General features: G+C 33.9%; 9 protein-coding genes and 1 long non-coding RNA gene across 36 annotated transcripts in view; 3 read left to right on the top strand and 7 right to left on the bottom strand.

Moving 5' to 3' along the window:
- LOC112280199 (putative trehalose-phosphate phosphatase C) overlaps window positions 1-1,406 on the bottom strand; it is a 6,135-nt gene extending 4,729 nt beyond the window's left edge. The window contains exon 1 of the mRNA XM_024515402.3: window positions 1,190-1,406. The gene's annotated coding sequence lies outside the window, so the exon portion shown is untranslated. The remainder of the gene's footprint in view (window positions 1-1,189) is intronic.
- A 36,658-nt stretch (window positions 1,407-38,064) lies between these two features.
- On the bottom strand, window positions 38,065-42,972 carry LOC112280128 (uncharacterized). 11 transcript variants are annotated; one of them, XR_016502175.1, is made up of 11 exons: window positions 42,825-42,964; window positions 42,529-42,590; window positions 42,087-42,159; window positions 41,465-41,931; window positions 41,219-41,314; window positions 40,829-40,895; window positions 40,355-40,506; window positions 39,851-39,971; window positions 39,082-39,208; window positions 38,424-38,670; window positions 38,065-38,272 (listed from the first exon to the last, which is right to left on the bottom strand). XR_016502175.1 is itself a non-coding variant. In XM_090248962.1 (10 exons), the coding sequence occupies exons 7-10, from the start codon at window positions 40,281-40,283 to the stop codon at window positions 38,583-38,585; spliced, it is 384 nt and encodes a 127-aa protein (XP_090105088.1). In that variant the 5' UTR covers window positions 40,284-40,506; window positions 40,829-40,895; window positions 41,219-41,314; window positions 41,465-41,931; window positions 42,087-42,159; window positions 42,529-42,590; window positions 42,825-42,964; the 3' UTR covers window positions 38,065-38,582. The 11 variants fall into 11 exon arrangements, 8 of the variants coding, with proteins under 8 accessions (XP_090105088.1, XP_090105092.1, XP_090105087.1 ...); XM_090248962.1 differs by having other exon boundaries at window positions 38,065-38,670; window positions 40,236-40,506; XM_090248966.1 differs by having other exon boundaries at window positions 38,065-38,670.
- A 2,717-nt stretch (window positions 42,973-45,689) lies between these two features.
- On the bottom strand, window positions 45,690-47,720 carry LOC112280263 (uncharacterized). 2 transcript variants are annotated; one of them, XM_024515562.3, is made up of 4 exons: window positions 47,602-47,720; window positions 47,212-47,435; window positions 45,987-47,078; window positions 45,690-45,843 (listed from the first exon to the last, which is right to left on the bottom strand). In XM_024515562.3, coding segments are annotated over exons 1-3 (450 nt in total). In that variant the 5' UTR covers window positions 47,603-47,720; the 3' UTR covers window positions 45,690-45,843; window positions 45,987-46,853. The 2 variants fall into 2 exon arrangements, with proteins under 2 accessions (XP_024371330.1, XP_024371329.1); XM_024515561.3 differs by lacking the exon at window positions 47,602-47,720 and having other exon boundaries at window positions 47,212-47,595.
- Window positions 47,721-48,259: 539 nt separating this feature from the next.
- LOC112280261 (voltage-dependent chloride channel 1, chloroplastic) lies at window positions 48,260-51,019 on the top strand. The gene is made up of 4 exons (XM_024515560.3): window positions 48,260-49,263; window positions 49,562-49,729; window positions 49,865-50,071; window positions 50,296-51,019. The coding sequence occupies exons 1-4, from the start codon at window positions 48,343-48,345 to the stop codon at window positions 50,470-50,472; spliced, it is 1,473 nt and encodes a 490-aa protein (XP_024371328.1). The 5' UTR covers window positions 48,260-48,342; the 3' UTR covers window positions 50,473-51,019.
- A 297-nt stretch (window positions 51,020-51,316) lies between these two features.
- Window positions 51,317-56,280, bottom strand: LOC112280260 (serine decarboxylase). The gene is made up of 7 exons (XM_024515559.3): window positions 55,577-56,280; window positions 54,434-54,665; window positions 54,026-54,219; window positions 53,688-53,824; window positions 53,061-53,117; window positions 52,442-52,834; window positions 51,317-52,248 (listed from the first exon to the last, which is right to left on the bottom strand). The coding sequence occupies exons 1-7, from the start codon at window positions 55,974-55,976 to the stop codon at window positions 51,988-51,990; spliced, it is 1,674 nt and encodes a 557-aa protein (XP_024371327.1). The 5' UTR covers window positions 55,977-56,280; the 3' UTR covers window positions 51,317-51,987.
- A 6,833-nt stretch (window positions 56,281-63,113) lies between these two features.
- On the bottom strand, window positions 63,114-66,087 carry LOC141045254 (uncharacterized). The gene is made up of 3 exons (XR_012217252.2): window positions 65,848-66,087; window positions 64,682-65,405; window positions 63,114-64,360 (listed from the first exon to the last, which is right to left on the bottom strand). It is a non-coding gene; the product is annotated as an uncharacterized LOC141045254 (long non-coding RNA).
- Window positions 66,088-72,667: 6,580 nt separating this feature from the next.
- On the top strand, window positions 72,668-81,320 carry LOC112280027 (uncharacterized). 9 transcript variants are annotated; one of them, XR_016502172.1, is made up of 15 exons: window positions 72,676-72,834; window positions 74,108-74,345; window positions 74,492-74,620; window positions 74,925-74,959; window positions 75,104-75,179; window positions 75,360-75,467; window positions 76,168-76,254; window positions 77,125-77,215; window positions 77,367-77,484; window positions 77,826-78,083; window positions 78,402-78,634; window positions 78,870-79,267; window positions 79,684-79,802; window positions 80,172-80,349; window positions 80,709-81,320. XR_016502172.1 is itself a non-coding variant. In XM_024514934.3 (14 exons), exons 1-14 carry the CDS (start codon window positions 72,800-72,802, stop codon window positions 80,828-80,830), a joined length of 2,112 nt encoding a protein of 703 aa, XP_024370702.1. In that variant the 5' UTR covers window positions 72,668-72,799; the 3' UTR covers window positions 80,831-81,320. The 9 variants fall into 9 exon arrangements, 5 of the variants coding, with proteins under 5 accessions (XP_024370702.1, XP_024370703.1, XP_073388883.1 ...); XR_016502171.1 differs by having other exon boundaries at window positions 80,166-80,349; XM_024514934.3 differs by lacking the exon at window positions 79,684-79,802 and having other exon boundaries at window positions 72,668-72,834; window positions 80,166-80,349.
- A 1,082-nt stretch (window positions 81,321-82,402) lies between these two features.
- Window positions 82,403-84,231, top strand: LOC112280556 (uncharacterized). Of its 3 annotated transcripts, XM_024516161.3 has the most exons (5): window positions 82,407-82,656; window positions 82,863-82,992; window positions 83,197-83,295; window positions 83,413-83,526; window positions 83,787-84,231. In XM_024516161.3, the coding sequence occupies exons 2-5, from the start codon at window positions 82,897-82,899 to the stop codon at window positions 83,946-83,948; spliced, it is 471 nt and encodes a 156-aa protein (XP_024371929.1). In that variant the 5' UTR covers window positions 82,407-82,656; window positions 82,863-82,896; the 3' UTR covers window positions 83,949-84,231. The 3 variants fall into 3 exon arrangements, with proteins under 3 accessions (XP_090105094.1, XP_024371929.1, XP_024371931.1); XM_090248968.1 differs by having other exon boundaries at window positions 82,403-82,992; XM_024516163.3 differs by lacking the exon at window positions 82,863-82,992 and having other exon boundaries at window positions 82,408-82,656.
- A 917-nt stretch (window positions 84,232-85,148) lies between these two features.
- LOC112280555 (uncharacterized) lies at window positions 85,149-86,485 on the bottom strand. Its single transcript, XM_024516160.3, has one exon. The coding sequence runs from the start codon at window positions 86,437-86,439 to the stop codon at window positions 85,810-85,812; it is 630 nt and encodes a 209-aa protein (XP_024371928.1). The 5' UTR covers window positions 86,440-86,485; the 3' UTR covers window positions 85,149-85,809.
- A 28,756-nt stretch (window positions 86,486-115,241) lies between these two features.
- On the bottom strand, window positions 115,242-121,698 carry LOC112280007 (methylcrotonoyl-CoA carboxylase beta chain, mitochondrial). 6 transcript variants are annotated; one of them, XM_024514894.3, is made up of 13 exons: window positions 121,442-121,678; window positions 120,835-120,895; window positions 119,806-120,554; window positions 119,422-119,541; window positions 118,695-119,129; window positions 118,332-118,422; window positions 117,941-118,182; window positions 117,579-117,743; window positions 117,105-117,179; window positions 116,742-116,873; window positions 116,443-116,499; window positions 116,033-116,245; window positions 115,242-115,830 (listed from the first exon to the last, which is right to left on the bottom strand). In XM_024514894.3, the coding sequence occupies exons 3-12, from the start codon at window positions 120,364-120,366 to the stop codon at window positions 116,042-116,044; spliced, it is 2,082 nt and encodes a 693-aa protein (XP_024370662.1). In that variant the 5' UTR covers window positions 120,367-120,554; window positions 120,835-120,895; window positions 121,442-121,678; the 3' UTR covers window positions 115,242-115,830; window positions 116,033-116,041. The 6 variants fall into 6 exon arrangements, with proteins under 6 accessions (XP_024370662.1, XP_024370665.1, XP_090105082.1 ...); XM_024514897.3 differs by lacking the exon at window positions 115,242-115,830 and having other exon boundaries at window positions 115,937-116,245; window positions 119,806-120,275; window positions 121,442-121,698; XM_090248956.1 differs by lacking the exon at window positions 115,242-115,830 and having other exon boundaries at window positions 115,937-116,245; window positions 121,513-121,676.
- Window positions 121,699-144,179: the final 22,481 nt, after the last annotated feature.

Raw genomic sequence — 144,179 nt, 5'->3', positions numbered from 1 at the left:
GAGCATCGAAAAATTAAAGTCTGTAGAAAGCTGCTGGACGATTGCCACTGCAGGAGTCGTTGGTCGCTCTCCAACGCTCTCTAAGGATGGCAAATGATCACGGAAAGGTTGGTCCACGCATCATGGAGTAGACTCACAAGTGTGCACCTTGTGCTAAACTAGCTATCTATCTATCTATCAATATCTAAATCTGTCTGTATATATATATATATATATATATATATAAGTAATGAGAGGAAGAATACAGAACCACTCACTAATATTATCCAAGTTCGACTACGACCTCAATGTCTAGTGACTAATGAGTCCAAACAAGAACCGTGTTAAATTTTGAGGCTCATGAAGGTTGATGATATCTGATCGTTTCTTTCATGAATCAAGCACTCCATGACTGTTGTGGCTACCGCTAATAGATCAACTGTGCTATTGCACGAAAAGTGCGTCTGCAAAGGTATTCTCAGATTGTTGTTTGCTGACATGCTTAAGTGTCATAGACCTAAAACTCTCAAGCTCTGTGGCTCAACAAAACTACCTAGAGTAGTAACTTGACACTATAATTCGAGACAGCCACTATCCCTTGGACAAACAATTTGACAATGTATTAAAAATTACATTATCTGGTAACTACATAAAAAAGGATGCCTCGCGTGTGCAACAATTTTCAAGTAACACGAAGCAGTCTATTTGGACGCCAAAGGTATGAGCAAACCGCAGTCAAAAATAAATAAAAAAGTAAAAAAATAAAAGGCCCATGCACGTATCACCCCACGTCCGCTGTGACTTCGGACAATGCCAGTTCAAGGAAATGATAGAGACCTGGATTGCAGAAATATGAGAAATGATCTTTGACAAATAGCATCTTCAAAATTATCAGCCAAAGTTAAACCACGACAGCGCAAACCTCGCATGCTCAAGAACCTGGACTTAATACTACCAAACGAGGAACCACAAAGAAAGCAGGAGCTAACTATGGCCACGGGTCCGTAACCCCGAGGTCGGACATTCCCATGTCCCCAACTGCTCGTTGCTTTCAGAGCAGACAGCAACGCACACAATCTCCTCTTCCTCTAATGACCGGTGAGATGTGCACGCCAAATCTGAACACGGTCACACTACCAATATGCCCTACAAACCAAGAAAATCAATGACATGGAAAAATTTAAATTCGCACAGAGAGGCAGGTCTGAACCTTGGGGAATATCTCAATTTCTGTCTGCACGAAAACCTCAACAACATCCGTCCTCTCTCCTCTTCGCCCAGGCATCCACGCAAACACAGGACCTCACTCACAACTGGCCAAGTTGTTCGTTCAGCACTCACTAATTGGTAAACACACGGCAGCAACCTCTCTCTCTCACTCTCTCTCTCTCTCTCTCTCTCGAATGGTTCACAAGAAACAATTCAGGGAGCAGACTTATGAAACCGCCACTAGCAACCAGCCCTTATAATCACCCTCAATCTCAGCCGAAAGGGACCTCCACCCCTGACATGGCAGCAGTCCCCCTCTCCCCTCGACGACGAGCACGCGCGGTTATCAGTCCCACGGCACACACCCCTCCCCCCCCCCCCCTCTCCCTCCTTGCTCCTCCGCGGACTCTCCAGCGACTCGTCTCGAATACAAACAAGACTTCCTTCCTTCCGACAAACGGACAGACAGACAGTCCCCGGAAGCAGAGCAGCAGGCAGCCTGACGCCCTTTCTTCCTCTTACCTGCCCCCCATCCCCCCTCTTCCCTCCCTCTCTGGCTCGCTCTCAGTTTCACCTGGTTCCGTTTTCGCGCAAAACCCTGGCTCCCGATTTACCCGATGTGACGATGTAAAAAGACGATCGCAATTCTCGATGTGCACCACACGCCACCTGCCTTCCCCGTCTCCCTTCCTCCTTCCTCCTCCTCCAGACTGGGGCGTTTAAGAGCTTTGCATGGCTAGAAGGCTCTAGACCAGCCCCGTGCCAAGACCTCCACCTGTCATTCCAGTAAGTATGTAAGCAAGTGACTACTGCATCACGGATTCACACTGCGCCACCAAAGTTCACCGTAAGCGGCGCCGTAGATTGAGATTTATTTCGTCCACCTAGACCCCCCCCCCCCCTCGCCAGTCATAGACGTCCCGGTGAGTGTCGTCGCTCGCTCGCCCTCCCGCTGAATTCGACGCTGAATTCTAATCTTGGACTAAAAGCCAACACCACAAACTAACTTGACTCAGGTTGAACAACTAATATTAGATCGACCATTGAACAATTGTGCGCTCTTTCTCTGTCAGGTTCTCTGTCTTCCGTAGAAGAATCAAGTAAACTCTATCATGGTCAAGGGAGCAACACCACCACAGGACAGAGTGAGTGTGAATCAATCGGAGGAGGAGGAGGAATCAACAACGCTCCGGCGAATCTTGTCTTTCTCGTTGTTGTTGTTGTTGTTGTTATTACAGCTTAGCGACGCCCTTCCCCTTCGTGACCTTGATCAAGTCCTTCTCCTCCTTGTCCACGCCCCCCTTTGGATCCATCCTCCCATGCAATGCAATTTTGTTGTGCTTAAGTGTATGTACCACTCAAGTTCGCAAATTTAGTATATTTCTCCAATGTGAGTGGTTCTTTTTTTTTTTCTTTTCGTTTTTTCCAATGGAGTGAGTATAGGATGACTTGTGTCAATAGCCACCACCAACTGATCAATTCCAGAAACTTGAGATAAAACGACATGATGATAAACGATAGCTGAATCATGGGTTATTATACTTTTATTTTTATTGTTCTGATTTAGGTATTTTAAAATAAAGTGTGTGTGTGTGTGTGTGTGTGTTTTTTTTCTTTTTTCTTTTTTTTTCTTTTTTTACTTCCTCTACTTTGAGTCATCTTAGGCGAACTCATCTTGAAGGATGCTCTACAAAGTTGATGTGTTTTTCTTAGTAAATTCTCGTGTACATATATAGAACGTGTGATTTGGGAATCACTTTGACTATTTAATAATAGGTAAGATCAACGTTGAAAATATTATTTATACATTGGAAACTAGATTCAAATTTTGATATTGTTGATCATCTTCATCCAAACTTGAAAAGAATGTCGTAGGATCATTCAGCCATATCATAGACATAGTAAGGGACATAATGATGTGAAAGCTAAAAGTGGAAATCAAAAAACCAAATCCAATGACAACAATAACAACAAATATTTGATACATAGATAGATTAAATTTAATTTAAACAAAATTTAATTAAATTTAAACAATTAAATTTTGGTGGAATGAATGAATGAATGTATGGGCCTTCTTGAAAAATGTCTATTGGGTGGGTCTTTGCTCAATCATGTCCATGAAATGTTTAGAAGACAAGGATGTCCAGCCATCCACACATGAAATCCCTGCAGAACATGGGGCAACATTTATCATGTCCCCATCCGTAAATGATACACTTCAATTTTGAAGACTCTCTGAAATAAAAATAAATAAATAAATAATGATAAATATAAACATAAAGATTTATTTCTTGAAAAATAATTTTTTCTATTATTTTTTGAAAAATTAACCTTTGCATAAAACCTTGCACGTTAGCCCAAGCAAATTAAACTATTTTAAACAAAGATTGTTAAATAGATTAAATTATTTTGTTGAGAGCATCTCTGCATCCAATAAATTTGTAAGTTCATTGCAGTCCTTTTTATTCTTCAAAGTGAACTTTATAAACAAAATAATAAAAAATAAAAAATAAAATTAAAACTTACTTAATTTTTTGGTAAGAGCAAGAAAGATCTATAAAATTATCAAAATATGGAAAGTAATGCCAAAACAAATTGCAAGTAGCATCAATGAAGCTCAACTTTTAACTATGATGTTTCTACATGATCTTGTAGATACTAATATATAAATATTTATATAATTTTAATGGTATTAAAAACAACATATTTAAACTAAATATATATATATATATATATATATGCATGTATGTATGTATGTATATGTATGTATGTATGTATGTATGTATATGTATGTATGTATGTATGTATGTATATAAATGATTAGTGATTCAGCATGCAAGTCAAATATATGTGCTTGGGTCATTACTAAGATATCACACAAAAATTAATTTTGCATGAAAATTTAAAATTCCAATAGATATTTATACCACCTTAAATAAATTTAACTTGAATCTATTGAAGAACAAGCACTTTGAAGATACAATACTTAGCATCAGCAAGGTTGCACACAAAGAGAGAATGAAATAAGATGTCTCTCACTTCCAATACCTATTACTTATAGATAGTAGTTGCTGCCCTAAAAGACAACTTCCACTCTTTGACTTTTACACATGTGGCCCTAAGATCCTTTTGGCATCTCACGAGCCTCGAGGATATCTTATGACACATACTAATGACTCATACTTAATCTTTGGATATTCCCTTATTAATACTTTATGCATTTAACTTTGACTCTTGCTCTATGACTTCGTCCTATATCCATTGGATGTCCTTACTATATACCAAAAGTCAAACCTTTGACCACTAGTAACTTACTTAAGTTAATATCTTTTATAAGGTAACTTATTCTACTTTTACTTTAACACTCTCACTTTGTTATTGATCAAATGGCTTTTAATCCTAATGTCTTTGTCAACATGTAGTGTCTATCTTTTACTAATGCCTTTGTCAATAAATCAGCAAGCATTTCCTCTATTGCACAATACTTTATATCAATTACTCTCATTTTAATCTTCTCTCTTATTAAGTGATGTTGAATGTCAATGTATTTGGTCTTGGAATGATACTTTGGATTCTTTGCAAATCCAAGACATCTTTGATTGTCACACTCCATTGGAGTTGCTTCCATTTGCACATCTCCAATGTCCTCCAAAAGTTGTCTCAACCATATTGCCTCTATTGCACCATGGCTTGCTGCCATGTACTCCGCTTCCATTGTTGACCTTGCAATTGTTGGTTGTCTCTTGTAATTCCATGAAATTTCTCCTACTCCAACAAAGAATACGTAGCCCATTGTTGACTTTCTATCATTTCCATCTCTAGCCCAATCTACATCACAATAACCATGCAAACTAATGTTATCACCTCCAAAGCATAATTTGAAGTTCAAAATGCCTTTTAAGTACCTCATGATCCTTTTGATGGTTGCCCAATGGATTGATCCAGCCTTTGACATGTGTTGGCTCACAACACTCACCGCATATACAAGATCTACCCTTGTGCCAACCATTACATACATAAGTGAGTCCATTGCTGCCTTGTATGGAACACCTTGCATTTAACCTTCAACTTCAGTAAACTCTTCATCCGTGAGCTTCATCAACTTCAAGTTTACCTCCAATGGTGTTCCAATAGGCTTACATTCTTCTATGTTGAATCGTTTCAACACTTCTTCAATGTACTTGCTTTGGCTCATTGTAATGGTCTTCTTAGTACGATCTCTTACAAACTCCACTCCTAAACAATAGTGAAGCTCTCCCAAATCACTCATTTCATACTCCTTTTCTAACTTTACCTTCAATCAATCCATCATCTTCAATGTATTGATTAAGATGATCAAATCATCAACATAAAGGATGACAATCAATATGAACCTATTTCATTGTATCACATGTAAGAAATGATCAGCCTCACTCCTTACAAATCCTTCACTCATAAAGAATGTATCAATGCGTTGGTACCATGTCCTTGGTGATTGCTTTAGCCCATACAAGGATTTCTTCAACTCACAAACAAGGTGTTGTTTGCCTTCTTCAACAAATCCTTGAGGTTGCTCTATATAGATGTCTTCTTCCAAACTTCCATTCAAGAAAGCCGTCTTTACATCCATTTGATGCATCTCCAAGTCCAATGTTGCACCAATTGCCACAATGGTTCTAATGGTGGTGAATTTAGCCACGGGAGCAAATATCTCATTGAAATCCACACCAGCAACTTGTGAGTGCCTTTAGCAACTAATCTAGACTTATATCTCACAATATTGCCCATTACATCCCTTTTGGTTCTAAACACCCACTTACAACCAATTGAAGATCGATTTGGTAGAAGTTGAATCAATTCCCATGTTCCATTGTTCATGAGTGATTTATATTCTTCTTGCATAGCATTCTTTCATTTCAATGCATCCGTGGACTTCATTGCATCACATAAACTCAATGGATCAATAAAAAGTACAACATTGGAATGTTCTTTACTTACTTGAGGAAAGATGTGGTCCTTCCACCATTCACCACGAGGTTTTCTTTCTCTCAAAGGATATCTCCTTTCATTTGAAGAAGACCCTTCTTCTTGCATTCCATCCTTTTTCTTCTTCAATACTTGTCTTTTGTCACTCAAAGGTTGATATTCTTCATCATCATCATCACCTTCAATATCTTCATTGTCTTCATTATTCGTTCTAGCAATTGAAGGCACACTATGATTTACCTTCTTTGGCATTTGATCTTGACTTTTATTTCTTCCATCTTCATCATCTTCTTCTTTCTTTTCTTTCTTTGAAATTGAAGATGTGTCTACAAACACATCTTCACTCCCACTTAGATACTCTTCCAAGTACTCAAAAGCACTCTTACACTCCAAAAACTCTACATCACGACTTTTAATGATCTTCTTGGTTTCTAAACATATTAACCTATATACTTTGATACCTTCACAATATCCAACAAATACACATTTTTTACCTTTTGCATCAAGTTTGGACCTCATACAATTTGATACCTTTACATAAGCAATACATCCAAAAATCCTCATGTATGAAAGATAAGATTTCTTCCCACTCTAAGCTTCTTGTGGAGTCATTGATGTAAGTGCACTTGTAAGGCACTTATTCCTTGTGTACACCGCATTTACTACAACTTCTGCCCAATACTCATGCCCAAGATTTTGTGTATGAAGCATACTCCTTGTCATCTCCACAATGGTTTGATTTGGTCTTTCAGCAATCCATTTTGTTGTGAAGTGTAAGGAGTAGAGGTTTGTCTTACAATACCTTGAATCTTTATGAATTCATCAAAATGCTTTGACATGTATTCACTTCCATTGTCCGTTCTCAACGCTTTGATCTTGCTTTCACATTGTTTCTCTACAAGAGCCTTAAACTCCTTAAACCTTGAAAAACATTCACTTTTAGCTTTAATGATGTAAATCCACACCTTTCTTGAAAAGTCATCTATGAATGTGACAAAGTATCTTGCTCCTCCAATTGATGGTGTCTTCATTGGTCCACAAACATCAGAGTGCACAATCTCCAAAAATTTGCTTGCATGTGTTGCAACTCCACTTGGAAATGAAGTCTTTTGTTGTTTGTCTTGTATACATCCTTTACAAGCAAGTATCATGGCATTGTGGCTGAATTGACCAAGATCCAAGCTACTTACCATGGATTGGAGCTCCTTCATGCATTTGGCATTCAAATGACCAAGTCGTTGATGCCAAATTCCAAACTTACTTTGATCTTGTGGAAAATCAGCAAATGTCGCCACTTCAACTCCATTCACCTTCTTGCAATTGATGAAGTAGAGATTTCCATCTCTAAGGCCTTTGGCAACATATTGGCCATCCAATGTCTTGACAAAACATCCATTCATATCAAATTAAACCTTATAACTATGTGATACAAGTTTACTCACCAAAAAGAGGTTCTTCTTCATTTTTGGAACATGTAAAACTTCCTTCAATGTGATCCTCTTGATTTGATCTTTCACAACAATCTCCACCACAATAGAGCCAATTCCAATGGCTTGCACCATGCCATTTTCTCCCAACTACACTTTTGTTGCTGGAATTTCTTCATAAGTATTAAATGAACACTTGTATGGTGTCATGTGCTTAGTAGCACCTGAATCTATAATCCACTTCTAAATAACAGCCATGGAGGCTCCTTTCCTTGCTATGAAAGCATACTCATCTCCACCAAAACTATCACTAGCAGTGTTTGTATTCTCTCTATCTCCTTTCTTGGCCTTGTAGTAATTTCTAACAAAATGACTTAGTTTTCCACAAATATAGCAATTCTTCATATTTCTTTTTGAATTATCATGTTGGTGAGAATAGCTACCTTTGCCTTGTCTTGAAAATAGAGCCAAATCATCACTTGCAAGCTTCTCTTTACTCTTGGTCACTTCATAAGCAAGTCTTGAAGTGACATAGTTCATGGTAAGCTCTTTCATGTTGATCGACTCCAATGCCACAATGAAGTAGTTGTAGGATTCGGGAAGGCTCATGAACAATGTCAACACAATGTCCTTATCATCAACTAGTTTGTCAACAACTGTTAGTTGGTTAGCAAGTACTTTTATCTTGTTAACATGAGCCATGAGGTCATCTCCTTCTTCATTCTTTATTGTCAAGAACTTCTTCCTTGTCCAAAGGATGTTGGCAAGGTTTCTACTCTCATAGATGTTGCAAAGAGTCTTACATGCTTTTGCTGGTCGATTGCAAGCTATAACATGTGAAAAGTTGGCATCATCAAGGTTTGTTGCAATCATCCCTAAAGCCTTTCTTTCATGACGTTTGTACTCCTTCTTCACCTTGATATCACTTTGGGACATTGTTGATGATATGTCACTTGGAGGGTCTTCACTTTCATCAACAATGTTCCAAAGGTCCAATGAAGCCAACAAAAGCTCCATTTTTTTCTTCCAATGGTAAAAGTTGTCACCTCTAAACTTTTCAATCACTCTCAAGCTCTCACTTTCACTTGAAGCCATGTTTAGGGAAGGAATGTGTGAAAGAAAATCAAAAAAAGAGAAGATAGAACTCTCAAAATTAACAAGAATGTGTTGTTGCCTTAGAAACCCAGAATGCCCTCTTTGTAATTATACAAGTGATTTCACTCTTGTATCACTCTCAACTTCACATATAAGACTTTTCACAAGTCTTATACTCTATCTAAACCTCTTGCATAAGTTTTGTCACTCTTCAATCATCCCTCCAACCACACAAAACACTTCTTATAATAATAGGAAAAACTTTTATGAAGTTAAGTATATGAAAGCACAAAGTTAGAGCACCAATGATAAAACTTAGCAAAGAAATATAATACTCAAGTTCTAAAACATCATTAAATGGAGTCTAACAACAACCAAGACTATCAATGTACTTAACAACAAGTAAGAGTAAAAACTACATCAACAACTAGATTCATAAGAAGGATTAGAAGAGAGCAAACTCAAACTTCAACAACAATCATAAGATCTATTCCTCACAACAAGAAAGACTTCAAAGTACTTAAAAACTCACAAGTAAAGGTGAGTAGGCCCATAACCTATTGAAGAACAAGCACTTTGAAGATACAACACTTAGCATCAACAAGGTTGCATACAAAGAGAGTATGGAATAAGATGTCTCTCACTTCCAATACTCATTACTTATAGATAGTAGTTGATGTCCTAAAAGATAACTTCCACTCTTTGACTTTTATACACGTGGCCCTAGGATCCTTTTGGCATCTCACGAGCCTCAAGGATATCTTATGACACATACTAATGACTCATACATAGTCTTTGGATATTCCCTTGTTAATACTTTATCCTTTTGACTTTGACTCTTGGTCCATGACTTCATCCTATATCCATTGGATGCCCTTACTATATACCAAGAGTCAAACCTTTGACCACTATCAACTAACCTAAGTTAATATCCTTTATAAGGTAACTTATTCTACTTTTATTTTAATAGAATCAAATAACTATAAAGAAGGTAATTATCACATGCACTTGTTAAAAAAACATATATAATTGATGAAAAAATATTTAAATTATAAATATATAAGTATATTTATTTATTAAATTAGTGAATTATTTTTCAAATGGCTTTAAATATTAATAAATAAGTAAATACAATAGAAATCAATCATGTCATTATTCAATCATTAAAAATAGCAACAATCCAAAAAATACTTACAATCATTAGAAGCAGTACTTGAGATGCTTTCTTGAAACATATAAGTTATACTACTTTTCTCAGCAATAGTCATGTATAGTAATTAACTTTATTTTTTTATCACTATTTTAGGAAAAAAAAAAAAAAAAAAAAAAAAAAAAAAACTTATTTCCTATAAAAAATTATAATTTTTTAATTCATCAAGTTTCTTTTAACAATAGCATTTATACCAGTTAGATTTGTTAGGTTAAAGTTATTAATTATTGATTAGCATTATAATAATATACAACTGAAACAATTACACTTTTATGGAGCTATTGAAAATTTATTTGGAAATCAGGACATAAAAAATAGGACATGATATAACAAGAAAAACTTTGACTTCATATTAGCATTTTTCTTAATTTTCTATACTTGCATAAATTTTCTAAAAGTTGGCTATATATACATATATAATTTTGAATGTTATATTTCCAATTATATGAAACATTATTCACATGAAAGTCAAAATATATTTAATTGCAATCAAAATTTTTAGATCAAAATCAAAAAAAGAACCAAATCATCAAAATTATTCACCAATGCTAAATTGAAAAAAATATAAATCTATGTATATTATCATTAACATACACACACACACACACACACACACATATATATATATATATATATATATATAATACTGAAATTGAAAGAAAATAATATTTTATGGATAATATTTAGGTGTTCAATCTGAAATTTCACATAGAGGGACTTAGACAAATAAAAACAAGAAATTGTTGTAAAATTATTGCAAGAAATATAGAAATTTTTAATTTAAAAATTACAGCATTTTTTTTAGTGATACTGTTATTTTATAAATTCAAACTCAATATACCTAATACTAAACTAACTTATTTTTCTTACCTGTAATACACATAAATATACACAACAGATGTTCAAGTGTGCAAAGGTGCATGTATTTGTGTGTGTGCTTGTGTGTTGAGAGAGACAAATCAACTCTGAGATAGATTTGATAGACTGTGTGCAGTCAAATAGAACATGCTTTAGATGTCGAATTTGTCTGTTGGTAAGCCTGTTCTATTTAAGCCACCTGATTGCTTTCTTATGGAAATATGAATACAAAAATAAATTCAGCTGAAATGACTGAAATTCAAATTTTTGATATATATATATATATTTATTTATTTATTTATTTATTTATATTTTGAGACTTCAGAAATTTGATGGAAGTTTTAGAATTGTAGCTGTCAAATAGTATCAAAGTGTAAAATACATAAAACTATATATTTGGTTTAAAAATTGACTAAATCATAGTCAACACTCACAAATTTAATGAAAATATAAATTCTTCAATTGCATGCTGAACTACTGAACTATAACTTGTTGAGAAATACAGTTGGATTGGAGATGCGTTGTATATATATATATATATATATTCAGAAATTCCGAAATACTCTCACTCACTTGGAATTATACAAAATAAAATTATTTTTTATTAATAAATTACAAGATAATCTGAAGTTTTAGACTGTATAAAAATAATGACATGGTAATTGAAATTGATTTTAAGCACGGGATATCCATGAAATAAAAACTATGATAATAAACAGTAATATGTAAAATAATAGTAACATATGCAAAACAACCTATCTAACTAAAACTAAAAACCTTTCCAGATTTATTCTATATGTCCAGAATCTATAATGTTCATTTTGTATAAATAATAGATTATTGTCAATATCACAATTTTTAAAATCGTTAAAAAATCCCTCACCAATTATTTTTCTGGAAATATTTTTTAAACTTTTATATTATATTCAGGTAAATAATTGCTTCAATTTTACACATAACAAACAGAAACAGACCAAGATTTCATGAATTCAGGCTTTTAATTTTCTTTTCCTTAAATTATTTTTTGTTGACTTGCAATTCGTATTTTCAGATGAGATTCTAGTCAAGTTAATTTTTATATGTTTTTCTTCATTTTCACCTTTCCTTTTTCCAATTTTTCAGAATATACATATATACAAACACTTTGACTTAAACCACAATATTATTTCTGGTTATAACTTTGTTATTTTTTCAAATAAATCTAATGATCACAAGCATACACTTGAAAGAAGAATAATGATAATCCACATCAAATTGTTTCATTTATTTTAATAATGTTGATTATTAACTCATTCAACTACAGTTTGAATACTTTTGCAACATGTTGTATTAGTGTCCTTTGATTATTTCGAAATTGAATTGATAAAACATGTTTTCTTAATTTTTTAATTAATTATACAAGAGATTTTTATCTCATGTAATCTAGGTTTGTTGAATTCTTATTTATTTTTCAAAAGTACTTCAATCAAATGTTAGCTTGATTTTATTTATTTTAAACATTTTTATGAGGATAGGTTTCTTAATTTTTAGATGTAGCAAATGACAAGCTTTGTAAAAGAAAACAACAATAATCCATGGCACATCCTTCCAAGTATGATATTTGATTACAGTGATTGATTTTAAATAGGTTATTGTTATTTGTGTATAATATCATTTTTTTTGAAGCTAAATCCATTAAAGTCCATTTAGATGACAACAACCATTCATGGATCAATGGATGAAATTAGGATGAAAAGTTCACACATGCCACAAAGTAGGCATTGGGTTTCATGCCAAGTTGGTCCTTGGCAAGGCAGAGTGTGATAGGACCATGCAAAATCTTAATGCCCACATGACAGTGTATAGACATGGAGGACAATTCTATGAATTCTCCACAACTTTACTAGATTCAGATCTATGTGTTACACCAAGGTGTCTGGATAGAGTTAAATAATAAGTAATTAATATTACCCTAATTTTCTTTTCTTTTCTTTTCCAGCGGTACTTTTGATCAAATTGATACAGGTATTATTTTTTTGTCATGGATCTGTGTTGAAATCTTTTGGAAAAAGAACCAAAATACTTACATAAAATGTAAATCACTAACATCTGTACAAAATTATGATCCTTGAAAATGATATGGAAAAAATGGTGGGCCAAAGATGAACCATGAATGTCAGGTTATCATACAATTTATTAAACGGCTTTCAACATAAAATCCTCTATTTACAACTGGGAAAATTCTTCATAAATATGCCATCTGTTTGTTTGTTTGTATGTTTTTGTTTTGTTTTTTTGTTTTTTTTTGTTTTTTTTTGTTTTTTGATATATGGGTGACTTCATTTTTACTTTTTTTGAATAGCTTCTCAAAGTTTTGCAGTTTAACCTTCACCCCCACACACTTCAGGATTTAACTTTAATAAGATAGAAAGGAAATTACTTGGGTTAGTATAAAATGAAACCTTTGTTGTTGTTGTTTTTTCTTTTTGTTTTTATAAAATCTGGATCCAAGACTTTCCTGGATGTACATAACTTTTTCCAAAGAACTGACTGGAGGCATTTTCAAAACCCCAAACATTTGGGCTGCATTTAGAGAGAATGTGGGTGATCATGTGAAGGATGGAAGGAAGCAAGTAAGGTCAAGGGAGGAAGGAAGGTAATAACAAAGGGGGAGAGGGGTAGTGGAGTGGATTGAGTGAGTGAGTGAGTGAATACCCACATGAATGAATTGGGAAAGAAGCACATGAAACACATGAATAAATGTGATGGTACCCAATTAGAATAATAACTCATAAATAAATAACTCCCCTTTGCTTGCCCAGAGCCAGCTAATGTTTTAGTCATGCCCTGCCCATCCCTCCCTCCCTCCCTCCCTCCCTCCCTAGGCAGAGGAGTTCCCCTTGTTCCCATAAGAAAGGGGAACAAGTCATCTGTTGTTGTAGTAACAATGCTATTAAATTCTTATTAACTCTGCTTGCTGATGGAGATCATTCCACATTCATACATACATACATACATACTCACTCACTCACTCACACATCTACTGACCTACTCACTCACTCACCTACCTGCCCATCCATGTACCCATCAGTCACCCACAGGGGTGGGGGGGACTGGTGATTGAGGGACAGGGAATGGGGGTAAAACATGAAGAAGAGGGAGGAGGAGCCACAGGGTATGTCTTTCTTTCTCGTGTGCAGTGCAGGAGAGAGAGGGAGATAGGCAGGTAGGTACATGGGGAGGGAGGGTGGTAAGCACCTACGTACCTGTGTACATAATACTACTACTAGTTCCCTACCTCCCTGGTACCTCCCCCCCCCTCTGGTACCAGAATTGGTAGTACTAGACTATTGCAAATATTGCTGCTGCTGCTGCTTCTACAACAACTGCCTTGTGCTAGTGCATGATAAATCCAGTCATGATCTTTAGATTTCAGCATCCCATTAAGATTTGGCTGTTGATACCACCACCACCAGGTGTAATGTGCATGGGGGGGGGTACTACCAGTACTACTATTCCTGCAGATGCTGCTGCTCCTCTGATTGCTACCTTTAATTATCACGCACTCACTCACTCACTCATTCCCCCTCCCTCCCTCACTCCCTCCCTGTTGCTGCCTTTTCTTTTATTGCCTACTGTTTACATGGGTTTATATACTTCTATAGCATGATCATGAGCAATGACAATGATGATGAGGATCAAGTTTGATGTTGTTTTTGTTTTTTGGGGATTTCTGAAAAATCTAGGAAGTAAATTGTGTTAGTTTGTGGCAATGTGATCTAGACACAATCCATGCATGGTCCTTGCACAGAGTGGTGGTATCCTCTCCCCCCCTTCCCCCTTCCCCCTTCCTGGACTCCTTCCTTCACACAATGCCCATGCCTGATGTGTGAAGTAAATGGGGGGTAAGAGAAAGAAGGATAAAAGATGAAAAAGATGAAAGCAAGGGAAGGGAAGTGATGGAAAATGATGGGGATGTAGGGAATATAATCAAATTGTAAACTAAAAAAATCTTCACTAAAAGAAAGGAAAGAAAATAAGACATTATAAGGGCACCAAAGAAGTTGAAGATTTTTTTTAAAAAAAAGAAAAAGAGAGAAATACAGAAAATCCAAGATATATGAATTACAAATGAGGAACAAAATGTGGGAAAAATTTACTTTTATTTCAACAAATACCAAAGAAGATTTGTCCTTCTGTACATTCAAAACATTTAACTGAAATTTGACTCTTCTTCTTTTTTCTTATTTCTCTCAACTTCTTGAACGAAAATAAATAAATTTAGATTTTTTTTAAAAATGATTTCTATTGTTTAGTGCAATGAAAACTCCACAAATCCAAATCTGATTCTTTGAACGTAATAAAGCTTTACTTAATTGCAGAAATAAGACGATCAATTTTCATAAAGTTAATAATGTAAAAAGGTAATTTATTTTATAAATTTTGCACAGACTTCACTATATATATATACCGATTTTTTTATAAAAAAGGCTGATTATTAAGTTAACTAGGATGGTTAAACACAGAACCTGCACACCATTCTATCTGCAAATACATTATCTTATCAAAAGTGCTAAATAATGTGATGTTACCACTGAGTTTTTTTTAATAGGTGTTGAATTTGAAATATGTGTTCTTTTCCAGAGGACAATAATATTAAGTTGGTTTTCATTGCTTTCAAATCCAGTAGTGTAGGCATGAATGTATATGTCAATTTTTATTTATTTTTCATGATGGTTATGATGGGTGGGTCAATTCAACATTCTCATAAAAATAACATCCAAAGGTTTTGTGTCGACCTTGTTCTAGCTAAAAGATTAGTTAAATTCAACTTGAGTTACTCATTTTGAATCTTTAATAAAATAAGATAATTGAAACCTTTACTTCAGTTAATAGTTTTTGGCTTTGGGACACTCTAAGATTCTCAATCTGCTGGACTTTCATTCTATCATTCTCTCTCTCACACACACACACTCTGTCTTGTCATTTCATTGCAAAACTGTGTCTGTAAGAGCTCCTCCTTAAGTGCTTCACAAAATGATGCAGAGTGATGGGCAGACAAGTGGAGAACACCAGGGTCTCATGCATCAAGCCAGTTGGATGCAGGAAGGAAGAGGAAGACCCACCTTCCTGCACCCAACCTATCATTACCATCACAGTTAGTATCCTGCACTGTAGGAGAAGAAGAATATATACTATTATATAAACCAAAAATAAAAAACTGACTCAATTAACACAAAGAAAGGGATAGGGAAGGAGCATGCACTCACTTGTTCCCTCAAGGAAAGATCTGTGGAATCTGGCTCAGCCTATTGTATTGGACTCTAAAGCCACCTCATCCAGAACCTGAATCCTTCCACCAATAGGTCCTGATTCATCATGATGGATCCCTTTATGACTTGGAAAATAAAACAACATTTATACCTATATATATATATATATATTTATAGGTATAGAGGGAATTGTTAGATTGACCCACTAATCATCATTGGTTGATGATTCAGCTATTTTTTTTTATTAGTTTTCAACCACTGCAAAGCCAGGAGTAGAGGTTATTTTGATGATGGTTAAGATGGGTGGGTTGATTTAATAAATACTTTAGTCAATTTATATATAAATATAAATATATAATTTCACCCAATCCCTCCCCCCTTGGTACCATGAAGCCTCATGGTCCATGTGCACATGATAAACTTCATTTCTTGCTAATGATTATTTGACTACTGCATGTTATGCTTATAAAAGCCATGAACACCATCAAGAGAGAGTCACCATAATTTGCCAAGTGTGTGTTTGTGTTTTAAAAGTATCCCAGATGATGATTTATTCCTTCCCTCTTTCCATTCTTTGGATCATATGTAAATTTAAAACCTCATCAAAAAGGTTCCCCTTCATGACCCAAATTCCTGTGTCAATCAATCATTTTTGTGATGTGCTGCTCAGATTGTCTGCATCACTGATCTTTCTTTATGCCTTTCATCCTTTAGGCTCTCAAACAAATGACTGTGTATGTGTGGATAAATATCAATATACTACTTATTAACCTGAATTGTAGTTAAGTGATACCTTTTCTTTACTTTCAATTTTTTTAAAAATTTGACTCTATGTTTTGACCTAACACATCTTATTTAAATAGAGAGATGATGAGAAAGTACACAAGTCTTGTGGAATCAACAGAGAAATAAGAAAAACAAAGTAAACTTTCTAATACAAAGAAAATCATCTCCTGCATTGCAGGACAACACTGTATGTTGTTCTCAGTACCAACAATGCTCCCATTCTCATTGTACATTTCTGTATGGTTAGACTTTTGGTAAGAGTCAAACACATTTGTGGAGTGTTAAGAACAATGGACATGAATTGATTCACAAAAAATAAAACTTGGGTATGGTCTCATGATAGCTAATTATGCTTCACAACAAATTTCATCTGTTCATTCTCTAGGGTGTGAGACTTTTCCAAGAGATCCACATGACCAGGAGTCTACACCCTCAACCAACCAGTCTTTTCAATAATCACCACCAAAACCAAGGATTGTGGTATACTTCCCCCCCTCCACACAACTTGACGAAACTTCCTTTCACTTACAGCTCAAACCCTAATTTCCACGCCTGTCACTACAAGATTGAAACTTGATCCCTATTTTCCCAGATTATGATGATGAAGAAGAAAGAAGCAATTTCTTCTCATTTTCAAGAGGGGGGGGTCATGAACAGACCTAGAAGAGCTACATCAGCTCCTTTCAGATTCAACCCCATTGGGCACATTCTGAACTTCTTTCCTTTTAATTTTCTTTTTCTTTTTTTGGGGGAATGGGTAAGTGTACAAAATGGACATGTGTGAGATCTAGTTGCTTGTAGTGCACTCTGTCTGACTCTCTCTAGTTGGACTTTGGCTTTCCCACAATGAGTGACTGTGTACCCCCATCAAGAGGAGAGGAGAGGAACCTAACACCCTTGCTACACAAGGCACCTCCTCCACTTCCTCCTCCTCCACTTCTCCTCCACTTCCTTAGCCCATCAGCCGCTCCCCGCGCTCAGAAATCCTGTCAGAGTGGGGGCTGCATGTACCACCCTCCCTGCTGATATTGTCAAGTGGCAGCCCACACTGTATGATCCCCACTGTGGTGTATGGAGACATGGAACTAATAAATAAATTATACACTCACAACAGGAGACACACTGCAGTGAGTTTTCTACTCATTGTATCTCACTCCCCCCACTGTGTATATAACCATTTGTGTTTTCTGTTTTTTGCTCTGAGATCATGAGATGATCATACATTGAACTGGAATGAAGTACAGAAGGCTTTACTTGATAGTGGTCACAGTGGTAGATCCTTGTAGGTGTAAAATTTGCTCTTTTTGTGGGTGCATTGTCTAACTTGCTATTGTTTGAGTGAGTGTCCTTCATGTGTATTGGTCAATGACATTATTTTAACATGCTTCACGTTAGTCAGTTGATTGTTATGCAGCCAAATACATGTAGCATGTTGTTTTATTTCTATGGAGGTTGTTAGAAATAAGTAAATAAAATAAAGATGCAAATGATGCATTGGGTTACCCATTAATTTTGACAAGTGTTGAAGCTTCTCTCTTGATTACAGTGTAAATATTATTTCTGTAGCTTACAGGTCTTAATAATTGAGGTTTGCATTGGTCTATCAATAACTTCCTATGGTACAAGGCTGAGAACCTCTATTAGGTACAAATATAACATCAATAATAAGTAGAATGTTGAAATTCAAGTCAACAAAGAGAGGTACATTATTTCAGATAGCTTTCATTGAATAGGGGAATTGGCTGAGTCACCCTGCCAGGGCACAGACTTCCAGAAGCACCCTACATGGGGAGCATGGCCAAACACATATTATGTGAGAAACCCAACCTAGAAAATAGTCTGAAACAGAAGAGGAATAACACACACACACTCACACTCAGGGCAGCAGCACAAAAAGAAACAGAGGCAGGAGGGGTCATGACAAGTGGGCACTGCTGAAACAAATGAAAATATCCTGTCAGACACATCCACACACACACACACACACACTTCATACCCCACTCACTGACTGGTATCATGAAAGGAAATGGGGCCACTTTGGACTCTCCAACACACTACCACACAGAACAGAAGGGGAAAAAAAATTTAAAAACAACAACACACACACACACACACACACAAACAAACAAGAACATGGATCCCTGGCACACATGACAATTGAAGTCCACACAGAAAGCAAGATAAAAACAAAATGTGTTACAATTCAGGTAAAATGCTTAATTTTAAGTGGCTTAGTTTGCATCTCCAGATTAGAAGGTGGTGGCATTAGCACCCTTGCAAATGAAACTCATAAACTTTCATTTGCCATTGAGAAACTCTTCCCAGATTTAGAGAGAGGAGGATAAATATTCATTGGAAATATCCATCCAATCATATTATTTAAGCAGGTCCTTTTTTATTATTATTTTATTATTGTTGTTGTTTTGTTTATTTTTGGTATGTCTGTTTGTTTTGGTTGCTGATGGGTGACCCAAGTGAAGATATTCTTCCTGAAGACAATGTAGCATTTATGAAATAAATTAGTATAGGAAGTTAAATCAGTCAAGCATGTTGTTGTTTGGATTTGATCTGTGACATTTCACAGTTTGACTGGAAAAGGTATCTCAGAAATTTTGTTTCATCCTTGTACATGGGTTTTTTCAATCTGCAGTATCAATCTAAGTTCTGGTCTGCCCATGGGTAGTTGCCAAGGCAAAACAAAGAATACTATAACTAATATGAAGGTTAAATGATGAAGCCAATAGTTTAAGAAGGCTTTTGTCAATGGTAGTAGATTATTGTGACATTGAGCTGGTATTAGGTTTGATTCTAGTCACTTGCATAAGAGACTATTTATGCTAATATATGTTTTGGCCCTTCTACATTTCGCCTAATTACTTCTCTCTAATCCTTTGTCTGAGCCCTCCTGTGGATTTGACCAAGGCTTCCTTGGCCTCTGTTCTCAATGGATATATATATATATATATATATATGTTAAGCCTTTGATATCTGATAAGAGATATTCAAGGAAGGATTATGTCCCTTGTTTGGCGCTCAATGAGTTAGATATGCATTAGGCACAAGAAAAATCTTTTGTCCAAATTTGACATTGTAGATGAAAATCTTTAGGAGATTATTCCTCCATAGAGTTAGGTCTAGAAGTAGTTTTTATAAAAGCAGCCTTTAATGGTAGGCAACAAGAAAAAAATGAAAAATCTCTTGTACTTCTCTTACAAAGAATACCACTTACAAAGAGACTTTGATAAATATTAAGCAAGAACTAAAAACATCTAACAGTTTTGTCTATTGCCTAACTAATTGTTTGCCTTCTAAACTCAAATCAAAAATTTTAATTCCTAATTTGTAATCCCAAATTCCAACTTCTTAAAACATAACTACAAAGCATGTAATTAGTTTAATAAAATGATTAAATAAAAAAAACACAATTATTTCTTCTTAAACTTTGGAAAACAAAAGAGTGATCAAGATCTAAATATATGGATGTCTTGAATGACATTCATCTTGTGGAACATCTTAGACAAGATGATTGCAGAAGAAGTTTTGTTAAAATAAAAAGCCAGGAGATTTGGGATAAAGTTTTAATATATAAATGTGTATGACATAATATAATCATGTTTTATTTTATAGCAATTAGTATTAAAATTGTGCAAGAATATGCATTAGTTTATTTTAATAAATAGAAGTAGCTTATATTTGCCACATTGGAAACTTATTGGAAATAATAATGATATAGAATAATAATTTTAGTTGGCAACATTGCCACAACCTTTATTTAGTTTAAAATTTACACATATTGAACCATTATTCTCATCTTTGCATATAAAATTGCAAATTATAGTAAGACTTTACTTGGTATTTTTTTTCTCATAATTTGATTTGATTTTTTTTTTTGTAGTTTTTTTATTACTCCCTCTAGTCTTTTGTTTTTTTTTTACATTGAATTTGATTTTTTTTTTAATTTGTGATAAAATTTGGTGAAATTTTAATCTACAATTATTTCAGTTTGTCTATATAAATAAATAAATGTAATATATAAAAAATAAAAATGTAGTAATATTTTTTGTATTATCTTGGTAAAATAAAATTTAATTGTGAAATCATGCTAATGATTGGATTTATTTATGAATAAAAACATTGAATATCATGGTGAATTTTTGAACATTTTTTGTTGTATGTTTGTTGATCTTTGTTCAACTGCAAGGATGAGGAATTGAATATGTCTACATATACATACATACATATATATACTATCACATGGTGAATCACAAAGGTGAAGGTGGGGGAAAGGAGTGTAATGGTCAATGACTTCAGCTGATGGCTTGCCAGAATTGGACTCCAGGATGTGGCCTCATAGACTTTACTGCTGCCTTTTGCAGTACTGAGAAGCAAAGCAATAAACTTAAATGTACACCACTATACTACACTACAAAAAAAAGAAAAAAGAAAAAAGAAAAGAAAAAGTGTTGAAACACACCAATTGATTTCATTTTAAAGGTGTGTTTTGTCAAGGGTGTCAAGAGCATGGTTCCTTAGTAGAAAACAAAGGTGTGGCACTGAGGGGAGCATGTTTACACATCTGGAGTAATGAAACAATGAGTTACACTTGTAAAAATAATAATAATAATAATAAATCTTATTCAATGTTTTTTCACATGAGGAAGAACCTGGCCATTTGTCACATGTAACAAACACATGCTCCTTTGAGAGGAAAAAGCCAGATTCTTGCACATCTATCTATCTATCTATCTATCTATCTATCTGTGGGTGTCCTGTTTAAAATCTGGATGTGAGATTATGTTCAGGTTTCAATTCATCTAGAGATGATTGGAATGCCTACAAGAAGGAAAGTAAATATTTTCATGACAGACTTATTAAAAATGGAGTAATAATAATAACAACAAGTAAACAACTTTTTAAAGAAAGAAAATACACATGCACACTGGGTGCTATCACTGTACAAAATCACAGGACGAATTATCCTTGATGACAGAAAAAGGCTGATGAATTGATTCCACAATGTCATGCAAATCACTGCTTTGGAAAACATTCTTTTGTTATGATCACCACACTATGACAGAATTTATTTATTTAAATTCAGATTTGAATGATTTTCATATTATATGTGCATATTATAAAAGCCACTCAAGCATGCATTTTACAAACATGCACTCCAAAAGGTAATTTGCATGGTATGGAATACCTCATGTGCACATTTACACTTTTTAACGGCTATGTAGAACAAAAAGATATATACATATATATATATATATATATATATTTAAATAACAACCCTAAAGCATGGGAGATGCTGCCACTTGAGAGCACAAGAATTGACTGGCTGCCTTGACTCAGTCTCTATGCAAAAGTAAGATTCTCCCTCCAACTGCGGCTGCTGCCTCTGGGTTGAGTGTTGTTGTTGTTGTTGAGTATGGAGTAGTTATGTGCACACACACACAGTTCAGTTCTCTCAGTAGCCTTTGGAAGCTTTTCAGTTTGTTGCGCCTCCATTGACAAGGCTTGGCTTCAACACTGTTGCTGTGCTTTGTGCTTGAACACTTTTGTATACTCACCCTATACAACATCAATGCTTCTCTATTGCTTTTCTTGCTCTCTTCTCCCATATTGTTTCTTTTTCTTCTGTTTCTTTTTTTTTCTTCTTCATCTTTCCTAGATAGACATATGCATGGAAGTCTATGTGTACAGCAAACGTTTTCTCATATTCCATCGTTCACGTGGCACATATTCATGTTTGTTTGTTGAGAAATCTGTTGCTTGTAAGGACCACCGAGGAAGAAAGAGGGAGAAAGAGGAATGTTGTCCTCTGTGTGAATCCTTATCACTTACCCTCCTTCATCGTGCTTGTGGGGTTTTGGCCATTCTGTTTGTCAAAGGCATGAGAAAAATGATGATTCTTCTGTGTAGCTACACACTGAGCAGGGTTTGGCAGGCTGGATGGATCTGACTCTGTACACTGTTAACTTGTTCCAGCTTCCAAACTTGGGGCTGGAGAAAAAAGACTAAGAAAGTATGACCCAGCTTTCCCAAGCTAAACCTGTGTCTGAGATGAAGAAAGAGAAGAGGAAACAAAGAATAAAAATAAAAATAAAAATTACACGAACCGTGGGGTGAATGACAAAAAGCACTGGGGAATAATGCACTCTGATCTCAGTCTTGTTGGGCCAATGAAGGCTCAGACGGCTCCATTATCTCCACCACTTCTATCAATTAGCTCTAGAACCCGCTTTGATTGTGAGAGTTAATCTGGAGGAGGTGAATGATAACAACTCTGGGAGGCAATTACTTAAACATAGAAAGAAGAGAATGAAGAGGGAAAAAGTTTATATAAAGGGTAAATAAGACATTGGGAAACCCTACCATTTTGGTGTACTAAGAGAGTTTTCAGATGTTCCTGCAGTGGAATGATGGACAAATTCAAGTAATTGGGTTCATGCTCAAGCTGGTATTAGTCCAACACTGAAATAGAGTGTGAACTTCAATTCTCTTCAGAATTCATTAGATTCATGAATAAATACTTTAGATAAAAAATAAAGCTGACAGTGCAATCCTTTTTATAGGAATGCAGTGTTGCAAAGATTAAATGGCAATTAACAAATTAGTTATACTTTTTAAAAACAAAATAATACCACAATGATAAACATTGTCTCGTTTTGAAAATATTGAGCAAAAAGAATAAAAATATAAGATTTGATGTTCTTAAGATATGAAAAAGCTCCAAGAAATCAGCAAAAGGGCTTTCTAAAGAAAAAAAAGGTTCTTTCAAAAATTTATAACATCCTAAAAGGAATGTTTTGCACAAAAAAGGCTCCGAAAGTTATTCAAAATTCTATTAGTTAATTTTTTTTGTAGAATAATACATATACATTAACATACATGTAAAAAATAAAATTTTAAGTAGTATTGTGATTTACCACTAACTGTCAAAATTATTTATACTACTTGCTGGCTTGTTCAAACACAGACAGTTAGTTCTAGTCTTATTCAAACTTTTAAGATGAAATTAACTTTTACAAATGAGATAATCCCATTTGATGGTTTTCTTACTTACTATTCATGATAATCACATGCCTTTTTTTTACTTATTTAATGACTAAATTCAGAGTTTTGATAATGAGCTTGAAACATTCTTGTACCTTTACTGTAATTAAAAATTGAAACTCAAGAAAATTCTATGTGAATTGGCCACTATATTGGTTAATGAATAGAAAAATTATTCACTGATGTTAAGGTTCCGATATTCACTATATTACTCCATAGCTTTTTGGATATTCCATGATAAAAATAAACAATATTTTATTTTCTTCTTTTATTGTATAAAATTAGGAAAAAAAAATTAATAACTTATATTGTTATATAGTATTATTTTCTTGTGGTAAAAAAAAGTTTTTAGTCTTTATATTTTTAACTTCTTTTAATATAATATTTATTAATAAATATTTTAAATATGATTAAATATAAATATATTTTAAATATTAATTAAAATTATTATAAGATACATAATTAATTTCTTTTAATATATATATATATATAATATTTTAACTTTAATTATTATCTATTGTTATATTTAATATAGTCTTAAAACTAATAATATAAAAAAATAATTTATAAGTTGGTTATTAAAACCACAATAATTTATACAATGTTGATTAAAAAAAATAATAAATATATAGTAATCCAAAAGAGTCTCTTAATTTTTTTAAATTTGACTTTATTTATATATTTTTTGAAATAGAAAAACAAGTAGATTTAATTTAATAAATAAAAAATTAGTATATAATTTATGTATCTTTGTTATAGAGGGTTTTTATAAAATAATTTTGTAGGTGAAGAATTCTTTATATATGCATGTATTACTTATTGAGAAAATTTTGGATTCTTTGCTTGCTACTCATTGCAAACACCATTTCACCTCCATTGTCACTCATGGTTATATCACTTTATTAATTGTTGCACTTCTTTCCTTTCTTTAATTTTATATGATATTGTTGCATTCTTTTCTCCATTCACATATGCATTTTTATTGATATAATAGTTATACTACACTCTCTTAATGTCACTAATATACATATTTTCCTAAATTAATAGAGTTAGATAGAAGAAAATAGAAATAAGTAAATTTCATAATATCTTGTGGATTCACTTTTTAGAAGCTTTATTGAAACAAATTTGATTAAATTATTTGTAGGTGATAGATAAGCTAAAAATGTATCAAAAAAATTGGCCATGTATTGTACATATTGATGACTTGTAGTATAAGTTGGCCATGTGGTGTACATGTAAGAAACTTGTCTTGCAAGTTAGATATATATTGGAGGTCTTATAGAACATTGCTACGTAACTCTTAATTAGATAGTGTATATAGAAACAAGAGTAATGCCTTCTTCACTCTTATCAATACCTTTCTTGTTCTTAATCTTGTTTCAAGAGTCTTTAGTCTTCTTATCTTTAGGAATAGGCATTTCAGTTCTAATATTATATTAACATTGAATAAATATCTACTCTTTTTTAGTGATATAAGATTGTATTAAGGTTTTTATTATTTGTGATCCATTTTCTTGATAATTTGACAAGATTGCTAATTCACTATTCTTATTTTATTTCAAAAGTGAGTGGATTACTCCACGTCTTTTATTCTGCTTCAAAGATTATAGACTATTCACTTATAAGTTAATATTCTTTGTTTTTAAATATTATATTTTTTTCTTAAAGAGAGTGAAATATCTTTTTTTTATAGAAATTTTGATTTCATATCAAAATTTGTAAATTATCTTTGTCTTATAGAACAATAAGTTAAGTTCTATCTAATATTTTCTAATATTTTGATAGATTTATTCAAGTTGGATTTATATGCATATTCTCATTTTATTTTTTTTTATTTTTTTTATTTGCATCTTTGATGGAAAAGAAATCTTTGACTCTTATATGATTTAAATTCATTTTTAAAAGTGTTTAAAATCTTATTTAGAAAAAATAATTAAGAAATAATAACATCAAAAAAATTCATATTTTTACAACAATAATCACAATCAATTATCTATCATGGATATATATATATATATATATATATTTACTCTAATAATTACCTAGATATTATGAATAGATAAAAGTAAGTTAATTTAATAATATCTTATTGAAAAGCTTCTTAGAAGCTTCATAGATGTGGTTCTATCTTTATACATATCTAAAAGTGATTGGTAGGTTAAAAACTTGGCCAACATATTAGCCATGTATTACATGTATTGATAGCTTGAGGTATAAGATAACGATGTGGTGCACATATAAGAAACTTGCGTTGTAAGTTAAGACATGTAACTTGGAAATTTAACATGTATCAAAGGTCATGTAGAATGTTGCCATGTAGCTTCTAATTAGATAGTATATATAGAGGCAAGAGTGAAGCCTCTTCACACTTCTCAATGCCTTTCTGGTCTTTAGTCTTGTTTCAAGTCTTTCTAATCTTTTTATTTTTGGCAATAGTTATTTCAATTTTAATATTATATTAATTTTGAGTGAATCTCTATTATTTTTGAATTATATAAGAGTGTATTAAATTATTGGTTTTTCAAGATTCATGCCTTTGATAATTTGACAAGAAATTAATTTCTAAAACTTTACTTGTAATTTAGATTAGAATAATAAAGCCCTTACTAATCAATTTTGATATATATTAAAATATAAAGTTAAATATTTATTAATAAAAATAATATATAATATAATATCAAAAATAAATTCATTGAAATAATATATTATTCAAGCCATTTTATGTAATAATCAATTTTTAAAGATTCCAAAAACAAAGATTTGGTTGGAGAAAAAAAAATTAAATTATAACAATAATTTCTAAGTTTTCAAAAACTTATTCATTTAGATTGGAATCTATGAAAATCAATATGATATATTTTAAATATAATACTAAATGAAAAAAGTTTAGATATTATTAAGATAGATTACACTTATATTCTATAAAACTTAAGGACATATTTTAATATTTTCCAAAGAAGCAATTCAATTATGAAATAAGAAGCATGATTTCCAAAGAAGAAAATATGTCAAAAAATAAACATGTCTAAGTACAATAAAAACAATGTACTTAAAATCTTGTGCAACACCTAATAAAAGTCATATTTTTTGTCTCATCTTTTATTTTTTTAGCACCAAAAAGATACAAAGCTTTTGTCTTATTAGATTAAAAAGCTTTATATTTTTTTTATAAATAAGGACTTTTTTAAAAATTAGAAAACATGTTTTATTAAAAAAATTAAGCATATCTATACAAAAGTCATAGATGGTCATTTGATATCTTATGAAGATGTTACCTATGAAATTATTTTTTATAAATGTAGCAACTAATAGTCATAATAGCTTAGTAATATTTAATATTATTAGATCTTTTTCTAATCTAATTTATTAGATTTATTATTGCTAGAGAAGTATAATCTTTAAATATATTAGAATTTATAAAGATTATTATTTTTATAACATAATCCAAACTTCTATTATAAAAAAAATAAATTATAAGTCTAGTACAACTAACTTTTTATTGATAAATGCAAGAAATTTCATGCAAAAAATAGTCATATTTAGTAATTTATGCCACATCTATTTTTTATGGTAGAAATATTTCAATTGGTATTCTAAGTTAATATCAAAATTATTAAGATATTTTTTAAAAAAAAATGTAGATATTCTTCTAGAGTGTTGTTTTTATGATTGCTCAATTGATCTTTAAGAAGGAACTTAGCTATTATTTGGACCAATCTATAGCTTATTATAAAAAAAAATTAGCTACAATAAAAGAACATATTGATAAAAACTTGTTTAAGAATTTTATACATCATTTGAAATTCCTTGCAAGAGTTTTTATCTTATTTTTGAAGAAAAAAAATTGGATTACTGTGGATGTGTAGATTATTGATGCATTACCAAGATCACCATTAAGAATATGTATTCTCTATCTTTGATATTAAGACTTTTAAATCAATTAAATTAAGTAAAAATCTATATAAAAATAGATCAATAATAAGCATACAACAAGTAAACTTTATATTTATTGTGTGTTGGAAATACTTAGAAATATATGACTATATACTAAGATAAAGAAGTGTATTTCACACAACTCAAGTTGATTTTTTAGGATATATTATTTTTTAAAATAGCCTTATAATAGATCTTAAAAATGATTAAATTATCATGGATTAAAAGATTACAAGAATAATAAGAGATTTTGATTTTTTTTGGAATTTTAAATTTATCATTAGATCTTTATTACAAATATTTCTCAAATTTTTGTTCCATTTACATATTTGACTTCTAAAGGCAAATTAGAATAGAACAAAGAAGCTAAAAAAAAATTAAAACTTTAAAATCATCTTTTATTTTTGTACCAAATTTATATTATATTATTTTTTTTCAAGCATTTTTTATGAAAAAAAATGCATCAAAATTTGTTTTAAATGTAATATTGTCATAAGTAGGAACAAATGACAATATTTACTTAGGAGCTTTTGTTTCAAGATTTTTTTTTAATAATAGAGAACGATTACGAGATCTACAACAAAGAACTTCTTATAGTTGTAGATTTATTTCAAAAAGTCTATTATCTAAAAGGCACTTTAAGTCTAATAACTATTTATATAGATCACAAGAATGTCAAGTATTTTATATCAATACATGCTTTAAATCATTGTTAAGCTTGTTGGAGCATATCTTTTTTTAAAATAGAATTTAACATCACATATTGACAAAAAAAAATAATAGGATTTATTAGACATCTTTCCTAGATTCTTTTATCTTAGATCAAAAGACTAAAACTTAAATTTTAATCAATAACAAAGTATTTTTTTGAAGCCAAAGTAATTTCATCTTTGAGCTATGAAATCAACATTATTAATTCAATTTGTTTTAAGCAAGTTCAATTAAATATGTCTTGAGATCTTCTTATTCATAATATTAAAAACAATCCTTCTAAATATTATCATATTTCAAAATTTGAATTCAAGAATAATATTTTCTATTTTGAAGAATACTTATATATTCTATAAGATGAAGCACAATTACATGTTATTTAAGCTCATTACAATTTTTCAATTATATAAAATTTTGGATACAATAAGATCTTAGAATTAATATTAAAAGAGTTTTGGTAGCCTCAAATGTAAAAGACAATTAAAGACTTTATACAAAAATGTAATGTTTATTCAATATCAAAAATTCTTTGTTATTAGCTATATAGACTTTTTAACCACTTTCTATATTAAAACTAATATGATTTATTTTTTTGGATTTTTTTATGAATCTTCTAATTTTAAGTTTTTATGATTCTATCTTGTGATAATAGTTTTTTTTTACCAAGATATGACATTTTATACCATATACAAAATCTATTATACTTGAACAAACAACTCAACTTTCATAGATTGATAGGAGATATTATATTGGATAGAAGAACTTAATTTGTATCAAGATTTTGAAGAATCATTTTTAAGATATTAAAGGTGGATATAAAATTATCTTTGGCTACTCATCCTCAAAATGATAGACAAATAAACAAGTAAATAAAATTTTAGAGTAGTATTTGAAATATACCATTAATTACCAATAAAATTATTAATCAATTTTTTTGCCATTAGTAAAATTTTCTTATAATAAAATAGTATATTTTTCTACTTAAAAAATACCTTTCCATTCTAATTATGGTTATCATCTACAATTTGATGCTTTTGACTTATGAAGAATTATTAATCCTATAATTGAAGATTTGGAAAATTATTTATTAGAGCTACATGCAACAATGAAGACACAATTAAAAGAATATCAAGAAAAAAAAATCAATATAAATACTTATTGTAAGGAACAATCTCAATTCTATATTGGTAACATGGTATGATTATTTTGTCATAATATTAAAACTATTCATTTTTATGATATGTTAAATTATCATAGACTTAAACAAATCAATCATGTTGTATATTAATTATATCCATCAAAGTCTATAAAAATCCATCATATATTCCATATATTTCTTTTTGAACCATATAATATGATAAATATATTAAAAAAAGATAAATACCACTTTATTTTTTAAAATTAGATTATAATTAAGATTTTGAAGTCAAAGACGTTTTAGATTCAAGGCAATGGAAAGATAGATTAAAATATCTTGAACATTAGCACAAATATGATATTAGCAAATGGATATAGAAGCCAACCAAATATTTTTAAAATGTAGCAAAGAAGGTTGATGTTTTTGATCAATGATGTCTATCAAGACCAAGATAAAGAGTCAAGCAATTTCTTACTAGAAAAGAAATAAGTTTTAGTATAGAATATATTTTATCTTCTATTCTTACTTATAGTATTAAAAAAATGAAAAATCAACAACTGAAAGATTCAATATATGACCTATCATTTGTTGAGTTATTGAACAAGGCTTAAAGACAATATAATAGAAATGAAGATCCTCAAGAATAATATGTTCTTCTTAGAATAGTATAAAATATATTCTATACTGAACCTTATTTCTAAGGTTTAGTATAGAATATGAGATACTATCAATAGATGGTGAAATATAATATATTTGGTATTACAACCTTAGAAGAGATTTTTGATGTTTATTGATAGTACGTAAAGTAAAAACCACTATTGATGGTATTTCAAATATTTATTTGAAACAAGTTATAAGAAATTAAAAAATAAATAAATAAGAAAGTAATCATTTTGTCCTAATATGAAATACTATCAATGATTAAGAAGACCCATTCATTAGCTTTAAAAGAAACAAAGATTAGAGTATGTGGCAAATACAATTTGTTGCATCTTTGACTTTTTCAATAAGTTATTACTATTCCTTGTTAAATTTGTCTTAGAAGAATGTAGATAAGAGAAAGGAGAGAGAAGCAGATAATAATATATATATATATATATTAAAATTAATAGATTTAGATAGAAATAAGTAGAAGTAAATAAATTTTATAATATCTTGTGGAGTTATTTTTTAGAATCTTTATTAAGGCAAATTTGATTTAATATGTATTTGTAGGTAATAAATAGGTTGAAAACTTGTCCAATAAATTAGCCATGTATTGCACATATTGGTGACTTTTGATATAAGTTGGTCATATGGTATACATGTAGAAAACTTATTTTATAAGTTAGACACATATTAGAGATCTTATAGAATGTTGTCACATAGTTTTTAGTTAGATAGTATATATATAGAAGCAAGAATGATGCCTTCTTCAATCTTATCAATACCTTTCTTGTTTTAAGTCTAGTTTCAAGAATTTCTAGTCTTCTTACTTTTAATAATAGCCATTTTTGTTCTAATTTTTATACTAATTTAAAGTAAATATCTATATTTTTTTAATGATACAAGAATGTGATGAGGTTTTTATTATTTTTAATTTATGTCCTTAATAGTTTGAAATTTTCATTATCACGATGCTAGCTATTGCACAAGACAAAGAAAATATAAATGTATAACTTTTGGAAGAAGAGCTTTTAGTGCATAAGGTGTCAGTTCAAGTCAACATTAATTTTAAAATGATTGGTCACATTTATAAAAGTTGTATTGTAAGGTGTTTTGTTGTTAGGACAGGTTGATAGTCAGTTTTATCTATTGCTAATAAGTAAAAAATCTTATACAATATTACAACAAAAAAGATATATATTAAAATTGATGCTTTATAAGTCTTACATGTAATACCAACATGATCATGTATATTATAAGGATAGCCTAAAACTATTGAAGTTGCTACTATTATATTAATATTGTCAAGTGTATAAGGACTTTATAAACTGACACAAGCAATAGACTATTGAAGACTAGAAAAAACTTGTGTTTTCTAATTAGACCACAATAAAATAATTGCAATCAAATAAGTGAGTTTGATTTTGGAAGAAAAATATATATATATATATATATATATATATATATAGATATATTATTCAATCATACTTTTTAGACAACTATCTAGCAAAGTAGTAGTTTTCTTATGATTTGATCTTACATGATTGCCAAAGTCATTAGTTATCTCACTAGGATTAATAAAATCATAGATATAGACTTATGGAATAAGATTTTGTATAAAGAATTTATGGAGATCTTTAATTATTACAATATGAATATTCATGATGTAATTTTTTAGCAAGACAATGATCTAAAGCATACTTTTAAAAAGAAAGAGTGCTTTGAGAAATTTGGCTTATAAGTATTGCCATCACTAAGAGAGTCTTTAGACCTCAACTTGACAAATCAATTATAGAAGCATCTCAAACAATGTTTAAATAATTGACCAATTGAACGACTAAGATGTTAAAATTATAGAAGAAGGTAGAACAAGAATAGAATGAATCAATTAAGAAGTCATTTTCAACCTTGTAGATAAGTATGTCATATTATATAGAAGCAATTTTTAAGGCAAAAAAAGAATTAACTTATTAGGCAAAAAATTGTCTCAACATCTTCTATGTGCATATTATCTTATTGTTCTTTAGTGACGCAAACAAATTATTGTGATTCTTGCAATACATAGAAAAATAATAATAATAAATTTATTATTTGAATATTAGACTATTTTAAATTATGAAATAAATACAAACATTGAAATAACTTTTTAAGTCATTGTATATATATATATATATATATCATAGATGTTATACATTAATCATAAATATTTTTTAAAATTATAATATTATTTTAGGTTTATAAAGACATAAAAATATTAAGTAATAGAAATATTTAGTTTTTATAATATAATTTAATTGTAAGGCTTAATATTTAATTTTTTTAATGATTAAAACTATTATAAAATATCTTTAAAATCTATTTTTAAGAAGTTTAAAATAAATTTTTATTGAAAATATTCTTTTTAATAGTTTCACAAATAAGTATTATTAGAAGTTACTTTGAACATATTTTGGTAACATAATTAGCATGTTGAATTAATATTCTTCTTTTAAGAGCCCTCTTGTGGCTTGGGAGTTGTTTTTATGGGAGTAATATTTATTTGGTTATATATTGTATTCTAAAATCATTTTTACCATTTTATTTTTTTAGAAAATTAAATATATTATATATTTATAGAAAAATATAAAATTTTATTTTTAAAGTATGGGATTTAGAAATAAATCAAGAAGTATTAAAATAAATCTTAAAAAAGATACAAAATTTTACAAAAATCATATGAGATTTCAAATTATATACATACATACATACATACATACATACATACATACATACATACAGAAAAAAGCATAAAAGAATTAGTTAGTAGTATGATTTTAATTTAAATTATATTTTTGATTATTTCTTATATTTTTCTTAAATATTTTAAATAATGATTTAATTTATTATATTCTAATTTAAATATATATATATATATATATATATATATTAAATTAAAATCATACTACTAATTTCTTATATATTATTTAAATTATCTCTTGACATAATTCTTATATATTTTAAAATAATTATATGTATATGAGAATGTTTAAGAAACTAATTAGTATTGAAAGAATTAGTTATAATAGAATTTTACTTTCTTACTTTCAATTTATGAATAATTTTTAAATCATCATATGCTTTTAATGAATTCAAGGTTAATAAATAATAGAGCTGCAATGTCATGAAAAAAAAAATGAGTATACATTTAATTATAAACGTTTTAAATTTTTTAAAATTAGCTAAATCTAACAACAATTTTTTTAACTAGTATACGGTTTTTAAAATAATTAAATAAATAAGTTTACAATTAGATTTTATAGTTTTTTTATTGTAGCCAATATCTTTATATATATATACATATATTATAAAAATATTTTTTAAAATTATATTTAAATCTACATATGTTTTAAAAATTTGTTAGAAAGAATTTATAAACTTGAATTTTTTTTAATAAATGTTTTTTTATTTTTTTAAATGAATAGTAGGAACCATGTTACTATTCTTTGATGAACTTAGTTGCCATAAGCTGGTGGTACTAACACATTTTCATCCATCATATCATAATCATCACATGATGTATGTATAAACATGCCTCAAAGTTAATTTGATTCATGGATATGAGCTAGTTGTTAGTATATTTGCACTAAAATTTTACTTTATGAAACTATAAACTTAAATTACAAGAGTCAAAATCCAAATCAAGGTTAAACTTGGTTACTTTATTTCAATCTTATTTAATTAGATGGCAGATTGATTTTCAAAATGGTTTCTAACCTCAGAAATAAACTCAATTATAAATTTGTAATACTATAATAAGTTATGGGTTTTAAAGTTTTTTTGCATAAATTAAAAAAATATGTACATTTTTTACTTATAACTTGTTAAATTTTTAATAATTAACTTTTTATACAACTTTTCATTCATTATTATATATTTTTTAGATTTTTAGATTTTTTTAGATAAACAAATTTATTGAAAGGTCTCAATTGAAAGATTTATTTGATTTGAATTTTATTTAGCTAGTTAAGCTTTTTAGAAGAATCTCATCAAAAATTATAATTTGGATCTAATATATTATTTATAAAATTGGTAGAAATTTATAGAATGTAATGTATATATATATATATATATATGAGAATGTAATGTATATATATATATAGGAGAATGTTAAGTAGACCTAGGTTTTACTATCAATAAAGACTAACCACATTCATCATGATTACCATATTCTTCATCAAGTGTGGATCTATTTAGTAAAAACATGAATCCATGTAACATTCTCCTATATATATATATATATAGATATATTATTTTGATTGATAAATATTTATATAAGGTAATTTGGAGAGGATAAAAAATTAATCTAACCATAGAATACACATCTCAAAAAGTTGAAATATAGAAGACTTAAAGTTCTAAATAGTTTTTTGAATTTTTTTTCCAAGATCAACTTCCTATTAATTTTTATTCTAAAATTTAATAAAATAATTCTAATGAAAATTAAGTTTAAGATAGGAGATATTATAAGTCACATGAGAGAGTTTTTATAAATTTTTTTTGTATTTTTATTTTTAATTTAAAATAAAATATTCATAATTCAATGTAAGAAAATCAGTAATTCTACCAAAACCTTAAATCATAAAGTTTGATGAAAAAAATACGTGCATTTTAAATAAGATCTCTTATATTTTTATGATAGAATACATAATTAATAAATTATTTATCTTAAAATAAAATTTAATAGAATCTCTTTTCATAAAAATTGTAAAGATTCTTTTTTCTTTGAATTATCCTTTGCAAATAGATCTTTTTGTAATTTGTTTTTTAGAGAATTAAAAATAATGTTTAAATTCTTCTCTAAAATACTTGTAAAGCCTTTATTTATAAATTTTTATTAAGATTTTTTGAGGAAATTTTCAATTAAAATAATCATGAAAAAAAAAAACAAACAAAACGAAATAAAAAAATGTGTATGCCTCATTAAAGCATGCAGAAGCATTATGAAAGGTGAAAAAAACTTTCAACCTATTATATTTGATTTGTAAATTTTGGATTGTGCAAATAAGTGAAGTTCACAATACTATTGCATACATAGGTAAGCTACAATTTTTAGTTGATAAAAAATTGTAAGAAATTACTTTGTCATAACATTATTAAAAGCCTTGTAAAATCATAAGATGAATTTGTAGTATCATTAAGAACTTTTATTTTAATCCAATTGACATAAATAATTAATGATTTTACTGAATACTAATAACCCTGTATCAATAATGCAAGATCAATTTCAAAGTTAATATTGGTTACAAAGAATAAACATAAGATACATCATATATACATAATTGTACATGATATTTTTATAATTACCAAAATTGTGTTGAATAAAAATATTGTGCCATTAAATATCACTATCATACAATATCAGAAAAATATAAAATAGAAGAAAAAAAAAGAGAATAAAATAACAGAAATTGAAGGATAATTTTTATTAGAAATGAAAAATTCCAAAAGAACAAAAATAATTAAGAAATTAAAGTTTTTTTTTTGAAGCAATGGTTTCTATAAAAATAAATAAATAAATAAATAAGTGATAAAGAGTGACATATGAATTCAACTGGTATTGATTATTAAGTTATAATAATCTACTATTTAATTCTAAGATTTATAGAAGAAATGATGTAAAATTTGGCATTAAAACAATCCATATTTTTTTTCTAATTATTAAATATTGTGTACGAAAATATGTTTAGAGCTTCTATGTTAGAGGATTATTTAATAAATTTTATTTTGGTTATTAAAATGATAGCTTAAGGTTGTAAAGCTAATTTTAAAATGTATAAGTGCCTTACAAAACGTTACAATGTTAACATTAAAAAAATTTAAAAATTACAATTTCAGAAAACTATTAGAATCTTCTAAGAAATGAAAAGAGACTTTCTTCTTGTTCTTTCTTGAAGTACAAACATCACAAATAAAACAACTTTACAACTCAATAATTTGGCTATATCAATCTTATAGAATTTAAGAAAATGCAAGCAAATGATATGGTAATTTTAGTCAGGTACACAAAATAACATTTTCTTATAGCATCTGGATTGTTGAATTTTTTTTTTCCATTGATCAACATCACACTTGAGACTTCAAAGGCCAGATTGTATGTTTCTACCATCAGAATATCTTAAACCGTCAACTTAAGGTTTTTCAGCTATCAAGAGTTGTTTATTTGGAAAAAAATTGTCTTGGGCGGAAAAATAAGGTTCTGATGTGCTCCAAACAAAAAAAAAAAAAAAAAAAAAAAAATTGAATTGCTGCAATGGTTAAATTGATAAAAATGATCAAAAGAATTTTTGCATTTTACCCCTAAATTGAGTCATGGACTTGAGCAAAATCATCCATTAAAACAAATCAAACCACCACCTTCATCACACAAAACCACCTCATTTACTGTTTTAAAGTTTCCCAATCATTGGTGGACTTGGAATCCACTTGGAATCTTTCTACATTCTTCAAAACGGTTTTGGGTTTACACAAGCATAGTTTTTAACAAAGTCTACAAGTTGGTTCAAGAACCTAACATGGTTTAAGGTATTCCAACATTAATTATATGTTGTCTTGCAATGAAAAGGAAAAAGTGCACAATAGATTTTCTATGATTTTTTTCTGATATTTTGGGAGTCCCCCACAAACAAACTTGTGCCAGGACAAAAATTGCAATTTAACTTAAGACACAATATGACAACGGTATGTGGCCGATGGAGAACCTTTGATGAGCCCAGTTGTGAAGGTTTAGTGGATATAGACGAGTCACAACTGCCAATTCCAATTCGAACATGATGCACAAGGTATCCAATGTACCAAAAGCTAGACTAGTATGCTGGACCCACAAAAAAATGAATATTACTAGGCTTCGTTTCCAATAGGAAAACATACAAGAGTGCACCGATGAGCAAATGAACACCCAGGGTCCAGTTGTTCTTATCTACAATCCGCCGTTAAAAACAAACAGAGCCTTCCCTGTAGCTGACTAAGGGCGCAGATGGATAATGTTAGCTGGGCAGTGCCCTTTTAGAATAGTAAAGATACTCCTAGTGTATAGTCAACAGAACACAACTCCCTTCTATTTGGAACCTAGGAGAGCGTGATACGATGACTGGTCGAACACATGCACCATTATGTACTTCCAGTAATGTTTTTCTTATTTGTGTTAGATAAAGCAAACTTGATCAGGATACACTGCACAGGGCAAACACAACCGTCTTGCAATACATTGCTACAGAGAGAAAATTTGATTGCACGAGTATCAAAGAAAGCAGGCTTACTAGAGTCGAGCAAGTGGGTACATGCCCAGATACGAATTAATATAATTGATCCACGCTAGAGCAACTCTTTTAGAGGAGCGACCAAGGGCATAGAGACAAGGAAGAACAGAGCATCTGGTCTAGAAGTAATAACATTGTTTTGGCATCAGATAAACAGGAAAGGCATTAACAAAACATCTAACAGCAAGTGTTGCACAGCAACGCACATGCATGTTAGTTTTTTCTTTTCAGTCATCATCTACATGATTCGAATATCGAGGATAAAAGGCATTGAAGGAGTAAAGTCGTGTGACGCATAACTATACCATGTGATGTAACTATACGAATCATCGCAAGTAACCAAGTACAACACAGAGGAATCTGTAAAGGACAAACTCAATCCAGCGCCACTTGCACCCTATGAGGACAAAATTCAAAGGATCAAAACACACGCGTGACTATGTCAGTCATCCGGAAACAATGGCAAGACCTACAGCAGACAAGGTGCCGGACGGCATAGGTATGAGTGGGTCTAGAAAGATAATGGCAGTGACAGGTGTAGACAAAGCCAAGCTTTACACACTTGTAGCCAGCTTTAGATTAAGTGTCCCTTAGAGGAAATAAAGACCTGCCTCACAAAACCCCATGTATGCTTATGTGACACATCCAGGGCTGAAGAGACAACTTCCAGAACCACAGTGCTGCTCGAGTTCCACTCCTATTAATAAGCCCTGCCTTTCCACCAGTACATGCACACAGTAAGTCTGCGTATGCGGTATGATTGTAACTGGAAGCAGTCAATCCTGAAACAAGGAATTCTGACTTCTTTCGGCGAAGGAGCACTACACCAAAATGGTTGACTCTAGAAATGGGATTGCTCACCCTGATGAAAGCACAATTAAAAATCCTGCAAAATAGATTTTATCAACAACGTAGACAAGATCCATGCACATTCTGATCGGAGCAGACCACATGCAGGCCTCCAAGAACTGAAATTGACACATTAAAGATAAGTGCCAGCAAAGACAATATCTATGCCACTCAAGAGCATAGGTCTTCGAATACTGTTCGTCTCATCCTCATCCAAAAACCCATCCGAAAGGTCAATCGCCAAATCACGTGCAACTGCCTATGAACACAAAGCCCACTTGTGCTTAGTAACTATCGGGACATACTCTATGATTTGATCCCGAGACAACCGCCAAAAAATTCTTACGTCCCATTGAATTTGATTGAAAAACCTTGGATTTCGAACTCCCAAAACTTGAGCTAAAACCATCTATGGCAAAGAACACAAGTCAACTCTCAGGCTGTCGACGGCAGAATCCGAATTCATTACTGTCAACATTCTCAGCCACCTTTCTTCTAGCTCCACCTTTTAGACCACCCTAGGCAAAGAGAAGGATGCGGAGGCAGCACACTCAAGTCACCCATATTCCTCGTGCAAGGTAGCTATCCCTTACAAGACAAGCTGGGTAGGGCTTAGTAACAAACATCTTGGTCTTCATGATCCACAAGAATTATGTAGCATTTAATCTACCTTACGTGAAAAACTTTCGGATTCAATTTCTCAATATTACAACCTTCCCCAGAGGATGTTACGGACTTCTTGGAAGAAGCTCCGGAGTCTGTCTTCTTCTTAATACCATTTACGATGTCATCAATTCCTAAAAGAATGCAAGCAGCTTTGTTAGAGCTTTTACAGTCTGTAACTAAAGTCTAAAATGTAACTAAATGACTCCCACACCTGCTTGATCATGACAAGCAAAATGATTTAGGAACTTAGAGCATTCAAGTGAAGGTGAATATAATAGGACATATACCAAGTCGTTCATCAAGTAACTGCAGACTGAAGTACTAACCTAGGTATCTGCTTTTTTTTAATAATAGCTAGGTCAAAAACACGCCAAAGATATTTTCACTATCCCAAGGTCTATTGAGTCCCACATACAGTTATCTCAACATTACAAAAACTTGATGGCCTTGATCTCAATTCTCTGTTTGCAAACCACGAACCAAAAAACATGAAAAAAAAAAAAAAACAAAACAAAACAAAGAAAAACAAAATGTAAACAAATAAGTAAATAAGCAAACATTCACATACTACACGCACACACACACCCACCGAAAAGCAAAAATAGGTCTTTAAATTTTTAGGCAGCCCCGTAAATGGTCGATTGGTCCTTCAAGAGTAAATAACTAGGATTGGCAAGATTATTTAACTCAGGAAAACATCCATTGATTGTAATCTCTTTCGCCAATTTTAAAACAAGGTCTCCGTTACACATGCTCTGTATACAGTGACCAACCTGTTCGCAGCTTTAATCGACATGCTCTTTTTCTCCAATGTAGCTGCGACAGCCATTTCTGAGGCTCCTCTACCTGGAACCAATTATTCATCTTTGATAATATTGCGACCTCCATGGAATCCTGTCATAATAATCCATGACCAGATCAGCATAGTACATCCTCGCAAACACGGTAGTAGACTTTCAAACTAACTTTAACGACAAACCATCTATATATACTGTTTACCAGGAACATCAGCAGCAACCAATGACAGCCGTAGCACTGAACCGTCATTTCACCGCGAAGTTGTGCTTCACTTCAATTCGAAGATCCTTACTAAGACCTCTTAACAATACCGTGCAATCCTTAGGTTCTTACACGCGCCAATGAATTGGAGGTGCTCACCCCCAATATTTTTGACTTCAAACAAGTCACAACGAGTACCGACATCATTCTCCTGGAGTTCTTGTGACCGATTTACAACAGTAGCCCAACCAGCATGAGCAATAAGGTTGTTATCTGACCATCTTAGCTTGCGAATTGCTCTAATATCCGCCTTGGTAGGAAATTTGGGGCCAGGTATCCGTCCCTAGTAATCACCAAATAAGGCTTGAACTTTATTGTTTGAACAATTATGTACTCAAAATACTCTTCCTCCATTGGCAGTACAGGAGCTCTATGAATCACAATACGCACAAATAAGACATTTATTACACGGTAATGATTTTAAAGCAGACAAGTTCCTAATAATCTGCAGAAGCCTAAATATTTCATAGCACAGATCGTCATCCACCGTATATATTTGGAGCTCAAGTTACTAGCTAACAAGCACTAATCAAAGGAGCATACATAAAATCCTGAATAAAGGTGGCTTAAATTTCCCAAAACGTAAGATAGAAAAGACATCAACATATACACCACTGAGGCCTGACAACCATTAAGTTGTCTCGTCCGTCCAATCACACTGATAGAAGGATATAAATCGAGAAAGTACTCACAATCTATGACATCAATGTCAAAGCAATCTCCTTCAGAACAACGCATTCTTCAAAGTCTTTAAATATGCTGCACTCAGGTACAGAACATATTCAAATGCAGAATGATAAGGCATGGCAAATTTGTAAGCATAAGAGTAATCCAATGTAAACCATAAACCTCTTCTAGCAGGAGTGCTTCTTGTGATTTGCACGTGTACAAAAGTGTTGGACATCCATTCTCGAACATGTACGTCAGCATAATACAGAATAGTATAAATGAAGCCAATGCATATACACACCCCCCAAATAATATCCAGTATAAAAGTTTTGAAAACCCGATATTTTCGATTGTTGATTGTCCAGTATAAATAGTAGTAGCAGTAACAGTAGTAGCGAAGGAGAGTAAGAGACCTGAACGAGGAGTTTGAGTGTGTCAACCTCGGCATATGACAATGAGGTGTAACTGCAAACCAAGAACTTGCTTGGCAACACAGAACATCTCGCCAGCTGCAACAACCAAGTTTCATTCAGAGGTCAAGATCTAGAAGAAAATGATAGCAAATGCAAGGTATTTGCCTCAATTTAAATCAAACCCTGAACTAGAATTAAGCATGCATCTATTTAACACGAACTTAGAAACAAATTCTTGATACGCACCTCATCGATACGATTCTTCTGAAAGTGATGTGCCAAAGAAAGTGAGTAACTGCTGCGAGGCAGTAAAATAATCTGGCGTGTTTCTCATAAGACAGTAGAAGTGGTCGCAAGTGCATCTCCGTTCTATAAAGGCAGGACGTCTGCCAGTCAAGTTGTGCACTGTTCAAATTAAGATGAAATCTTCCAGAACGATCACCGACGCAGTTCCATCATCAACCTCTTCATCTTACGTACGACTGAGCTCCATCATAGATTCCCGGTATCAAGCAAAAGTCGATGTTGCACATCCAACATTGCACGACCACACTCATTGCATAATGAATTCAAAGTCAACGCGCAACATGACTCGTCACGATTCTGATGCAGTCATTACTCGCCGAGCACCACAATAGCTAGCCTTGCAGCAGCAACATGGAAAATACCAACCTCTCTTAAGATTGCAATTCCATAGTTTAAGAATTTAATATCTGCCAAAAGAACAAAGATCCTCAGCATAAACCTCGTTACGCGCAACAACACCGTCATAGAGTTGTTAGAAACGGTGTCACAAATTTCAACACTAAGAGAATGTTGACATGAAAATGACGATGGTGGAAAAGACTTTGCCACTCAAGTGCAATACCCTCACTAGCATCGAGTAACGTCTTAAGCATAGACATCAGCCCCAGTGTTGCTCAAATAACATCTGCCACGGCCTGAAGAATAGACAGGGGAAGTAGAAAACAAAGCTTCAGCACGGAAACTTCCAAATGGCAACGAAATATGATACAGCACAACATTCACATGTCCTACGTACTTGACATCAAATATCTAAACCACTTCAGATAGCATCAAAGTTCATGCGTCCACAGGCATTTCAACAAAGAGAAACCTTTTGAATGTCTTATCAGAGGTGCAGTGAGCGCATCTTATAGTATCCACCTGGCTATTCACTAGAACTAATCTACTGTAAAGATTTAATGCAATGTAGCATCTCCACGATGGAACAACAACATTCAGCGTCCTATAACAGCAGAACCACGGCTGGATTACAGAAGAATACGTGGAACACTAAAGAGGCAAACCTTCGAGGCCTGGATACTCGCGAGATATTCCCGATAACCTGTTTCTTTCCTCGTGGACTCATCTGAGAACACGTCATCGTGAACAAATTCAGACAACAAATTCGCAAGCACACCAGACGCCACGCAGCTACTGATCACCTGATTCATTTTTTGAAAAAAACAGTCGCAGATACCCGATTCTACTAGTATGAACTCCTCTTCACGCCCGGGTACCACACATCATGTGATCCAAAACCCGAAACCTCCAATAGGACTACCACATGAAACCTGCAAAAATGCAGTGAATAGCTACGTACTGAAACGCGGCAAGGAAAGCCTGCATGGCAACGTTGCGGGAGCGTAGGTTGCTGCTAGACTGGTTGGCGATGAAAGGCGTGATGGATCGAAACAAGCAATTACTACAGCAAAGGTTGAAGCACAACAACAGAGCTCCGAGATAGGGTTGCAATCCCCTCCAAATTGTCTGTACCCTGGGACTCTTCATTTTCAGCTCCGTTTTACTCTTGGTTTCCATCTCAGTTCCTTCACAATCGCGTCCTGCCGTTCCTACATTAGTGGTCTAGGAACGAAGAAATCCCAACGCACTATTTTAGGGTTCGGCACTTGGCCTCAGCGAAAGTTGCTCCCGACACTCGAGAAACAACATTCCAGATTGAATTTTTGAAATGCATTTTAGCGTTGCTTCTTAAAAGACCATCAAACTGATTGTGCCAAGATCTGGGATGAAGGGAACCATATTTATTGGGGAATAAGGGCGGACATGAAAATTAGGGCTGAACTCGGTTGTGGCTACGGCCACGATCGCCAATTTTTGTAGCTCATTCGCATTGATACATTTTCATTATGTCTCAGGTTTAAGTAATTGTAGTGGCTGTTGTTGTTAGATATGGGGAGTACACTTAGTGAAAATTGTGTTTTTATTAATTTTATTGAATTTTTTATTTTTATAATGAAAATGGCATCTTATGGCAATATAATATGTGGAAATACTCCTTTACAAGAAGGCCCCGTGCACTCTTAGGAGCAACCATAGGGTTTAGAGTTTAGAAAGATTTTGCCAAATGGTTATAATTGTAGTAACTCTAGTTTCCTAGTAGGTACAAATTCTTGTGAGATAATTTTATTGCAAAAATCTTATTGCAAAAATAGATAATTATATTGTATATTTTTAGACGATTACCAACTTTTAAGGCTCTTGAGTTAGAGTAAAAATTAGTTGAAGATACATTGAACAAATTACTTGAAATAATCCAAATTGTTAACAATTGATTCTTTTATTTAAGAACAACTCCAAAAGGAATATTCTGCAATACTCTAATCCTCTCACCTTATTGGATTAAACATGTCATTTATACTTTTTAATATTAAGTCCCTCTATTCAACTGGATAAATTCAAGTCTATTGATTTTCAAGTTGCAACCTTAATAGACAATGTTCTTGAAAAGGATTCAGATAATGAGAATTTGTTAGAGTTGAAGTATTGTAGAATGATTCAATCATGAACAAGATAGGAACTAGACATTTGTGTGACCAATCTAGTAGCTTAAAAAAGAAAATTAATACAAATTAACTACAATCATATGCCAATCCAATGTTATTTTTTCTTTATTGTAGAATATAGGATTAAATAATGCCCATATTTATCTAATGCTAAAGAACATAGAGGAAATAACTACACAATACATATAGCAAAACAAAGGGGCTTAATTTGAAACTTTGACAACAATATTGATGAGTAAAAGTAGGAGAAAATAGTGATGTTACTAAAGATTGCACACAAGGCGATTTTACCTTGGTTGTGAGTTGTAAAGGAAGAAAATATCAAAAACAACAAGCCACAAAGTGGAAAGAGAAATAAGGACCACAAATCATGTCTCCTTTAGCACTATTAGTAGTATGTGGATCTGTAATAGAAAATCAACTCTATGTCTCTCAACATCATTATTAATTGTAAACAATATGACATAAAAATAATGGGAGGTAATATGTGCAATCATATCTTAGAAGAAGGGCATGTGTACAATAACAAAGCAACTAAAATATTTAAGAGACTTACACATAATTTGACTAAAAACACAATAAACAACACTGTTATTTTAATAGGATAAATATTTAAAAAAAAAAAAAAATGAATGCATATGAGTTTATAACTATAAACAAAAATTATTTAAAAGTATTAATAAAAATTCATAGATTACCATAATTAAAAAAAAAACATTAACAAGCAAAAATGATTTTTTAGAATATATTGTACTTTTATAAATTCTAAAAAACTTTGATTCAATAAATCACCCAAAAAATTTTAGTTTTATATTAGATTATTAGTTATTATTATTTATTTAGATTAATTTTTTAGTTTTATAACTTGGAAAGTCATATAAGTTACTCTAAAATTTATAAAAAACCATAATGTGTAGTTACAACAATAACTTTTCAAATAATAACTATTAAAAAAACTTTTATTTAAATATTTTTAAAATATTTTTTAATGGTTTTTTAAAAATCTTTTTAAGAATTAAAAAATACATGATTAATGTTTGAATTATAATGAAGTATTTATTGTATAGTTTAAATGATAAAAAATAATTTTAAAATTTAATAAAAATTTAATGTAATTAATATACATATGCATGTATATAAACTCAAATTTCATAAAAGATAGTTTTTCTATTGATTCAAAATATTTATATTTAAAAATCTAGTAAATTATTTATTTAAACTGATAAATTATGTGACACAATCATGTTGGTCTTATAAAATAATTCTCTTCAAATTCTCTTTAAAGCATTTTTCACAGATGTATCTTTTCAAATGCCAAATCTGCTTAAATGCTCTAACTAAAAATAATGCAAGTTTTCATTTTTAAATTGAGATTTTTTAACAAATTATTGTATTAGATATACTTTGAATAAAGGTTCTTGGCAGAAAAGTTTTTTTTCAAAATAAATTATATTAAAACAACTAGCATATTCTAAGAGCTATAAATAAATACACACACACACACACATATATATATATATATATATATATATATAAATGTATCATATTTTAATCTTCTAATAATAAAAAGAAACTCTAAGATTGACGTGGCTAAATTGAAACAATGATATTAAAATTGTTATATGCATGCAAGTTCTTAAAATACTATTACTAACAATATTAAAAAAATTGGTCAAATACAAGATACAATTTATTAATTGATTAAATTATTACATAAAATTGAAGGAAGCAGCTGGAACAAAGGTTGGCTGGAGAGGACAAAATGACAAAATCTATGTTAACTACGATGAAGTGGGAAGCTCTGGCTGTTATTATCTGTAGAACTCACACCCGATCAAATTGCATCAGTATCTCATAATGTTTAAACACAGACAACAATTCCTTTTTACTACTGTCATTAATTCACTACATGTCATCAACTGGAAGGAGTTGCTGGGTGAACATTAAGATTCACTTACATGAGAGCTGGTTCTCTGGAGTTTCAGTTCATAATTCTTTCTTCATTAAGTCTTCGCCTCACAGGTATACTGCCTCATGGGTACCCACTAAAAACCCTGAATTGGACCTTAGGTCAAAGATCCTCACTTGTGTTGGACCTTGTAATATTTACATGACTGTAACAACCACAGAGTAGCTCAAGTGCAAGCTGCTACTCGTCATAATTGTAGACTAGCTATGCACATGGGAAGCTGTTGTCCAGAAAGCCTATATAGATCACGAGGTCTGCATGAAATCAATAAAGCCTAAAAGTTCCAATGAAATATACAACAGCTGTTGAAGTTCTGAGGGGGAAGGGAACTATCAAGGTTGACAGACAGTCACGACGTACCTCGCAATGCAAGCTAAATAGCGAAAGTTTCATGTGATCTGATACAGAAGAAAACCTGTCGGTTGAAGTCGAGCTGAGTGATATTGCTCCTGACGTTTCTCTGATGACACAAATCACTCGGCTAATTCTAAATTTGATGAGAAGGTGGTTCTTCACCTACGAAAGTAATGGTTCAGTGGGTGATGCAATTCTCTACATGACATAATGCTACATTGACAGCAGTAGGGAATGGTCAATACTCCCCGTGGAGGAGGTTAGTTTTCTTCTGGGGACACGAACGGAGCTCATCTGCCGAAGAACAATTTTGTCATCTCGATAACAAAATTTGCTCATCTGTGCGAATCGAAGAGGAGTAAGTTTCAAACCTGAAGCTAATGCTAAACTATGCCTATGAATCTGTCATCAAGTTGTAAAGAATTGCAACACATCTCGTGATGTCTAAAAGGTATTACTCAATCTGTCCACGTATTTTCCTTGATTATCATCTAATGCTCAGTTAAGTAATTAGCAAGACCAAATATAGGTGCCTCAGCAGGAAGAAAAGCAAGGATTGCCGGTACGGTTGGATGAGAGTAGCAGGGGCATCATCGGGCTGTTTGTAATCAATCCCATTGTAATGCACGAAGCACACGACCTTTTCATCTATAACAAAATTCAGCTCGCCCCAGCTGCTTTTGCCGCAGAGATCAAACAGATTCTCGCACTGAGAGTCGATGCAATCCTGCACTTGAATCGATCAATCACGACATACAAACAACCTGTACATGGTCAGTCATAATTTTTTCCAACGAAAAGCAAATTGCTCAAAGAGGCTTCCAAATTTCACAATCTGACTTAATCGGGTTGATTCTTACCCTGCACATGTAAAAGTCCCCATCCGGATCACATCCCCCCCACACGTAAACATTCAGTTCCGTTTCGTCGCTTGTGGCGGTGACGTTCATTTTCCGATCTGTCTGCTTGTACAGATATACCCTCAAATTGTTACATCCTTCCTTCAAATTCTTGTAAAAATCATCGGCAGTTGTATCTAGAATGTGCGATCTGCTGCAGTTGTATGCGCCTCTCACACCCTCCACTTCCAGCAGGCAAAGCAAAGCCACGATCCACATTAGCTTAGCCATTCACACACAAATCACGAACCAAAACCTTCACTTGCATCCACTAAGAAATTCATATTAAAAAAAAAGAAAAAAAAAAACAGGGATCGGGATAATGCAACTATGGGTTAGGTTGTAACAAACTGGGCAGTTGAGCTTTCCCCACACCGTTCTTCTCGCAGCATGCAATGCTGGTAAACCTAATTCCCCTGTTCTCCGTTGTTCATCATCCCCAACGACAGAGGGTGTCGTGAACCGGAATGAGAAGAATCGTTGACGACGCCTCTAAAAAGCTTCGTCCATCTGACGAAGCTATTAATGACCACCCATCGGGAACGAGACAGAAAGCGAAAGTGTCTGACGATGGGAGTTTTGTCCAAGGCCATCGTTCATGCTTCTGGAGCTTGGATTCATGCACGCGGCCGACCTTCCGCTTTGCCTCGGGCCTGCATCGATTTGATCGATTCTATTGCTGCAGAAAGGCATTTGATCGATAGCGCTCAGGGACGGCCGGATTTTGTAGTCAGCGGGAGTGCGGCCAATTGTGTGGGAGAGTCACTGCTGGCGATCGGGGAAGGACATGCAATTTGCTCTGGGAAGTGGCGGACATGGAGGGATGCTGACGAGGAGAGGTTGCCAGGGTTTTTAGAGTTTTGAGGTTTTGGTCCGGGGAGGTGAGGCTTAAGTGTGTAATGCGGAGATGAGATTGACATGGTTGAGAATAGTTTTCGTTTTCTTCTGTCTCGTGGTGAGTGAGGAAGCGTTTGTGGAGTGGGCAGTGGTGTGTGGACTTTGGTTTTGATAAAGAGCGAGAGAGCGAGAGAGAAATTAGAGTGGATGGTGGTGAGGAGGTGGCTGTTGTGAAGAGGTAGATTTGCAGGAGTGATGCAGAGCCTGGCGCAGCTCGAGAGTGCGGCTGTGGGAAGCACTCCGCTGCGATGGAGTGGAAGGTTGGAAACGGATTTGAGGCGCGTGGGATGCCTGTCTCGCGTATCTTTCGTGTGGCAGCGTTCGACTGATTCCACCCGTTCATTATCTCCTTCTTCATTGTCTTCTCGTTATGGCCCTCCATTGCTGCCTGGTTTTGTGTATCCAAGGTATAGGAGTGGCAGGTCGAGAATACTCTGTGTGCAAGATGAAATTTCAAAACCCGAGTCGAACGACCTCGCAGAGATAATGTCAAATGAGTCCGGAGAGGTTGACCCTATGTACGAGAAGGGTGGATCAAATTATTTTTCAGCGCTAGAGAAGAATAAGAATGTGAACGGGAAGTTATCAGCGGTGACCAATTTTGACCCTCGTCGCCCCTTTGACTTAACGTGGATTGGGGCGTGGGCGGATGAAGTGAGTGAGAGAGGCATGCACAAGCGGAGAACCTTTTACAGTCATGACGATTGGTTGCAACATCGAAGCTCAACAAGGCATTACCGACATTTTACGTCAACCTTGTCGTCTCGAGTGATCGTGTCTTTGATACCTCCTGTCGGCACCATGACAGCCATCTCAGTGGCAATCTCAATATACAATAGTATCGTTTTATCAGGGTGTTTGCCATCATTCATTCCACTACTTCATGCTTCACCTCTTTCTTACCAGCTGACTGCTCCAGCCTTGGCGTTGCTTCTCGTGTTTCGAACTGAAGCATCCTATTCCCGCTATGATGAGGCTCGTAAGACCTGGACAAAAGTTATTAGCAGTTCAAAAGACATGGTCCGCCAATCGATGACATGGGCTCAACGTCCTGATGATAACCGACGTAAGAAGCTGTTACTGGACTACATTCTGGCTTTTTCCGTGGCTCTCAAGGTATTATCTCAATTTACGAAGAACATCCCTGCCATTTCATTGAGTAGAATTCTCAAAGCTTACTGTGTTCTGGAGCAACCATTAGCCTGGTTTTCGTTTCTAAATCGTCTACTTTCATACATGATACTTCAAAAGCTCTGATTGCGCAATAAATCATCTGCCGTTGTAAATCTCCTTCACTGGAATCATTCAATTTAAGTTTGTCCAACCTGGTTTGCATACTGGTGGTTTTCTTAAAACTAATTTATATGCAGCGAATTTGGTTCATTAATTGACTCAGTTCCCTACGTCCATGCAGTGTCACCTACTGTACAATTCAGATATTGAAGAAGAGCTGAGTGAGATTTTGGAAAAGGATGACCTAGCGCTGGTTCTTAGTGCAGAGCATCGGCCAAATTGTCTCATTCAGCTCATAACTCATTCTTTGAAATGTATCCAGCTCGAAGATGGAGAGAGAAGCCTTCTGGTGAGCTTGAGAACTGATATTTCTCTAATCCTTCTTGGTTTTCGTATTGTTTTCGATCCAATGCATTCTCTAGTGGATGTGGTTTTATGCTCAAAATAGCTTCAGCTTGACACACAATATTTTTTTCTGTCGCAGGATGCAAATATTTCACAATTTAATGAGAGCATAAGTATATGCGAGCGCATAATTCGCACGCCCATCCCACTTGCCTATACGCGATTGACATCACGAATTTTGGTGCTGTGGCACCTTGCTTTGCCTATTGTGCTTTGGGATGATTGTCAATGGGTGGTTGTTCCCGCCACTTTCATTAGTGCAGCCTCTCTGTTCTGCATCGAGGAGGTGAGACACATCTTGCGGCTAAGGAATGCTAGAAAGTTTATCGTAAATTTGGTGTAGTGTAGAGTTTGTGTTAATTACTCACCTATCAATAACCTTCAAACACCTTACATGGTTCTGAAAGTATTCTGCCCGTGCAGAGAAGGGGAAGGGGGGTTGTGTGTGGGAAATAGAGGATAGTTTCTGGATCTAAGTTAAAATGTTACTTTGGTGTGTTTTCACTACAGGTTGGGGTCCTCATTGAGGAGCCATTTCCAATCCTTGCATTGGACCGAATGTGTTCAAAAGCACGTGAAAATATACAGGAGATAGCACATTTGCAACAACAAACTCAAGAGCATTTGAGAAAAAAGACCACCAAGGTGCCACGAAATGGTGTTGCAAATGGAGTGATCAGATCGTGATCCGCTGGGAGAGTTACATCTGAGACGTATGCTGATAATAGCATGTATCATTTACCATCAGCAGGATGAAGTGATGAAGGACAAAGATGAGAGATTTTAATGAGGATGGGGAAGCTGCGTCATTCCTTGGAACAGGTTCTGAGGCGCGCAGTTACTCACAGAACGGATCACTAATCGAGGTTGTAGATAGGGTCTTGCTATCCCAGAGGATTCATTTTTTGTTGATAACCAAGTTCACTGATTACAACCAGCATATAGGCTGTATTCCTTATTGTTACAAGACCCTCGATTACGGCAGTTATTTCTGCATCATACACTGTAATACACTGTGCCACTTAAAAGTCAGGAACCATGAGACTGACCTTTAACGACATGGACTTAGCAAGCCAAAGTTGAAATCAGATAGCACACGACATCAGTGTGAAGTCCTGTAGACTCAGAGCTTCTGCAGCTCATGATAAACTTATTTGAGTACTACATGATAAACTTATTACGGCAGTTATTTCTGCATCATGCACTGTAATACACTGGATCTGCTTCATGTGAAGATTCTTCTGGCTTCAGAGGCACTCGATCCTTTTCACACTTTCCTATTGGATGTGCTAGTCATACTCAAGCCTTCCTGTCAAAGAAAGGTCTGCTGCGGGCGCTATGTAAAAAGTGTTTTGCTTAGTCAAGTTGATATCAGGTATCTCATACATTACACGCTTTGAACGATTATCGCGTTAAAGAAGCCCTCAAGAAGCAAATGGATGTCGACGCATAATTCAGTTAGCAGATGAACCATGCTCCAAATTAAAGAACGATTTACACGAAAAAGGGCACAAACAAGAATCTCAGAATCAATGATGAAAGTGCCACAGTTTATTTATCTGTATTTGTCTCGGAAGAGACCGCTCTACAATCATATTAGTGTAGAATATAATAAAGAAGGCAGAAACCACTCTGAAACCCTGTGAGTACTAGGTATGCTAGGTACTTTGCCTGTACACAAACAAATTGCAGTTCAGTTATGCGAGATACCGTTTGAAAAGTCATTCGCACAATCCCGTTAGAGGAAATGATCTGTAGCAATGCCGTGTGAACATCAGTGGGAGCATCCTGGAAACAAGTGGCGTTCAATATAAACAGTTGATTGCCAGTAAGTGAATTAGTTTGATCTTCACATGCGTCCACGCATGTTTCAACATGCGCGTGAAGATTAAACCCTTGCAGTCGTCATGCAGGAGTTTCACCTGGACGGCTTCGATAAGATCGATGTCACTTACTAATTTTTCTGTTATAAGTAGGGCAGACGTACAATCGCTTGCACTATTCCAATGATTTCCTATGTCTGCCTTCATCGTCTTCTTATCCTCGGCTCGTGTGGGGCTTGACGTAGGTTAGAAAAAGAATAACCGTGACCTCAAAGTAGGTCAAGTAGCTGCGCTGCTTTGGCAATCGTACTGCGGTGGTACCAGTTTTTACACTGATTTGGTCTTTTAATTGTCAAGCGCAAGCATGTGAATAGAAGCTTCAATGAGAAGCTCTATTTATACTGTTTCCATTCTGAACACAGGCAGAAACCCTCTTCTCCCCTTTAGGTAGAGGAATAGTACCTGCACCACGATGAAGAGAGCAAGCACAGTTCTGGACACCAACTTCCTCCACAATACAAGGGATTTTCACATTCCCCTCTGGAAAAGAACGCTTACGAACTTCAATCAGCTCCTCCACAAAGTTGTCAAGTTTCTCCACTGTCACACTCGGCATAACAACTGCATGTGCAATCTTGCCCTGTGATCATATTTAATGACATTAGATCCTCTTCTAGTGTTAGGTCAACATTCCTTGAATGAGATAGCTTTTTCATGGCTTGCAAAAACCAGAATCATTTTGCCAATTTCATATTCTTCGATGATATACTTCGGAGAACTACTGAACTTCAAATCAATGCACAAATTAATATAAGGAATTTAGAGACACTTACCTGACACGCAAGTTGCCATTTAAGGATAAAAGCCTCATCGAGAGGCCTCTCGAAAACGACTGTGCTGCTGAGTTCATTGAGCATAACTCCTATTTTTGCTTCCCGCAAGCGTTCTTTTAAGTAATGTGCATTACGGAGGCATCGCTGAACATCTTTCTGAAAACCACGGTAACCCTTGCGATTGAGAGTGTACCACAGGAAAATTGGAGCATGGCCGTTTCGACTTCCCATAATAGTTGCATCACGAGAAGCTAAGTACTCCACGTTACGGGACAAGGAATTAATATGCTTCATTCTAGTGAATTGGACACCACAAGGCATTGGGCAACCGATAAATTTATGACCAGACACACTGACACTACCAATTGGTTTCTTAAAGGTCACTTTAGGAGCCTGCAATACAACAGTTGAAATACGTCAAGAAGTGACCGTTTATAATCCAACCAAATTGTACGATATTTTAATTACGTTGGTGAAAGAGGCACTGAAATTCCAGTGCATGGAGTCACTTACAGTGTGTATCTGCGTGTTAGACATCAAAGGATTAGTTCTAGATCAAAATGATGTCCCATAGCGGCTTGCGAATGGGCATTCTCCTCAACTGTGTGAAAGCACTCACCTCATGCACTTCTCCAGATAAGGACTTCTTTCGAATGTATCGCAAATCCCAAGTGCCCTTTAATAAGATAGAATGAATATAATGATAGGTCAGAATTTGTACAATTGAACCTAGACCAAGTATTCTATGCTAGTCATTTATTGTGACAAGGGTTGGCTAGTGATCTGCACCAGGCTCATTTAGCTGTGCCTGGCTCCTGTCACTTTGGCGACTGGTAGTCAAATGCCTCAGACACCCGCACCGCGGATTCTCATCCACTCAGTCTCAGCCTAGCGAAAATCGATACTTTCATAGTGTCCATAATAAATTGTTCAACACCACGTGCCAGTGACTCAGCAATGCTTAGCCGGATGACACTCCTTCGCAAAGGGTCCATGGTTCACTTGACATTGAGCGTGCTCTGCAAAACTCTCCTTAAAAATCTCGTGTCTCACTCTAAATGGTCTCAGTGAACGACAAAAAGTAAGACTTTTGCTGTAAAGATGTTGCCATGTGTGATGGTCAGCACACTGATAGACTTCACCATAGATAACCAGGACAGGTCAAAGTGGTAAGTTCGTAACGATATACTGTTTTCTAATTCACTCATGCTAATAGCACATCTTCAGAAATATTAAGAGTACTTACCTTCTTCACAAATGGCATCATGAGCCCAAAAAGTGCGCCGTCAACATGGATGTAGAAGCGATCCTCCGTGTAGCCCACCCGTTCCAGAACCTTTAGTATAAGATCTAGATCGTCCACAGCTCCTTTGACCGTTGTTCCTGAGGGACACGAAGTCGGGTGAATGGCTGATTTATACGTTCACATAATTTGACTATCAGATCTGAAGCCATTCCCAAGTATAATTCTTTCTGGAACCTTTGTATCTTCACCTCCACGATGGTCAAAGTTGTGTGCACATTATTGGAGCAACATACTTCACATCGTTTAATACAGCAAAATTGGTGATGAACTCAACTTACCAATATTGACATTCAAAATTGCAGGTTTGTCTTTTCCCTCGGTCAACTTCCGCTCCAGGTCAACACAATCAATCTCACCCGATAATAGTGTATCCACTTTCACTGCCTCCATGCGATACATTCGAGCAGCCTTAAAGACGGAGTAATGTGAATCTCTGGAAGCATATAAGATGCCATCGGGAAGTACTTCTCTCCTGTGATTTTGCAATCATGCCAGATTTAGTGCTTAAACAATAAACTTGCTTCGTAAAGATATTTTGACTCTGCACATCGGTCAAAGGGAAGGCCAGCAGCAAGGTCGAGTGTTTGGGAAGAAAGATCTCAGGTGCATACAGGATCCAAATATAAAAGTATACACGTTAGCGCCGAATTTGTAATGGATTTTGTGTTGTGGTAAAAGACGCTAACCCGACGAGAATGCCGTGGAGATTTCCTTCAGTACCACAGTTGGTGATATAGCCCCAGTACTCGTCCTTCTCCAGCTCCCACAACCTGGCAAACCAGTCCAGCACACCTACCTCAAATTGTCTCGAGTGTACGCCGTAATTGCTTTCGATGAAAGGATCACCCAAATTGTTGATGGAGAAATGCTGCAGCTGTGACAAAGCACCATAATCGAAGTCCAGATTGTAGGGGTAACCTGCAGCAATCGGAAATTTCGGTCAGGTGGTGAAGACCAGTATTAACTTGGTAATCAGGTTGGGGTCGCTAGTCCAAGCTTCTTGCTCCAACTTCCATGATACGGTGAACAGCGTACGGTCGAAGGAGCTGCAACGGAGCTAAATGTACGAAACGAACGATACCTAACCATATGAGCAAGAAGAGTGCCGTGCATCTGGACTGCACAAGACTAACAGACAAATTCAAGATGAAACCTTGAACACCGTCTACAGTACTGTTAAAAGACACTAAGCTCAAATAGCTCTGGAGTACTCGCACGACAAATCTTCATTGTTTTCTAATGACAAACAAATTATCGTCAGCAGAGAAGTAATTGTAGTTATATTCGATGTTTGCATTAAACAAACATCTCCATCATTAAATTTCATTAACCACTTCCCAGATAACACCAACAAGTTAGCACTTGCTGCAGGCAATTGAAAATAGCATGATATCAACGTCACATTGATCCGGCCATGGAATTAGAAATACGTCCTCGATCAGATTGGACTCGATGACTGCAGGACAGAGATTGAAAAATGGGTGATGAAGTCGCGGGTGCAAGGAAAGGCTGAACACTAAGAATATCCTGCTGGAGGAGAATTCAGCAGTGCTACAAGAATTGCGTTATAAAGGTTCATAGGGCTTCGCAAGCTTGTAAAAGATTGAGCATGCGAGCTGAGCTGCACCTAAAATGAGTTCAATGACAACTGTACACAGTGGTTAGATCAGTTTAGTGCTCTATGACGTTCTGAAACGGCAGAGGTTGGCTGGGAAGATCATCAGGATCATATCACTAGGTAATCACCGAAGAGCATCTTCATAGGTACGGTTATGAAACGGCGGAAATATCTGTAAGAGGAAGAGCAAAGTCAGTGCAAGTTTGCCCACCCAAGTGATACTTCGACTTCTCCGTCAAAGACTTTCGGTAACGAGCAAGAACGCTAGCCATGTACGCATCTTTCTCGCCAGTCACTTCGTCGTCATGGTCTGGCTCGGTAATTTTAAAAGAACTACCGTGCATGTCCCTTCCCAGCACGAAATTCTTGTTGGACTTGACAGCGCCATGCGAATCACCATACTTGACATTGCCATTCGTGGCGCCGCTTTCTCCATTTTTACTGGTGGGAAGAACGGCCTTCAAGTTGTCCAGTGAAATCTCGTCTGGTAGCCCATCAGTCATCACAAGAGACATGGGAGGGGGCAGAGATCTCTTCAACGACGCTTTCAGAACTGGCGATGGCGGCAATGTCACGCAGCGAGTTGCTGCTTCTTCGACGGCGCTCACCATTTTCAGATAGCTACTGTCTTGGTAATCTCCTCTCGTTCAACTACACCGTGGACACCTGAAGTTGCAGCCAAACGCAGATTCAGGTACAGGTCGAGGACTTTCGCAGCTTGCTTCTCTTCTGATTGCAGGTTCGCCTCAGGAAACTGGTCGCAACGCAAGAATTGAAAACTGGAAGCTGTAGGTCCAGAGCAAGAGAAGAGCAAAGGACTCCGAAATCAGTGATCTCAGATAAGAGCAGCAGAGCATAGGAGAGGAGGAGGAGAGGGAGAGAGAGAGAGACGAGAGACGAGAAAGAGAGATTGTGGTTTGAAGTTCTGAATTGCGGGCAAGCGCCTCTCTTTTATAAAGAGATATGTGCACTAACAGCTGGCCCTTAGGAATGGCAGAAATTGGGGAGCCACTTTCCTTTGCATCAAGGAATCATCACTCTTGACCCTGATAAATCAATTGAAGTCGCAAATGCGTCTTGAGTTCAGCCTAATGGTTGGGCTGCTGCACTCCAGAATGGGCGGAGAGCGACAACAGTCCATCCGAGGGACGACCCGTCTTTCAAGTCACCACGTATATTTTTAGAATCCTACATATATTTAGAATTGAGCTACCACCAAGGTTTTCATCTCAATAATATTCACCGCCACCAATTCTAAAGCACTCTTACCAGCGGCTGTTTTCGCCTCCGCGCCCCACTTACTGCTCTTGCTCTCTGCTCTGCTCTGTGGAGCACCTTACATGTTTCCCGACGACCAATGCTTTTGGAAGTGCCACCCCATTGTGGAATCAAACTTCACCGTATCTGCTTCAAATATAGTTCGTCATTCAAGTTTTATCGTCAGCTGGTGCTTCTGTTTCATGGCTTTGGTCTCATGAGCTTCTGTGCTCTGTTTTGTGTTTCCATTCAGCTTTCTGACCTCCGAAATCACAACGTCTTACAAACAGCTAATCAAATACACAACTCCACAGCCGTTTAAGCTGTGAGACCACGTTTCTATACATAGTAAATGTAAGAAATCAAAACTGAAAAAAGCTATGGATATACATTCACATGTGACCAGTATTTCTGCAGTGATATTGATGCTTTTGGAATATATTGCAGGAGAATCTCTATTGAAGATTCAATAGATTCTACATAGATTCATATGCCTACATACTGGCTCCATGGGCCAGCATAGATGTCTACTGTGACGCATCCACACTTTGAATCTTGGCTCGTGTTTGATAAAAGCATTTAGTTGATTGCATCTCATGCCATTCATGCTCTCTCTCTCTCTCTCTCTCTCGCTAGCTCTGTCTGTCTGTCTGCCTGCCTGCCTGTCTAACAATGTTCTGATTCTTGAATTGTAATGCTTGAATATCTTCTACCTTTAGAACATTATAAAGTATTTTTCAGTTATGGGTTTTTTGATGATTCTCACTCAATGCACATATGTGTGAAAATCCATTGTTGTACATGAGGAGAATCTTCATATTCTTTAGTTGCACAATAGGCAACCATGTACACATGTATCCTCATATTTGTTGTTCAATATTTTGTGCAAAATTGATGTTACATCACATTTGTAGAATCATGTAGAGAATTTGCATTTTGCTACTAAACAAGTGCATTTAAGGCATGATTTACAACACTACACAAAGTTACACTTCTTGGAACCAAGTAATTAAGAATAGAATGTTTGATTTGTTATTAGAAATATATGTGCTTCTTTAAGCAACAAGATTTGATTCTGCACAAGGTTTTGGTTATCCAAAACATTGAATAAATGTTATAATCATAAAATAAATAATAATCATAATAATAATAATAATAATATAACAGTATTGGAGAAAAGATATTTGGTTCATTGTTTTTGTTGAATGCTCCTTCATATTCCATGCTAAAGGACTAGTAGAGCATTTTTTTTGTTTTTCAAGGAAAGGAAAAACTGTTGCTTGCAAATGCATCTGATTTGCTGCAATACTTATCACATTGTAGTGTGTAACATTCAAAGCAATTCCTTTAGCATCAGTACCTGTGGATTCTTTTATTATTCTTAAGCAGAAAACACATGTTGGGTAAACACTTTGTGGAATCCCAACATTTCTGCTTCAATTAAATCTCCCAAAATTCATTCGTGATGCTATTTTGTTCCTTAGAAACAATATGTTTTTCAATGTTATGTGAACTACTGTTTTGAGGATATTCAATCGACAACAAAATCGTCCAAATTCAATAGCAATGGAATGACATTTAGAAGGAAGAGAGAACTTGAAGTTGGACACATATTAAAGCAACATTTGTGGAGTATTTGAATCCCAATTGTGGCAAGGATCGTTAACTTTGATTAAATTTTATGAAGAGAGAAGTCTATTACTAACAGATGAGTGGAGTCCCAATCCTGTAAGGAATCTATACAAACGGAGAAATAAATAAACAACATCACAGACCCAGAAGTTTTTGTCACAAGGAAGCCCACAAAATGATTCATTCTGTCGATGTAGGAGCACATACCCTCAATTATTGGTATCAATCCTAATAATTTACAGCGGGAATAATACATTTCTGCTCCGACTCTCAATTGACTCTAAAGAAAAAATCTCAAAGATATAAAAATAAAAATAAAAGTGATGGAAATAAATAAATAAATAAATAAGGCGGGTCACAGTGAAAAAATTCACACAGAGACTTTGCAGATGTTCAGTTTCCACCATGGAGCCCACAAAAAGCAAAAGTGAGAAAGACCAACATTTACTCTACTTTACCCCTAGGAAGCGAAATGGCAAGAGGGGCCAAAGTAGCCCCAAAGGTAAAAAGCACCCTTTGCCTTTTCGACCAAGGGAAAAGCCAGAGAGCCTGTGCTGATTGAAGACGTCGGCAGAAACTATCTCTACCAGTCCACCCAATAGAGGAGAGGTAAAAACAAAATACCCAAAAAACAAAAAAGTAAAAAGTCCCCATGTGACGGCGCCGACGGTTTGAAACGGACAGCATCGAGCGACCCCCGCTTCCATCCAACGGTGCTGGTGAGATCCCCTGCCCATGGAAAGCTTTTAGAAAGTGACGTGCCCTGACTCGGACAGGAGTTAAATGATTCTGGGATCTGGTTTTATCCAAATTAGTTACTTCCCCGCCTTGTCTTCGAATGTGATGAAAAAAAGGGCGGGAGCAGTGTCGTGTGGGATCGGACCACTTGAGAGGCGCGAAGTTTCCAAAAACCGTCGGTCGTTTTAAGGGCCTTAAAAAAAGGAGGGAGCTACCGGAAGCTTCTTCTCCGTTGCACCCCCCCAAGTGAATCAATGCCCCTCAAATATAGCATTCTGGATATGATCGATTGGCTAATTCAGGGCTAAGTTTTATTAGCTGGGCTCATTCGTTCGCCCTTCTTGTAATAATATACGCTCCTGTGGGGTGGAATGTATGTCAAGTGTTGCATATTTAGCCATCGGTGTGTGTGTGTTGTTTATGTATATTTTAGGGTTGTGTGAATTTTAAAAAAGGTTCACAAGTTGGGCTTTGAAATTGGGTTGTATTGCTTCACTTGCGGGGAGATTGATTGATCATTCAGGGACATGACCAATTGCTAATTTTAAAATCATGGGTCGGGGCTGTTGTGGATGGGGTGCAGAATTTATGCCCTCCCCAGATTCTCATCCCACTGTCCTTGGGGACATTTTGAAGCTAGAGATTTTTTTTTTTCCCCCTTTTTTGTTTGTTTGCTGTGTGTCCCCAGTGTTGAGGGACTCAAAAACAGCATATCCATGGGATATACTGCACAATTGTGAAGGAAACTTCATCTTCACGATTATTTTGTGTTCCAAAACTTGCAAGCATTTCCTTTAAAATATGACTGGATTCTTATGGAAAGGAACTTTAATACATCAGCACCAGATGCCCTAGTTGATTGTTATTACTGCCATGAGTTTGGAAGGCAGGAAACTTTTTTGCAACACATAGCTCAATGCATTTGTTCATGTACAAGTGAAAATTATATATATATTATGTGTGTGTGTGTGTGGGTATATGTATATATGTATATATATATATATATATATATATATACATTCATACATGCACATGTTTCACAATGCAAGTCTTGTTCATTTTACTAACTTTGAGTCAATCAATGCAAGAGAATGCAAACCCTTGAAACCTTCCAATATGGAGAGAGAGGAAGGACTTGTTCTCCCCACAAACTGGTGGAGTTCATCACACACATTCTGTCCTATTTTTTAAAAAAAAATTGTGTTATTTCCTGGTATTTTAAAAGGGAAATATTTGTTTCATATTTCAAGTGGCGAAGAAAGTGCACAGAAATTGTAGCTTGTCCTCTTGTTGTCTCTCAATCAATCTCGAGGTCCAATCATGCAGGGATTGATCTTCTAAAAACATGGACAAATTTATTTTGCAAAGCAAAAATCTTCCATCATTGCCCTAAAACCTTCACCCTCTACCCTAGGTGAAATAATACAAGTTGGTTAAACTGGGTGAGCTAGAAGAGTGATAACCCAACAACTTACTGAGCACAAGGGTCAAACTGTTATATGCACAATATTCTATGAATATCCACCACCTCCCCTTTTGAATATCCATGCCCCCATTGAATATCCCTGCACCGAATCCTCCACATTTCACCATTGCTTGTGTGAACACCACACAACTTAGAAAAGGAAAGTGATATTTAAGGGTCTAGAATACATGGGGTTTATTTTTATTTGATTAGTTTTTTAATGGCTGGTGGTTACTTGCAAGAGCCAAATCCATGATGCGAGAATCCCCAATACATGCAACAAGAAGAATTCCCAATTGTCATGGCTCAGGCACTGACTGTCCCCATTCAATTCCCAAATTTATCTCAACATGATTGATACATTTTTATTTTGAAATTCCAAAAAAAAACCTTGGGTACCTTGCATGAGTGCCTAGTTTGCATGAGGGGGAGAGCAGAATATCTACACCCTCCTCAAACTTGCCTAGGATGGATGGAGAGATGTTCAGCGTGGATGTACGTTCATCCATCCATCCAGGGGCATTCACGGGCAGCAGACCCAGTCACAAACTCCCTGCCTACAAATTGTTCCATTCACTGCCCAATTCATCCATGTCTGGTTGCATCATATCCTGCATCAGCGCCACTGTTGCTCTGACATCAACCAAATTTCAAACACCACATTACATATATATATATATATATATATATTTTTTATATTAGATTTATGTGGATAGGATGTGTTGTTTTGACAAGTTGAAGTTGTTGGTTTTTGAAGTTTTTAGATGTGATTTTTTGGGGAATGTTAAATAAACCCAAGTTTTTATTACATCAACCCACCCATCCTAACCATCATGAACAAAAAAAATGACCTCTATGCATTCAGTTCTCCACAACCAATAAAAACCAATCACATTCATCATGATTACTATATTTTTCATTAAGAATGTGTGTATTTATTAAAAATATGGGTCTATTTAACATTCCTATTCTCTTTGGTTTATTAAATATTTAGAGTGTTTAAAATTAAATATTAAATCCATAAATCTCAAAAGCATAAAAAATTATAAAATTTTGGATTTTGATCTGAATAAATTATGATGTACATAATAAAGTTAGTTCAGGCAATGAGTATAAACAGTAGAAAATGTTAATTAATTAATGACTTAAAAAATGCAAGAATATATTTTTAAATTTATATATAAATGAATATGTACTTATTTTAAATACTGAGACTATATGGGTACATATATCTATATATAAGCATAAAGTTGTATTTGAAGATAATAATAATAAAATATCCATTAATATTAGAACATAATTAATGTGAAAATATATCAAAATAATTCCACAACATGAAATATTACATATTGATAAAAAGAAAAAATAAAGATTAAAACATATAATTTAATAGGATGTGAATGATAGTCAAATTATACTATTTAACACTAGTAAAGTTATTCAATTAGATTTATTATCTAATAATTTTATTTTTTCAAATATTATATAAAATAAATAAATTTTAACTGTCATAGATGTGTAAAAAATTACAATTGAAAACAAACTTTAGAATATTTTAATATGATATAGAATCTTATAATTAATTAAAATATTTTTTTATAAATTTTCTATAGTTTCCTATTAATTTCAAAGAAACTTAAAATATTTTATTAAAAACCTTTATTAGTCATTGATAAGATTTTATTGAATTACCCTTAGCTTTTAATGATATTTCATAGTCTTTAGAACCTCTCTTAAAGAACTTTTATAAGCCTTAGTATGAATAAGGGGGTAAAACTACGAGGCTACTTACTATAATAAACACAAAGATAATGATTATAAAGCAATTTAAGTGTTGTATAATTTTTACTTTTTATATCTATTTTTTTTCATACCTTTCAGTTTTTTAGTCTCTTATTTTTTCATTCTTAAAAATTACACTTATATTAACTACAAATGCATTTTTTACTTATATTAATGATTTATTAATAATAAATATAGGAAGTTGATAAAGCCACACCCCTCCTTGCCATTTCATGACTGATTCCTTCCATCCCTTGTCTTCATTTCCATCCTTCATTCTTTGCCCCCCTCTCCCCAACTTTGTTTCCCTTCCTCGTTTCTTGTCCTTCTCTCACACCATGTTTCTATTTCTAGCCTATAATGGGCCTTGCTTCATATTACTTTTTCTATTAGTGCCCCAAAATTGTAAACATTGTTATTATACTTTTGCTCATGCTTTTGGATTTTGGATCATAACCTTACAAAAAATATACACAAATTCAAGTAAGACTCTTGTTTGATAGAGTCTAGGTCCAATTTGTCATTTTCAAGCATTTCTCCTAGGACATCAAACTAAAATAATAAACAAGCTCTTGAGTCCAAGTAATACAAGCAAAGGCCATATTGTGCCAAGAATATTTATGAAATATTGCATTGGTCTTCTTCCATTGTTGTTCAAGCATGAAGTTAGAAGCACTTAAAGGCCCATTTACAAACAAGGAAAAAAATCTTTAAATTAGTGAATGCAACATCTATTGATATGTTCAACTGTTTCAAACTTGCAGAGAAGAGAATATTTATGCAAAATTGATTGGGTCCACTTACTACAGTGGAGAGTAGAATTTGTCCTAGGTCAGGAATGTGAGTAGGAGAGGGAGGGAGAGGGAGATAGTGTACAGTGGGGTACAGAAATAATTCGAATTTTTTTCCAAAGTGAATCAGTGTTAGAAATCACTGAACTTCAAAAAGCTCCAGCAGTTTCAAAAATGAACGTATTTTTGAGTCGTAAAGTGCATTGCGAAGATAGTAGAATCTAGTTTCATGGTGTAACAATTTTTCATTATAAAATTGTAAAAATATACATCAAGAGAGCTTTTTGTTACATACTATCTACCATCTCGTACTACCACCCCCAGCTGCAATCACCGCTTGCATCCTATAAGGCATAGTGGAAATCAATGTACGAAGCCACTCTATAGATATGGTATCCCATACGGATTGAATTTTTTCTATCATTTCTAGCTTACTATTAGGTCTACTATGATGTTTGAGCAAAACTTTTACAACCATCCAAACGTTCTCTATTGGATTCAAGTCCGGTGAATTGGCAGGCCAAAACAACTTTTCTATACCATGAGCACGTCTCCATTGCACTAGCAATGAGTTACGGTGGACTGGAGCACCATCCTCCATCAATATCAATTGCTCAGGATCATCATGTAAGAAATAAAAGCCAATTAATACTCCTTCATAAACAATAGTGACAAAATCACTTGATGATCTCTTATTTGAAGGAATGGTGACCAATGGAGACCTATCAAAGCCAGTAAAGGCACCCCAAACCATCACTGAACTACGACCAGACTTAAAACTTAGTGCTATACAATCCCAATTATATTTTTCGTACGCCTTTCGCCACACTCTAATTTGCCGTGGATTTTTGCCAGTTTCGAATGACGACTCATCCGTCCAAATAATATTACACCAATCTTCAAACGTCCAACTCTCATAAGCACGTGCAAATGCAAGCCTATTTGCTTTATGTTTGACATTCAAATAGGGCTTTTTAGTGCTATACAATTTCTAAAACCAAGCTCACGAAGGTAGAGTCGAACAGTAGTTCGGGAAACACTCACGAAGTTTGCAAGTTCTACCAGAGTATGCCTTCTATTTGAACTGACAGCACAACATAACACTTGAAAATCCCGCTCAAACAACTTCCTGGGTCTACCACATTGTGATTTCAACGACTCCACACTTCCATGGACCTTCCAATGACTCAAGATAGTTGAAATGGTGGAATAGGGAACACTGAAGACTTCTGCAATGTCCTTACACTTCATCCCAGGCTTCGTCATCCCCACAATCTGATTCTTCTGCATAGGGGACAATGTTCTGTACTTCATGGTGCTCGCTATAAGCCTTCAAACAACACAAACCAACTTCTAGTTTAACAGAGAGGAGTCACTGAAGCTAACGATGTCCAAAACCAAAAAAGAACACTTCTAAAATCTGTATGTGCTTCACAATCTCAATTTGTGGCAGTGCAATGTGCTTTACATCTTCAGATGGATTATATAAGTCACCCCATCCAAGCATTCTATGCTATCACTCCATTTTGCTGGTTGCATGCATGCCTAATTGTAACTGTGATTTTTTAGCTCACCTAACCACTTCCACATTAATCATCACATTTGCAATCTAATTTTGAAGACACATGGCTAATTACATGTAATTAGATACCTCTTGCACTCCAAAAATAGATGGCTAAGTATCGGGGAAAGATTCCTTCCAACATGATCATAGCATTCAATTGAACAACAAGATTTTTTCAACAAAAGTGGTGCTCTAGAAAAAAATTCGAATTATTTCTGTACCCCACTGTATATGGACGTGAAACAAGGTAGAAGAACATTGACAAGGAATAAGAGATGATAATAGATGATAGACAGAATTAATCATGAGGTGGCAAGATGGAGGGAGGTGGCTTTATCAACTTCTTAAATATATTGTAATAAATAAGACCAAGATAATAGTTATAAGCTAAAAGAATGATTTGAATTTTATTAGAAACTATAAAAAAATTGTAAAATTTAATATATATAATTAAAATAATCAAGTAATATTCTTAATTCAAATTTATAATTAAAAATTAAAAATTGACAAAATATGGTGCATATTATATAGATTTGAGTTTAATGAGAATAATAATTATTTAGAAGTTATTTTTGAAACCTATAATTGATAATTTAATTTCAAACTCATAAGTTTAAATTAATTAAAAATATTTCTATAAACATCACAGTTTAAAGTTTGAGTCAAAGAATAAAAAATCAAAATTTTTACTCTTTTTTAATAAATTCAGTAATAAATTTAATATCAAATACCTCTAAAATGATAATCATACAGACTTAAACTATGTCTTGAAGAATAGACAATTAACGCAAAGTTTGTCAAATGTACAAATCTGATAAATTAAAACACAATACAAACGTGCAAAGATATTAATACATGAAATTCCAGTTAGCACAAGTATGTCAATTTACACATTTGCATATAAAATCACACTAAGCCACATTGAACTACACCATGGTTCAAATTAAATTCTAACTTATGCTTTTTTATACATTATTACTGACATCCAAGATGCAAGCTTTATACAAATATTCATTGCTCCAATTACACTAAAAATAATAACGTTTAAAAAAATCATTGTCTCACTTAAGGAATTAAAAATCTGAATTAGAAACTATTTTAATTAAAATAAAATATACTAAACAATCCAATGTTGGAACAATACAAAAAATCATTAAATAAATAATAAAATTTAAATATGTAATTTATTTTGGACTTAAAGTATATGTTAATCAATTATTATTTGATGAACATTGGAATGGTATTTTTTTCACCTTCTTGATATGAGTTGAAAAAATTCTGAGCACATCAAACAATGAGGTTATCTGGAAGCAAAAACCTAAAACCAAAATTATTTAAACATGTACACCAAAGCCAACAAACCTTTGGGCCACAATAGAAACAGCAACAAAAACTTCTGAAAAAAGCAGCTAAATAAAATAAAATACAACAAAAAAACCAAACCCAACCAATAACAACAACTAAAAGCAAGCTCCTCAACACACAACAAATCCATGCTTAGGGCAGGCAGCAGTGGGTGGAAATTTATGATACTGCACTCTTTGATGATGGAAGTGTGATTCACATCCATGCATCCATCCATCCATCCTGCCTCCCCCCACCCCCATTTGGTGTAATATATTATATTATACAATTGTGGAGTTCAAGCTTGTATATATCATATATATATATATATATGTATATATATGGCGTTTCATGTCAATCTGATGGAATCCATATCCAGTTGGGGTTTTTCCTTTACTGGATGAGTGTTATACCCATAACTGCACTTGACAAGTATCCTTCAAAACTATACATGCTTTTGTTTGTGTGTGTGTATATACATTTATAAATGTGGATATTTATTTATTTAGTTTCTTTTTGGAATATAAGGTTGGAAGAAGAAGAAGAGAGGCATGAATACCACGTGTTCATGACAAAATAAGCCCACATGCACAACAAGGCCTTTTCATGAATGATGGCAATGACAATCAAAAAATGAATAACAATTTGTTTATGTTGTTTTTTATTCATGCAAATTTATTCCTCTATCTAAGATATGATGCTATTAGCTGCATGCAATGTGTGTGTGTGTGTGTGTTCTCCCTAAAACTTTTTGTGTCTAGTTCAATATATTCTTTCACCTTTACAATGAGTACAATGCTTTCTTCCTTTTTAACTTGTTATTTTGTTTGCTTTTGACTTTGTTGTGACTTTCACATTTACAACTTGTGCTTTTGTCGTTGGTCATGGGCTTGGTTTGTTATCACATGGAAATTGTGTGCATTAGTCTATCTATTTCCTAAAAGAATTTCAATATGAATATTGTATAATGAGTAGATGATCAAAAGAAACTGTAAAGACATAGCTTGAGAAAACTAGTGTTGGAATATTTTCAAAGTGTTAAAATTCATGCTTGTGGAATATTTTTGAAAAGAGGAAACAATTGTACAAAGGATCCTACACTAGAATTTGGAGCTATTAATTTAAGATAAAGCATTAGTATGATGCAATTAAATTGAACTTCCTGTGCATACATCAAAATGACTTTGTTTTCTGTGCCATTTTATTGTCTGTTTTTGCAAGTGTAAAGAAACAAAAATCCATTTAAATAAATGCAACTTACATGCTAACAGTTTTATTTGAAAATTATTGTGAGTTTTCAAGGAAGTATTTGGGTCAAAAAATTATCTATTTCTTTATTTATAGTAGTTTTACCTGTAATACAGGTTGATGCACATATTATAGATGATGTGGGTCTTTTTGTTCTTCTTAAAATTTTTGAAAAACCATTAACTGCTGAAAATTGATTAATATTTAGCTGCTAGTATCTTTACTGTTGATGCCAGATATTTCGTTCTAACTTATTACGTCATTAAAAAGCAAATTAAAGAAACTGAATTTTATTTCTCAAATTTATGCATGTGTGATGTATAAATATTTTAACCAAAAAAACAAAAAACGAACGAACAAAAAACAAAACTTGATTTCTTATGCTACAAAACAGTTCACATCAAGTCTACAACTTCTTGGGTTTGAACTGTAGAACACACATGTTTTTAAAGGAAAATAATTAAACATAAAGAATAATTTAGATGAAAAAGTAATAATTCTTAAAGTAGCTATAGAGTTAATATACTAGTAAAAACACTGTACAGTGTATATTTTCATTTAATATTTTATTAAAGACAAACGTGTGTATCAAATTAAAAACACACGTGGGGGTGGATTGTATAATAATATTATATTGAACACATACAACAAAATATTTTAAACATCAAGTAATGACAAATTTATCCTAAAATAAATATAATTGTAAACATATAATATTAAAAAATATACATTTTTACAGAATCCAGAGCTGAATAGTAAACACATGATGCTTTTATAAATTCTTAAAATTTTATTTGTTATTATTAGCCCTAAACGTGTGTGTAATCCAAGTTCGTCAATAATTGCTTTTTAAGTTTCAACTTGTGGTAGGATTTTCCCTCTTTCTATATATATATATATATATATATATATGTATATATATATTTTTTAAGCTAGAGGGGTTCATGATCTCGTGTAATATTTAAAAAATACCTACATTGGTTCTACTTATTTTAAGAAATTCAAATATCTATCCTTCATCAGTTCTGATGCATTGCTCCAAATAATCATTTAAACATTTATGATACAACTCTGTTAGTATAATTTAGATAAATATATTCATGCACCATGCCAAAAACAATTTTCATTAACAAAACTTCAAATTTCTTATCTGCAAGCTTCCAAATTTGTACATGTAATCTCAAGCAAAGAATTTTTCTATATTATGCTACAAAATATTTAATTATGCAAAAAAAAAAAAAAAAAAAAAAAACAACAAAACAAAACAAAACAAAAACAAAACAAAAACAAAACAAATATTTACATACATGGACATCAAGAAGGTTGTGGGGGGTTGCGAAAGGCCACCAAGAATGAACTTGTAGACTGGACAACTAATAAAAAGATGAATTTCTGAAATGGTTATCCGATCAACTTAAAAATATGAACAAATTCAAAAATTTCTAACATGTTTTCAATAACAACAAAAGAGTGACAGGTGCAATCTACAGGAGGGTGGAAGAGCGAAACGTAAGTTATCAAAAAGTTATTAAAGGAAGAGTTGCAAAATCAATGCACATGCAGTAAATGGTTGCCATAGCGATTAGAACTTATGACCCTAAAAGTCTAAAGAATATATTTAACTAGTAGAGTAAGTTAGCATTGCATATAACATTGTAGAGACAACAAAAAGATGTTTAATTAGACAATTTGCTTTGCATTTTGCCCACTATCTGCTATTGTCCCTGGATAGTGTGTAGGCAACATGAAGAGGATTGCATAGATTGTAACCCACTAATGATAATAATATATAGGGCTTAGTTTGAAAATAGTTTTTGTAGAATCTGTTACAAAGACCAAAATATCAACTAATAGGATTGCAAAGAAGAATCTTGTAAATGACATGTAGTAAAAGAATGATATTTGTTTGATTTTAACTCAATTTTCTTTTAACACTTTGCATATATATTTCAAACAATAACTTAAATAGATAATAATAATAAAAAAAACTATGTAGCTTATTTGAGATATATATATATATATATATATATATATATACATATACACACACATATACTCTAATTAATGTAATATTATTTTAAAATTAATATTGAAATTTAACACATTGAATATTAATCAATGTTTTTAGATCCATTATTTTAAAGCACCTAAATTTTTTTTAAAAGTACAAAGACCCTAAAATGTAAAAATATATTATAATTATCCTTATAAATTAATTTAAGATTAAATTCTTTATTACTTTTGTATCATATTCTGGAATGTGGTGTTCAATAGTATTGACAAAAACGTTTTTATGTAATATATATATATATATATATATATATATAACTTTTTTGTAAGACATTGTATAATAATGGTGACTGAAAATTTTACTTTTTAAAAAAATGGTTCCTTCTAATAAAATTGTGATGAACTAAGAAATTAACAAATCTTTTGAAAGAAAGTAAGATATATGTAGTTATATTTTATAGTCACATATATATATATATATATATATATATAGAGAGAGAGAGAGAGAGAGAGAGAGAGAGATAGAGAGAAATGTTAATGTGTGATATTTTTGAAAATGAGATTTATATATATATATATATAGAGTGACAAAGTGAAAGGTTGTAAGAAGATAAAACTGTGTCTGTAGCAGAAAAACTTGAAGAAGTGACATTTTAAAAAGTCCAATTAACATCTTTAAAATTTATTAACTGTTTTATTGTGAAAGATAAAATTATTTATTCTATTAATAGAATAATATCCCTTAATAAAAATAGGAATATGAAAAACAGAAACAACGAAATTTACACTTGTATCATAAAATAAAGATTAAAAAAAAAATCTTCGTAATTGTTTTTGAGTGAAATTCACATACTAGTTTTTGAATATACAATATATGAATTCTATGATTTTTGACCAGTAAAAAAATATTTTTACCATGAATTAATAAACTGGTCAGTTAAAATGGAAATAGAAAAAAGAAGAAGTAGAAGAAGTGATTCTTTGGATTAAGTTGTGACTTTTGTTGGATAAATGATTTTGTGGTTATTTTTCAATCGACTGAGAAGTCAACATTTAGCAATGATTTGAATATTACTCCATGCTGATATTTTAACAAATAAAAAACTAAAGTAAAGATGTACTCTGTACCAAATGTATGTATGTATATATATATATTGATGAATATAATTCTTTGAGTGGCATGCTAGAATGTTTTTGGTGTTAAACATCAATGTTGGGTAGAAACATATCTCTATGTAAATTTACACATTTTCTTGTGTTTCTCTAGTTTCAATATTTAAATTTTATAGATTAGAGTAATTACCTACAAAAAGTTTCTACAGAGTTAATAAAGATGTGTATCTTTAAATAATCATATATAAAATGAAGTGATCCAAATGGCCTTTATATTTTTGTTTCTAATATTGTAAATAACTAACCATCTTGAATACTTATATTGAAACTCTATTGTCATCAATGTTTCATTTTGCAATCACAGATTGTGTTTAAAAAGTTGACTTATTAGATATCCTTTGGGCAATTCAAACTCTTTTATAAAACAATGCAATTTTATTCAATAAACGTAAAATTTTGATGTTATTACCAAATATGTTTATGACATAAGTTTTGATGTGGCATAATGCATGTCTACATATACCTCACAACTTGCAATGCTAGACATAAGGTTGTTGCAATGCTGTCAATTCTTATTTTTATTGGAACATATTGAAAAAAGATTCAGCAAAAGAAATATTGTTATTCCAATTCTAATTATTGTTTTAAGTTGGAAATAAAAATTAATTTGGTATATGATAATTAGTTTTAGTTTATAAATGAATGTTGAGTGGATGCATTTGTTGCCAAATTCTAAGGACCATGATATATCAAGATTATAATATTCAACACGAGCATTTTTGAATCATAAGTCTGCTAGAAAGTTCTGGTAATATCAGAAGAGATTTAGTTAATTGGTGTGCATGGTGCCTATGCAGAGTGGCTATGGTGTCTGTAAGTACAAATTTTTATGCTGTTTCATTATATAGTTTGGTAAATGTGTTTTTATTGATAACCACTGATTTCCACAGGAAAAAAAAACTTTGTCCCTTTGGATGTGATGAATTAGCAGTGAAAGTTGAGATAGTTGTACAAAAATGGTTGAAATCAAAGCATCACATTGCCCAACTATTTGCTTGACAGCTTTGAGTGTAAGAGCATTCATGGTTACTTCTTTGCTTGTATGACATTGAAATCTACATTACATTGATCAAATAATGCTTGTTCATAATATATGGAAACTTGCACAAGATAATTTTAAAATCATGTACGACTATTTTTACAATCTTTTTCTTCAATTAAGTAAAACAACAATGTACTGTTTTTATTGCATTGATGATCTCAAGAGAAATACAAAGTAATAACTAAAACATTAAAATCTTTCCTTTTAGTGTGTGTGTCTGTATATATATATATATATATATATATGTGTGTGTTTATATATATATATATATATGTATGTATGTTTCTACCAAATCATAGAAACTCTTCTTATATTATTAAAATTGTAAAAGTATTTTTTTCTGTTAACATCTTGTATGTGTGTTGCTGTAAGTTCAAGCTTTGATAGTAATTACAATTATTAACTAAGATAATATTATGCATTCTTACACAATGTAATATCAAACAGAATCCTTACAATCATTTTTATGATTTACAATTATGTTGCTTCAAACTGAATTTGTTCTTTTGTATTTGTATCATGAAAAATTACCCAATTGATATATAACCAGTTATAAGACAGAAATTGACAGGATTGAAGTCTCATTGTTATCTATTCATATATGTACTTTTACAATGAATATACATAAAAAAGAAGTTTTGTTAACTTTTTATTATTGTACGTAACACCATGCAAACTACAAGAGAAAACCATGAGCAAGATTTTGTGCTTAATATTTTTGATTCTTTGTACTATAATTTTAAATATATCCACCATGACATGCTTTTTATTTATTTTCAAGAACTTGTCAACAATACCAAACACACGACCAAGTTCTTTTATGGCATGAGAACTAAAATCACCAAAAGTAACAGAATGAAGTGCATATATATATATATATATATATATATATCACCCATATGTTCCATATATTCCATAGTTTCCATAGAAATGTAGCATTCAGAATATTTGCACAAACAAACACACAAATGGACATTATGAGACATCAGTAATCTATTGATAACAGAAGGAAGTATTGTTCACCCATACTATATTCTTTCCACGGACTATATATTTACCAATTAGATTCAACGAAGACCACGGGCTTTGAGGATGAATGTGGAGCTTGAAGAATTCGATGAACGTGGCAGAAAACCTTCCAGAAAGAACAGGGGCAGACGTGGCACTCCAGCTAGACAGAAGCAGTTGCTGAGGTGGAATTGAGCTGGCAAGGAGTGGGTGACTGGATAGCAACCCCTTCTGAACCAGGGAAGTTGGCCAACCGATGCTCCTATACTCGCTCGCCGCTCGCGTTGTGTGGAGGGAGGCTCAATTTTTGTTTTGCGGCAGCGGAGAGTGTAATTCGACGCATCGTAGTCAGATCAGAGAGAAAGAAGTTAGGGGGAGCAATGGCGGATGAGCAAGGCGTTGCTGGGCGGCAGAGGCAAGTTCAATCGGAGATTTGTACCGTTTGAATGGGATCTAGTCTGTGCCTGCGGTTTGGCGTATATACACGTGCATATATATATATATATTTTTTTCTTTCTGAGCAGTCGATTGTGGTTGAGCTATAGTTTTCGTCTACAGGCGTGGATTTGGAGCACTCTTTCGGAGAATCTGATACAAGCGCTGGTTTAGGAAGATTTGCAATAACTTTTTGGGAAAGTTGCGTCGGCTTATGCTGGAATTATAATTTTAGGGTTTTAAAAGTGTTGATGACGGCTTTCCCGATGCCGAAATGGCAGCCTCTTTTTTAGATGATCATTAACGTGCTCTATTAGTTTCTTCGATGGTCTCCTTTCAAGGCCTTGTTGGATTACTGGTGCTAAATATTGGAATTAGGGTTTTTGGATTGGAACACTGATTGATTCCAATAGGTTTTCAGTAGCCTCTGAGAAGTTGTGAAATTGAGGTATTCATTACGACAGACTCTTGCAAGCCAAACCATGCTTCCGATGACGATTTCCCTTTCCAAGTCTAGGTGTTCGCAGTGATTGATGCATGGGAATGGATATCATAGTATCCCTAACGAGAGGTGATATTTCGGAGAATGCTGGTCCTTTGCTTCTGCAGCTTGCGAAGAATTAGGGTTTTGACAGCAATTTATGGAAAGGTCAATGTTGTGACTAATCGATGCAGTTGATCTCTCTTTTGTTTGATGAACGGGGATCTTCAGCTGTAGATGCAATTTTCGTACAATCTGTAGTCTTTTGATTCTTCTGGTTCTTTCTGGTCTTCATTTTTTTTTCTTTTTTTTCTTTTTTTTCTTCCTAACTTGGGTCGTAGAAGCTTGGAAAGTTGTCAGGCCATCGATGTTCTTTAGCCCCCTGTATCAAATGATTGAATGTTGGGATCGACTTAAACTTTAGAATCGACTAGTGCTGTAACGAGAACCATATTTGTTACTCATGTCCATACTGGCGTGAAAAACAAACTTCCTCCACAGTTTTTCTTTCAGAGACCTCAGATAGGTCAAATTCTGGGCTGCGTATAATTTGTAGTTGTGTTCAAGTCATGAAAAGCGTGATTGCGTCTTCTAGGATTAAGTGGTGTTTATCTCGGTTCTCTGTTGGATTTATAGCACTGAATCATACCATATTGATTACGGTGAAGTGACAGTACGCAATTGAGTATGTTTTTGAACGGAGGCATATTTATGCCGGAACATCGTTGGTGGTTTTTCAATAACACTTGAGTTGCCTGCTGTACAACTGCAGGAAGAAACGAAAGTGGGATCAACCTGCAGAGGATGTTGTTTCTGCAGCTGTGTCCTTGCCAATTCCTGGCATGATGCAGTTCGGAGGAGCCAACCCTTTGGCTGCTTTTGGGATGCCTAGCATGATGTCCATGATGGGTGGTTATATGGGAATGTCCATGGCACCTATGAATTTGTCTGCTGCTTCTAATCTGACGCCTAGCAGTACAGCAGCGGCTGTCGTACAGAAGATCAATCAGGTTCGATCTGTATGCCGTTTTTATTTAAGTGTAGTTATACATGTTCCTGTGCGCATAGCATTTAACTACATGATCTTGATGTAGACTGTTATATATGTTCTCTTTGAGATTGCTTGTTACTTTTCTAACAACGAATGAATTTGCAGGAATTAGTTGCGAAGGGGCTCATGTTGCCAAGTAAAGTGCATGACGAAGTGATATCACGAGAAATTGTCATTAATTATGCAGATCCTAGCGTGAGGTACAAGCTTACTAAACGACAAACACAGGAGGAAGTATGACTCTGCCCTTAATCCTTTTACTAACAGTATTTTCAAAGTGAACACATAAAAATCATATCGCGGAGGTTTAGATGCTTTCTCAGGTTTGATGTGACTGTTTCAGAACGAACTATGGTGGTAATATTTAAAAGTTGCGTTAATTTTTTGTTATTTGAGCGCTTTTGTTGTGTATGGAGGTGAGGAACAGTTTTACATATTATTATTATTATTATTTTCCCCATCTTGCTTATATACTCTAATTTACATTTTTACAACTCTTACTAGCTAATACGACTAAAATTGTTTTGATTTACTGCAGATTCAAGCCAAAACTGGAGCTGTTGTTATCACTAGGTAACTTTTTGTGACTTTAATGTTTGGTTTATTTGTAGAATGTGTTTTGATTAATGCTGTTGGATCGTACTGAAACTATTAGGAGATTAGGTTTTGGGTTTGCTTGTAGATATTTGTTTAAGTTTTAAAGTTGTTGCTTTTCAGAGGTCGATTTAGGCCACCAAATGGTCCACCCGAATCGGAGAAACCTCTTTACCTTCACATATCTGCTGGAGTACAGGTAGGTATCATGTTTTCTCGATTTTTCGTACTGTACGGCAACCACCTTTTTCAATGACGGGCATTATGCGGTTACGTTGTCAACACGGTTTCGTTACAGTTTTTGAAAGGGCTTAGGTGTTGTAGTGCTTGTATTCTGAAATTATAAGGACCTGATTATTGCGTGATAAACCATTGGCAGCTGAAAGACACTGCCGAGCGGATTAAAGCTGTTGATGCAGCCGCAGCGTTAGTAGAGGAGATGATGAAACAGGGCCCACCCTCTGTAGGAGTACTGCAGAATGGGTTGGTAAGAAGCAATAATGCGTTCATCGCTTCTAATGATTGTCTCTTTTTCACTTATTTTATTTTATTTTATTTTAATTGTTCTTTTCCTTTACGAGAGATATTTGACTCAAGTCTGTCGATTTGCCTCTGACCTATTATCTATTTTTTTAACGTCTCAATGGTTTTGCATGCGCGAGTTCTCAACGGGTCGTTATTATTTATTTAGTCTCTATCTACCTAATAGTGTTAGGACTGTTTATCAGTGTCTTTTGTGCTTACGCATCTTATGGATGCAAGTTACATTGAGTGTGTGACTTGAGGCGTAGTTATCTTAATTAGTTTTATATTAGAGCCGTTCTTTTGAGTAAGTTTCTGTGCATGCCCCATAGGTGAGTAACTTGTGTTTAAATCCTTTGGTACCTTTTAAGTATCTCTAGTGTCAGTTTTGGTTTGAGGCAGTAGTTTTGGTCAAATTTTATGAGGGTCAGCTGGGAATTTTGCATTACTGGCAATGTCTTACTGGGTATAGTGCACATCTTATATCTCGCGATCACTGAAGCGAATTGCTTCGTTCAAAACACTTCACAAGGAACTAGAACGTTCTGTTCATGCTGGTGTGTTGTGTACTTAAGATCTAGTGTTATTTGACGCTCGTTAGTTGTATTGTTACGCATTATTGTTAAATTGTTGTGTATCTTAACTTTGTAATCTTGTTTCCACAGGGAGGCCCAGCATTTACTGCGGTCATTAACGTTGGAATTGAGGCAGATCCATCATTCAATCTCATTGGTCGAATTCGAGGGCCAAATGTAAGTCCTGGGGCCCTTTGCCTGATAGTATCTAGGTCCATGAGCACACACGTACTTTACTTGGAACCTTTGTATTTTATAAGTAAAGATTTTTGGCGAGCTTTGCTATCCATATTTTGTATGGTTGCGGGTATGCTCCTTTCTTTTCATACTTGTGTAGTGCTTCCTCTTGTTGCGATCGCGTTACTTTTGATTTCCTACTGGAATTCTTGTGCTTTCTACGACATTGTAACCGATGCATACCATCAGCATTTGATTAGAAGTTCCAAAATGCATCATTCCGTTAGAATTTGATCTAAATGGACCGCAGAAAGGTAGAGTAGATAAACATGATCAGTACATCAGCAGGCATGCAGATCCCGTGGCCTGTCATCACAAAAGTTTGACAAGAGGGTTGTGAGTAGTTTATCTCATAAAGAAGCTCACGATCTCCGATGTGCATATTTTGTTTGTATTGGTTGTTTTTGTGCTCAAAGAAGATTGTAACCCTGATAGAAATGGTTTGTTAGGTTGAGAATCGGTTATAATCAATGGAACTTCGTGGTTACTGTATATAGTGTTTCAAAAGCCTCAACTTGTGGTTTGGGTTTTACTATGTCTTTGTTTACATATAAAATTTCTTCTAGCATGTTGAAGTCTGTCTATTTTATCGTATTATCAATTACTGTTGTATGGAACTGGAAATCGTGTATCAGCGTAGTGTCGATACCTCTTTCTTTCTCACCTTTTTATTCTATTTTGCATTATTTAAATATTTCGATGTCAGTTATTAAATCTATTGAGTAGTACCTAACATTTGCAAACTTTTGGGAGAAATTGTGTGGTGGTGTTGTTGGAAACTGTTGGGGTTTGGGATTTCAAAATTTGCAGGATCAGTATATTAAGCATATTATGAGTCAGGCAGGAGCTCTTGTTGCTATTCGTGGGAAAGGCTCTGGATACTTGGATCATACAGGCGCAGGTATTTAACGCTATTAAGTGCTTGATGTTTTGTCATCTGGATTGTCAATGCTGACATGTTATTCCAAGTATTGGACGAGGTTTGGTGGCACTGGGTTTTAAAATCCTGTTACAGTCTGCAAAGATGTCTGACATGCTTCATTGGCTTGTAGAGTCGCAACAACCCCTCCATCTTTTTATATCAAGTGATAATTCCAAGGCTTTGGATGACGCGCGTAAACTTTCAGAGAATTTATTGGACACTATTCGTGGCGATAGTAGTTCTTTCAGGTTTGTCTCTTGGTCCTTGCAAGAATTCCTGCTGTGTTTGAACGATGAACCTATTGAAACAAGCTCCGGGAGTTAATCTGTTCTTTTGTATATTTGCTTTTCTAGGACCAGAGTTTACAGTGCTATACTGGCTTTTTTACCTCTTGAAAATGTATCCGGTATTTGAGTGTAGTATGTTAATACCGTTTATGAGTATTACTATGGTCCATCAGCTAACCAGCATTTTCCTGCTAGGAAGTTTTTGCTCTAATAAGTACGTAGTAGTTGGTTTTTTGAAGGTTTGTTTGTTTGATCTTGTTTTTATTTACCATTCTTTTTGACGTTCAAATGTTGTGACGCAGAGCTGCCACACCTCAACCAACGGTCAATGGATCTTCATCACTTTACAATCACGGTAGAGATCCGCATGTGTCCGGCAGTGTGGGGCATTTTTCTTATCCGCAAACAAATAATGTATACCCAATGCAGGTGCAAGCCCAACATTCAAGTGTACAACCTCAAGCTTCAGAAATTCTACCAGGTCCTCAGCTAGGAACCTCAAGTGCGCTTTCACAGCCTGCTGCGTCTGACTTTGCTTTGATGGACCCGTATGCAAACATGTAAGCTACACTGATGTTCATTCATACATAATAGTTGATTATGTGTTATGGTTCTCTATTTTTAACTCCATACAAGTTTGCATCGTCATGGGTTTACTGGTTCATTATCATTATCTTTTCCCTTATAGTAATTTTTATATCTGACTGCTACTTTACTCCATTTCTCTCATTGATTGGTAAGGCTTGCTCACAAAAAATAATGGTGATGACTTGTTTTCATATGATGGATTGCTTCTTCTGAATTCCGTGGTTCAATTGCCAAACGCATCCATGTGTCACAAGCCAATAAAACTTTGCATTTGTTTCTAATGCTTTCAGGCGTCCTCCATCCAAGTATTACGCGGCAGTCCCTCCCCCCAAGCAACTTCTGGAGGGTGGAACGTTAGACGTTACTACAGATGGTAACGGCACGCCAAGAAGTGATTCAGATGCTAAGTCAGGAGAACAAGGAGCCAAAGAATCAATCTCAATGCCTTGTAATATTGAAAGTACTGTGTCAGCTGTGTCAGTACCATCTTCCTCAGCGCACGTTCCAGGAGTTACTACTTCAGGTTTAGCATGCCACCAGACTTTCTGCACCTTGTGTTCTTTGGTTCTTCGTTCTTGAAGTATAGTGGCTTATTTCTCTACGATTAGTCCTCTTCATGTCTGCAGCAAGTCTATCGAGACTTCTGTTATTGGATGCATAAATTCATTGGTGTTGCTTGTAGTTGGAAAGACCCATGTTTTTAAGTAAAGAAAAACCTAGTGCACTAATATTCTGCTGCCATATCATAATCATGACAGGAGCATCGGAGTGTCTTTTAAATTCAAGTTACAGGCCTCCAAATACTCCTCAGTATTACCAAGCCCCTGGGGTAGTGCCCTTGCATTCAAACCCTTCATACCCTGGCCATGTTCCTGCCCCAAATTATGAGTTATATGGCGGATTTTATTCTCAGGTGTCTCCTCTCCCACAAGTTACATCAGTGCTGCAGAGGCCGCCACCTCCTGTATCTGTGAAGGCAGGTTCTGGGGTTGGTGGGATTGTTCCACCAGGTACAGACGATGCATTGGTTGGTAGTTACTCCGGGCAAAGCAACCGACAGGTGGGGAAGAATTCCTCTGGCCCTGGACAAAGGGAACGGCGCAAGTTTCAGGAATTTGTGGTTGCTTCAAAGAGTGCTGCTGCAGAAGCTACTCAGGTCTGAACTGGACCAAGAGCTAGTTTTGTTCAGCTTATATGGGTGTTGAGTGTCTTTGTTAATGAATTTTCCCTTTGAGTCGTGGATTATATTCTATATATTGCATATGTGATTCTCCTCTATACAATTGATCGCATGTTGTGATTTTCTTTGTTTGAGAGAAGTGGGTAAGCCTCAAAGCAGCAGCAGTTTGACCAGAATGCAACTACTTGATTGCTATATCGAAGTGTCACTAATTGTTGTGATGAAGTTGATGCTAGTTTAATTCTTTTTTTTAATTGCACTTAACTCATGTTCAAAGTTTGGTCGAAGGCCTGTTTCAGTTCTAGTAAGGTTCTGGCAAGGCCTTAACTCAAGTGATGATGGATTGTCTAATATGTTTGAACCATACTAATCTGGCATGGTGCATGTGCCAGGTATGATTATTTTTCCTGCCATCAAGCTGCGGCATCATTTTGGACTCACCTTTCTATGTTTCACAGGGAAAATTGAAGAGAGTTGTGGCTTAGGCGTCTAATAAGCGGAGGGAGGGCAGGTGTTTCAAACTTTTGTTCTGTAATCTAAGAAGCGTTTTTGTGTCCTAGCTGTATACTGATTTGTTGTAAAGCTTCACTTGTTAACGAAAGTTCATAATCAGCAAGTGTCCGTACATTTAACTCTAGTATTCGTTTAATTTCAGTTTCATGCAGGTATTCGACGGCATTGTTACTTACCACACGAACGATTTTACCTATTTATGGGTCTGAAAGAATTTTTGCTTTGCTATTCATATCATAGAGTCAAATGGGAACCTAGGATGTCCTAAAGTGCGTTGATTTGCAAGGAGAATCTGCCTCATGACACGCTTCATTCATGGTTCAATGAGTGTTTTCTTTCATTGATTTTGTTGCATCTGTAGTTGCAGCTGTATCAAAACATTGGAATCGCTGCACACGATGCGGTGAATTCTTTCAAAGTAAATGCAAGTGTTACGATGCCTCCACCTCCGCCCAAATTTGCTTCCGCAACTGTTAACAGTACACCGCCTCCAAAATTAGCTTCACTAACTTCTCAGAAAGACGATCACGAGCCTGAGCGTGATGGTAAGCATTTATTTCTCTCTTGTTTGCAGATGTAGGTCATATACTTGGGTTGTATTTTCTTCTCTTGATGTTCATTGGTAGACTGTCCAGTTGACTGTTATTTGTGGTTCTCTTCCTTGTTATCCCCTTCCTGATTTTCGATTTTGAAATTCAACTTGCTGGATGAGATTTTTGTGATGATTGAATCATCGATCTTCCTACTGTTGCAGTTGCCCACCTTATCACATTCGTGTGTGTTCAAGTTCTCTCTTGTATCATGAGCGCTGGTGACTGTTTGTGTATGGCTCCGAGCTATTATGTTCTTGTTTGCTTTTCAAGTTTAGTCAAGGTAAATGGTAACATCCTTCACATTTGAGCAGGGCTAAAGCTTGTGGAATACGGAGAAGATGAGGATGAGCCCTCAACACAGACCAAGGATAGCACAAAGACTGAAAAGTTTTCGTTGTATTCAACTGGAAAACCATTTTGGGCCGCTCCTTAGTCTACATCACCATGCGAATATCATGGATTATGTTTCTCATGGATTGTGGTGGCTTAACCTCCCTCTCCTTCGAAGCCTTATTTATGTATGTGAGACATACATCTCTTGCAACTTGTGAGTTCTACTCAGTTTTTTTGAAGAATGGCACTCCATAGTCTGGTTGTGATCATTTCTTCGTCAACCTTTAGAGTGAATGATTCAGGCTTAGTACCTGATGATGCTGTGTGAGACGCTTATGAAGAGGGCTCATCGGTTGTTTGTGAGGTCCTTCGCATTGATTATTTCGAGTTTGAAAGAGGTCGTAACTTGTTTTTGGCCTTCCCTAGGTCTACTGAACTCTTTCCTGCAGCGGTTTTTTAGTTATCAAAAGTAGTCACCCTGCCTTTTGGCAACTGAGGGTTAGAGTTAGGATGATGTTCAGATTTGTAATTCACTTTTCTTTTCACTGTACGAAACAACTCAATTTACACATGTAATGTGTTAGTGACTACATTCTGGCTCTAACTCTAGTTTGTTACAACTTGGTTCGGTTCTCTTGTTGCCTATGAGGAAATCTACTAGGAAAGCTTTAAATTGTGAATGACTTTTCAAGTTTGCGGACACATATTAGAGGGAACGCAAGGAACATCACACAAGGAGAATTGGAGGATGGAATATTTTTAGAGAAATGCAAAATCAATTATATAGTGTCATTGTGGAATCTATGAGAAGATGCAACTTTCTTAATGGATGATGAAGATGATGTGTAATTTGTGGATTAATGGAAATGTTGTACAAGATTGCTCCAAATTTATGTTTTTATGTTAGAATTAGTAATTGATTATTTGGTAAAACCATAACAATTTCAATTAAAACAACAATTGTTTAGCCATTTATTATTTATTTATTTTTATTTTTCCAAATTAGTTCCTTAGAAAAATTCACTAAACTATAATTGTTTTGTTCTGTAGTTGCATCATCAAATATTATAATGGGTTAGTGAAAGTTTAATAGAAAATTGAAAAGCCAATCACAAAGCACAAAAGACATGAGCTCAAATTTTAGCTGCCTTCTAAAGTTGTTTTCTCCTGATTACACATATGAAAATAAAAAAAAAGTTACTCATTAACATTAATAAGGCAAGTGGTGATTAAAACAAGTAAATGTTGTGGTTTAATGGAATCATTTCTACTTCAATGAAAAGATCAACGAGTGTCATCCACAAACTCTCCCATTTACCATTTAACCATTCTTTGGTCCCCTTGATTTTTTCTCCAAACATTTTCTCCAGCTCATTCTCTTCCAAAACCCACAATTACTCGAAACGTCCATTTCAAATTTAGGATAAAATTAGTAACATACACACACATATCTATCTATCTATCTATATATATATTAATGTGTTGATATTTCGGCAACTTCCTGTGTTGGGTCACATTTCGACACGCATGCTCTCTACCCCAGAACCAGGATTTGGTAAACCACTTGGCACCCCAGAGTGGTGACACCTGGAGGAGCACTGTGATAGTTAGCCTTTTGCTGCAACACTCCGAGAACATTTAATTCCTCTCAATTGGTTTCGATCTGGGCACCCATTTGCCAACTCTTCACCTACAATAACAAGTCTGAAGCTAGTGGATAGATTCTTGAGTTTCCGATCCAACCTCTTTTGATTCTTTTCCAAGGGTTCTGATAGTTTCGGAGAAGTCTTTCATTTGGGTTTTTCATAGTTGAGAAGTGATAGGGTTTGTTTTGAAGGTACGAGAGAAGAATGGTGGAAATCGCGCATTCCGATGCGGTTAATCCTACCGCTGCACCCATGGCGAGTAGTTTCGATTCAAACAGGAGTAAGAATCTGGGCCAAGGGTTAGTTAGTCTAATTGAATGATAGATGTGACCCTCCTAGAGGTCAAGGATGATTCATTCGTTGTTCGTGAATTGATGTAATCGTTGTGTACCGTTTTTGGTAGGATAATTCAAGCACACTTCTCCTCTTTATTTGATGTAAAAATACAAGTTCAGTGTTCTTGAATGTGAGTTTTTACGGAATTAGGAACGGTGCCTGGGTATGGGCATGTCATCGGCGAATGGCAAATGCTCACAGACAGAGGGTGGAAGTTGAAGTTAATGCTTATTTGCAGTCAGAAATTCGCAAGGCTGAGGCTCGGGCTGCTACCGCCGAGGTCTTGGTCCCCCACCCTTTGTTCTGCACATTTTCTTGGTAGGATGTGATAAGCCTTGTTCGCGTTGATACATCCACTCGGCCCAGTTCGAATGTTCATTGAGCTAGTAGTAGGCCAGCTGTTCATTCTTAGCCCTTTAAAACTATTATCGAGAATCCGAATCTCCTTGAAGAAAATTATTCATTTTTTGGAAACGATTTGCAGTCAAGTATTGAGCAGAAGAGGATAAAGGACGAAGCAAGAGCCATTGAGCTAAGGAAACGTGAGGAGGCCAAGGTAGAGCAAGATATTCGTGCTGCTGAGGTACGTTTCATGTCGATATAATCGTTCTTCGTTATACTATTTGGTACAAGTTTATGGTTGTAAACGAAAGCTTGCAATGTCTGTAGTGTTTGGATTTTTTATGCCGATATATTGCAGGTAAAAGCTGATAAGATCGTCGCAAACGCTAAGGAGGAAGCTATTAAAATGATGGCATACGCTGCAGAGGAATGCGAGAAAGGCATTGCTGACTCGCATACTCAAGCCGAGCGGGTAACAATCCCAAGCTCTCTTACTTGCCTCTGTATTACCGAGGCAATATGTTTGGACAGATTTGAAATTCATATTGCTAGAGTGTTGTGGCGGTTGGATGACGATTTGCTAGAGAGTACACAGTTAAAACTCTTTAACTGCATCATGATCGGTTCAAGAGTCGTTCTATGACCGAACCCTTCTGTTTTTGGGTCGTGGGGCACAATGTTGTCTGTTTCTGATTATGTTTACGTGATATTTTTTGATGGGGTTTACACCAGGCAAAGGCAGAGCGTGAGGAAATGAAGAGACGTGAAATCGCCGAGTTAAAAGACAGAGCTGAGCAAATGAAGATTACTGGCGAACTTCCCTTTTATGAAAAAGAGAAGAAGGGCATGGGCACAAAGGTGAAGCATGCCTTGGCTTGCCACCATGGTGCGTGAATAATGTGTCAGATTGTTTACGTCTTTGCTTCTCCACTTAGGTATCATTTGTTTTGTACATAGATGCATCCGGGTCCTAGCAAAACTGAGAGGGATTACGCACTTGATCTACAATTAGCAAGACACCTGAGTAGACAAAAAAGAAAGATGTTGATATTCATCTAAAATGTAGAACAATTGTGGCCGCAACAGCATTTCTACATTTGGCGTGTGCACCATTATTAGTGTATATGTAAAAATATGAGTGTTTATTCTATGCTAAATGATCATAATTTTACAATCTTTAACCTGTGAGACCTTTCGGAAACTAGTACTCAGTAAAAGCATTATCTCCAGTGATGCCACTTTGTGGCAAGAGGATGTGCACAGTTGGAGAACTTGCTGTAATGTGACAAAGTTCTTCAGGTCAGCAGCCACGCTAAACGAGAACAATGGGTCTTTGGGATTGTCGAATATTGGCAAAGATTTCGTCGCATCTGATCAATGCAATTTGGGGAAACTACAGTCTCCGTTTGTTACCAAGCTTGCAATGGTCACTACCCTTGTGTAGGGTTTCATAATAACCTTTCCCAATCAAATGCCACCGAGTGTATGTAGTCAACAGATACCGAACTACGTGCGAAAAGTGGTGCCATCAAGCTGCTGCTATCTGCGCAACATTCCAATGACCTACTCTAGCATCGTGGTTGACATCATGAAAGTAGGGGTAAGAAGTACATGTGTAGCTTCTTTGTAGCCAAACTATCATACAGCTAGCACATTCGAAGGAGGGACCTGGGACTTCGTGCAAGCCAACTTGCAGGCGCTTCAAACACATTAATTCCATCATACCAACCTCGGACCTCAAAACTACGTCTTCTCTTGCCTAAAACCTCATTTCAGCGCGACCAATTTTTTTGTTTAGCCAAGTAATACCCAATGCAGGCTTCAACATGGAAGACATGCAACACTTGAAAGAAAATAAAAACTTACACTGTAGCTATTGGTTACATCTACAGAGGTTACCTCTGAGAGACCTATCAATTCGGTGAAACCTTACGATCTACCCCACTCACTGATGCAAGATACGCTTTCCCTTCGGTGAGAAATTGTGCTCTCCCCCAGACTGATTCAGGATGCTTTTTTCCTTAGGTGATCTTTCATTAGAAAATTTCAACCATATTGCAGCTAGCACAGCTGTCACTTAAAAAACACTCAGAGAAGGCTGTAATATCTCTAACGATCCATTCTTCTTTTGAAGTATTTTAAAAACCTTCAGAATCAGTTGGACTGGTATCGATACAAGCTGCTTATAACTGATCCGCTGCAACGCAATTAAAGTTGGCCTCGACAGGTGCCCTTAAACGTACTAGCGAATCAACAATGCATTTCCAAGCAAAGTCCTCATTAAATGTGATTAATCTCCTCAGTCTCTCCTGTCCATTAGTGAATTGTAACCTAGGAGTTTTACATCTTAAACCGAGATACCAGCTTTCTTTCGCTGCAAGCTTCACCTCTTCTCATGATCTCGTTGCATTAACCACCAAATCGGGCCCTGAAACCGTTCTTGCGCATTTGTCAGAAACTTGGTGCATTCTCCGGACCAAGACGATATCTAGATAGTGCACAAAAATCTGAATAAGACGTTGAGTGCCTGATCTCACTGTTGAAACATACTTCATCAATGTCATTACTATTCTCATATGATCATTGCTGCTGACTGCTTAAATGCTGACTATACAAACCCAGCTGCGATAACCCTCCATAAACTCAAAAATATCTTGCAGCGTAGATTGAGGGATTAAGGTTTTCCTCTCCACTCTATGCTGACATTAATAATCAACATTTTGGTGCGCAAAATTATTAGCGAACACATTCATATTCAGGTATCCTTCCTCAAAGCTTGCTCGATGAGCGATTGTGTAAGCTCCTTTGACAATCCCATCACACTGTCTAAACCTCCCACCATGGACTTGACAAAAGGTGACATCAAGGGATGCTCAACCAACAAACCACCCGCAGAGTAAAAAACTTCTCCTTCCTCAATGAGCGCGTCAACCACCTCATCTGAAATCTCATTGAAATGAACCTCTGCCTTGTCTACCCCGCCCGCACGCACCCCGGTGTCCAAATTCGTCACCAACACCGCTCCAACAGTGACTGCCGGCGCCCTAGAGTAGCCCGGGATCACTCTCCGCGCCTCCTCCGCGCTCTTAGGCTTTTCTAAGATGACACCCTCGTGCACAACTACCTGGTCCGCAGTAATCAACAACACCGGCACGTCCGCTTTGCGCAGCAATTCGGTTCCTTCAAGCTTCGATAGAATAGCCTCCGCTTTCGCATGCGCCAACTTCACCACGAGGTCTTCTGCCGCGGGTGCGCGGATAGCGCTCTCGTCGATGTTGGCGGTGACAACCTCGAAGTCAGTATATCCCATGTCGCGTAGAATGGCGTGCCGGTCCTGGGATTGCGAGCCTAAGATGATGCGCGCTGCTGCAGGCGAGGAAGCCATGGCTTGCTCACCTCCTTTCCGCCACAACAATGGTACGCGTTCCAAACTCCTCTGAAACCCTAATCTTAGTGTGGCTTTAGGTCCCCCCGCGGGATACGGTCATGCTTAACATACCTCACCCAAAGCCGTGTACTAAGGGTGGGAAGGGCTTGTTGGTCACACCTTAACAATCATCCAATGGATGTTCAACATGTGAAACGTTTTGAGGGGTATTATTTTCTTTGTTCTTGGTGTTCAAACTTAATCGTTAAATTATATCTATATAAACTAATAACAAGCAATGTGTTGATGAATTCTAATTCATGCCTCTTTAAATAATCAAATCCGAATTTCAATGTGTTCTTCTTTTGAAATTTTGAGGTATGTTTAACTTTCTATAGGTGCATCAACTATTTTGTGTCTTTAAGAAAATAATTTTATTAGTTAAGAAGTAGTGTGTGGTTGGACTGTGAAATAAGTTATTCTTCTTATTCACTTGTTGGATTTGTTGAATTTTTTTTGCTAGTATACTAAAGCACTAATTATGAAGAACAATATTTTTTATTTTTTATTTTTTACATATATCATACATGTTTTTCTTTAACTCTTGAATATTTGAAATGGTAGAAATTATACTATATTTGACATAATTTTACTCTAATTACATTAAATATGTGAAGCTTAAAAATTATTAATGATTAAAACCATGTATAATAATATTATTTTTTAAAATAAAAATTTAAAATCTAATAATTTAATAATTATATTACTATCATATATATATATATAAAAACATAATTTAATCATTCAATTTAGTTTGATTATTGATTGTATATAAAGCAAAAAAAATTATAATACTTGTTTTCAGGTTTTGAAATTCGAAATTTTAGAAAATAAATTAAGTATTGATCTTTGATATGGTTAAAATATATATATATATATATATATATATATATATATATCTTTAATTTAAAATAAAAATTAAAAAATCATAACTTCAATTATACTTATACAAATAATTAAGAATATATATATATGTATATATTTATATATATTATAGATAGATGGATGTCAATAAAATAATATAAATTAAATGATATTATTATTATTTTTTTATTATATTAATTATCTTTCTTATCCATAAATCAAATTCTAACTATTAATATATTGAAGTTATAAAACAAAATTTTATTTCTTTTTTCTATAAAAACAATAAGAACTAAGTTTTTGCATACTAATAAATAAAGTTAAATAAAAATATTTATAATGGTTAGATTAAATAATTATTTAGCTTAGGTATAAATTTATTAAAATTAATCTATAATTTTTTAAAAAAAAATTTAAATTTTCTATATTATAAAAAAACTTATTATTGATTTTATATTAGAAAAATATATTTTTTAAAAGAATGTTTTTAGTTAAAAATATTTAACATATTTTTTTTTTTATATTTTTTAAAATATATGTCAAATTTTGATGGTAGCATAATGTCAAGGGCGTGCATCATAATAAAATTCTAAAGAACCAATAAATTCTTTTGATACTCAAAATAAAAAAGGAAAAATATCAAAGATATATAATATAGAAATTAGAGTGGCTATTGCCAAATACAAAGAGACTAGGAATCCTTGAGCTAAGATAAGAACACAAGAAATACCTTAACAAAAGTGAGGAATGCTTCTTTCTTACCTCTATATATACAATCTAACTAAGGAGCTATATATCAACATTCTATGGATCATTTGACATGTGTCCAACTTGCAAGGCACATGTCTAAATTACAAGGCAAATTTTCCATATGTGCACCACATGACCAACATATACCACAAGTGGTCAATATGTACAACATATGGCAAAGTTGTTGGCTAAGTTTCCAACTTACTAATTACCTACAAATACTTATAAAGTCAAATCTAAGTCTACAAAGCTTCTAAGAAACTTGTCCAAAAAATATTGAAAAATTTATTTACTTTTACTTTTGTCTAACTCATCTTATCTTCATAATTATTAATACCACTATTAATGTCCATGGCACATAGTATTAAGTTGTTATCAATTAGTGTCCTTATTATGATAGATATAATATAATAAAATTTAATTTTAAAACTATATATATATATATATATATATATATATATATATATATATATATATCATTATATCCAAATCAACATAATAAAAATTTAAAAAATCCTATAATTAATGAATTAAAAATTTTAATAAAAATAATTAAATAACTTAATTATTAAAAAAATTATTTGATATATATATATATATATATTTATAAATTATTCTAATTTTTTAAATATTAATTATTATAATATAAAAAATTATTTATTCTAATAATTGTATGTGTTGAATCAAATTTTAATAGAACAAAGATATAGAAGCAAAATTTTAAAATTAAAAGAGTGTATTTATTAAGTTTTTTTTAATATCATATATAATTTCTAAATTTAATTTTTAAATAAAAATAAAATATTATATTAAAAAAATTATATAAAAATAAAACTTGAAAAAAGATTTAATTCTATTAAATTTTTATTTAAAAAATACTAAAAAAATTATAATTTAATATAAATTTACTTAAAAAATCTTTAAAAGAATAGAATTATTACAAAAAAATATTTATTTAGTAGAATATTTATTAATCTAATTAAATAAATATTATTAAAAAATATCTTAGTTATTTATTTAACATGCATATATAATTATCATTAAGTTTAATTAGATATATTTTTTAGAAAATAATTATACTTACTATTACATATTCTTTTAGAAAATACTTCTACTAATAAGATGGTTTTATTTTAATATTCTTATATTACAAATATAAAAATCAAAGATATAAATTTAATAAAATTTATAAAGAATAGAAATAATATTTTTTATTTATTTTTTACACTAAAGAAATCTCATTGAAAAGTTATTAAATCAGAAATCTTAATTTGCATAATATTATTGATTAAAATTAACTTAATACTGTTAATAAATATTGATTTTAAAAATTAAATTAAAAGAATATTAGCTTCCTAATAGTTTTAGATATTTGAATTTTAAGAAAAGAAATAATTATTTAAATTTATAAGACATTTGAATATCAAAAAATCTAAACATACTTATGTAATTTTTAATTTAAATATGATATCCCATGAATATCACAATTTAGATTAAAACTACTTTAGAGTTTATATTATTTTTTTTAATGAATAAAATGTAAAATGTACTCAAAGAATTTATATAATTCTAAAATATATTCTATATATGATATGATGTTTTCAACATCTATCTTATAGAATATTTCAATTGTGATTTATATTTAATAAAGATTATTTATATTTTGATTTATTTTTAAGGATTATTTTTCAATTTTTAGAAATATATTTTTAAAAGTAATAGTTTATTTTTTTTTATTAGTTAATATTCTAAATTATCTAAAAGAAAATCTAGTACTATTTGGTATTAGTTTATTTTTATTTGCTAATCAATTTCTCTAATAAAGTTTGTGTTTATTTCATCATAGTTTTTAATGTTGAAATTCTAAACTAAATTGATATAGTCATTTATTTATTATATATATATATATATATATATATATATATATATATATAGTTCTTTTTGTATTACAAGAAATATAATTTTTTTGTAAAGTTTTGCAATTGTTTAATTTATTTGGTAATGATGTCAAATTTGAGTACCTTGAGATACTTAAAGTATTGAGAGATGTGAGGTTGCTTAATTTATTTGGGAATGATGTCATATTTGAGCACCATGATATGTTTAAAGTAATAAAATATATGAGGTCACTTAATTCATTTAGAAATGATGTCAAAATTAAGAAATTACAAATATTTAAGATATTTAAAGATATAAGGTTTTTCATTTCATTTGGCAATAATTTCAAGCTTAAGCACCATGACATATTTAAAGTAATCAAAGATGTGAATTTGCCCAATACATTTGGCAACAATGTCAAGTTTAAATACCTTAAAATATTTAAAGTAGTCAAAGATAGTAAATTATCGAATTTATTTGAGAATAAAATCAAACTTAATAAATCATTGCTATCAAAGGTATTTAAAGATGTGAAGTTTTCTAATTCATTTGGAAATAATGTCAAGCTTAACCATTGTGACATATTTAAAATTATCAAATATATAAGTTTTTTAAAATTTATTTGATAATAATATCAAATTGATATAATTACTAATATCAATAGTATCTAAAAATATAAGGTTGTTTAATTTATTTGGTAATAATATCAAGATTGAATAATCTGTATTATAAAAAGTAGTCAAAGATGTAAGGTTTTTGAATTCATTTAGAAAACATATTAAGCTTGAGTACCTATTAATAATTAATAAAGTCAAAGATATAAGATTGTCTAATGTACTTGGCAAAGATGTCAAGTTTAAATGTACAAAAATTTCAAGTATATTCAAATGTATACCATTCTTATCTTTGTAATTACTTTCATATAATAACTGACCTTTAAATTTAAGTATAATCAAATTTAAGTATAATCAAATAGCCATTGATACTATCTCATACCAAGGCGAGAAGACAACCTTGTTATTTAGTCATTGTTGAGGCCTTTGTAACTTCTTTCAAATAAAATATTTAGAACACCATCAAGAGTTGTTCTTACTTCTAATAAAATCACCAAATATAGGAAATCTCTTCGAAGGTTGTGATACCAAACACGTTGTATTTCGCCGTCTATTCGAGGAAGGACATGTCATTCTTGAAGATCTTTATCTTGATTTCATTGGCTTGAAGGTTGTGACAATTATAATGTTTGATCTAATAAGTCTACAAATAAAAGTTCTTGAGTTGAATTTACTAGTTATTAGTTTTTCATCTTTTTAACGTCACAAATACCTAGAAATTACAAAGAAAGATAGAAAATAGAATGCAATCTTCTTTGAATATTATTTTTTTATAGCAAAGACTTACTATTCTTCATCTTGATTTAGATGGATGTTATCGATAAAAAGCCTCCACCACCTTTGTTGCATTTGCAAGATTCTATATTAGCTTCCATATGCATTCACTAATATCATATCCATACCAATGGATAAGATATTCTAATTTATTTTGGCACCGCCTTGAGTCTGGAACTTCTTTCGCTTTAAACTCTTCATTATCGTCTACTTTTGTAGGAAGACGTGGAGCTTATTTTCTTTTTGGTATGTTCATAAACTTGTATGGTTTAAGTAGAGATATATGGAAGATATGATGGATCTTCATTGCCTCCAGTAGATGTAATTGATAAGTAATTGGATTGATTTGTCTACAAATAGGAAAAGGTCTAAGCTTGCGATAGTTCAAATTATGACAAGGATGAATAGTCTTGATATTATGATGAAGCAACCATATCTTGTTTTGTACATTAAATTATGGTTTTTCTTTTCAATAGGCATCTACGTTGATCTTGTTGAAACATAGAAAGCATACTCCACACAAGTAAGTTAGGACCATCAAGGTTGCACTTTAACAAATAGAGTGTGGTATGAGATAATTCTTCCCATGCCAACCCTTTCCTTATATACTAGTACCAAGGTACCAAGTGCTACAACCCATATGGGATATCTCCTAGGACCAGCCCTCCCCTTGTATTCTAATGCACTATAGACCAGCACCTAACCTTATGGGATATTCCTAACAACACTTGTACTCTATTGACCATTAGCAACTACTTAAAGAGTTCTTTCCTTCAACACTCCCACTTTGCTATTGGTCAATTAGCTATCAATCCTAATGCCTTACTCAACTTGTTGTGTCTTTCTCTAACTAAGGCTTTTATCAATAAATCAGCCAATATGTCTTTGGTTTCACAATACATCATATCAATAACCCCCATCTCTATCTTCTCTCTTATGAAATGATGTTGAATATCAATGTGCTTGGTTCTTGCATGATGCTTTGGATTCTTTGCAAAAGTAAGACATCCTTGATTGTCACACCTCAATGGAATGGCCTCCAATTGCACAAGTCCAATATCTTCCAACCTCAACTAAATTGCCTCCATTGCTCTATGATTTGCTGCCATGTACTCCACCTCCATTGTGGACCTTGCAATGGTTGGTTGTCTCTTGCAATTCCAAGATATGGCTCCCACTCCAACAAAGAATACATAGCCCGTTATTGACCTTCTATCGTTTGTATCTCCAGCCCAATCCGCATCACAATATCCATGTAATGCAATATTATCTCCTCTAAGACATAGTTTGAGGTTCAAAGAGCCTTTCAAGTACCTCATGATTCTCTTGATGGTTGCCCAATGCATAGGACCTGATTTTGCCATGTGTTGGCTTACAACACTTACCGCAAATGCAAGATCCATCCTTGTGTCTACCATTGCATACATAAGTGAGCTTATTGCTGCCTTGTATGGTATGCCTTGCATTTGATGCTCAACTTCAACATACTCCTCATTCGTGAGCTTCATCAACTTAAAGTTGGCCTCCAAAGGAATTCCAATGGGCTTGCAATCTCTCATGTTGAATTGTTTCAACACTTCTTCAATGTACTTGCTTTGGCTCAATGTGATGGTCTTTGATTCTCTACTTTTTGTGAATTCCACACCCAAATAATAATGGAGCTCTCCCAAATCACTCATCTCAAACTCTCTCTCCTATTTCTTCTTCAACCAATCCAATCTTACCATGGTGTTGCTTAAGATGATTAAATCATCTACATAGAGGATCACAACCAGCAAGAAGTCCTTGGCTTGCAATACATATAAAGAATGGTAAGCTTGACTCCTTACAAAACCTTCCTTCACAAAGAATGAGTCAATGTGTTGGTACCATGCCCTTGGTGATTGCTTGAGTCCATACAATGACTTCTTCAACTTGCAAACAAGTTGGTGTTTGTCTTGTTCAATAAATCCTTGAGGTTGCTCCATGTAGATGTCTTCTTCCAATTCTCTATTCAAGAATGCTGTCTTGACGTCCATTTGATGCATCTCAAGGTCCATTGATGCTCCAATTGCTACTATGGTTCTAATGGTGGTGAACTTGGCCACGGGTACAAATGTCTCATTAAAGTCCACTCCAGCAACTTGTGAGTAGCCTTTGGCAACCAATCTTGCCTTGTACCTCACAACATTGCCCATAGCATCTCTCTTGGTTCTAAACACCCACTTACATCCAATTGCTGATCAATTTGGTGGAAGTGGAGTCAACTCCCATGTCTCATTGTCCATAAGAGATTTGTATTCTTCTTGCATGGCAATCTCCCACTTCATTGCATCACCACACCTCATTGCATCACACAAAGTCAATGGATCATCAAGAATAGCAACATTGGCATGGTTTTCACTTACTTGTGGAAAGATGTGGTTCTTCTACCATTCACCTTGTGGTCTTCTCTCACGTGTTGGATATCTTCTTTCATGCAAAGAGGATGAGCCTTCATGCATCTCTTGTTGCCTTGTATGGTTCATGGAGTTCTTTCTCTTACTCATTGGTTGATATTCTTCATCTTCATTCTCTTCATTGTGTTTATTGTATCTTGCTGGAATTGAAGTCTTCATAGTATTGGGCTCTTCTATCATGGCATCTTCCTCTCTTTCTTTACTTTGAGAATGCTCTTCTTCATCTTCTTGTTTGTTTGCTGGAATTGAAGATGTGTCCAGAAACACATCACTACTCCCACTTGGACACATCTCCCACTTTTCACTACCACTCTTATGCTCCAAGAATTCTACATCACGACTTTTGATGATCTTTTTGGTATCTAAACACATGAGCCTATATGCCTTGGTGCCTTCACAATAACCAAGGAATACACATCTTGTGCCCTTTGCATCAAGTTTGCCTATCATACTATCTGGAACCTTGACATATGCAATGCACCCAAAAATCGTCATGTGGGATATGCAAGGTTTGTTACTAGTCCAAGCTTCTTGGGGAGTCATTCCTTCAAGTACACTTGTGGAACACCTATTTCTTGTATACACGATATTTACCACAGCTTTCGCCCAATACTCATACCCAAGTTTTTGAGCATGAATCATACTCCTTGCCATCTCCATAATGGTGTGATTTGCTCTTTCAGCAACTCCATTTTGTTGTGGGGTGTAGGGAGTGGAGGTTTGTCTTGCAATGCCTTCATGCTTCAATAACTCATCAAAGTGTTTGGACAAATACTCACCTCCATTGTCCGATCGCAGCACCTTAATCTTGTGCTCACATTGCTTCTCCACAAGTGCTTTCTACTCGTTAAACTTGGCAAAATACTCACTCTTGGCCTTGATGATGTAAATCCATACCTTCCTTGAGAATTCATCAATAAATGTGATAAAGTACCTTGCTCCACTCATAGATGGTGTCTTCATGGGTCCACAAACATCCGAATGCACAAGCTCCAGCAATTGGTTTGCTCTTGTTGCAACTCCACTAGGAAATGGTGTCCTATGTTGTTTGCCTTGAATGCATCCCTCACAAGTAAGATTCATGGTAGAATGGCGAAGGTCTAAGCCACTTACCATGGATTGAAGCTCCTTCATGCTTTTGGCATTCAAATGCCCAAGTCTTTGATGCCAAATGTCCACCTTATCTTCATTTGATGGAAATTCAGCAAAGGCAGCAACCTCCACTCCATTGATCCTCTTGAAATTGATAATATAGAGATTGCCATCCCTAGTCCCTTTTGCTACTTCTTTGCCTTCCATGGTTCTCACAAAACATCCATTCATGTTAAATTGCACTTTGCACCCATGAGTTACAAGTTTACTCACCGAAAGGAGGTTCTTCTTCATCTTTGGCACATACAACACATCCTTGAGAGTGATTCTCTTGATTATGCCCTTCACCACCACCTCCACTACAATGGTGTCCATTCCAATGGCTTGTACCATACCATTAACACCCAACCAAATCTTGGTTGCTGGAATTGATTGATAAGTGTTAAATGAACACTTGTATGGAGTCATGTGTTTGGTACATCCAGAATCTACAATCCATTTGCTCATATCAAGCATGGAAGGAGTTTGTTTTGCCATGAATGCAAAGTCTTCACCTCCATGTTCATGAAAAGCATTGTTGGCATTCTCTCTTTCTCTTCTCTTTGCCTTGAAATAATTTCTAGCAAAATGGCCTGGTTTTCCACAAATGTAACAAGTTTTAGGAAGATAACGTTGAAAAGGGGCACTTGCCTTACTTGGTCTTGTAAATAGTGCTAATTGCTCCCCAATAGACTCCTTTTGCTTTCTTTTGGTTACTTCATGGACTAGTCTTGCCGTGATATTGTCCAAAGTGAGGTCTTTCCTTGAAATGGACTCCAATGCCACAATGAGGGAGGAATAGGAGTCCGAAAGACTTGAGAGCAATGTCATCACAACATCTTCTTCAAGTAAAGGCTTGTCAACAACAGCAAGTTGGTTTGCAAGTGCTTTTACCTTATTCACATGAGCCATGAGATCTTCACCTTCTTCCATCTTCACGGTGAAGAATTTTTGCCTTGATTATAGTACATTGGAGAGATTCCTACTTTCATAGACATTGCAAAGAGTCTTCTATGCATCTACTGCCCCTTTGCAAGAAATGATATGAGCAAAGTTGCTTTCATCTAAATTGGTGGCAATGATGCCAAAAGCCTTCTTCTCTCGTCTTTTGAAGTCTTTTTGCTCCTTGATGCTTGCCTCTACCCCAGGTGCAAGTTCCTCCTCATCTATTATCTCCCAAAGATCCAATGATGCCAAAAGTAGCTCCATTTTGGCCTTCCAGTGGTGAAAGTTGTCACCTCTAAACTTTTCAACAACTCTTAAGCTATCAACCTCAAAAGATGCCATCTCAAGCTACAAGTAGGTCCAAAAAACTCTTGATTTGGAGTTGTAATGCAAAAGATATGACTACTTAAAGATTGCTGAACTACAAACCCAAAATTCGCTATTTTGCAACTTTTTGCATATTTTGAGTCCAAATTACGTCTAAATGGTGGGGAATGGTTTGTAATGTGATTTCATGACTTTCAAACGTCTCTCTCACGTCAGTTCACTCAAAAATGACTTACTTTCTCATAAAACTCTCAAATATTAGTGCTCCTTTAGCAAAGACACTATCAAGGTCTTGCACTAAGCTCATACACTCACTGTCACGGCCATAATCATGTAAGCTAATAATTACATATAGAAATAGGTAGAAGTAAGTAAAAGTAGATAAAAGTAACTTAATTCTATAATATTTAATATAGAAGCTTCTTAGAAACTTCTTAGACGCTGCTTTGACTTCATAGGTGTTTTTAATTGACTTTTTGGATTAGAAACGTGGTCAACAAGTTGGCCATGTACCACACATGTTGTTAGCTTGAAGATCAAGCTAACTATGTGGCCTACACATAGAAAAACTTGCCTTGTAAGTCAAGGCATGTGTCCTACAAAGTCAACACATATTGGAGGTCCTATAGAACGTCGCCACGTAGCCCCTAGTTAGATAGTATATATAGAGACAAGAGTGAAGGCTTCTTCACTCTTGTCAACTCCTTTCTTGCTTCTAGTCCAGGTTCAAGAGTCTTTAGTTTCTTGTCTTGTGGCAATAGCCATTCCAGTTTCCTTTTAATATACCTACTTGTTTATATTTTGACTTATTATATCGAGATAGCCTTTTTGTGTATATTTTCCCTCATCGAGTCTTTGTCCTTGATAGATTGAGAAGAGTACACTTACAATATCAGAGCTTTATTTTTCTTGAGTAAGAGTGGATTACCCCTTTCTCTTGACAAGACATAAGCGTATTAGAAGTTTGCGGATTACCCACTTGTAAACCGATATTGTTCTTAGTATCTTCTTTGTTATCAAGTCTTTCTTTTCTTTTGTCTTGAGCAGTATCAAACGAATTTTTCTTCTTAGTGTCATTATGGTAGAGCTTGTTGAAATGAAGAGTGCAATGGCACAAATGCAAGAGCAAATGAGGGAGTTAATGCTTGCGATGCATCAACTCAATTCATCAATACATGAAAGAACAAGAATAGCAGAAAGTGGGGATATAGAGATGATCGGAGCTGCTTCAACATCTACAACAAATCACGTTCCTTCTCCAATTTTACAACACTTTGTAAGCACTAGAGAACCAAAAATTGCCTTATCCGAGAAATTTGATGGTACGAGATCAAAGTTTCGAGGGTTCATCAATCAAGTACAATTGGCAATTGAACTTCAACCGCAAAGCTATCCAACTCCAGGATCACAAGTCAGGTTTATTGGCACTCTACTTTCTGGTTCTGTATTATCGTGATTTTCGTCTTTTCTTGAACAACGAAATCCAATATTGGACAATTTGGAAGCTTTTTTGGTGGAGTTTTGATCTATGTATGGTGAACACGATGCAACTCGTGTTGCAACAAATAAGATCCGAACTCTGCGACAAGAAAATCGCTCAGTAACAGTGTATGCTTCACAATTTTGACAACTTGTAATTAACATCAAGTGGGATGATGCTGCACTCATCAGTCAATTTTTTTATGGATTGCAATACGAAGTAAAGAAATTGATGCTCAACTTACCTGATCCTCAAACTTTGAGTCAAGCAATTGATTTTGCGGTAAAATGTGATAATCGACTTTTTGAATTTCGATCCGAGAATCATTTACGGGAACCTCAACGTTATTACTCAATGGCAACATCAACATCTTTGCCAAACGTACATTCGGAAGTAGAAGACATGTAAATTGACGCGGTACGTTTTAAACTCCTAACTGAGCAAGAAAAGATTCGTCGTCGTCAAGAAGGATTATGTTCTATATCGTAAGGAGCAACCACAACTCAATGTGGGTGATAAGGTATGGCTACTTCGTCGCAATATCAAGACTACTCGACCTTGTGACAAGTTGGACTATCGTAGGCTTGGCCCCTTTTCTGTTTCTGAACAGATCAACCCAGTTGCATATCGGTTACATCTACCGGTGTCGTGTTATAACACAATTATACAGTGAAAATAAAAAGAAAGGGGAATTTTATTAATATTCAGTTACCTCGAATATTGGGAGCATCGACCAACTCCAGTACAAATACTGAGTGGTCAGGTTCAGTCACTCCGTTACAGTCAGCCGGGGCATACTGAAATGCTCCATTTGATTCCAATAACGGGAGTCAGCAGGAAGAGAAGGACCAATTTACAAGACGGGTTCGAGGAGCCAATTGGATCCAATTTCGATAATCCAATCCGGGTCCTCTTATCCGATATGAGACCTGAATTGGCCGGTCAACCCAGTGCAGTCTAATTACGGGAAATCCAGGTCTTACTACGGGTCTTAGCCAATCTGACGCGAGGACCAATTTGACCCAATTACGGGAACATCCAGGTTACTACGAGCATCTTTCCCAATATAGGACCTGAATTGGTCGGGCGACTCAATGTGGTCCTGATTACGGGGTTCGATTCTGTTTCAGGCTGTCCTGTTCTCTGTGCCGTCTCAGGGAACGTTGTTTTCGGTAAATGGATTTCTTAAAGGCAAAAACGGAGGAGAAAGCTTGACGGCGAGAGCCAATTTCGGATCCAAGCTTGAGGTGGGAGCCAATTCCGGATCTAAGACGGAAGATTGAAGAAATTCAGAGGATAAGGTTAGGTGGGATATAGTTTTGGGGGTGGGTTTTTTTTTTTGAGGGAAATCGGGGGGGGGGAAGGATTTTTCAAGCTTCTGCAAGGTTACCAGTTCGATTTTTTTTATTGGAGGTTTTTGAAGATCAAGGGAATTAGAGAGAGGAGCTTCATGCTTCGGGTCGGGGAAGGAAAGACATAGAATTTGGATTTTTCTTCTTCGTAGAGTTTTGGGGAAGACTGAGGCAATCGCTGCTGAAGTCAGTGTTGTAATGGTGAATCGGGATTTTTAAATGAAGTGGGTTTGAATACTCTTGACTGTTTTGTGAAATCAAGTTACGTCTGTGATTGAAGGATTAAAAGGGTGTCTATAGGATTGAGTATGCGGAGTGAATGAAATTTATTGGATTAATCTAACAAGACAGTCAGTGGATACAAGATCGTAAGTACAAAGCAGTATTGAAGGTTAACAGTTTGGGTTGTACGGGGTTCTCTGTAACGTCTAGAGACCTACCGGCTGGGGCAAAAAGGACTTCGACAAGCAGTCAAAGAGCACCCGTATAGATTTACGGTACATTGTTGCAGTCGTTTATATTCCAGCAGTCAAAAACTGATAGACTGCTTGACTATCGGTGAATCTCCATACTACCTTCTACAGCCAGACGCCCAACGCGTTCTCGAGCAGGAAAGCACGTAATACGACATAAGTGGTGAACCCGACGTGAAAGCTTGAGGTAGAAGGTATTGGATTTTGGTTGATTTTATCTTTATTTTTATGGAAAACGAAAATAAAAATTTTGAAGGATTTTTGGGAGAAGTTTCTGGTGGGGAGTCTTCTAAAGGACAAGGTATGCACATGGATCCGTCTATTGCTAGTTTGTTTCAAGCCTTCTCATTGTCAATGCAGCAACAGCAAAGCAATGATCGAAAGGAAGCTTTGGCAACCAAAGCATTGCAAGCAGTGGTCAATAAAATTGATCAATTTGATGGGAGGAATATTTCAAGGTATTTAAGATGTTATGTTCGTGAAATGGAATTAAATCGGGTTTCTGAGAGAAAAATGGTTGCACTATTTGGACTTGCCATGATACCGGAGATAAGGGACCACATTACATCGATTACGGATCGTTGTGGGAATTCATGGGAGGATTTTTCACATGCATTGAAAGACGAATATTTCTTGGAAGATGCTGATCGCGTTACTAAGAAGCTGTTTCTAGGATGGATTGAACGGCCCAATAAGAATTTGCAAGCAACAGAGCTACTAAGGGAATTTGAGAGGCAGTACTCTCAATTATCGAAGGTAGAAAAATTGACATTGGAGCCGAACAAAGTTGATCTATTTCTTCAAGCTGCTGATGGAGAATTGCAAGAGAAATTAGAACCCCTTCTTGAAGACAAAGAAGAAGATGAAGGATTGACAACGAAGTGGAAGAATGTTGAAGATGCGGTGGGGTTGCTTACAAAAAAAGAAAGGAGGAAGGATAGGAGCAATATTCCGAAAACAGTACAAGCACCCAAAGCTCCAGTACGTACAACACCACCGACAATGCCTACAGTTCAACCTTCGATATCCTTGTCAAAGAAAGCAGATATGGGTATGGAAGAAATTATACGAGGAATGCGAGATCTTCAAATCAAATTGGCAAGACTTGAAGAGAATACTTCTATAAACAATTCGAAGAATGTTTCAAAACAAGGATATGTACAAAGATGCATTTGGTGTGATGATGCTTCACACACTAGAAAAGATTGCAATGAATTTAATAATATGATACGGCAGGGAATTATTTGCTGGAAAGATGGGAAGATAGCATTGAAAGATAGGGAGGATCTTCTTCAAACCAATTTTGGCAAGGGAGGAATGAGAGCATTGGTTCAAGATTACTTAAAAGAGCATGAAACAATAGTATGAGAAAGTGCAAGTTATGGTGCTAGAGTAGATGATGCAATTGGTGGAAGTACGGAAACTAGTGAGTTTTGGGCTTCTGCCGTTTCTACAATGCAAGAAGGGAAATTACCTCGAGAAGCGTTATTGAGAACTGCAACTACAATACGAGGAAGAACAGGTTGGGAGGATCTTGTTGAGTCTCTTTCAGTTCATGCATATATTGCTAAGAGCCAACATGAAGCTTTGATGGAAGAAAAAAGATGAGGAAATTTTGATGATACTAGAGAAGGAAATTCTTTTAAGAGGCAAACTCGAGGAGACAAGGCTCAAGAGGCAGCTTCACAAGAATTGCCTGTGAAGGATACCTCAGCATCATTGGGAGAAAAAACAATGGAGACAAAAGATAAGGGCAAATCAATTGCTTATAAGCTACTTTCTGACATTGAAGCGGCAACAAATTTGAAAGGGGTGTTGGAAGAACGTATATTAAACGCTAAGGTGGAATTCACATTGAAAGAAGTCTTGGGAATTGCAAAGAAGGAGTTTCATGATGTTATCATTGACAGCATTAAGCGAAAGAGGCAATTAATGAGCGAAACTGGAATGAGTCATGCTATTGATGCAAGAATATGTAGAGATGAAGAAGAGGTTGATATTGGTTACAAGCAACCAACAAATGAAAAGAATGGGTATAATCAGCGAGTACATTTCGAAGATTCTAGTGACAAGGAAATGGAAACTTTGAGCCATTATACTCGAAAGCATTGGGCAAGGGCAACTACTGAGGTATTGGTGAAGGTAGGAGATATAGAAGAACCAATAGTTGCTTTGGTGGACCATGGTTCTGAAATAAATCTCATGTCTAAAGATCTTTATAAGAAGCAAAAATGGCCAATTGATATGGAACATGGATGGGCAATACGAGCAGCTAATAACACACGAGGCGAATTATATGGAGCTTGTCCAGATGTCAAAATTTGGATTGGGGATGTTGAGACGGAGCAACATTTCTTCGTTCAAGATACAACGTCTTATCCGTTGATTTTAGGACAACCTTATATCACGGCAACACGGATGGAAACAAAGGTACTTGATGATGGTTCTGCTTATGCAAGGATACAGAGCGAAGATGGGAGGAAAGCTGTACAATTTCTAACAGTACCTCCTAACCATGAACGGAATCGAGATAGGTTGAGGGAGAAACCATTGCCAAAGATTGTTGAAGGATTTAAGGATTTTGGGGAGGTACCACTGTAAAGCGAGATTATGGAGGTACAAAAGAGGAGGTACTCTCGCGAGATGAAGGTGCCTTTGATGCGAGTTTTATTGGTATATTGGAGAATGGAAATATTATGTATAAGAAAGTTGATGATTTTAAAAGAAAAGAAAGAAAAAGATTATATGATATTGAAGGACAGTTACGCAAGATAGGTACATTGCAAGATGATGAGAGGATTTTGGGTGTTTATGAAGAAAATGGGTTGGAAGATTCATTGGAATTGATTACATCTATTGGGTTAGGGGATAATGATAAGATTGTTGAGATTCATTCGAGAGAGGTTTATACCATGCTTGAATCTTTTCAAGCACCAGAAGTCACAGTAGAGACGAGATATAAAACGACAGATAAGAAGGTAAAGCCTGTTGCCGGACCATTACCAGAGGATTCTAAAGAACAAATGGGAGAAGCATCAAAAGAAGCGAATTTAAGAGATCCAATGAGTATTGGACATCAGTTTACTGAAGAGACTTTTGAAGAATTGAAGATTGGTTCTGATGGTTCTTTATTGCCGGAGGAAATTACTTGCTTCAAAAAGATGTTGGCTAAACAAGGTAGATCGTTTGCCTTCGAATCTCATGAAATTGGGTGTGTGGATCCAAATATTATAACACCTATGGTTATCTTCACTGTACCGCATGTACCTTGGAATCTAAGACCAATTCCAGTACCGAGGGCACATTTACCTAAATTGGTCGAACTATTGAAAGAAAAGATAAAGATGAAAATATTAGAACCTTCATTTGCGCCGTATTCTAGTCGATGGTTTACGGTACCTAAGAAGAATGGGTCACTGCGGTTTATTCAAGATATGCAGCCGGTGAATGCTGTAACTGTCAGGAATGCAGGAATTGGACCTATTGTGGATGAATTTGCTGAGGCGTTTGCTGGAAGGGCGATCTATTCAATGAGTGATTTGTATTCAGGTTATGATCAATTTCAACTTGCCGAAGGAAGTAGAGATATGACAACGATGAGAACACTGCTTGGATTGGTTAGAATGTGCACTCTTCCTCAAGGCGCGACCAACTCGGTTGCGCATATGATGAATGGGATGAATAAGGTATTGAGAGATTTTATTTCGGAAAAGACTATGCCTTTTTTGGATGATGTTCCTATAAAAGGGTGCAGAGAAGGAGACAAGGATGAAACTTTAGATACGAGGGGATGTCGCAAATATGTTGTTGATCATATACAAGATTGTGAAAAGATTTTAACTCGGCTTGGAGAAGTTCATCTTACATTATCGGGTATGAAGTTCGTATTTGGAGTGCGAGAGGTTGTAATTGTTGGACATTTATGCGGATCTTACGGAAGAAAACCAGATCCGACTAAAGTTGATGCAATTGGAAGGATGAAAGAGGATTGTGGTTCTTTAACAGAGGTTCGCAGGTTTTTGGGTGCATGTGTATTTTATCGAATCTGGATCCCTCATTTTGCTCACATAGCGGATCCATTATATGAACTATTACGCAAGGGTTACCGATTTGAATGGAAAGAAAGGCATATTCAGGCAATGCAAAGATTGAAGAAATTATTGATGTCACCTCCAATATTGAAGAAGGTTGATTATAAGTGCAATAGACCAGTGATTCTTACTGTAGACGCTAGTCCAATTGCCGTTGGATGGGCGGTGGGTCAAGATGATTCGAATGGGAGTAGATTTGCAGTTCGATTTGGGGCTAAAGTTTTAAGTATTTGTCAACGTGCATATTCACAAGTCAAAAGAGAATTTGGGGAGTCGTTTCGGCTATGAAAGCTGAAAAGGACTATTTGATTGGGGCAGTAGTAGTAATTGAAACAGATTGCTTGCCATTGCTTGGAATGATTATTAACTGTTCAACGCTAGATATTGCAATGTTGAGATGGATTGCTTATATTAAGTCACTAAATCTAGAATTTAAGCATATCACTGGAAAAGACAATTTAGTAGCAGACATGCTATCTCGAGCAAGATACGAGAGGGAGGACGAAATGGTTGAAGACATTGATGATGTCGGATTGAAATTCTATTCAATATCAAATCTCAACAGAGAAGACAAGCTATTTCTTGAAGAATCTTATGAAGGAGAATTATTGGATATTGGTCATTATTTGAAAACCTTGTCTAAGCAGGGGAATTGGTCTACAGAAAAATTCAAACAAATAAGAAAAAAAGCATATGGATTTTTACTTCGAGATGGATTCTTATGGAAGAGACCGAAGAAAGGAATTGGGATGCCTCAACGAGTGATAGGCAAAAGGGAAGAAAAACTAAAATTATTAAAGGAGTTTCATGATAGTTTATGGGCAGGGCATAGAGGAATCTGGGCTACTTTTGCTAAACTCAAGGAACGATATTGGTGGAAAAATATGTATCGAGATGTGCTCTCATTTGTAGAGTCATGTGAAATCTGTCAATCGTATTCTAATATCCGACATCGAGATGGTCTTCATCCTACGTATCCTCTGGCTATTCATTATAAATGGGTTGTTGATTTGGTTATTATGTCGGTTGGGTTATGACAGATGAGATATTTGGTTTTAGCTCGTGAAGATTTATCAAATCAAGTAGAAGGAAGAGCATTGAGGACAAAATCTACAGAGGAGATTTGTAGGTTTTTGCTTGAAGATGTCATTTGCCGTTACGGGTGCGTAGGAAAAATCACTGCAGATCGTGGAGAATTAAATGCACAAGAAGCTCGTAAGTTCTTTGAAAGATGTGGAGTTAAACTATCACTGACTACTGCTTATAATCCGGAAGGGAATGCGAAAAGCGAACGCGGTCACCCACCGATTGAGAAAGCATTGGTTAAAGCTTATAATGGGAAGGTTAAAGAGTGGCCACGGCTTTTGTCATTTGCATTATGGGCTGATCGAACAACACATAGTTCGGTGACAGGATATATGCCAGTAGAACTTATGACAGGTCAAAAACCAATTATGCCGATTGAAGAAAAGGTACTTACTTGGAGTATGCTACCATGGGAAGATGGATTGACAAGAGAAGAACTTCTGGCTATTAGGATTCGACAATTGGAGCAAAGAACGGAAGATGTCCAGATAGCATTGGAAAGGTTAAAAAGAGCAAGGTTACAAAACAAGGCGCGATTCGATAAGCAACATCGATTGAGACCAAAAGCAATCGAGGAAGGTGACTGGGTACTTGTTTATGACAATAGTCTGGATAATCAACATAGTACTTTGCGGAAATTTTCAAAACGTTGGTTTGGACTATATGTTGTAACAACTGTTCATGATAATGCGACTTACTCATTACGGGAGTTAGATGGTACAAAATTGAAAATACCAATTGCAGGGAAGCGAGTAAAAATATTTAAACGAAGACCCGCGGAGGTGAATATGGAAGATCTTAATGAAGGTACAGAGATTCCGCAGCAAGAAGATGAAAGTGATATGGATAATGAAGGTGACGACGACGAGCTGGACAAAGACGTCGGGGATATATTCTGAATCAAACAACAATTGGGTAAATTGGTGCATACCAGAGGATGCACATGTTTAGAGGGGGTGGATGTCGTGTTGTAACATGATTATACAGTGAAAATAAAAAGAAAGGGGAATTTTATTAATATTCAGTTACCTCGAATATTGGGAGCATCGACCAACTCCAGTACAAATACTGAGTGGTCAGGTTCAGTCACTCCGTTACAGTCAGCCGGGGCATACTGAAATGCTCCATTCGATTCCAATAACGGGAGTCAGCAGGAAGAGAAGGACCAATTTACAAGACGGGTTCGAGGAGCCAATTGGATCCAATTTTGATAATCCAATCCGGGTCCTCTTATCCGATATGAGACCTGAATTGGCCGGTCAACCCAGTGCAGTCTAATTACGGGAAATCCAGGTCTTACTACGGGTCTTAGCCAATCTGACGCGAGGACCAATTTGACCCAATTACGGGAACATCCAGGTTACTACGAGCATCTTTCCCAATATAGGACCTGAATTGGTCGGGCGACTCAATGTGGTCCTGATTACGGGGTTCGATTCTGTTTCAGGCTGTCCTGTTCTCTGTGCCGTTTCAGGGAACGTTGTTTTCGGTAAATGGATTTCTTAAAGGCAAAAACGGAGGAAAAAGCTTGACGGCGAGAGCCAATTTCGGATCCAAGCTTGAGGTGGGAGCCAATTCCGGATCTAAGACGGAAGATTGAAGAAATTCAGAGGATAAGGTTAGGTGGGATATAGTTTTGGGGGTGGGTTTTTTTTTTTTGAGGGAAATCAGGGGGGGGAAGGATTTTTCAAGCTTCTGCAAGGTTACCAGTTCGGTTTTTTTTATTGGAGGTTTTTGAAGATCAAGGGAATTAGAGAGAGGAGCTTCATGCTTCGGGTCGGGGAAGGAAAGACATAGAATTTGGATTTTTCTTCTTCGTAGAGTTTTGGGGAAGACTGAGGCAATCGCTGCTGAAGTCAGTGTTGTAATGGTGAATCGGGATTTTTAAATGAAGTGGGTTTGAATACTCTTGACTGTTTTGTGAAATCAAGTTACGTCTGTGATTGAAGGATTAAAAGGGTGTCTATAGGATTGAGTATGCGGAGTGAATGAAATTTATTGGATTAATCTAACAAGACAGTCAGTGGATACAAGATCGTAAGTACAAAGCAGTATTGAAGGTTAACAGTTTGGGTTGTACGGGGTTCTCTGTAACGTCTAGAGACCTACCGGCTGGGGCAAAAAGGACTTCGACAAGCAGTCAAAGAGCACCCGTATAGATTTACGGTACATTGTTGCAGTCGTTTATATTCCAGCAGTCAAAAATTGATAGACTGCTTGACTATCGGCGAATCTCCATACTACCTTCTACAGCCAGACGCCCGGCGCGTTCTCGAGCAGGAAAGCACGTAATACGACACCGGAGTCAATGAAGATCCATCATGTATTCCACGTGTCTCTTCTTGAACCATATAAGATAGTGGATATACAAGGAAGGAGACAAATGCCACCGCCTCCTATAGAAGTAGATAATAATGAAGAATTTGAGGTGGAAGAGATATTAGACTCAAGGCGGCGACGAAATAAGCTGGAATATCTTGTTCATTGGCGTGGATATGATATTAGTGAACGCACATGGGAGCCATCCAAGAATCTAGCAAATGCATCAGCTAAAGTCAAAGTTTTTCATCAACGACATCCATCAAAACCAAGATGAAAATCTCTCTTATAAAAGAGACAAGATTGAGGCAAGATAACATTCAATTTCCTATCCTTGTTTGTAACTTCTTTGCATTTGTGATGCTAATTAGATGGAGAGCCAACAACTAGCGGATTCAACTCAAGAACCTTCATTTGCTGACCTACCGGACGAGACATCATGATTGTCACAACCTTGAAGACGACGCAATCGAGATGAAGATCTTCAAGAATGACATGTTCTTCTTCGAATAGATGGTGAGATACAATGCGTTTGGTATCACGATTTGGGAAGGGACTCCCGATGTTTGGTGATTTTGCTAGAGGTAGGAACAACTCCTAATGGTGTTCCAAATATTCTATTCGAAGGAAGTTACGAAGGCCTCAACAATGATCAAATAATTGGGTGGTCTTCCCGCCCTAGTATGGGACACTACCGATGGTTGAGAGGCCCTATCAATCATCTTCGAAGAGAACAGAGATCAGAGTATGTGGCGAATACAATTCGTCGCATCATAGATTTCCTCAACATATGATGACCGCTCCTCGTGGAACTCGTCTCTAGAAGGGGGGGTAATGTCACGGCCATAATCATGTAAGCTAATAATTACATATAGAAATAGGTAGAAGTAAGTAAAAGTAGATAAAAGTAACTTAATTCTATAATATTTAATATAGAAGCTTCCTAGAAACTTCCTAGATGCTGCTTTGACTTCATAGGTGTCTTTAATTGACTTTTTGGATTAGAAACGTAGTCAACAAGTTGGCCATGTGCCACACATGTTGTTAGCTTGAAGATCAAGCTAACTATGTGGCCCACACATAGAAAAACTTGCCTTGTAAGTCAAGGCATGTGTCCTACAAAGTCAACACATATTGGAGGTCCTATAGAACGTCGCCACGTAGCCCCTAGTTAGATAGTATATATAGAGACAAGAGTGAAGGCTTCTTCACTCTTGTCAACTCCTTTCTTGCTTCTAGTGCAGGTTCAAGAGTCTTTAGTTTCTTGTCTTGTGGCAATAGCCATTCCAGTTTCCTTTTAATATACCTACTTGTTTATATTTTGACTTATTATATCGAGATAGCATTTTTGTGTATATTTTCCCTCATCGAGTCTTTGTCCTTGACACTCACAAATCCAGGAGCAATGACTTCAACAATTCACTAGCAATACTCTACTATAAGATCTCAACCACCAAAAATAAGCAACAAAGAAATAATGCAAGAACAACTTACTTGGTAAGAGAATGTGGGTCCATAACCTGTTGAAACATAGAAAGCATACTCCACACAAGTAAGTTATGACCAGCAAGGTTGCACTTTAACAAATAGAGTGTGGTATGAGATAATTCTTCCCATGCCAATCCTTTCCTTATATACTAGTACTAAGGTACCAAGTGCTACAACCCATATGAGATATCTCCTAGGACTAGCCCTCCCCTTGTATTCTAATGTACTATAGACCAGCACCTAACCTTATGGGATATCCCTAACGACACTTGTACTCTATTGACCATTAGCAACTACTTAAAGAGTTCTTTCCTTCAACAGATCTTTTGTCTTTCTTGAGCTTCTTTTAATTGCACCTTCATTGTTGCATATAGCTTTAACAAATAATTTATTAAACCTTCTGCCACAAGATTATTAATTTTTAAAAAATCAAAAATATCAAATCATAAATGGTAACTATAATTAGAAAAGAAAGATATTTATTGTATACAAGAATGCATCGTATTATTATAAGGAAAATTTGCTAATGGTAAGAGGGTTCTCCAATCATCTCGTTGATAATTGATAATACACCTTAAGTATTACTCCAAAACTTGGTTTATGCGCTTTGTCTGTGCATTAGTTTGAGGATGAAAGATCAAAGGTAGCTTTATATCCACCTTTAAAATCTTAAAAAGAATTCTCCAAAATCTTGATACATATTGAGTGCTCTATCTAATATAATATCTTTTGACAATCCATGAAATCGATAGATACTATCAAAGAAAAGCTTGGTAGTTTCTTCACTTGTAATAGATTTTGTGCATGGTAGAAAATATGCCATTTTGGTAAAATGATCTATTATCACAAATGTCTCATAATTGAATAAAGTCTTTTATACCTTTTTATATTTGTGGCCACCAAAAATCTCTAGATATTAGCTCCAGAGTCTTATTGTATCCAAAATGTCATGCTGTTGGAAAGTCATGACATGCTTGAAGAACACATAAATGTGCTTCTCATTCTGTCACGTATAGGCATCATTCAAAATAAAGTAGATTGTTCTTGAATTCAAACTTAGAAGTACCATGAAACTTAGAAGAAGTATTCTTAATGTCATAAATAATAGAATCAAAGGACATACTTGACTAAATTTGTTTGAGAAAAGTTGAATCAACAATCAATGTTGATTTCACTCCTTGAAGATGAAATTTTTCTGGTTTCAATAAAATTATCCTTTATTGATGAAAAGCTCCATTTCTTTCTTTAGATACAAGATAAGAATGTTTGGAAAGTGCATCAGATAAACTTTATTGTTTTTTTAGCTGATAAGTGATATTAAACTCAAATCTTGACAAAGACATATTTCAACGAGTCTGGCAACGATTCAAAACACGAGATGACATGAAATACTTGAGATTTTTGTGATCTATATACATGGTGACTTGTCTAAAAGCACCTTCTAAATAATGACACCATTCTTAGAAAGAATCCACAATTGTAAAAATCTTTTTGTCATAAATCTCATAGTTAATCTCAGTTGCTAAAAATTTCTTGGAATGAAAAGCTACTAGGTGAAGTTTATTATCTATTCTCATTTGTGATAATATTGCACCCAAAGCAAAGTCTGATGCATCTATTTCCATAAAAAATACCTTAGAAAAATCAACGTGATATAAGATTGGTATAAAAAAAAAGGTTGTCTTTAAAGCTTCAAATACTGCTTCCGTTTCTTGATTCCATTGAAGTTCATCTTTATAATCAAATGTGTAAGTGGAGCTGCAGTTTAAGAGAAGTCCTTGATGAAGATGCAAAAGTAATTAACAAATCTTAAAAAACATTAGACATCTCAGACCGTTTTTGAGATCTTCTAATCCATAATAGTTTGAACTTTCTTAAGATCCATTATAAGTCCATCATTTGAAATGATGTAATCTAAGAAGTTAACTTGAGTAGTATAGAATATATAATCTTTTTTTATCTTGGCATAGAATCCCATATCTCTTAATTTTTTTAACACATGAAAAGTATAAAATTCATATTCTTTTATATTTTTAAAATAAATTAAGATGTTGTCTAGATAACAGACAACGAAATTACCTAAAAAATCTCAAAAAACATCATTTATAAGATATTGAAAAGCTGTTGGTTCATTTGTAAGTCCAAAAGGCATGACATTATATTCAAAATGTATGTACTTGGTTTGAAATGCAGTCTTCTATTCATCTATTTCTATATGTATCAGATTGTGTGCTCCTCATAGATTTATTTTTATATAGTTCTTAGCTTAATTCAACTGATCAAGTAGTCAACATATTAAAGATAGTGAATACTTGTTCTTGATGGTGATCTTGTTGAATCTTCGATAATCAATACATATTTTTAATGATCTATCTTTTTTCTTTACAAATAGAATTGAGGGTCTTGCTAGAAATTTGGAATGGAGTATGAAGTTTTTGATTAGATTTTCTTCAATATACTTCTTAAGTTCAAGTAACTCATTTTGTAATAAATTTTAAATTGGTCCAAATGGTGGTTGTGCTCTTTTTTGAAGGTCAATTGAGCAGTCATAAAGATAATGTTCTCAAAGAGTATCCGCATTTTTTTTCTCAAATACATCTTGAAAATTTTGATATTGGCTTGGAATACTACTTGAATTTTTTGCACCATTAGAAATGAGTGTGGCATAAATGATACAAGGCGATCCTTCTTTTGTAACATACAAAAAAGCTCTTGCTCCTATAAACATAATTTTAATTATATTAGACTTGTGATTTTCTACTTAATTAATTACACCCTTAGTTATACTTTTAGGGAAGTTGAGAGTATGAGAAATCCAATCTATTTAAGGATTGTATTTTTTTTAACAATGATAAATCTAAAATAATTAGATTAGAAAGAAATCTAATGATATTAAATATCATAAAGCTATTATGACCATTAATTATTACTTCTATAGGAAGGATTTCATGAGTAACTTCTCCAAAAGATAAGAAGTGACCATCTATGTCTTCTACATGAACACGTTTAATTTTTCTTACTAAAGATATGTTAAGTCTTTTAGCAAATTCTTCATCTAAGAAACATGTTGAGGCTCCTGAATCTAATAAGGTACAAGCTTTATAATATATAAGTCTTAAAATAATATTTAAAATAAAACAAGAAGAAGGTTTTGAGGAGAAAATAAGACTTTTATTAGGTATTGTACAAGATTCTAGCCGCACAATTCCTATTGTAGCTAGATAAACTTGTTTTTTGATATATTATCTTCTTTGACATTCATACTTCTAATTTTATAATTGTGTTGTTTTTTTGAATAATGTTGAACAATATGCTTAGATTTTCTATAATATAAGCATAATCCTTCTTGATGGCGATGAGTCTTTTCTTGCTTAGTAAGAGATTTGAAACACACTGCATCAATTTGCATATCTTCTACTTTTGAATGTATGTGTTGAGGAGGTGTTGATGTTTCCATTGAATTATATTAACGGTGAGGCCCCCTTATCCAACTCTTAGATTAAAATTCAAAAAGTCAATTGTTATTCTTTATAATAAAATCAATTGATGGACTCAATATTTGAGGATCAAGTAAGTTGAGAATCAATTTCTTTACTTCCTATTGTAATTCATAGAAAAATTGGCTAATAAGTGCAGCATCATTCTATTTGATATCAATTACAAGTTGTCAAAATTGTAAAGCATATAATGTTATGGATTGATTACCTTGTTATAAAATATAGATCTTGTTGGTTGCAACACTAATTGCATTATGTTTTTCATACATGAATCAAAAATCTACTAAAAGAACCTCCAAATTATCTAATATTAGATCTGATCATTCAAAAAAACATGAAAACCACGATAATGCTGAATCTGAAAGAAGTGTACCAATGAATCTAACTTGTGATCCTGAAATTGGATAGCTTTGGAATTAAAGTTCAATCACAAATTGTACTTGATTGATAAATCTTTGAAACTTGGATCTTGTGCCATAAAACTTCTTAGGTAAGGAAACTCTTGGTTCCCTAGTACAAGAAGGATATTCCACCATAGGAAAAGAAATATGATTGGATCCAAATGTTGAAGCAGCTTCAATTATATCTATGTCTTCACTTCTTGCCATTCTTGTTATTCCTTATGGTAGTAAATTGAGTTGATGCATTGCAAGCTCTAACTCCCTCAATTGCTCTTGCATTTGTACCATTGCATTCTTCATTTCAATAAGTTCTACCATGATAATACTTAGAAAATAAATATCTAATATTGTTCAAGTTAAACAGAAGAGGGGACTTGAGAACAAAAAAAGAAATAAGAATAATATTAGTTTAGAAGAAGATAATCTACAACTTCTAATATACTTATGGCTTATAAAAAAAATGGATAATCCACTCTTAATCAAGAAAAGATAAAGCTCTAATATTATAAGTGTACTCTTATCAATTTGTCAAGAATATGAAGTAGAAGAAGATGCATAAACCTAAAATTTTTGTGTTAAAAGAAAAGTGATAAAATAGCAATAAAGTAGTATGTATATTAAAAAGAAACTAGAATGGCTATTGCCAAAAGATAAGAAAATTAGAGACTCTTAAATCTAGACTAGAAGCAAGAAAGGACTTGATAAGAGTGAAGAGGGCTTCATTCTTGCCTCTATATATACTATATAACTAGGAGCTATGTGGCGATATTTTGTAGGACTTCTAATATGTGTTGACTTTGCAAGACACATGCCTTAGCTTATAAGGCAAGTTTTCTTCATGTGGGCCACATAATTAGCTTGTTCTTCAAGCTACCAGTATGTGTGGCACATGGCCAACTTATTGACTACTTTTTTAATCTAAAAAGTCAATTGAAGACACCTATAAAGTCAATGTAGTGTCTATGAAGCTTCTAGAAAGCTTCTATGGAAGATATTATGAAATTATCCTACTTTTACCTACTTTTATCTAAATCTATAGGTAATTATTAGTTTACATGTGTATGTCTATAGGTAATTATTAGTTTACATGTGTATGTCTATGATAAATTTCAAGATTTACCAATATATCGTAAACCAAAAGTCTAATCAAAACTTGTATAATAATGAGTAAAACTCATAATATATTGAGCCATAATATTTTTTTTTTGTCACAAAAGTCACTTTGTGATTCTTATTTAGAAGAGTAATATTAATTTATTAAGTTGAGTTTGAATTTTTAATTATAGTTGTGAAATACTATATTGTAGATAGAAAAAATGAATCATGAAATAAAAAGAGATTATTTGTAAAAAATTGTTGAATTATAGGCCAAGCTTTCTCAACTTCAAAAAGAACACCATATCATGAAAACAAGGAATGTAATTGTAAGTGATTATACTTGAGAATTTTTTAATTTAAATTATAGATTAAGATTTAATGGATTCTATATTAATCTATATTTTTGCTGATTTAAATTAGTTAAATTTTGTATGATGATAGAACAACTTTATAGTATATATACAACTATGATTTTGCCTTTTGTCTAAAATTACTTCTATTTTTCTACAATTGCAATTGGAATAGCAATTAAATTCAATCTATAATAAAGAAGAAGAAGAGAAAATTCATAAAGAAGAAGCTTCCAGGGGAGAGAGATAATTAACAAAACTAACTATCTCAATGATTTCCTATGCTCTAAAGTGTGATGTTGAAACCATGCTAATAAATTTAGATTTTAGATGATCATCAGTTAGCCTAAGAAAGAATAATGACGTAGCAACTATCAATCTTAAGATTACTTTTGTTGGATGGATTTTAATCTATAAGAAATTGCCTTGAGCCAAAAGAAAATACTTTTTTATCATAATTTCTATTTATGAATAAATTAATCTTGTGGCTCTACAGATGTATTGAAAAAATTGAGTTCACAAGAATTTTCTTGAGATTGCATTTCAAAATGAATCGATACTTTTTGCAATATTAAAGATGACATGGTTGAATATTCTTAAGTTATGGATTCATTTTTTTGCAAAATTCTACTTTTGTACTAATTTAGCTTACTACTTTAATCATTATGAAGAATCATCGAAGAAGTTTTTTGCTAGGAAATCAATTTCTTCATAAGATTTGATTAGTCCCAAATGCACTTTGATTCTCAAATACATGTCATAAGTCCCACAAGGAACATGACTATAGTTTTTGTTGCTTCTTAATAAGCAAATTGTATGGTAAATTAGATGAGACTTGCACAATTCATTCACCTTTGAATTATTAACATGTATAGATCAAAGTCTAAACAATCTTTGGATTGAATTCTTGGATGTACATACTCTACTAAAACTTTTGCTTCTTAATAAACAAATTGTATGGCAAATTCTATAAGACTTATAAAACTTATTCACCTTTGAGTTGTTTACATGTCTAAATCAAAATCTAATAAGTCTTTGGATTGAATTCTTGGATGTACACACTCTGCTAAAAGTGACAAACAATGAAATGCATACTACACATAAATTACAACAAATCCATCACTACTTTAGTTTGTTCTAAAGTTATTAATTGATGGCAATGATGCCATACTTGGCTCTACTAAATGCTTGTAGACAACCCAATTCCCATAATTTAAGTACTTCAATATATATCTAATAAGTGTAAAAATGAAGAAAAAAAAAAAAAAAAAAATCCCAAATAGGAAAATAGAAATGAAGAGGATTTGAAGTATTTTCACACAATTTGGCCCAAAAATGGAATTCATATAAATGTTTTAGCTGAAGATTCTCTTTGATCAATTTCCAACATGAAGGACAATCTAATTCCAATCAATGGTGGATTACAAAATTAAAAATCTAACTTTTACAAAATCAGGAAGTGTGTCACCTAATTATATTGTTATTCTACTCCAACCAATCAACAATTGCCACCTATAGATAATTCATGCATATCCACATGTTAACATCATTTTAACCAACCCCTAGCCTATCCTGTTTCTGATCAATGTAGATGTCACTGGATGTTAGACCTAGTCACTGGACTCATGGAAATAGAACACCCTCTATGTTTAGTCACTGGACTAATGAACTATCTTAAAGCTTGTATAAAGCTCCCCCACTCCGCCTTTTGTGAGCCCCTTTTCCGAGATTTCCTAAATTAATACCCTTACCATTGGGTCACTGCTTAGATGACCCACTAATTCGTCTGAAGGCGTTTGGTATAAAAACTTCAAATAGACTTGCAATCACTTCGAAGTTCCCTCGTGACTTTCACTTGTAACCAGGTAGAGAGTTGTTGAATAAACTTGCTTATACCATCGATATATAAAATACCATTGATATATAAAAGGGATTGGGTATTCTAGGTTACAAGTAAAACTCCCATCAGACTGTAAGACGGTACAAATGAGTCCTGCATTTGAGTATACACACAACAATCTTCAAACGAAGGCCGACTCAATATTCATGACTGGATGCAAATTAACTTAGGATCACGTTATGATAGGTGAGGCACGAAGTTAGTTAACTATACGATTTTTCATTACAAACGAATCACTATATTATACATTTTTTAAGCAATGGGTTGAAATGAGAGACGACTCCTGGCACTTTACATTCAACAATCACATCCGGAAGACTCCATACTTCGTCTCCTTTGGAGACGTTTGCAGAGAGGCAGAGAGGCAGAGCGCCAGAACCCGTCGAGTGTCTGCTGGATCAATAATGCCATCGTCCCAGAGCCGTGCACTCGCATAATAGGGGTGTCCTTCTCGATCATACCCTTGCATCACCTTCTCCTTGAACTTTTCCTCCTCCTCTTCACTCCACTTTAAATGTCATTGCGCAGAAGAACAAGATCATATGGGAGTAGGTCAGACAAAAGTTTATAAATCGTTAGGAAGTCCAATCATGTGAGTAATCATGTGCACATAACATCAATTCGATGTGACGGCCATAATTCGCTCTAAAGACATATTCTTGACACTTTTAATAACGATAAATGATTGTAGACACGAGAACTTACTTCAGTTTTGTCGCGCCTTCTCTTGTCTCTCTCAACTTGTGCTAGAACACCTGCAGCCTGTTCATCACATAGGCGTTCTTCAATTTAGGACTTTCAACGTCGTAATAGTACAATCGAATCGTATCACAGGCGTAGCGTGGTCTTGTATCCGCAATATATTATCATCTGAGGGACGGTTGATTTTGTAAAACGAAAAATTGTTTTCACATTTTGGGAAACTGGTGTACATGGTTGGACTTGCTCGATAACATGTCACATTTATAGACACTATTCGTCAACCGGGATTCAAACATTGTTACCTGAGCCCCGCCCATAACAGAAATTCGAGCATTGGGCCACATGAAGAGAAAGTTGGGACTGTATGCCCTCCCACACATTCCATAATTGCCAGCTCCATGGCTTCCTCCCACCACGATAGTAATTTTTGGCACCTGAAGTTCCAATCATTGTTTAAACAAGCCAGACACATGCAAGTGTAAGCGTAGAGTCGATGAACTTGATGAACTGACATCTGTCCTCCAAGTTCTTTGCAAGGGATGTCTTACGAAGCGACTCTAGTATAAAAGAAAGGACTACGACAATCACGTCTTGATAGATCGGAATCAAGAGTTAGATGCAAAAATGCAATGTAGATGATAGATCTCCGATAGAGGAATACCCACCTTGGCACATGCAACAGCCATAACCATCTTAGCACCTGCTTTTGCAATCCCACTTGCCTCTGATCTGGACCCCACCTACTCATGCACCGTGCTTAAGGAGTCAAAAGCAACACCATCGAGTAACAAGATTGAGTACAGACGAAGTAATGTAATCAATGTAAATTAAAATAAAATCTGTTGGTCTTATCCTCCAACTCAGGGAATAAACTAAGTGCTTAGAAGTAAAAATTAAGCTTGAGAGTGTATTCAATGGTTTGTAGGTATGTAAATAGTGTAGTACATTGCAGGCATACCACACTAACGTCATAAGAAAACCTAACTGAACGCAGCGCAAAATTCAACGTGTGTAAGTCTTATACATGAATGTAACATGGGTAAACAAAGCGCCCTTAGTGTTTTATCAAACACATCGTTATATCCTCAAAATAAATAAACAAGTTGTACATACTTGCTTTAGACGGTGGAGAAACTAACCATGAAACCTGTGATATTCTGGAGAAAAATCAAAGGAATATGGCGTTGAGCACAGAGCTGAATAAAATGCGCCCCTTTCAAAGCCGATTCCGTGAAAAGTATGCCATTGTTCCCCACAATTCCCACTGGTTGTCCCATGATTCTTGCGAATCCAGTAACAAGAGTCTGTCTCCGACGCACATCAAAAAGTATAAGTGGTATGTTCTAAACTTACCATCACGAAACCATGCCTGTCAATTAGCTGAGTGCATGTAAAACATGTTCTGAAAGCGCATCTCGGCATAAGGTCATCGAAATACGGGAAAGAGCAAAAAATAGCATCAGTCTCTCATTCGTATATGATTTTGAGCAGAAGCACTTACAGAGCCATAGAGTTTCTTGAACTCGTCAAACTCACTTCCATCAACGATGCGAGCTATTACAGATCTTATATCATAGGATATTCGGGCGTCCGCCGGGACAATACCATGAAGTTCATCTGGGCTGTACAGCGGATCTCTGGATTCCTCACTCATAACGTTGCTAGGGGAGGATCTGTTGGTAATCCCCGCAAAGTGAATATTTTTCACTATTTTGCGACCAATTGCAAGTGCATGAAGTTCATCTGCCATGCACAAACAAAGTATTCATCACAAAATCACAAAAATTTCAACTGAAAGAAATCTAATGACACTCTGAGAATCTAGTGATCAGACAAAGAAAATCCAAAAAAATTCTCACCATTGCAAATTTTAGTCTAGAAGAAGAATTTACCAGTAGCGAAGTGGTCCGAAACACCGGATATTTTACAATGCAGTGCCGCACCTCCTAGATCCTCGGCGCTAACCTCCTCTCCAGTTGCTGCCTGCACCTCAGATAACATATAATATAAGCCGATTATCCTAATTTTCAGTTAATATTAACTAGATCTTAACAGTAATTACAATAGAGAAGAATATTCAAGTTGTGTGCATTAAAATCTGATTTAATAAACACCAACCCATCCAATTCGGAAAATGTTGTTTCAATCTAGATACTGATCTCTACCCAGAGTCCAAATTAAATCCCGAAAGGTAGCCATCCTGAAGAATTGCCCGCGAAGCAAATGAAAAGAAAACTTTAGGATATTTCAGTCACCTTGACTAGGGGTGGACCAGCAAGAAAGATTGTGCCATTTCCTTTGACGATGACGCTTTCATCAGCCATAGCTGGCACATACGCACCCCCAGCGGTACAGGATCCTAAAACTAGTGCTATCTGCGGAATCCCTTCTTCTGACATGCGTGCTTGATTGTAAAAAATGCGGCCGAAGTGATCGCGGTCTGGAAAAACCTCTGCTTGCCTTGGAAGATTAGCCCCGCCACTGTCAACAAGGTATATGCATGGCAAGTTACACTGGGATGCTATTTCCTGAGCTCGTAAGTGCTTTTTCACAGTGATTGGGTAATAGGTACCCCCTTTAACAGTAGGATCGTTCGCAACAAACATGCAGAGACGGCCATGAACAGATCCAATTCCTGTCACGATCCCACCTGATGGTAGATCGTCGGTGTACAATTCATGTCCTGCAAGCTACTTCCATAACCACAGTGCACATACTATTCAGTCCTTTGCCCTTGGAAAGATCACAGAGATGAAACCACAAGGAGCCAGAGGTTTTTACAGTAAGGTACAAGTGGGACTATTAAACGCCTTGAAGAACTGATCCCCACTGCCCAACATAAGAAAATTTGGAACGACATGAATCTCACTGACTAGTTTATAGATATAACAGTAGAGACTTAACCTGTTTAATAATTTTGAGATATTAATACAACAACACCAACAACAATAAGATGGGCATCTGTAAAAGTGACGAAAGTACCTGCGAAAGTTCTAAGAACGGAGATCCAGGATCAAGAAGGTAGTCGATACGCTCACGCGGCAAGTATTTCTTACGACTCTTGTGGCGTTCAACAGCTTTAACTCCACCCCCAAGCCGTACCTGAGAAATGCAATCCCAACGATCGAATGTCATTCATTAGTACCCATGATACAAGTCTATTAGAGAAAGATACATGTGCTTCATGTAAAGTTCGACTTGACCATAATTGTTCCTATAGTTTTAGTGCAAATGTAGTTCCACTTGGTTGCATAAGCTTAAGCTATTAATGAGTTGATCTAGCCAATGCCAATGAGACCCATTTCAATAGCATTTCAGCCCAAACAGTTCAATCATCTTTTGGTAAGATTATATCTGAAGTCTTACTTTTTCAACTTTTTGCTGAAGGTCAAGCAGAAGCTCTTCCATCGCCTTCTTGTTCTTAACGAAGATCTCACTCCCCGTTTTAACATCATCTTTTAAAACATTCAACTCGTGGTCCATGCTCATAAAATTCCTCCGTCTTGAATTGAAGACATTGTAAAACGATTTCTTAATATCAACTCCATGAACAGTTGGTGCAGAAGCCAAGTCCGCGAGGAAATGGTTCGACGATAAGTCACCCACCCTTGAAAACGTCCCAAGCTTGCAGTACAGAGAGGAATATTTCCTAAAAGCATGATATTGATAGCCTCTTGTGGCAGTTGTAATCTTAGAATCAAGGTCTCCAGCGATGTTTCCTCCATTGGAGCCGGACCTTGAAGCCTCAGCGCCCGGAACAAGATTTCGACCTCCACGGACGAAATTCCTATGTAAAAGAGAGGGAATTCCTAGTGATGAGCTTCCTTCGTTAAGCCCTGGTGCGATCAATGCGTACACGGATGTTATCCATTCTTCTCGAAGATAGCACGACCATTGATTACTTTTTCTCTGAAGAATTTGGGCCATGGAAGCCTTGCCAATCACATTCTACAATGAAGATGTCTTAGGGCAAAGAACGTCCACAAGAGAGAGGCTCTCTGAGACCAAAATTGTGAGTAAGGCAGGCGGGATGATATCCTCGACGACGATAGTGGAGAAATATAAGCAAACTAGTTGCTACTCATGCTCCCAGTGGTTGTAATCATAAATAGCCTCTGTTCAATAGTCACCAATCTATTGTTACTATGTTTGTGTATTGAAATGACGTGATTGATAGTACTTCCAGCACCGTTCATTTCCCTTCAACGGAGAGCTCAAATTTAAAATCAGCGAGTAAAGAATTACAAGAAAACTTCGTAGAGAAGGAATAAGAGCATTCTGACTGATGAATTATGAACCTCAAAGTTATGGCTACGTGTAATCTAGCCTTGTGGTTGGGACGAAACAGACAAGAAACCTAAAAAGAATTGTGGTTCGCTTGCCTCTTGGACAAACCTGAAATGATGCTGAGGGAAGAATGTGACGATGACAATTTCAGATACGACTGATGCTTGATCTGCAGTAGCAAACCCGAAGATCATGTGAATACATGTTAGACTATGAAACACATAGGAAAACTAATCGCGGTAGTAAGTACAGTACAAAGCTACTCGCTCTAGCCACAAGACCTAATCGAAAGCACATCGCTCTACGAAAATTACGAACTACCCAACAATTGCGAAACAATAATTGAGGAGAATTGAGGCCATCAAAACAAATACAACATATCGATCGAATCAAAAGGTAGCACACACAAAATCTAGACTCCAACAGAGCAGTGAGTCATCAGCACAAAGATCGACGCACGGAACGAGTACCTCAATGCAAATGCGATGACACAAGAAACGAGAGTCGATTGGTAAGGACAATTACCAAAATCTAAAAAATGAAGCATACAGATGGTGAGATCGATTTCATGCCCGAATAAAATAAATAAATAAAAATAAAAAAATAAAAACGAGGGAATATGCAAAGCATCAGGTGACGAGAAATCGATAAAACTCTACAATGAGCTACAGGTATGACGGAGCTCGAAGTCAGGGTTCTGAAAGGGAAGACTCACAATCGGCATCCAGCGAGAATTGGGATGGTATGACGGAGCTCGAAGTCAGGGTTCTGAAAGGGAAGACTCACAATCGGCATCCAGCGAGAATTGGGATGGTGAGCGGAGTCCAGGAGGAGAATGGTGGGAGCGGGAGGAGCTGTGGTGCTTTACAATGGCGGATCAAAAGAAGGAGTGGAGACATGAAATGAAATGAAATGATGACAAGAGATGACCGGGCACTCAACTCGGAGGAGGAGGAGAAAAACGACGCAAGGCTCCGCAGAGAGCGTGAAGGAGACGGAGATGCCACGGAAGCTCTGATGCGGACAATGTGAATCCTGACGTGGAAATCCGACGTGGATTCTGACATGGATGGGGAGTGGGTGGGATCTATCTTCCGCTTCCGTGTCCTTTCCACGTCAGTCATTTTTCCAAAGCGCCTCTCTTCCATCCCAGTCACGACGTGACAGTGGATTGTCCGTTGTCACTTCATCATTGGATACTACGTGGCAATCCGAATCCCTGTTTGGTGCTAATCTGAAACTTTAAATAGTACGGTCTTGTACTATTCAGAATTCGAAAAAATTACACAGTAAAATAATAATAATAATTTAAATTTGGAATACATGGTCTCATGTTGATTTGTATTTTTAGATGTGGATCAATAAAACAAAATCAATTCTCAAATTTTAAAATGATATAATCTTAAATCTTTCTTAAAAGAAAAAATATTTTATTTATCATTATTATTTTATTTGAGAATAATGATGGTGGAGAAAATCATGGATGATGCAAAATTATTTAGTATCTTATTGTTATTTGGAATGCACATTTTTAACAAAGGAAGATGGTGAAAGGAAGTTTTGTACAAGAGGTTTAATAAAACAATCCTAAAACAAGCCTTGCAAATGAATTTTACATTGCATAATATAATTTGTTGGACTTAATTTAGAAACAAATGGTTCTATTTCCATTTGTGCCTTCATAACCCTCTAATATCTTGAGCTTAGATTAATAAGCAAGTAACAAGCAAGGGATAGAATTTTATTCATACATAAATATATTTTTTATTTACATAAAATTGACATGTATTTTAGAGGTTGGTACAAGTGATTTGAGTGTTCTACTCTAACAATTATGTCTAAGATTCACTTTTTTGATAGTGTTTGCAATTTTGAGTTTTATTCTTTCATGACTTTTTTAAACATTGTCAAATCATTATAAGATTTTATTTTTAGAAATTATTTTTTAGAATATTCTTTTTTTCTTGACTTACACTTATTCCTCTTCAATTGCTAACTTCTGCAAGCACTCTAGAAATTTTTAGATCTACCAAATTATTTGTTTTGATAAAGATTAAAGTAAAAATTCAACCTTTTTAATTTTCAGTTGTAGAAATTAGTTTTTAGTGACTCCATCGAAGTATCTCTCAAATTTAGATCTACAAATAAATATGGTCTATTAGATTATCATCTATAGAAGAATAAATACTAATAATAGATTTTCATCAACTTATAATCCATAGAGTGCCTTCAAGTTTACATACAATAGGTTGTGGAACAAAACTCTTCTAAAAATAACAATCATATATTCTATAAATAATAAAATATATTGTAAAGATTAATTTGCATGATTAAAAATATTCTCCATATGTAAGGAACTATAAGTTTGAACTTGGATAGTGGTGTAAGGTTTAGATCCTACTATGCATTGTATTTGTGTTTGTATTATTTACAAATTGTGTTTGTATTATCATAAGACATATCTTGATGTAAACCACTCTATTTGTTAGATTATTTTTTCTAAGGCATAAGCATCTAAACAAATCATTTTGATAAACATAAAATTTTAATTTTCATCATTTTCGTGGAGCTATTCTCATCCTTAGTGAAATGCGATTGAATTCTCTTAAAGATCTAAAACCCTTCTAATCTATAATAATATAAATCTCATCACAAAGTAGGACAAAATAGACTAGAACAAAATTGAACAGAACAAAATAGAATAGAATATGAAAGACAAAACAAAGCAAAAAGAAATAGAATAGAATAGAACATAAAATGCAAACCAAACTTTATTGAAAGAAAAGAACCGAAGCCATATCTAACCAAATGCTCCAAATGGCCTTGATCAATTCTATTTATACTTTGTCCAACTATCTTGGAACTTTCTAAAATATCCATAATAGTAGGCTCTACCAAGATAATCACTCTTTTAGAAGGTTTTAGAGATAGGCCCCATCTAGATAACCACCTTTAATTCTTCTAGAATGTTCTATATTGGACTCTATATTAACCATCAACTTAGTCCCAATTCTAAAAACTTCTACAAATTTTCCAAAAATGGCTCCAGTTACCTATTTCTACACGTTAAGAATATAATTAATTATCTTATCCATCCCATGTTACAATTAATCTCCCTCTCCTAATGCAAAACGTCCTTATTTTACTTTTAGTGGTATTTCAAGATTGTTTCTTGACAATATGTTAGGTTTTATACAAATTTCTATGTTGCATCATAAATAGAATACTCTTTCTAAAGAACCTTGTATTAAAGTTGCGGACGTCTATTGCTACAACAAAGCTAGCAATGCTCCAAAATGCTATCTACTTCTTACTCTTATTGATCATTAATCACAATTGGTGGTAGTGGTGGTTGGTGTCAGTCTAAGAAGCACCTTGGTTTAGTATGAAACTCCTTGAGCTGTAAAATATGGAAGACAAGATCGACTCAAATATGTGACAAAAGCTCAAGGCAATATGCAACATCAAAAATCACTACAGAAATGTGAAAAGATCCAAGCCATCGAGGAATTAGCTTATGGACTTAGGTTGATGTAGCAAGTAGAAAGTTGATATTAGAAAATAATATCTCATCACAATCTTGGAAGGTCTTATACTATCGGTAGTTATCTACATATTACTTCTATTGATTCTATGCACCAAAAAAGGGATGTTCTACTTCTTGTAAGGTAGTTGTAAGTTGTTGTATAAACTCATTTATTGTTGGATTATTGGTGTTGATGGAACAACAGTGTCATGTTATAACATGACTATATGGTGAAAGATGATAATATGGATCTTATTATAGAAGATCCAAGTTAAAAGATAAAGTAGAAAAATATGGATAAAAAATAGGAAGGTAGTAAAACTTTTAGTAGTAATGCTGCCTTTTTAGAAAAGTGACTTTTACTTACTTTGTAGGGCCATAAACAAGGCAAAACAAAGTAGATTGGAAAAATAAATGATATAGGCATCTTTAAGAGGAAGTTAAGAGTAAATTCTAGCAAAAATTATCTAAAAAATTAGATATTGATACCTATAAAGGGCCGATTATGAACCAAGATCGAAATCAGACCCTAAGGCACAAAACTGAGCTTTGACAACGATTCAAAGGTTCTTTTGGAGATTGGAGAGTAAGATCTGGGAGCAGACTTGATAAGTTTCTTTTGAGCATTGGTTTTGGGTGATTTGAATTTGTATTGACTTTCTAAGAGCTTTGCAAAGTTGGAATTTGTTTTGGGTGACTTTAGATTTGTGAAATAAAGTAGGTGATACTTTTTGGAGATTTTTATAAGTTTGGTAGTAAATCTACAAATGAAATTTTGAGGGTTTGTGGATATATTGGAAAAGAAGGCCGGCCAATATTTGAGCAAATATTAGGGTTGAACTTCTTATTGGTGAGTTTGATCTTCTTCAAAAATTTTATACTTATTTTCAACTTAACTATTAAGAAGTGTACAAAATATGAGTTAAAATCAATAATTTATTCATTGGTTATTGAGGTTTAAATCTGCTATAGGAATTATTAGGATTTATTTAAGATTTGGTTAGGGTATGTTTAGGATTTGATTAGGATTTGGTTAGGATTTGGTTAGGATTTATTTAGGATTTGACTAGAATTTGTTTAAAATTTGACTAGGATTTGTTTAGGATTTGTTTAGGATTTGATTAGGATTTAATTAAGATTTTTTTAGAATTTGATTAGATTTTGATTAAGGTTTAATTAAGGTTTCTATTTTAATATTTTATTAAGGTTTTTATTCTAGTATATTTTTAAATTTCTATGTTATTTCTTTTTGATTCTTTAAAAGGTTTCTAGGAATACTTTGTGCTTCTTATATAATTCTTTTAAAATTTTGATTGAATTTGATTGATGTTTGATTATATTTGTTAATCTTTAATTATAATTTTTTAAAGAATCTATTAGAATTATTAGGATTTGTTGTTGCAATTTTTCTTTTATCTTCTACAACCAGGTATCCATTGTATTCTGAAGCCAAACACCACGTATTACAACAATAGAGAGTTACCGGCGTAATTAAATACTAACCAGTATTAAGGAAGAATAGTTAATAATTGGTACTTACTTTAATACTATCATTGTAGGTAAATTCCAAGGACATCAAATATTCATTGCATCATTATGGTGAACTACCACAAATACCTATAGTATATCTTCTAAGATTTGATTTGCACACTCCATTTTTCCATCTATATGAGGATAGAAGATCATGGACATGGTAAGTCTTATGTTCAGTAGCTTGAACAAGGCTTGCTAAAAAATCCTCATAAAGCACGGATTCCAATTTAAAATGATGATATAAAGTAATCTATGGTGACAAAAGATAATGTCGAAGAAGATAAATGCCAATGCTTGGACATCAAAATGAGTTTGCATCACAACCAAGTGAAGTTGCTTCAAGAGCCAATCCATGAGAACAACAATCATAGTATGAATGTAAGGCATCTTCGGCAACATGTAATGAGGTCTATGGTCATTTATTCCCAATGTGTCATACGTAGTGAAATTGGCTACAATAGCCTAAGAGATATCACGTTGCGTGCTCTATTATATTAACATGACTTCTAAGAGTCCATAAAAGATCAAACATCATGGTCCAAACCTACTGAAAACCATGTCCTTGAAATTTGCTCTAAAATCTCCTCACGCCTTAGATGCCTAAATATTAGAATGTCATATCCCTCTTGAAGTATGCATATCTGAAGTATAGCATTGTTAAGTATGTAAACCTTCTTCTTGAAATAGAACAAGCCATTACTAAGACTGTAATTCTAATACTGTACATCATCTATCTTCAGCCAATTGCTAATCATCTTAAAATAAGCATCTCAATGTATAGCTTCTTTCTATTCTACCTCTTTGCTTATATTTGAGATAAAACTACTAATGGTAGAAATTTTTGCCTTGTGTTTTGATTCAACTTTTAAATCTAATCTCTGTGATAAGCTTTCCGACATAGTATATTTTTGTCCTTGCTTATACTCAAGCTGAATGTCAAAAAATTACAATTGTTCTTTTCAATGATGATATTTTGATTTCATATTTTCTAAATGCAAATCGTACAATAAGGGTCAATGGTCAATCCAAACAATCACTGGCTTTTCTAATAGATAGTGTCACTATATTTTTGTGGCATGTACAATCACTAATTACTCTCGATCACCTATAGAGTAATTGCAATTTGCCCTTTTGAGCTTGTGTAATTTATATGCTACAAATTAAAGGTCCTTACTAAAATTTTCTTGAAGGACAATTCTAATACCAAAGTTGGAAGCATCAATGTCAAGTATATAAGGAAGGTTGGCATCATACAATTGCAATATTGGAGCAATAATGAGTGCCTCCTTCAACCTATTAAAGGTGTTTTGTTGCTTTAGTTTTCATTTAAATGTAGAACCTTTTTCTAATAAATTTGTCAATGAAGGAGTAATATATGCAAATTATTGAATAAAACGATGATAATATCCAATAAGGCATAAGAATGAACAAAATTCAGAAGCATACTTGGAAGTTGGCCAATATTCCATTGCTTTCACCTTATTATGCTCCATGCAATTGCCCTTAGAAGACACTACATGCTCTAAAAAAGTGACCTCTAACTTTTAAAGTTTATATTTAGAATGCTTGTAATAGAAGCGACTATTTTGTAGCTCATATAGTACTTATTACAAGTATTGCTCATATTTTTTAGAGATTTTATTATAGACTAAGATATCATTGATGAAGAAAACTACGTACTTATTCAAAAGATCCTAAAATATTCTGTTTATATGACCCATGAAGTAGGCTAGAGCATTGCTGATGCCAAAAGGTAAAATAAGCCATTCAAAATGTCCATAGTACATATGGAATGCCATCTTTTCTATATCCTCTTTTATAGTACATATCTGCCAATAGCCTCTACCAAGGTCTAATTTGCTAAAGATAATTATATCTTAAAGTTGATTGTGAGGCCAAATTTCACCACTTGATGAAACCTATGCCACACAAGTCCAAGAGGTGGAATTGGAAAGCTTCCAATTGTGTAATTATTAGGTTAATTTAAATCTTTATTTTAAAAATTTAATTAGTTTTAGGCCTTCCAAGCAATGGTTACCAACATTCAATTAACATGTTAAATAAAATTTACTATGAAAACACAATAAAAATAATTAACGAAGTTATTACTATTAATTGACCATAAGAATAAAAACTTAAGTTTGAATTAAAAGCTAAGTTAAAAGTTAAGTTAAAAAAAGTTACAGTTAAAATTAAGATTAAAAAGTTAAGTTAAAAGTTAAAATTAAAAGGTTAAGTAAAAAAGTAAGTTGAAAGTTAAAATTAAAGGTTAAGTGAAAAGTTAAAATTAAAAATTAAAGTTAAAAATTAAAGTTAAATTTTAAAGTGAGAATATTAAAGGTTAAAAGTTAAACTTAAAATTTATTATCCAAAAAGTGAAATGTGGAGCTTACAAGTCACTGTGAAGACGATAGTAAAAATAAAGTGAGAGAGGTAAAAGCGAAGGTACCTTGACAACACTTAAGGATTGAAAGCAGCGACCCCCTTCTACTCCAAAATTTTCAAAAATTTGTAATCGGCTTCAATTTGAATGATTCTTAGCTTATTGCAAGGCTGACTTAAAGGCGCTTTTGATCCAACTATCTTTGTTGCAATCTAATGATTCAGTCGTGAGAATTCCTCCTTTGAAGTTGAGTGATCCAAACTGCCACGGTGACCAACCTTCTTCACTTAGAAATTCACTAAAAATTCAGATTGTCTTCAAATTCAACAAAATTTGTGCCTTCCAGAGCTTAGCTTATAAAGCTTAATTCTCCCAAAATTTCAAATGAATCAAATCACTAGGCACTGAGAAATGCCTTTCCAAACTCGATTGATTCAAACTGCAAAGGCAGTCGACTCCCACAAACTCAGAAATTCACCAAAAATTCCATCTTACTCCAAATCGAGCAATTCTTATCTTGTTGGAAAGCTAAAAACAAAAGCTACAATTATTTAGAATCTCACATTGAAACAACATAAATTGAGTAACTGATTGAAGAAAATCCGAGGCCCTTGAAACCCTTGGGGTATTTGGAAGGCCGAGGAGATATCTACCTCAATGAAACATATTTTAAAACTTAATGACTATCCTTCACAATGCAAAATCCATACATACACAATTACAAGGTTCACAATGAGAATTAAAATCTAAATAAAATTAAGATTAGAGTTTCGGCCAAATTTTGGCATGGCTCCGCATTTCACCCAAAAGAAGAGAGAGAGAGGGCTTGGAAAACCTAGCCTCTCTTATACAATTGATTGGAGGCTTGTAGAAGGGTGGCTACATCTCCACCCTTGATCTACAGCCTTCATTCATCTAAGAGCCAATCTCGTTATTAAGGCTGATGGCTCTTGTAAGTGGTCAAGAAAGCATTTTTTTTGTAAATCTAACTTCACTATTGTGTTCAAAATACCTTTTTAAGCTAAGATCGACTACTCACATGCCTCAATCCATGCTCAATTATTATTTTCATGGAAGTTTTTACTTACAAGTATCTTGGTAATTTTTGTGAAATTCTTGAAAATGAGAATTTCATTGCTTCTCTTGTAATTTAAAGGAGAGGTTGCTGATCTTGTTTTCTTCACTCCTCGAGATAAATCCGGTACCACCATTGTATTAAAAAGACTCCCATTAAGTAGAAGAACCACCATGCCGCTTAAATTTGTCAAATTTGGAAGAAAATCCAAAATTATCATTGCTAACTTTCTTAAATCTTTTAGAGAATTATAATTCCAACTCCTAAATCATGTGAATGATTATAGATGCATTCATAGGCTTGTAATCAACCCTTAAATAATAATAATAATGACTAACAACCTCTAAATTATTAAACTAACTAAGTTACTATTCTAATTTTCTAACTCTTATTACTTTAATCCTAATTAACCTAATTCAAGGAATTAGGCTATGATTTATACCATCAAGGGTTGTAATCCTAAAAATTCTATAAAACTAAATTCTACTTTTATAAATCCTAATCTAACATGTTTAATTATCATAAAATAGAAAAATAATAAAAATTTAAATTTTAGAGTATAATTGAGACCTCACATTGATCAAAAAGATCATCTATGCATGAAAGTGGATATGCATTCTTGATAGTGTGCTTATTGAGGTCTCAATAATTAATACAAAGCTAAAGTCCACTATCCTTCTTGGATGCAAAGAATACAAATGCTTTCTATAGCGATGTGCTTTTTTAAATACGGCCCTTTTCTAAGAATTCCTTTAATGTCTTTTATAATTATTTAAGTTCATTTGGTACTAGGTGGTAAATTAGTCTAATTACTAGTTTGATTCCAAATAATAATCCTATTTGAAAGGAGGTATCTTAATCAAGTGGCATACCACTAAGTAAGTCAGTTGAAAAAACATCTTGATATTCACTTATGAATTGCTCTGCCTATTCTGCTCCTTTGGTTATCCTTCCTACCATTAAAGCAAGATTTAGAACCACCATATATATTAGTTACTTATGTTGTATTTTCTTCTTTATTAAGGTCATCCCTAAAAATAAGCTTTTAGCTACAATATATTTTGTTACCTCATTTAATACAAAGGCATGAGAAATCACCTTACACACATTGTCTTTGAAGAAAATTATCTTTATTAGCAAATCAACTTGTTTACTTTCTACCTCTAGTTATTGCATACTAAAGATAATCTACCTTGATTTGTTGGTACCTGAATTTTGATGCTTCAAATAATCTTTGATCTGATGGTCTAACTTCCAATAATGATAACACAATTTCTTCTGTGTCAATATATGTCATTTCTATGATGTCAATGGTTCTTGTATGACGCTAATCTCTATTGGCATTGGTTATTGTGTAATAATATTGGATAATAGCATAAGATTTTGTCCTATAGGTTGTATTCCTTGATTTCTAAAAACTATAGCATTGGCCTTCTTTGCAATCCTAAGTGCATCCTCAAATATTTGTAGATCCTTTAATACTACCTCTTGCTGAACCACTAGTTTCAATCCCTGTACAAATTGATCTATTATTTCTATCTCTAAAATATTGCCAAATTAGAGACATAGGGACTTAAATCGTAAGACATAATTTTACATTGACGTAGATTATATAAGATTAGCTAATTGATCACATGCTAAGTTCTATGCATTGATGGACTAAAATTGATTCGTAAGTTTGGTCTCAAATTCCTTCCAGCTACAAAATCCATCTTCAGCTCTATAGTTTTGAGCTTCATATTACTACCAAATGGTTGATGTACCTCTCATATAATTAGTTCCATTTATAATTCTTTGAATGGTGCTTACGTCAAATAGTTGGAGATATTATTGCATGCTGAAGAGTCATTCCTATGAAGTTTTTGCCTTGAAGTTTCAAAATACATCTTTTTGCTTTGAAGTTTTAAAATACATTTTTGGCTTGCTTAATTTCAACCTAAAAAATGTCAACTCTCTTGTCCTAAAAGCTTTCATTTGTCCTTGTAGAATAGCTATCTGATTTAAGAGGTGTTGGACTTGAGCCTCTATCTAAGATGGCTTTGCCTTATCTCTCATGCTACAATTTCCTTGCTAAACTTTGCTACCAAAATGTCTTTTATGATTTCAATTGATTTCTTAAAAGTAGCTTATACTAGCCTCACAATAGTAATCATTGTGAGTATAATAATTGATCTCTAATTAAATATGGGCTAACATACTACCAAAGAATAGAGTAACACTTGTTGTGATACCAATGAAACAAGACTAAATTTTCTTAAAGTTCTAAAATCCTTTCAGCCTATAGCAACATAAATCTTATTATAAAGTAGGAAAAAATAAACTAGAATAAAGTTAAATAGAACTAAATAGAATAGAACATGAAAGATAAAATAAAATTAAAGAAAATAGAATAAAATAAAATAAAATAAAAAATACAAACCAAACTTTATTGAAAGAAAAGAATCAAAACCATATCTGATCAAATATTCTAAATCACCTTGGTCAATCTTATTTATATTTTGTCCAAACATCTTAGAACTTTTTAGAATGTTTTTAATAATAGATCCTATCAAAATAATCGCCCTTCTAGAAGATTCTAAAAGTAGGCCCTACCTAAATAATTATCTTTAATTCTTCTAAGATGTTTAATGGTAGATCCAACATAGACCACCGCCTTGGCCCTAATTCTGAAAACTTTTAGAAACTTCTCCAAAACGACTCCAATTACCTATCTCTATATATCAACAATTTAATTATCTTACCTATACTCTATTACACATAAATAACTTTTTCTAATTGAAATAGGCATATTAAAAAATTACTTTTTGAACTTGTTTAAGATAAATAATTTATTTTTCATAACTTAAGAATATATGCAATAGGTGTAAAAATAAAAAGACTCTTTTGTAAGAAAATAAAAATCAAAAAGATTTTAAGTATTTTTATTGAATAAAGAGAAGTTAGAAGCCATAATATTTAGCATCAGCAAAGTTGCATACAAAGTGAAGTGTAGAATAAGATGTTTCTCACTTCCAACACTCATTACTTATAAAAGGTGGCTATTGCTGTAATAAATAACTTCCATCTTTTGATGAATACATCCATTCAACATTCTATTGAGGCTATCTATTGTTATTTTATCTACTATGATAATATCTTTTAATCTTTTGTTATCTTTTGACTATTAACAACTTATTAAAATTTAACTTTATGTAGTGGCAAGTATGTAAGATCTTGTTGATCTTCAACACTCCAACTTTGCTAATTGTCTAAGGACTTTTAAGCCTAATGCTTCTATCACCATATACTTTGCATGTCTTTTAGTCATAAATACACACTTACAACCAACACTAGATCAATTTGTTGGAAGAGGTGCCAATTCTCATGTACCATTATTCACAAGAGATTGATATTCTTCTTCCATAGCCTTCTTCCACTTCATTGCATCTTAGGACTTTATAGCATCACACAAAGACAACGGATCAGCAAGAAGAGCAACATTTGCATGTTCTTTACTTACTTGTAAAAAGATGTGGTTCTTCTACCATTTGCCACAAGGTCTTCTTGTTCTCAAGAAATATCTTCTTTCATTTGAAGAAGATTCAGCTTGTTACACTCTAAGCTTTCTTCCAAGCTTCTTTTCTCTTACAACTTGTCTTTACTCACTTAAAAGGTGATACTCTTCATCATCATCATCATCATAATCTTCAACATCTTTATTGTTGGTCCTTGGAATTTACAAGGTCTTTTTTTTCATCTTCTTTGCCTCTTTATCTTTATTCATACCTTTATCATCTTCATTTTCTTTATCTTCTTTTTTTATTGCTAGAATTGGAGATGTGTCCACAAACACATCATGACTCTCACTTGGACACATGTTGAAGTATTAACAAGCATTTTTATGTTCTAAAAATTCAACATCACGACTTTTGATGATCTTTTTGGTGTCCAAACACATTAACCTATATGCCTTGGTACCTTTACAATGTCCTAAGAAAACACATTTTGTACCTTTTGCATTAAGTTTGGATCTCATACAATCTAGTGTCTTTGCATATGCAATGCATCCAAAGGTTCTCATATGTGAAATATAAGGTTGTCTCTCACATCAAGCTTCTTGTGGTATCATTGATACAAGAGCAGTTGTTGGATATCTATTCCTTGTATATATTATATTTATTACAATTTCCGCCTAAAATTCATAAGCGACATTTTGAGCATGAAGCATGTTTCTTACCATCTCTATAATAGTTTGATTTTTCCTTTCAATAATATCATTTTATTGTGGAACATATGGAGTTATTGTTTGTCTAGTAATTCCTTCATTTTTCAAATAAATATCAAATTGCTTAGACATGTACTCACTTCTATTGTCTTTATGCAGTACCTTGATCTTGTACTCACTTTGTTTCTCAACAAGTGTTTTAAACTCCTTAAACTTTCAAAAGCACTCATTTTTTGTTTTAAGAATATAAATCCAAATTTTTCTTAAAAAATCATCAATGAAAATGAGGAAATACCTTGCTTCTCCAATACTTATGTTTTTTATAGGTCTACATATATCAAAATAGACAATCTCCAATAACTTTGTAGCATGTATTGCTACACCACTTAAAAATATTGTCTTTTGTTGTTTGCCTTGTATACATCCTTTATATGTAAGTTGTATTATATTTTGGTTTGTTTTGTCAAAATCTACACCACTTACTATAGACTTAAGCGTTACCAAGCTCTTCACATTTAAATGGCCAAGGTGACAATGCCATATATTCATCTTATCTTAGTTTGATGTAAAGTCAGCAAATGCAGCTATTTCTACTCCATTGATCTTCTTATACTTGAAGTAGTACAAATTCCCCTCTTTAGAGCCTTTGGCAACCATGTTTCGACATAATATTTTTACAAAACATCCATTCTTATTGAATTAAACCTTAAAATCTTCTATTATAAGTTTACTTAAGAAAAGTAAGTTTTGCTTCATCTTAAATACATGAAGGATGTTTTTCAATTTGATCCTATTGGTTTGTCCATTCACAACAACCTCCACCATAATAGAACCAATTCCAATGACTTCGTATGTGCCGTTATTTACCAAAGTGACATTTGATGCTGAAATAGTCCCATAAGTTTCAAATGAATACTTATAAGGTGTCTTATGCTTGAAACAACATGAATCTATAATCTATCTTGACATGACAGCCATAGATGTCTCGTTTGTTGTAGTGAATGTATAATCTTCTCCTCCAAAGTCATCTTGTATATTATTTTCATTCTCTTTTTTTATCATTTTTTCTTTGTAGCAATTTTGAGCAAAATTTCCTACTTTGCTACAAATGAAGCAAGTTTTGTCATTATCTCATTGATTAGAATAGTTGTCCTTGCTTTGTTATAAGTAGAGTATTGAATCTTTACTTAGAGACTCTTTTTCTTTCTTCTTGGTTACTTCATGGCAAAGTCTTGCTATCACATAGTTTATTGTGAGTCCTTTCATCTTGATGGATTCCAAAGCGACAATGAGGTAGTTGTAGGATTTCAACAAGCTCATAAGTAGAGTCATGATAACATCTACTTTTTGTAAAGGCTTGTCAACAATTGTAAGTTGATTTACAAGTGCATTCACTTTGTTGATGTGTGCCATGAAGTCTTTACATTCTTCCATCTTACATGTGAAGAACTTCCTCCTTATGTAAATGATATTAGATAAGTTTTTGCTCTCATAGATGTTGCAAAGAATCTTCTATGCTTCCGCTTGTCTTTTGCGAGAGATAATGTGGGAGAAGTTGGCTTCATCCACATTACATGCAATCAATTCAAAGGCCTTCTATTCACAATGTTTGTAGTCCTTCTTCTCTTTTGTATCAGCATGCATGCTTGGAGGCTCTTCACTCTCATCTACAATATCCCATAAGTCCAAAGAAGCCAACAAAAGTCTCATTTTGACCTTTCAATGATAAAACTTATAACCTCCAAACTTTTCAATTGCTTTCAAGCCTTCACCCTCACTTGAAGCCATCTTTAAAGAAGAGGTGTATCAAGAAAGATCAAAAGAAATAGTCCTCAAGCTCTCAAATTAGTAAAAAAAAGTTGCTACTTTAAAATCTCAAAATGCCCTCTTTGTGAATAAACTAGTGTTTTTACTCTCAAATCACTTTCAACTTTATTTCTAAAACCTCTCATAAGTTTAATGATCAATTTAAACATCTCAAATTAGATTTTTTACTCTTTTATCACTTTCATGCTCACAAATCATCTCTAGGCACTATAAGTGGTCTTTAAAGCACTTTAAGCTCTTTTAATACATGAAACTATAAAGTTAGTCCACAAAGGATCTTAATCAATCAAAAAATACAACACTAGCATTCTATAACATCACCATAAGGTGCAAATCAAATCCTGAATTCAAGATACATTTAACAACAAGTAAGAAAAAACAAAGATCTAAATCTAGATTTGAATCTTAAAGTTAGGAGTATCAAAATCCTAATATCAACAATAATAATATAATCTACTCCATACAATAACAAAGACTTCATAAAACTTCAAAGAAACTCACAAAGGAATGTGAGTTGGTCCATAACCTATTGAAGAAAGAAAAGTTAGAAGCCACAATACTTAGCATCAATAAGGTTGCATATAAAGTGAAGTGTGGAATAAGATGTTTTTTTTTTTTTTTCCAACACTTGTTACTTATAGAAGATAGTTGCTGCTCTAATGAACAACTTCCAACTTTTTATGAATACATCCATCTAACATTCTATCGAGTCTATCTATTGTTATCTTATCTATTATAATAACAACTTTTAATTTTTTGTTATTTTTTGACTATTAAGAACTTACTAAGATTTAACTTTATGTGGTGGCAAGTATGTAAGATTTTACTGATCTTCAATAATTTTTACACAATTTGGTTGTGAAACAAAATTTATATAAATGTTTTAACTAAAGATTTTCTTTCACCTATTTTGGATATATAAACTTACCTAATTTCAATTGGTGGCGAATTATAAAAAAAAAATCCAACTTTTATAAAATTATAATGTATGACATCTATTAATACTATCAAGAGAAGTGTGGTATCCAATTATACTATTATTTCACCTTAATTAATCAATAACTACAACTTATTGATAATTCATACATATCTATTTAGAGCATAATAAATTTTATTTATTGCTTAAAACTTAATATTATTTTAATCAATCTCCAACCTATTTTTGATCAATAAAATATCAAACCAAAGTGGCTAGAGATCTCAAATGCATTACTTTTGGAATATAATCTTGAAGATTTTCTTGACTTAGAATATTTGAACTTAGAAGCAAAAAATATAAGTGCCATATTAACATTGAAGTTTGTATTACTATTGATGCTATGAAATATATTCATAAGTTTATTTATAAAAGGCATGATTGTACAACAATGCAAATTAGAAATGAGTAGAATAAAGTCAAATCATATATTGATGCATAATACATTAGAGCTCTTGAAGCAACATGATATTTGTTTGGAGTGAAAATGCATAAAGAAGTTTCAAATTTAGTTTGATTGGCATTACATCTTTTTAAAATGCATAAAGTAATTTTTGATCTAAATGATGATATAGCTGAAATCTTGGCATGTAGAAAATGGCAAAAAATAACTTTGGTGGTATATTTTAAAATATATGAATTAATAGAGATTTTTTGACAATAGAAGTAACAAGAGTTTTTACAACATTTTGTGTGGAACAGGACCTTAAAAATGTGGACATTGAGACAACATAGATTTGCAATTTAAAGATTATATTTTGCTGATCCTATTGTGAGAAAGATTCTATCTTCAACTTCTTCTAATGGTGGTATGTAGACCATATTAATTTGAAGATTTATATGCTATAAATGGATTACTTTAATCAAATTTTAAGAGTGCATGCTTATAAATGGGATTGTTGGAGGAAGATCAAGAATAGAATCAATGCTTAAAAGAAGCCTCCATAATTAAAACAAGAAAGAAATTAAGAGAATTATTTGCTATTATTCTTCTTCAATGTTAACATCTACATTTAGAAGAGCTATGGGAGAAGTTTAAAGAAATTTGTTATAATGATGCAAGTTATTGATTAATTTAAAATTATAGAATTGAAAGACCAATGCAAAGAGATATATTAAATTATGGACTATTTTTGCTTCATGAAATCCTTCAAGAAACAAATAAAGTACTTGCTGATTTTCTATTGATGCTTGTATGGAAAAGGGATTCGAATGAAAATGCTACAAATCAAATTTTTATGGAGCATATGGTATAGAATTGTGTTGAACGAGAAAAAATACTACAAGAATGTATGCCAAAATTAAATGATGAGCAATGCGCCATATATTTTCATATCCTTGTTTCAGTGAATAACAATCTAGAAAAGATGTATTTTTTGGAAGAATAAGCAACAAGTAGAAAAATATTTGTTTAAAATTCAACAAAAATGAAGTTCTAAAGTAGATGAGTTTCTTTTTAATGTGATTCTTCTTCAAGAATTGCAGCACAAATTTTAAGTAATAGATGGAGTACACACTCTATATTTAAAATTCCATTCAATCTTTATAAAAATTTATTTTGCAATATTTCAAAGAATTTACTACATGGAGATGTATTAAAAAAGAAAACTCTTATTATTTGAAATGAAGTACTAATACAACATAGCTTTTTTATTGAGACAATTGATAGAATTCTATGACAAATAAATGACACTAACAAGTTATTTGGTAGAATTATTGTAGTCTTTGGTGGAAATTTTTGAAAAATTCTTGTTGTTATTAAAGATTCAAGAGAAGAGATTATTGGTGCTTCTTTGTAATGATCAAATATCTAGTTTAATATTAAAATATGCAAGTTATCCAAAAAATGCATCTAAAAGGTATTTTTATTAAAAATTGCTTATTTATTAAAAAACTTTCGAAGATATATATATTATATAAGTTTATTACTTTTAAAGGTTTTTTTATGATATAATATTTATTTTTAATATATTCAATATTATTTTTTATTTACAAATTGGAAATAAATAAATCATTATAGATATATTGAAAAATATTATGATTCTTCTAAAACATATGAAAATAGGTCCAACATCAAATAATTTGCTTTAAGATGTTTATTTGGAATTAGATGATAATAGAATACTTAGAAATGATTATTTTAATCACATGTCTATTTTATTTGCTCAAAATTATGTTGATGATTGAAGCAAGTATGTTATGTAAAGTTTTTTTTAGAATTTTATATAAATTTCAATTAATGTACAAAAAAATAATCAAATATTGATTAAGTTCAATTGAATTTTTATAGAAATTAAAAAAAAAATACAAAGAAATCCTAAAAAATTACTAAAGAAATTATAAAAAAAATTTATTCAAATCCTAATAAAATCCTTATAAAAATTTAATCAAATCTTAATCATATCCTAAAGAAATCCAAAAGAAATTCCAAAAAAAATCCTAATAAGACCCTAAATCTTAAACCAAATCTTAATCAATATCTAAATAAATTTTAACCAAAACCTAACTAATTTACAATCAAATTTTAAATTATTTTAGAACCTCAATATTTATTAATTAAATTATTGATCTTACTTAAAATTTTATGCACCTTTGAATTTCTTAGTCAACAACAAGTACAACAACTTTAAAGAGAATTAAAATTACAAAATAAAAAAAGGCCATTACAAACTTTAGAAGGGATTACATCAAAAGAGTTGTGGATGCATAAAAAACTTGACATCAAGCAGCTTTGGATCTTTAGCTCTTTGGCATTTATACACATTTCAAAAAAACTTTGTAAGAAGTTTGATATAAAAAGTATTTTGGATAGATTTATAGGCTATGATGCAGTACTCTAAGCTTACAATGTATATCTACTCAGTACTAAAGAAATTTACATTTGTATTTATGAAGACATCATTTTTTCATGAAGATAATATTTTTGATACAAAATCTATTAATATAGATTTTATTTCTAAAAAGAATTTATCAATAGAAAATCTTGATATGATTGATAATCAAATTTTTAAACTTTTTTATCTTCATTCGAAAAAAAAATAGATCTAGGATTGTCAAGGTCATCTTCAAGAGAGACATACATAGAACTAGTAGTAGAAGTCATTATTATTTTTGTTCTTTTAAGAAAGCTTGATAATTTTGAATAAGCAATTACAAAAGATATTAGAAATTTGATGTTGGTTCAATTGTTAGAATTATGGTGATTACCTCAAAGAAGACGTCTATTACAAAAAGTTATTAAAAATGTAAAATCTAATTTTTATAATATGACATTTTTTTTCTAATTCATTAAAATTTTTTGATACACTTTATAGAACAAAAGAGAAATTTTGAAGAGAAGCTATAGATGCAAAAATAAAGTCTATGTTTGAAAATCATGTTTGGTTTCATATTAAATTATCCTTTGAAACTTCATTGATTTAGTCTAAATGGATATTATGCAAGGTATACTGACAAGATGGAAGTTTGCACTGTTATAAAGCTCTTTTCATCATTTTTGGATATACTTATTATAATTTTCATTTTACTTATTCTACAATTCCTTCCAGAATAAACTTATATAAGAGAATTCGAACACAAGGAAAGACTAAGCGCATGAGTTTTACTCGTTAGGATCACACAATTAACTGTATTCCAAACCACTAAAACACTAAGAAACACTACAATGCTTCTTCTTAGTAACAATACTCTTTCATCAACTAATAACCACAATGTGCAACCCTGCACTCTCAAAAGACCGCTCAAAAGTCAATAAATTCCATCCAATACTAGGAATAACAGACTTCATTCTAACCAATCTGAATTCACAGAATTCCTGTAATCACAGACTTCCTCTGTCCAAACACACACACACAACTCTCAATAAACAACAATCATAATCTTCCATCTATAATCAATCTTCTAATAACTTCTCATATAATTCAATCACTCAGTACTCCAATTATATAATCAATAATTCATAAATCAATCTCTGGTTTATTCCATAGATTCACTTCTCAGTATTTAGAAACTATCTATTCTCTTCAACAACAAAGAAAACAAAAAAAACAAAGAAGAAGCACCAAGCTTAAACCCGGCTCATGACTATCACAGTTTAGTCCTCCAATAAACTTCTACAACTTCTATATAATTGCTACTGATTTCCAGATCCTAACTATAATCCTGTAATTAATCACTTCAATAACTAAATCAACCATCCGTCCTCCTAAACTGACTATTCTATGAACTATTAGTTTATTTTACCAATATCTTACAAAAATAAACTAATATCTATTCTACATAGCCCCACTCCTATCTGTGCAGCATCCTCGCAAACATACAATAGATACCTATCTAAAAACTACTTAAAAAAATTCTATAAAATTACTAGTTCTTTTGGCCCACCTAATTAATCATTTGATGCATTATTGGATGTAAGTTCCACCGATTCTAGTTCTAAATTCAAATTTTTCTCCTCCTCCAATCCATCCATCACCTCCTTCTTCAACTAGTTTGATAGATCTTCATTATACTCACCCAATTCACGGACTTGAGCCTCTAGTTTCAAGATCTGGGCATCCCAAAGTTTCAATTGATATTGCTGTTGACTCATCCATTCTGGAACATCTTCAATTGACACTTGTGACTGGCTTCTCACTATTAACTCTTCCATCAATTTTGTCACCTCAGCTTGTAAAACTTCGATTTTGGACCTCAACTTCTCCATTTTGCATCTAGATTGGTCATTCAATGCTTCTTTCTCTTTTATCAATAACTTTGCCTTTTCTCCTTCTGCCTACATTTGACATTTGAGTTTCTCTCGTTCCAAATTCCATATCTTACGATTCTAGATCAATTCGTCCCATTGTCCTTTTACAATTAGTAAGATGTATTCTTTTTCTTTCATCCAAGATTCATATTGGTGAAGCCATTTCTACTCTAATATTAGCTTGGATTCCACAATTTCATGTATCATCCGTTCTTGCTCTTCAATTCTTCAGTTTTGCTCTGATATCACTTTACTATCCTCTAAATCCTGTTTGTTATTGCCATCTACATCCAATGCTCACACCATACAATGTATTTGTGAAATGTGCTTCAATAAAGCATTCTTAAGAGGTATTCTTTTGGGCAATCAACCTTGTGGAAATGCCAACTGATTAATATCCATCAAAATTGGGGTTTCATTCTCCTCTTTCACCTCTAAATAAATTGAAACCCGTTTTGATTCAATAACTGGAACGATCCCTTGTGCCATTGTACGACTTGACTCCCCAATTTCGAATATTACATCCGCTGTATTGACATTTTGTGCCAACGAATTTTATTCTCTCTGTAGAGGTACTGGCACTGGTACAAGACTTTCCTCTACTAGCATTGTTTGACGCAATGTGTGCGTCAACATAGCATACACATAATTAGAAAAAAATAAAAAAATAAATTTTTTAAATTTCCACTTGGCTCCTATCTTTGCATGAATACGAGTGGCTACGTATGCGGCCTAGTTGAACACCATCTCTTCCAGTGCTCCTACCGCTGCATACAATAAATGTTTGGACATATATGTGGGATGTCGATACAATCCTAATCGCCTCATCACAAAACAGAACCATTTCACGAGTTCTCGTGAAATTGCCTCAATAGTCCACCAACCTTGGCTCCTCTCAAAGGCCAACATATCTCCTTTGAAATATCTTCTTGGACTGAAGTCGCTTAAGTCATCAACTCTTACCGCAATTTCTCCAATGGAAAGACACAACACCTTTTTTAGGATTGTTTCATCAATCTCGATAATTCGCCCTTGTACCACACTCGATCCATCCTCCGGGTCATAGTTTGCAATATATTCCTCCATTAATGACACATTAGTTGATGGTAAGCGATCTGACAGGTGCAAAAACTAGAACAACTGTACATTCCAAAAGTCTTTTATTCTTTTTGGCATCTAGCAGATATCCAACTTCATCGATTCCATATTGGTAACAATTATCACAGAAGGTGGTTTTGATGCGCATTTAGCTCTCACATTTTGGCCATTATCTTCTTTGTCTGTAGCTCGCTTTGTACTTTCAATTGCCATGAGGCTCCCTCTCTCAAATTCTTAACTGGAACTACTACGCTCAAAAATGTAAGAAACATAAGAAATAGCAATCTCAAAAAATAATCAAGAACGACAACACAAAATGACATCTAACTAGTGCCCCACTCCTATTCTCTTACTACCGATGTTCATGACAACATGTTACCATACTGTCCATTTTTCACCTCCATCCCATCTGATACATTAATAATTATTAACTATCTTTTCAGCCACCTCTACATCCTAACGCACTTATACCATAATTAGATCTACCTTGTGTCTATTCAAAGTCACCCCTCCAAAAAAAATAAAAATCCATCCTAGGTTTTATGTATTATATAACCGTAATCGATTCTCGTTAATGTGGGTACTGAAGTGATGGCCCATGAAATCCTCCAATTGAATAGACCCATTGGAAAAACCTTCAATCACCCAATACGGCCCATGCCAGCAAACTTGAAATTTTCTCAGAAAATGATTAAATCGGCTATCATACAGTAATACCAAATCATTGGGCATAAAAATCTTCAGACGCAATTTACTATCATAATAACTCTTCCTCAGTTTTTGAGTTATTTTCATGTGGAAAAGAGTTGTATCTCGTATTTCATTCAATTCTTCCAATTTCGCCAACCAAGAATGTAATGACTCTTTGTCACTGAGTCATTCATACAAGGCAATCCGTAAACTTTGAACCTCCAACTCGATGGATAAAATTGCCTCTTGATCGTAAATTAGTTGAAACGGAATAGAGCTAGTAGTTACTTTATATGCGGTGCGATATGCCCACAAAGCCACAAAGAGTTTGGTCTCCCAATCAGTACCTGCCCCGGAAATTGTCTTAGACAAGTCCTTGCACAAAATTTCGTTGGTCTTTTCTATTTGCCTATTAGTACGAGGATGATATGGAGTGGTTTTTCGATGCTTAATCTCATATGTATTTGTCAAGGCAGCTATGGTAGCATTTAGAAAATGGATGTCGTGATTGCTAACCAATTCCTTCAAACATCCAAATTGAGTTATAATATTCTCATAAGAAAAAGTAGCCATTGTACTGACATTATCATGGCGGGTAGCAATAGCCTCTGTCCATTTTGTTACATAGTCCGTGGTGACTAAAATATATCGCTTCTGGCAAGGTTTTGACGCTAGTGCGAAGGGACTGACAAAATCAATACCCCATTTTTTGAACAGTACCTGTGCCAAGATTGGAATTAACGACATGGCAAAAGTGTCCGTGGGTCCATCAATTTGTTGACAGGGATCACAATGATGAACAAATTAATGCGCATCAGAAAACATTGTGGGCCACCAATATCCGACCATTAAAGCCTTGCGAGCAATACTATCTCCCACAAAATGACCACGACAACTATCCAAATGGCAACCTTCAAGGATTGACTGTACTTCACTTGGAAAGATACAGCGGCATAAAATGCCATCTTTGCCTTGTTTATACAAAGCATTGCGAATCATTGTGTACGAGGCACTCTTCAAAATGAGTCGCTTCTTAAGCTTCTCAATGAAAGTCGGCGAAAAGGTGTGAAAGGTCAGAAACTGAATGATTTCACTATACTCGAATGAAATCACATCCACCACAAATATTTTGACGTTGGAAAGAGGATCCGGGATAGGCTCTTTGCCGAGAATATTAGACAATCAGGATAAATGATCAGCATTCGCATGTTTCTTCCCAAATCATACGACAATTGTAAAATTGAACTCTTGTAAGAGTAAGACCCATTGGGCAATGCATCCATTCAATTGAGGCTTATTAATCATGTATTTGAGGGCATCATGATCCACATAAAAAACAAATAGATATCCAAGTAAATAATATCGAAATTTCTGAACTGAGTATATCATATCAA

This window comes from Physcomitrium patens, chromosome 3, assembly GCF_059467195.1.
Source record: "Physcomitrium patens ecotype Gransden chromosome 3, ASM5946719v1, whole genome shotgun sequence".
NCBI lineage: Eukaryota > Viridiplantae > Streptophyta > Bryopsida > Funariales > Funariaceae > Physcomitrium > Physcomitrium patens.
Note: the sequence above shows the minus strand (reverse complement) of the source record. Positions and strands in the feature narration are given on the sequence as shown.

Excerpts from the sequence above, each read along its gene's own strand:
- LOC112280261 (XM_024515560.3), top strand. The coding sequence starts at position 48,343 with ATGCAGAGCCTGGCGCAGCTCGAGAGTGCGGCTGTGGGAAGCACTCCG. Across the intron at positions 49,730-49,864 it reads ATGGAGAGAGAAGCCTTCTG|GATGCAAATATTTCACAATT; the intron begins GTGAGCTTGAGA and ends TTTCTGTCGCAG. Across the intron at positions 50,072-50,295 it reads CTCTGTTCTGCATCGAGGAG|GTTGGGGTCCTCATTGAGGA; the intron begins GTGAGACACATC and ends TTTTCACTACAG.
- LOC112280263 (XM_024515561.3), bottom strand. The coding sequence starts at position 47,481 with ATGGCTAAGCTAATGTGGATCGTGGCTTTGCTTTGCCTGCTGGAAGTG. Across the intron at positions 47,079-47,211 it reads GGGACTTTTACATGTGCAGG|GATTGCATCGACTCTCAGTG; the intron begins GTAAGAATCAAC and ends ATTCAAGTGCAG.
- LOC112280007 (XM_024514894.3), bottom strand. The coding sequence starts at position 120,366 with ATGGCCCAAATTCTTCAGAGAAAAAGTAATCAATGGTCGTGCTATCTT. Across the intron at positions 119,542-119,805 it reads TTCAGCAAAAAGTTGAAAAA|GTACGGCTTGGGGGTGGAGT; the intron begins GTAAGACTTCAG and ends TGCATTTCTCAG. Across the intron at positions 118,183-118,331 it reads TTCGGACCACTTCGCTACTG|ATGAACTTCATGCACTTGCA; the intron begins GTAAATTCTTCT and ends TGTGCATGGCAG.
- LOC112280128 (XM_090248964.1), bottom strand. The coding sequence starts at position 40,283 with ATGATGTCGGTACTCGTTGTGACTTGTTTGAAGTCAAAAATATTGGGG. Across the intron at positions 39,209-39,850 it reads TCGATTAAAGCTGCGAACAG|GAATTGATGACATCGTAAAT; the intron begins GTTGGTCACTGT and ends GCATTCTTTTAG. Across the intron at positions 38,671-39,081 it reads CCGAAAGTTTTTCACGTAAG|GCAGTTGCACGTGATTTGGC; the intron begins GTAGATTAAATG and ends TTGTGTTCATAG.
- LOC112280027 (XM_024514934.3), top strand. The coding sequence starts at position 72,800 with ATGGCGGATGAGCAAGGCGTTGCTGGGCGGCAGAG. Across the intron at positions 74,960-75,103 it reads GGAGCTGTTGTTATCACTAG|AGGTCGATTTAGGCCACCAA; the intron begins GTAACTTTTTGT and ends GTTGCTTTTCAG. Across the intron at positions 77,485-77,825 it reads GGCGATAGTAGTTCTTTCAG|AGCTGCCACACCTCAACCAA; the intron begins GTTTGTCTCTTG and ends GTTGTGACGCAG.
- LOC112280260 (XM_024515559.3), bottom strand. The coding sequence starts at position 55,976 with ATGGTGAGCGCCGTCGAAGAAGCAGCAACTCGCTGCGTGACATTGCCG. Across the intron at positions 54,220-54,433 it reads CTCCACGGCATTCTCGTCGG|GAGAGAAGTACTTCCCGATG; the intron begins GTTAGCGTCTTT and ends GCAAAATCACAG. Across the intron at positions 53,118-53,687 it reads TGATGCCATTTGTGAAGAAG|GGCACTTGGGATTTGCGATA; the intron begins GTAAGTACTCTT and ends ATCTTATTAAAG.
- LOC112280556 (XM_090248968.1), top strand. The coding sequence starts at position 82,897 with ATGGCAAATGCTCACAGACAGAGGGTGGAAGTTGAAGTTAATGCTTAT. Across the intron at positions 82,993-83,196 it reads CTCGGGCTGCTACCGCCGAG|TCAAGTATTGAGCAGAAGAG; the intron begins GTCTTGGTCCCC and ends AACGATTTGCAG. Across the intron at positions 83,296-83,412 it reads AAGATATTCGTGCTGCTGAG|GTAAAAGCTGATAAGATCGT; the intron begins GTACGTTTCATG and ends GATATATTGCAG.
- LOC112280555 (XM_024516160.3), bottom strand. The coding sequence starts at position 86,439 with ATGGCTTCCTCGCCTGCAGCAGCGCGCATCATCTTAGGCTCGCAATCC.